This window comes from Bemisia tabaci, chromosome 10 (assembly GCF_918797505.1).
Source record: "Bemisia tabaci chromosome 10, PGI_BMITA_v3".
NCBI lineage: Eukaryota > Metazoa > Arthropoda > Insecta > Hemiptera > Aleyrodidae > Bemisia > Bemisia tabaci.
The window spans coordinates 31,012,467-31,156,645 of record NC_092802.1 but is presented as its reverse complement, the minus strand read 5'-3'; the positions used below and the strand labels follow the sequence as shown (position 1 = coordinate 31,156,645).

At 40.3% G+C, this 144,179-nt stretch overlaps 1 long non-coding RNA gene across 1 annotated transcript; it reads right to left on the bottom strand.

Moving 5' to 3' along the window:
• Positions 1-45,557: 45,557 nt before the first annotated feature.
• Positions 45,558-136,930, bottom strand: LOC140225688 (uncharacterized). Its single transcript, XR_011900663.1, has 3 exons — positions 136,855-136,930; positions 84,459-84,520; positions 45,558-46,972 (listed from the first exon to the last, which is right to left on the bottom strand). It is a non-coding gene; the product is annotated as an uncharacterized lncRNA (long non-coding RNA).
• Between the last annotated feature and the right edge of the window lie 7,249 nt (positions 136,931-144,179).

Genomic DNA, 144,179 nt, shown 5'->3' with positions numbered 1-144,179 from the left:
GAAAGAAATTACAATGTTGATTTAGCATTTATACTGTTAAAAGATGTCTCTGGGAGGATAGGGGGCAATAACGATTGGGCGTCGCAGAGCGCGAGGCGGCGCTATAAAAGCGACTTTGTGTATGTATGTAAAAAGATGTCCGACAAGTTTCAAATGCTGATTTTACATTTTAACAAATGCTAACGTAACTACGCCCACTGCAACACGTACAAATTAAAATGTTATGTAAGCATTTTGTATTGTAAAATCAGCATTTGAAACTTGTCGGACATCTTTTTAACAGTATACATGCTAAATAAACATTTAATTTTTACTTTCTCGCTCCCCTTGTTTTCCATGTAGACAGGGTGCGGACAAGACACCTCAATACACGGTTGAATCATAGAAAGACTAAGATTCCTGCGACGGACAAGACTATTCATCGATGATCGATGATGCGATGAGTAAATTACACATTCTTGATTATTATTAAACTCGACCAACAAACCACCCAAAAAAAAAAAAAAAAAAAACTGCCATGAAAGGGATACCAACAAAAGGACGGCAACGGCGGGAACCTACGCTTAACTCGTGTGACAAATACTTTGAATGAACTCACTACCACCGCGCGTTCCCCCCTCCCCTCCCCTCCCCTCCCCGCCCGCTGCGCTGTGTCAACATTCAACGACTCACTCGCAACAACTCGCAACTCTCAACTTTAAACTTTCGCCCGAAGGTGATGAATAGGTGTGGGAATCCGTGCGCTTGCAGCTCGCCGGGGGCCCGAGGGGGGGGAGGCGAAGGGGCGGGGGAGGAAAGATTGAGCTTTAAAACATACACGCAAACACGCTTAACTCCCCCATTACCCGGGCCCCCCTGGAAATCTTGGGCGGGCGGAGATCCGGGAGAATTTCGAGAGGAGTCGAGGATTCGCACGAGGCACGCACTGCGCTGTCGTGATAAGGAAAAACGCCGTATGAGCCATCGGACGTTGCCAAGTTTCCTCCGATAAAAACAGAATTTACCGGGAAAAATTGTGAATATTATTTTCCGAAATTTTCAGACAATTTTGCACGCACTTTAATCTACACTGAAAAAAAATTCTCGGCGTTTTTACCACGGTCCGTTGGTACCTTTACCATCTCCCTTTTTTTTACCAATTATTGGTAATTTCACCAAGGCAGACTGGTAAGCTTACCCAAAAACCGGTATTTTTACTGTTTTTCTCAGGTAAGAATACCACTTTTATTGGTAATCAATTCTCGGTAATTCTACCACAGTCGATACAAATTATTGGCGTTCTTGCCGGGGTCCGGTAAAATTACCGAGAAAGTCAATAATTTTACCGAGATTTCTCGGTAAAATTACCAATTTCATGAATGGTAATTTTACCAATAAAAAACTGGGATCAAATAGAACCCTGAATTACCTAAAAACCGGTATTTTTACTGTTTTTTTTCAGGTAAGAATACCACTTTTATTGGTAATCAATTCCCGGTAACTTTGCCATTTTATCTCGGTAATTCTGCCACAGTCGATAAAAAATATTGGCGTTTTTACCAAGATCCAGTAAAATTACCAATTCTATAAATGGTAACTTTACCAAGAAAAAACTGGGATCGAATAGAACTCTGAATTCTTGGTAATTTTACCCTTTTCTCAGTAAATGCACCGAGATTTTTTTTCAGTGTAAGATATCTGAAAAGTTCAAGGAAAAATATGCATGAATGTTGTCAAAAATACATATTTTATCAAGGGAAATTTGGCAACTCTCGGATGTTGATACGGCGTTCTTCCTTAGCACGGCAGTAACGCACTCCACCTGACGGCGGGCCTTTCACTAATTCACCGCGTTTAATTTTCACGCCCCGCGTTCGTTTTCGTTTCGTTTCGGGTCGTTTCGGCGGCGTGAAAAAATGATGAGGCCCTCGCCCCGCTCCGGAGGCCGTTTCCTAAGACGTAAGGACGTATCTCGATTTCCGGATGAGCCCTCAGAGTATGGGCTTGATGTGTAAATTAGGGCTCAAGTGGTGATTGAGATACGCCTTTACATCAGAAATGCGACGAATTGTTATCTCGAGCGGGGACCTTCGAGCGAAGGAAACGCTTGTCGAATGTTCCTCGCTGTTTTGCCTTGGATGTTCGAAAAACTCCTCCGAATGGATGGGGAGTGAACTTTCTTTTCGGAGAGAGAGCCGGATCTCTCACATTTTTGAAAGCGAGTTTCCATTAAAATTTGTTAACCCTAATTTGGACGAAATCGCTGATGCAGCTGAAACAGCAAAATTCGTCTTATCTTACTCTAAACGGATGAAGAATGGTTCTCAATGTAACACTTGTCGAATGTTCCTCGCTGTTCTTGCCTTGAATATTCGAAAAACACCTCCGAATGGATGAGGAGTGAACTTCCTTTGCGGAGAAAGAGCCGGATCTCTCACATTTTTGAAAGCGAGTTTCCTTCAAAATTTGTTTACCCTAATTTAGATGAAATCACGGATGCAGCTGAGACAGCAAAATTCGTCTTATCTTACTCTAAACGGATGAAGAATGGTTCTCAGTGTAACACTTGTCGAATGTTCCTTGCTGTTCTTGCCTTGAATGTTCGGAAAACTCCTCCGAATGGATGGGGAGTGAACTTTCTTTTCGGAGAGAGCCGGATCTCTCACATTTTTGAAAGCGAGTTTCCTTCAAAATTTGTCCACCCTAATTTGGACAAAATCTCTGATGCAGCTGAAACAGCAAAATTCGTCTTAGCTTACTCTAAATGGAGGAATGGTTCTCTGCCCGGATAGCGAAGAGACACAACTCTCTCTTTGAAATCGAGTTTCCTTCAAAGTTCGTTTACCCTATAATTTGGATCTAATCACTGATGCAGCTAAAAACAGAAAATTCGTCTTAACTTACTCGAAATGGATGAGTTATGGTTCTCACAAGAGAGAGGGTCATGACTCAAATTTTTGAAATTCCCTGCAAAAGTCGTTTACCCTAATTTGGATGAAGTCACTGGTGCAGCTAAAACAAGGAAATTTGTCTTAACGCATTCGTAACGCATAACACCTTAGAAGCTACAGAAAGTTGGGCGGGGAAGCGGCCGTGTGCCCGAGTTACCTAATTCATGCCATAAAATGTAAGTTTTTCCTATCAAAACTTTTACATCAATTCTAGCACTTGGCTACCTACATTTCAACATACATATTTGTACATCAGTGTTACTACATTTTGGGCATTGTAAAAATAATGTTCGCTGAACTTGATCAACAGCGTTTGTTTATCCATCTTTGATATCCATAATTGAGGAGCTTGGAGGACAAGGCGCATACGTGCAGTTTTTGCTATTTCGAGAAATACGTGTTTGAAGTTTCGAAATGGACCACTAGACAAGGTACGAATTTAAGCATTCTGATGCATGTTTTTTAACCAAAATTTCACGTAGAACACAATGCGCACAACAAAAATTACCGAAATCAACTCCTTAGGAAGATATTTAATGATTCCTGATGCGTGAATTCAAACCACCCGCTCAATAAAACTCACTGCTCTACGTGATTCACATCGCGCGTTGAACATTATCTTGACAGTCTCTGCGATATGAAAATCTGGCAACCACAATTTGACGCTTTGGATCAGTTATAACAAATTGCTTATAATTTGAACAACTCATGGTGGGAAATGAACAGTGCTCGATTGAGAGGCTTGCTGAAACTGTTGTAGTGCGCGATTTGACTCACGTACAGCTTTGAGTCTCTTGTGAGCGGGCAGTTCAAAATCCGCGTAACCAATGTGAAATGAAAAGGTTAATATCTTCGTCAGGAGTTAGTTTCAGTAATTTTCGTTGCGCAAATCGTGTTCTACGTGAAATTCTGATTTAGAAACATGTATCAGAATGCTTGAATTCGTGCCTTGTCTAGTGGTCCATTACACGGATCCTTTTGGCGAGAAGAAAACTCAAACTGACTTTTTGATGCCTGAAAACCGGAATTATGTAGCAAATTCTTCATAGAATATGCATTAAGACTAGTTTCACTTGAAATCATCAATATTTCGATTTTTTTAAAAGTTGCACTTATGCGCCTTGTCCTCCAAGCCCCTCAATTGAGAGCAGAGATTTCAAAACACCGCGAAGCAGATATACGCTCTCCAGTTTCGCCGTCGATTTGCGAATAAAAAAAGTTGACAGTATGGAACCTTGCTCCCACATAAGAGTATGATGAATGTTTTTTGACGTGAAATGAGAGATATAACACGACGTATTACTCCAGCTTTCAGAGAAAGTTCCCTCACAATAATACTGCTCATTATTCACGTCACCAAACTGGCAACGACACACCAAGTTTTATGAGTACCCACTTATTTTAGCATTTACTTTGATTGCCTCCCAGTTGATTAGCTTTCCAAACTTTGGATTTCAGCCTCCACACCCCTGCCAAATCCAGTATACCTCCTAGTTCGAGTCATTTCATGTAAGCACCGAGGATTTTTATACAACTTCAAACTTAGATTCAGTCCATTGCCACCCCTTTCTTGTCTAAAACTTGAGTGACGGGTTAATCTAGATTCAGCCTTTGAATAACCTCACATTCTCTTTATATGACAAGGTGTGATGAAACAATTAAAATGACATGAACATTATTTTGACATTTTATTAATAACATGCATCGGATATGAACTTACCTGTGAATGTATCTTAATCATTGATCATTAGTGTTAAATGAAAATTTTTTTTAGTGAACAGATGGTCAATGCTTTAAATATTTCAGAGACATAGGCGTAAGGAAAGAAATACAAAAAAAAAAAAAATTATTTTCTTATCGTAAATTGTACTAAACTTTTTAGCATGATTTTTGCTACAAAAATCATGCTAAACTAAGTTGCAGCAGCATTAATTACTGACCTATTTGAACCTTCAAAAATGGGGTCTGATTGAGGTTTCTTCCAGGTACATCTTTTGAGTCCAAAACATGTTTTTCGAGTAAAAAGACTTTATTTTCGAAGGTATGTAGCTTGAATGTTGAAATTTTGTGTTTGATGGACAGGACAAAACTGAGATAACAAGGCGTGATTGGTCAGGTTTGTCGCTAGGCTTCCAGATTACAATGATTTCTCACTGCAAAACATAAAAATTACTGAAGGAAAATTCTAAGATCCTGACAAGCTTTAAGGAAGAAGCAAACTTATCTAAAAATGTACAAAACTTGCAAAATGTATCCTTTCTTTTAGCCTCAAAACTACCGACATGTCGTGCTCTCCTTAGGATGGTACTCTATTCAATGCTGATTGATAAACCGGAAACCGCAAATAAGTTACGGCGCACATAGTGGGGCGAGACAACAGGGAAAATGAGACAGGGCGTGGAAACTTTAAAAGTCTTTATATTCCATAATACGAAACTTGGAAGTTTGAAAGTGATTCTTCGTCGAGTTTTCTCGTGTGAATTTTCTTTCGAAGGGACTTTATGAAATATTGCGACAAAATAAACATCAAGATTTTCAACTTCAGTAAAAAAATTCATGTTCCACCTCTTGGGTCACCTTTTGGGTCCTAATAGCTCTATGACTTAACTTCAAAATTACCGACGTCTCCACTCTCCCCATTCAGGTACTCGAGGGAATGATGATGTTGCATGTGTGAGGAACTTGCGATTTGACTGTTGATTCTTATGTAACAGTTCACGAGAAACACGATGGTGCCTCTGGTTTTCTCTGAAATCAACTCCCAAGCTCAAAAAAAGCTCTCAAGTTGGCCAAAATGGAGGGGATATCCCACGCTATCCTGAGAGTCCATCTCTACATCAAGACAAACTCTCCATGCAAAGATAGGGAGCAAATACATTAGCAGTGATGCCGTGTTTTCAGTTTTAGAGTCCCCAAATGAAGTGGCAGCCCTGTCAATGTATTTGCTCCGTATCTTTGCATGGAGAGTTTGTCTTGATGTAGAGGTGGACTCTCAGGATAGCGCGGGATATCCCCTCCATATTGGCCTCAACTTGAGAGCTTTTTTTGAGCTTGGGAGTTGATTTCAGAGAAAACCAGTGGCTCCAGCATGTTTCTCGCGAACCTTTACATGATAATCAACAGTCAAATTGTAAATTCCTCACACATGCAACATCTCCACTATCGATATCGTTTCAAAAATCGAGAGGCAGGAGTTCAGAGGTCGTCCCGGCCCAACGTGACAACTTGGCTCTCAGGAAACTTTCTCCCCCCGCCCCCACCCCTCGCTCGGGGAGAGAAAGAAGTAAGTAAAAACGCATTTCCGGGGAACCGAATTTCACTCTCAAGACGGTCGCCGGTCGCGTCGCCGGAGTTTTTCCGAAAATGTAATAATGGGGGTTCCCGACCGCGGCTCTCCTGTCCTTTGCGATACATCGATCGATCCGCCATTCAAACCTATGAAAAAGTATCGATCAACAGTGTGTAACCTTGATAATCGATTCTTTACCACGGCTTCAAATGGAGAAATATCGATGGTCGATCGTTCGAGCCTTCATTTGTATTCCGCGCCGCGCCGCGAGCCTTCAGGTTCGCCGGCGGTAAGTGCGGCCGCGGGAAGAGGCGCTGTCAAATCTGTCTTCTTAATCCTCCGAAGAGTCACTCCGTATTTAATTTCTCCCCCATCAGCCCCCGCCACCCCTGGGGACAGCGCGGTCCCTGTTTCCCGCGGTTTTTCCCGTTGTCCGGGGACTTTTCCTCTCCGACGCCTCGCGCGCCACCCTGTCACCGCGGAGTCCCAACAATCGAGTTACGTCGTTATATTTCACCGGGCGCTCCGCGGGAAATCGCGTCCGATTGCTTTGCTCTATTGTGTTCTTCGCCGGCCCTAAGCCCCCCTCCCCCTCCCCCTTTCGCCAGGATGGGCGGCTTTTAACGCTTTCCACCCCTCGCGAGTTTGCCCCGTGGCGACCGGAGGGATGAAACTGGTGGCTGAAGATTCGGTGGTGGCAGAGTTTTGGGTTTGTGTAGATTAGGCGAAGGATCTGGCGGGAATTTAATTTGCGTGAAATGAGTTTTTAACAAGATGTTTGGAAGAGGTTTGGCTCGGGGGTTTTCGTCAAACTTCGGTGGCTCGATAAAAATTTAGGATGAAGAACAACTTAATTAGCGAAAAATACATAGTAAAATAGCAAATGAATTTGGGGGAAGGCTTCAAAAGGGGGCAAAAAACAGAAAACAAAAACGGAACGTTTCGAAACAGTTGCAATTCCATTAGCAACTGGAAACAAAAATTAAATAAAAAGAGTCATCGATTCGCTGCTTTTGCGAGACCGAGGCTAGGATTGTAACTATTTCGAAACGTTTCGAGTTTTCTTTTGATTTGTCCCGCTGTAGCAGTTTCTCCCCAAATTAAGTTGTTCTCTATTAAAAATTAAGGGCCAACTCAGTTTTGACACGATGCCTATAGTCAGTAAAAACCGAGAACTATCAAGAAAATATAAGGAAAGTTAATAATGGATCATGAAATTCTGAGTGCTTTAAGCGATTTTCAAATATTTGATTCATTTCATTAAATGTTAAATCAAACGAGTGTCAATGTATTCGCGCAAACGTCAGGAAATCTCGTATATAATATCAGGAAAAATTAAAAAAATAAAAACTTAAATTATTTTAAGAGACACCCTGTTCGGCCGAGGTCGCTAATCAGGCGTAGATGTTTATAATGTTTTAAAATTTGATGTAGGTAAATTAGAGCAGGTAACGGATTAAAGAAAGGTATGATCAAGCTGAAACTCACGTTGGTTCATCAGTTTACTTTCACAATAAAATCTTGAGACTAAAGTTATGGCATAAATATATTCATAGTCTTAAAATGTACGCCAATCTGCATTCATTGGAGTACAATACTTACTTCATCCAAGATCCGTAGTTCTTGTCCTCTAATGGTTCTATCTGTAGATTCAATTGAGTCCTAAGCTCTTAATTGTCCTCATTTTTATCGATTCCTTCAGTTTCATTACCGCAATTCTTGAAACACATATCCTAAAAGGAATTATTTTATCTCTTAAATATGGCACTGTCATTCTGCGGTTCCCAGAGTCGCTTTTTCGCTACTGATGGTTACATCACATCCAGAACTAGTGAATGTACGAGGGTATAGATTTTGAAGTTAGTTTACCTTTTCTTCCCAAGAACTGACACCGCTAGGGGAGGAACCAACCCGGTAGTAAAAGGGTTATAGGACATTTCGTCAACGATTTTTTGTCCGCGCACCTGTTTTTTCCAGTAATTTACGTCCACGCGTTTTTTCGGCACGGGAGTTTTGGTCCACGTGCTAGTTGAGACCCAAAGTTAATTGGCCCACGTGTAAATACAAATGACAATTGCTCACGAGGTTTTTGGATGAAAGTGTGAAATGTCTTGGAAGAATGAGGGTTTGCTTGTTTTTTTGTTTTGTCTGTTTGGTCCGACGGAGTATAATATATAGTTGAGAGTTTTGGTAAAAATGGGGGAACGTCAATTCCATGAGACAAAATTCACTAAAACTCTCTGAACCGGATAAAGCTCCATATTTGCCTCAGCTAAAGGCTCTTAGATGTTTCCAGTGTACGATTCGTATCTTGATTTATTTTGCGAGGAAATATATGTACTTTTAAAGGATGCCCATCATTCTTAATACGGTCAATTTCGTATAATACGGTCAATTTTCGTTGTGAAATAGTCGCTTCAGGCGCCGCCGCACGGCGGGCGGGCGGCCAGCGCGGAACGCGCATTGGCGCCTACAAACCTAAGTGGATACTTCAAGCTTTGTGCAATGCGTGAAGTATTCACTTAGGTTTGTAGGCGCCAGTGAGCCTCTCGCGCTGCCAGTACGCCGCTCCGCTCTGTTAGGCTTTAATATTAATACTCGCATAGGCAGCGTTTTTTAACTCATGATTTTGAAATGTTTGCACACTCTGCATTGATTATTTTCATTTAAATTGATGGGGAAAAATATGTATCAATTTATCAAAGGAGAATAATAATATAATGTGTGTATAATGTGTGTTTTTTAAATATTGGTGGTTCCATGTCAAATTTTATGATTTCCAAAGCACTTTCATATTTTCTTTTACATTTTGTGCTTTTATTTTGCTGCAGCGAGGTGCACGCGCAACCAAACGCTCAAAATTTGACGTATTTGACTCTAAAAGATCGATGTACAAATAAATGGGTTAAAACTAAAGATTGCGTGCTTCTTGTTTTTTTTTTCTCTCTCTCTTTTATTCATTTTTGCAGTTTCTGTCGGCACAACTGCAGCTCATTGAGATTAATGTCGCTTGGAAAAGGTTTTACAAATATTTGTCACGTTTTAAAAATATAAATGTTTTCAAAATGAAGTAATAATTTCGTAGAGAAAAAATAAATAAAAAAAGTACGTATACATATATAAGGTATATTGTATATCGAATATTTTAAGGATAGAAATAAAACCAAATACTCACCAATGACAATTCAAAAAGATGATTCAAAAGGAGAAAGTAATAACATTTCATTTAGAAAATGAGCAACCATAACAACACCTCCTTCTCTCTCAATTTCTCTTTTCCATATTGTCAATTTAATTTTACATACCGACTGCAATATAACGCTTGGACTAAGTCACCGTTGCTCATTTTACGTGTGGGCGTAAACTACTGGGCAAAAAAGGTGCGTGGACAAAAAATCGTTGTCGAAACGTCCTGAAACTAGTAATACCTAAATACTCTGAGATGTTTACTAAGCTCCAGTTTGTTTTAAAAAAAAAAACTGGTTCATGCATCGCAGGAAAATCATGCTTCCATCCGCACCCGCCTTTCCGTCAAACAAGCCCACTTGTCGTGAGCTGCGAGCCGATTATTGAAATTGATAGACAAAGCTATAGACAAAGACGACAAGAGGGATTTGGAGGGATCCTATTGGTGGAAGCAGGTGGTGGCAAATGGACATAGGAGGTAGGTAATGGACTAGCTAACGGCAACCCACTGAAGATCCGACAGTTAGCCATCATTTTCTTCCTTAGTCTATAAGATCCAATCATGTCAACCAATAGGATCGCTCTATACTCCCTATGTCTTCTTTGTCTATCGCTTTGTCTATCAGTTTCAATAATCGGCCCGCTGGGGAGTTTTGCAGAACACCTCGTTAAAATTTAAGAAAAAATAGATTAGAGCCATCATCACACTGAATAAAGGTAACTTTTATGGCATACTTCTTCACCTTCTAATTTTGTCACTCGTCGGATTATTATTTTTCTTCAACGGTATAGCAATCCACGCACACCAATTTTATACCATTCTACGTCTATACGCCTACGCCAGGCGTTAACGCGAGCTGGGTAGGTTTAATTGGAAAATGTTCCCCCATCCATCCCTCTCTCAAGACTTAGTGCTTGATAATACCCTCTTTTTTCCGGATTTGGACAACTTTTTGGCGGCAATTTTTTTTATGTAAACAGTTTTTCAGTCTTTTATCACATGACCCATAAAGTATCAAACTATGTAAGATATTTTAAGCGCCAAAGCGAACCCCTAACTTTACTCTCCTTCTCAAATTTTCTTTAAATCAGATGATTTGCTAAATTTTAAGCATAAGTTCAAAGTTTCAAGTCTCTGTTGTGCTTATAACAGCCGTGATTAACTTTTTTTGTTTTAGTTTGGTTTTACGGAGATTCACGCACGATGGATCAGTGCAGTGGCGTGGCGTGCTTTACGATGTATCGATTGATGGACCATTTGAACCTATGAAAAAAGATCGATTATCAAGGCGATCGCTACGAACACCTTAGTAATCGATTCTTTACCATTGCTTTAAATGGAATAATCATCGATATTCGATTATCACGCCACGCCACTGGATCAGTGATACTTATATATATATTATGTTTCGTTTTCTGAAAGTATGCGCATTGAACTTCTACGAAATTTTCAATTTTTATGGAGGGGAGGTGAATCCTGTTTCGAGAATGCTAAAAATGAGACTAGTTTGAAATGGTATTTTTTGCGGGCCCTAATAACGTATCCTCTATGAAACAGCACACAGTGGATCGAGTCAATGAGAGAGGTCGGACATGAAAATTTTGACTAAACTTGCAAATTTTGATGTTTATTTCGTCACAATTTAAATTTCAAGGGATGACTTATGGAAGAAAATTTAACGAGACAACCAATGGAACCACTCTCAGAACCTCAAAATTTTGTATATCCAGTTATCCAAATCCCGCCCAATTAAATTTGGCAATAGCTGATGTGGCTTGGTTCCTTCCTGTTTAACGCGATTCATTTGGGCTGTATTTGTGTATCAATTAACTGACAAAAGGGATTTTTCCAGGGATATTTCACGTCTTCCCGAAACACATTTTTTGACGAGATTTTACCAAGAAACCATGGGCCGGGAACAAGGAAAAGCGGGCACGCGAGAATCTCATGAACTTTGATATCAGTTAATAAATAGTTCATTGAAGGATGCAACTTATTAAAAGCGCAGAGGCTCCCTTGCTAAACTTTCCCATTAACTTTCATTGGAACTTTTCTCTCTGCGCGCGAGCGGAGTATGCTACCAGGAAATGAGCGGCGGGGGAGGAGGGCCTAAAGATGAGATTATGTGAAAAATCGGAGGAGGGAATTTCAAGCCGGAGCCGTGGCAAGGGAGTTTTTAATATTTTGCGATACAATAGCGCCTAATCCCAGTGATCATACCTGCCATGAATAGGGCCCGGAGTTCACGTTAGTCCTGTCCGCTCTGTCTTCAATGCGAGCGGGGAGGATGCGCCCTATTAAAGATGATTTAAAAAGTTAATTTGCAGACTGCACAACGCCGGGTCTCCACGTTGCCACCGATGCGATTTTCAGGGTTGCCGCAGTCAGGGAAAACCAGGAAATGTCAGGGAATTTTAAAAATAATAATAATATATTTTTATTGTAAATGCACATTTTTCAACAGCTAGAACAAATGGATTGCATTTTGCAAAAAGGAACCACTAGCATTGCAATGATGCTAAGATTGTGCAACTTCATCTTTTGCAATAAAATTGCGGAAATCGTGAAAAACTATGAAATTTAGATGGTAATTTTTGTCTTAAATTTAAGTTTCTATCGAGTAAAATAGAAACTATTAATGGATAATCGGGTTTTTCCTCTAAGACAAAAGAAGTTGCACAATCTTAGCAACATTGCAATGCTAGTGGTTCCTTTTTACAAAATGCAATCCAAATATGTCAGGGTTAGTGAGGATAGAAGGGAAAAAAGAAAAGAAAGAAAAAGAGAATACATATTTTTAAAAAAGGGCTTATGCTAAATACTCCGCTTCACTATAAAAACAATTGGCAATAAAGAAATTTTTTAACACATTAAGAAAATTCGAGTCCCTGTATTTGCTTTTTAGAGCTGAGAGGAGCTTTTTAAATAGGATTTGGCCGCGTCAGGGAAACCGTGGAAATAAAATGAAGGGGTCAAAATTAAAAAAAAATTCGACTGTACCTCAGTAACTTTGAGTCAATAAATACGAGAAATCTCAATAACGGTGGAGTTTTTTTTAAATTTTTGACCCCTTTATTTTAAATCTTACCTTAAAGTTTATTATTCTAGGTTTTACAGTTTTAAAAACCTGGAAATGTCACGGAAAATGACGAAAATGTCAGGAAAATATCGTCAAATCTCCTTCATTTGCTTTCTCGAGTGATGTCTCGAACAACAAATTTTGCCTGAAAACCATTTCTAACTATGCCTTTTTAAGAATCTGGCATTTGTTCAGTTGACAAGAAATTTCACCAAAATGTGTTAGGAACATCAAAAAAATGCCAATGACTTTTAAAAAGTCAGGGATAACCTGGAAATGTCCGGGAAAAATCGTCAAATCATCTTCATTTGCTGTTTCGAGTGGGTTTAACGTTTCGAACAGCAAATTTTCCCTGAAAACTATTTATAACTATGTCTTTTTAACAATCTGGCATTTGCTAAGTTGTCAGGGATTTTTACCAAAATGTGCCTGGGAAATCAGAGAAATGACAGGGAATTTAATTTTCCAAATCCGGTGGCAACCTTGGATTTTATTTCGTGAAATGTGATGGATTATCAGACATGGTAAAAATTAGAGTTCTTTTATAGGAAGAGAATGGACTTATTGCTAATTTTAAGGTTAGGTCATTGAGTTTCTAGGGTCTAAAAGGGCTTCTAAAAGTTGTTTACGAATCGTCATGGGACCCTCTATACGTCATAACCCAGAAAAGAAAACTAACGATTTCGCAAACTGTTTCTATTGTATGATTTCAATCTTTTTCAAGTGTTTACCCCCCTTTTTAATACTTCGTTTTCCGAAAAAAAGCTTTGCATGAATTAAAATCTCGCAAGGGGGGTTTTTAACATTTCGCAAGATTGTTCGATTTTTGGGTACGGTATCTCTCGGGCAAACTTCACTGCCGGACACCGAGTAAAACTGTACGCATACGCGGCAAATTTGAAAACGGGTGTTACAACTACGCAGATTGTGCGCAAAGGAGTGGACAGACTTTTTTGGTGTGCTCAGCGGGATTTTCGAGCGAATTTACCCGGAGGAAGTGAATTCAGTTGGCTGTATTTCTTGCGTGCAACAGACCTACTTTTGAGAAGTATACAGTGAAATTCAGCAGTATAAATTTGGGAGTGGGTCCTTGAATCAGAATACAAGGATTAGTCATTGCAAGAATTACAGTATACAGAAGGACAAATTTATTGATTTCGACAAACTGTTTGGAAGATGCGAGCCTACTTTAAATCTAAAAAAAAAACTCGCAATATATTTTTAGGCCCTCAGTGACGCTTAATCGCATTCTTGCTCATAAAAACAGAGGTTGTTTTGTAAATTACACCTTGAGGTTCATTGAGGTCATTATCAAAGCATCCTAATAGGGAAACATTTTGCAAATCTCAAGTAAAATGCAGTAGTATAAATTTTGAAATATACTTTTTCAAGGGATTACAATGAATTATTACTTCCACAAAAAATACTAAAAATCAAAGGAAATGTATCGCAAGTTTTGTAAATTTTAAGGTAATTAATAAGTTTACACTTACCTAAAGTTTTTCAAACTCTTAAAGTTTTTGCCTCATATTTTATAATTTTCCAGTGTTAGATCATTGTAATCTCTTGCAAAGATCAATCTCCAAAGTCTAGCTGCTAAATTTTACTCGAGGTTGGCAGAAAGTGTCCTTTTTATGATGCTATATTATTCATGCTTTATTTGATTCATGGATATTCATGTCAACAGAATTTATAATTATTATTTCAATCTGAATTAGTTTTTTAGTAACTAGAATGTTTTCTAAAGGAGCACAGATTCCATTTTCTTCATGATTAAAAGAAACAGTAGCAGCAGGCACGGTCCCATAATTCGGGCTGCACACGCAATGCGTGAGGTATCCATGCAGTCTTGTAGGCGCCGGTACGCGTGCCAAGCTGGCCGTGCACGATGCGCAATGCGTGAAGTATCCATGCAGTCTTGCAGGCGTTAATACGCGCATCACGCTGACCGCACTGGGTCTGGCTATTTTTCAACTCGCAGAGTCAGCGTTTTTCAACTCATGATTTTGGAATGTTTGCACTCTAAACGGATTATTCTCAATTTAAATTTTATGTGTACAAATTGTGTAACTTCAAAAGGAAAATAAATTGTGTGTTATGCGAATACTAAAATGTTCCCGTGCATTTACTTGTTTGTAATAAATAATATACTTGATAGTTCAGGAGTTAATTTCCAAGCTTACGTTGGTTTCAGTCGATTTCTGCGTGAAATTTGAAGGAAAAAACACAAGACTAATACTGCAGCACCCACCCCAGTATCACCACTTTTGTTCGCTCTTCAACTTTAGTTGCCGCAGGAATTTACCTAACAATTCGATTTAAGTCATACATAATGAATTCAAAGATAAGACAAACTGTTTTGTAGCTATAACAACATTAATAATAACTAGAATAAATTCATTAATAGAAATCGATGTACATAGACCGGTCATAGACCGGTCATCGATCGGTCATAGACTCCTGCTTTTGAACCCCTCATAATCACAATATAAACCAAGTGGGGCCTCTTAAACAAAGAAACTGTTTCAAGAACGACTATGACTACAACCTCTTAGAGTCCCACACGGTAAGCAAACCTCGGTTCTACGAACCGGTGGCGATTTTCTAAGTTGGCAACACTGTTTTTCCTCCATTTAAATGCATGTACAAATATCGATTTTAGGTGAGGTAAGCTGCTTCACCAAGAATCGATTATTTTACATACATTTAAATGGAGGAAAAACAGTGTTATCAGCTTTCAAGCATTGCTGCGAAATGAATAGTTCAGAAGGCGCTGGTCAGTTCAGAGACCGACACCTCACTCGAGGAACCAACCACTTAAGTTGATGGACTGAACTGAGTTGTAGTTCTAAGAATCAGTAGCGTGGCGTGCTTTGCTATTTACCGATTTATCTGCCAATGGACCACTAGACAAGGTACAAATAAGAAATCTGATACACGTTTCTTGACCAGAATTTCACGTAGATTACGATTCGCGCAACGAAAATTACTAAAACCAACTCCTAACGAAGATACTAATGTTTGTATTTCACCGATTGAACACAGGGGAGAATTTCATAAGCGCCGCCGCCCGCGGCGCACTATGGTCCAAAACTAAAGAATAGGAATAAAAAATACGTCGGATAATGACTGAAGGATCACGAAAGTTTCGTCACTGATGTTTCTTGAGTCGCTAATTTCGAATTTGACGTCAAATTTCCTACATTCTAACACCCTGGCCTATTAATTGTGGGCAAGTTTACGGTACGCTACGGCGCGGTGGACTGCCAGCTCGAAACGCGTAAGTGACGCCTACAAACCTAAGGGGATACTTCAAGCATTGCGCAATGCGTGAAGTGGCCCCTTAGGTTTGTAGGCGTTAGTGCGCGTATCGCGCTGGCAGCACACCGCGCTGTAGCGTACCGTAAACTTGCCCACAATTAATAGGTCAGGGTGTTAGGGGGGCGGGTGTGCGTCATGTGGACTGCGGAATGCGAAGGGGGGGCTCATAAAATTCTCCCTTTTGCTCTGTCGTTTATTTCACACTGGTTACGAGGAATTCGAACTGCCCGCTCATAAGAAACTCAAAGCTCTGCGTGAGTCAAATCGCGCACCTTTACGGTTTCCGCAAGCTTCTAAATCGAGCAATGTTCATTTTCCACTATGTGTTGTTTAAACTATAAGCAATTTCCTTCAGCCGAGTCAAAGCGTCAAGATTGAGATTGCCGGATTTTTATATCTCAGAGACTATCATGATAACGTTTAGCGCGCGATGTGAATCACGTGGAGCATTGAATTTTCGTGAGCGGATGGTTAGAATTCATGCGTCAAGAACCATTAAATATCTTCGTAAGGAATTGATTTAGGTAATTTTCGTTGTCTGCATCGTGTTTTACGTTAAATTTTGGTTGAGGAACATGCATCAGAATGCTGAAATTCGTACCTTGTTTAGTGGTCCATTAAACATGTGGGAAATGATCGGTAAACAGGGTGTTTACAAAGAACACCTTAATAATCTATTCTTTACCACATCTTCAAATAGGGGAAATATTGACGATCGATCATTCACGCTTCTCCACTGCGGTCTGGTGATCATGAAACTTCATAAACTTTCAGTTCTTTCATCCAAGCTTTACAATCGTCAAAAACTCAGGGACGCTTTATAAATCCATGTTACATTCTTTCCACCTCCCCTCATTTTATTCGGTTGAGATCAGTGTCAAGACTTACTTTATATTGCTGGTTCTAAAACGATGAAAGGGAGAAAACAACATTTTTCTCAAATAATCTTGAAAGAAGAAAACATGTAGAAGGTCTACTTTTTAGTCACAATATGCCACAAATATGAAACAAATTAAATAACTCTGCAAGATAAAGCTTTCTTTCGAGACCACAGTATCTTTTTCTGCCATTCTTGCCATTGCTTAAATTCTACGCGCCTTCAATTTCTAACATGCAACTTAGACAACTGCAGAGCAGGTTTAGTTGTATCCGTCATTACGTTATTACGTTCAGGAGCCGGGCCTCGCTCGGGTTAAATCCATGTCTTTTTTCGTGGAATTATAGGTTGCAATTTGGCAACCTTATAAGTACTACAGAATCATAAATCAATCGACGATATTTGTGTTGTTTTGTAAACACGTGCGCCTTTTTATCTCTGAATATTAATGAACCTAATATTAATTCATATGTATGCTGAATATTAAGTCATTAATGAGCCAGAGGAAAAACTCTTACAATTTTGCCTCCCCCCCCCCCCCAAATAACCTCTTTCTACTTTGTTTTTATTGTGTTCCGTGTTTCAACGGAATACAGAGTCGTTATCCTCCAAAATACAAAGGTAGAAAAATGTTTAGTTTTAATTAATATCGTCCAGTCTTAGAGGCAAATTCAAATAACTATTTAAAGTTTAGGAGGGTTTTTGTTTCGTAGTTCATGACGACAATGGCTAACATTATGCATTGGGTGTCAGAAGTAGCCCTTCTTTTAGAAGCGTTTTGAACAAGTTTGCAGGACATTTTTCAATTGAATATACAACCCATACTTGAAAAGCATTCAAAAACGGGTTTTTCTATATTCACGGGTATAGTAACAATGATTATGGGTCGCAGAAAATTTTAACCATCATGTGTGTATATAATATTGCCGTAATTTAACTGTCGAAAGTTCGAATGACTTACCATCTTGCCAAGTCTGTCTATCAGTTCTTTCTTGAAAATTTTGATCCAGTCGTCAATTTTACGGTAAAAAATTATTTTTGGTACTTTACGCAACCAAACAACTCGTAGAACATATACAACGGCCTTAGTCTAAGGTTTTTTATTTGTCATGAATATTCGAAATACTGGAGAAGATATATCATGAAAAGGAAGTTTATATAAAATGTCAGTTCAATCTACGCGGGAAAATTTTCACACGCCCATTTATCAGCACTAACTGGTGCGCGTGGTGGAATCATTTGAAGAATACGATATTTCATTCAGGAGCAGACATACACCTTAGTTCCAATTTACTGAGCTCGTTTCTTATGCTCATAAAATTTCATACAAAATGCGCCATACAATAAAAATAACTAGACTCCAGTTGAAATGACTAGCTTGAGTATCAGATAATATGTTTAGTACAGCTATTTCCATCCTAAAAATTATGTTTATCATTTTATTTTTTTGCAAAACAAAACTTAGATGTGACCGTCCACAGAAGAAAAAGACGCCCTGAAAAGCTTAAATTTGAGCCATTGGTTCCAGAGTGAAGAGAAATAATAGCCATTTTAAATATTTTGCGAAATAAACGCCCAAATATTAAATCAAGCAGAAGGTATGGTGGTTTGAAGATTGGTGTTCAAAAAACTTAGTTTTGGGGAAATGCAACTCAGAATTACGATCTGCCACCTGGAATACAAAATTCCCAAATTTTAATGCAACTTCATGGCTATAACCAACCTATTAAAAGCACTCTCTTGAAAATATTGTCCTTGGGTAGCAAAGGCCCATTTCCAGCAGACGGTCACAAATGTTGTTCACAATTTACATTTTTCTATAACCAATTATAACATGCAACTTAAATATGGATGCGTTTAGCGAGCGAGTCCAACGATGAATCGGCAGATGGGTTCACTTTTTAACTACGTGTATTCTCAAGCAATAACAGCTGCAAAGTGTGTTAATTCCCCAAGAATACGCGTGGCCAATTAAGTTACTATCTTCGGCTTTCAGCCAGATCCGTTTCCAAGTCGGCTGTCCTTCCAATGACTGCTGGTCAGCACCCTTATGATTGAACCCTCACGGCAACAGGATGAAATAGAACCGAGTTTATTTGAAACGTACTGAGTCGCAGCACTGCTGCGCTAAGGAAGAACGCCGTATGAGCCTTCAGACGTTGCCAATATTTTTTTTCTTAAGTACGAATTTTTTAAGGAAATATGTGAATATTTTTCATCAAGTTTTTGAGAGCGATTTATCCGCAATTAGATCTTAATTATTTGAAAATTTCAAGGAACGATATTCATACTCTTCTTTAAAATTAGATTTATTAGAGGAAATTTGGCAACTTGCGAATGTTTATACGACGTTTTTCCTTTGCACGGCAGAACAGGTGGAAGCTTTGGAAAAGAGGTTTGAAGTTTTATTCCTCGATAATACTCAATGTTAAGCACAAACGTCAAAAACTATTCTCACGTAAAAATATTTTTTCTTAACTCTGAATTTTTAACAAAAGGAAATTTGCAACCAGTCAAATTCAAAACTTTTTTTCTCCCAAAATATGACTTAGTGAGTTTTTGTTAAACTCGGTCCAAATGATTCAAATCAGCAATGTGATTTTTACAAAAGTTGAAATTTTAATTATATTGAACCAAGCGTACAGATGAAACTGAAAAATGTATTTCCAAGTGGTAAATTCATGGTATACTTTTGATCCTACTTACTTTTTACGAAGAAGAAAGGTGGTGATAGACCTTTTTTATATTTATTTCACCAATTTATTTTTGTTTTTTAACTTTCGCTTCAATTTATCCAGTTACTCTTTTTTCTTTTTCATCTTTTTATTTTAAATTAACAAACCAGATTTTGGAGTAAAAATGATTCCGGCTAATTCGTTGCTCTACACTATAATTCATGAATCATATAAAAATAAATGGTATGGGTGAACTTGAACTTATTCAATTCCATTTTATAGTGTCGTGGCATAATTTCATTCTTGACATTACCAACTTACCTAGGTGCCATTTAAATAAAGAATTCAAGCCCAAGCTGCATATTAATCTAATATTACAAATATGTCTTAAAAACTTATGATTTAAGTATACAGTGTGTTTCATAAAATCCAAAAGATGATAATGAAATTGACAAAGTAATAAGGCAATTTAACATTTCATTTAGAGTCTCAAATTAAAATCGTCATAAGATGCATTTCGAATGCATTACATTGAGATATCACTTAAAGATAAAACTACATTTGAAACGCAAGTCAAGTAAGTTTTACTGTGCAATACAATACGTTAAACGTACCTAATGATCATTCTAAAAATTATTGATCATTTAAGTGAAAGCATTTATTTACAATGAGCGAGCAAAAATTTGAAATAACATGATTTGATTTTTAAAACTGATATTCGTTATTCACTACACTGTATGAATAAAGTTAATTTTCATATTACATACTCGTATCCAAATGAAGGCGCAGTTTTGTTGTTTAATGACTTACAATATTATGAGATAACGGTAAATATTTATTTCCGTGAGAACATATTTTGCAAATAATTTTTAAAATCAGATGGTTTATTATAGGCCTTTTAGTTTTTCCCATGTTTATCTTAAATCTTGTCAGTCTGTGTTAAAGAGGGACATTCATGACCAGATGCTAATTTCTGAAGAAACCCTAGCGTTTGTACTTACTGGTAACCTTTTAAGTTGTAGAGACATCTCTCTTTGCTTAGAACTAATTGAGACGCTAAAATCTGCATCCATCGGTTGAGACATTCCAGAAATTTTAGGCATTTTATAAAAATAAAAATGATCAGTTAAATACTCGATGTTGTAACTATTGGAAAAGAATACGTAAATCGGGTATTCTGTCCAATATTTGTAACATTTATTTAACAAAATATGTTGATGTGCACGTGCGGGTTTTTGACGGTCGTCCTAATTAGTGACTAAAGAACGAGAAAAGCGGAACAATTTTTCGCTCTTAGATTGGTGAGGATTCTTGAAAGTTGGCAACGCTTTCCTCCATTTGAACGTATTTCTATCAAACGGAACTATGCGGATTAAGACATGAACCCTGAGACCCATAAGAATACATGCATATTCATGCTCACGTCATAATGCACATAGTTCCGTTCGACAGAAATGCGTCCATTTTTAACGTACATGAAACAACCGAGTCTTGGGGCGGCAGCTTGATTCATATAAAATCGACATTTTTAATGGATTTAAATGAAGGAAAAACAGTATTGCCAACTTAAAAAATTGCCACTGTTTTGTGTCAGTAATCACATCGTTTTAATTTGAACTATCCTACCACCCGCTCTCTTTTTTCCGAGGGATGAGGTTTGGCAACAGAGCCCGTGTAATTCATTGCCGCGTAATTCAAGCTCCAACTTCAAAGGGCCATCCCTTGTGCATTGAACCAACTTTCACCCTCTCCCTTCCGTTGTCCGTCCCCGCACTGAGTATGGAGGTGCGGCTCCACTCAGAATCAAATAAAAACTTATCTGTTCATCGCGAGACTTTTAAACGCTTTAAAAGGGCCCTTTGACTTAAGCGCCGCGTCCACACGACACGGCGCTTAGAAGTTGTTGATATTTTGCATCGGATTTAATGGGGGAAGATTTTTCAGCACTACCTGGCAATGATGCATGCATTTATGTATATGTTGCACTTGCAGGTAAAGTCGTCGCGACGTTTCTCTCGCAAAAGAGGGTAACTTCATTTCAATTTCGCGTAATTTTTCCGCGCGAATTGCATTTTCACCAAGATAATTTTTGGCATTCTAACTGAGTACGTCGCTAATTTTTCTTCTGACCTCATGCAAAAATTAATACAATTTTCGACGAAAACCATGCAGGTTTACTCTCGTAAAAAAAAAATGAATTATTAGAGTCGATCCCGCGCAAATTGCATTTTTACTAAGAGAATTTTGGAAAGTTCAAACTGAGAATTTTCCTAATTTTTCTTCCAATCTAATGAAAAAAATCAGTAAAATTTTCGACGAAGTATATGCATGGTTACTCTCGTTAAAAATGAATTGTTAGGGTCAATTTTGCGCAACCTGGAAATGAAGTAAGAATCCTTCGTGTGGGGAACGACGATTTGAGCAAAAAATTGTAGTTCCTAATTGCAAAATATAGCCCAACTAAAGTCGGGTGTTCACACGTAATGTTAAAAGTCCATGGATCCTATTCGATACATCGAACAGATGAGATTGCATCGATATCGATTGGCTCATCATGTTTAAACATGGCCTCCAAATTCAATTGAGTAATCTGAAACGGGTTTTTGGGATAGATTTTTGTTTTTTATGACTACAAAATGGCAATGAAAGGTGAAATTGTTAGAAATTTTCTAATTTTCAGCTTATCCAGCTTGAATCCTCAAATGTGTGTTTGAGGTTATGTTCTATTGATCTTTACCAAGCTATACATCGAACCAACATCGAATACTGTCTATTGGGAATCCTTTGCTATTGATATAATCCCCTCTCAAAAATGAATGTCGCTTATTTTGTTCTAACGCCACGGAATTTCAAACCCTATGTGGCCTTCCTCAGCCAAGGACAAGAAAACAATGATCTATGGGGGAAGATGGAGGGGGCTGAGGTCTTATATTTCACGACCCACGAGTTCTCATCGTTCACCGGTCTCACGTTTCAACTCTTCAGTTTCAGCGATGATAAATTACAACATCCGACAAGCCACTCGCAGGCGAAAGGTGAGTCGAAACATAGAGATAAGTTAATTGCTAATCTCCAGATAGCCGCCACCCTGCGACGTGAAAACTTAAAAAAAAAATTCGTGGTCACCAAGTGGCTTGGCTGGACGGGGGTTGTAAACTTCGGGATGGGGGTAGTACAACCGGTAACAAGGGATGGTTAAGCAGGGAGGGATGGTGGACTTACAGTGAGCTTGTTGCTCGACTTTGATTGATGAGATGCGGTGGCGTTGATGCCAAACTGGGTGTAAATTTGAATTTTGCATCGTCGTTAACGGATAGATCGAAAATTACACATCCTTACGATCATGGTGAAGTCGTCACCTTCCGGCCGCGAAGTATCACAAGCGTCACGTGACGTTTAAATATTTCCAGCATTTTATTTTTTACAGAGAAATTGTTCAACGAAACTGTCCAAAAATTTCACTGGATTTTCTTTGTGCTGCCGATAAAATTCAGTGAAATTTTTAAAGAGATTCAATCAACCATTTCCCTGTAAAAAAATAAAATGACGGCGGAAATTTTTAAACGTCGCGTGGAGCTAGTGATACTTTAGCCGGAAAGAGGCGAAGTCGTGATATCTTTGCTGTTCGTGTCGTGTTCAAGTGGTCGGTTATGCAAAATCGCAACGATGACGTTTCAATGGTGGTATCATTTATGAGTGATATGGTTCAAATAATTGGAGTAAATTTTGGAATTAGAGATGCACGGTGTTTGATACTTTCTTTTCTATATTTCCACCAAAAAAAAATAAAAAAAAACAAAAATAAATAAATAAATAGATAAATAAAGAAAAAAACTTTTGGAGGCTACTCAAGTGAAAAATAAACTCCTCATCAAATATTGGCGTTTAAAAAAAATTGAAGTACAAAAAAAAACCGCAAATCTGAAATCAGAGTGTACTTTTGCCAAAAACATCGACCAGATCAAATTTCCCTACTGTTAAACAGAAAATAAATAAGTTCAACTCAGGTCTAATCAGCTGTCGAGGATACTTTTCAACAAGTGTGATACATTATTCGAATCCGACTTAAAGAGACTCTCTTTTTTCTTAAATTGATAGAGAGAAAATCTGCTACGAAAAAAAAAAATGTAAATCGAGAAATACATACACGTAGGTTTAATACGCGGCTTGACTTAGAGGAGGGTCTGTTTTAAGAAATTCTCGGTTTATTCTGGAGAAGTTCTTAAAATTGGCTACAGTGTTTTAAAAAAAAATGCTTTCAGAACAGATGATGGCTCCATCATGATTATAACTAATATCGGGTCGAGCTCCTGTACATTTTCGTCACGAGGGGAGAAATATTTTTATTCGAAACCGCATTTTTTTCCGCGCGGGAAAAAGGGGACAAGAAAAATATTTGCTCAAATTGAACCTTTGAACTTTACCTACTCTACTGCGAAATGAGTAATTCCAAATCAAAGCACCCCCTTTGATTGACTCACGATAGTCTCAATTCAAAGGTAAACTCATTTTTTTTATTTTTGTAATACTCGTATTCATTTCCAAAAGGCGAGCATGAAACATGTGTATCAATTCTTGTTTATAGATGTGCGCTGAAACTATAGTCTCATTAGTGACTTTATAAATAGGAGGTGAACTTCATATAGAATAAATCCTGAGGGAATAATCATATTATGTTAAAACAGAGGAGAAAGTTTTCGAAAGTTTCTTCACTGCTTTTTAGGCAGAAGGAAGATAGATAAGATTCAAACTTAAAATTGCTGAGAACCTAGAAGTAATATTTGTATTCTTCTTCCGTAATGTAGTAAATATGTCTTTAACGCAAAACAACTTTCATTGCAATCTAATGTTTTTAAAGTTTTGAAAGCTGGTGTGTTTAAAAGGTATTAAAACACTTTAAGGAATCACAACTTTCAAAAACACTGTAGCTTCATATTTTTAGGCGCAATAGTTGCTCTGTCGTGCTCAAGAGTCGTAGGATTAGTCAAACGCTGTCAAATCTCTTATGATAAAGTCTGTGTTTTTGACTATCCGAAAATTTTAGGGGAAAACATGCATACATTTTCTCAAAAATAAATCCTTCAACGGAGAAAATTAAGCGAAATTCAAATTTTTATAAGAGGTTCAAGCCGACCAAAGTATCCCAAGCGCTATGCGACGTTTAAAAATTTCCGCCGCCATTTTCTCTTTTTACAGATAATTTTTTCAACTAAGCTGTCCAAAAATTTCACCGAATTATCTATGTGCTGCCGATAAAAATCAGTGAAATTTTCGAACAGGCTCAACCAAAACTTCCTTTGTAAAAAAATAAAACGGCGGCGGTAATTTTGAAACGTTGTATGGCGCTCGTGATACTTCGGCCGGAGAGTGGCGAGATATCACCTCGCCCCCTCCCCCTAGGCTATCACCCTCGGTCGTTGTTCACCTCACTCAATTTGATAAAAAATAAGGTCAGCATGAAAATTCCGGTGAAAAATGGGAAAATTTTCGTCTACCAATATTTTTCGAGCCGTTCTTCCCGGTGACGTTCTCCACGGTTTACTTCTCTCACCTGATTTATTCATTGTCATTCCTCACCTTCGCAGATAATATCCATGACGCGGATCATATAGGGAGAATCCTCATCCCGGAAGATACTTTAATTTATTTACTCACTCGCCTCCGTACTGTTTTTCTCTTTCTTTCTTTTTTTTCTTAGCGCTTTCTTTTTCATCTTGACTGGGCAAGGAGCCGGAGGAAAAGTGAAGGAGAACCACGCTTTCATAAAATTTTAATAAAGAGGATCAAGGAGAGAGGAAAGTCGAAGTAGAGGATTCCTGTATCAAATTATGAAATCTAAAACGAGAGCAGGGCGACTGTCAGTTGCCTATTTTTTATTTATTTCTTTTTTTATTTCCTTGCGCCCCCCCCCCTCCGCCCCGCCCCGTCTCCCGTTGCAGAGCAGCTAATTTTACCATCAAAACTCACCCGGCTTCATCTCAACCGGATTATTTTGATCTTATTTCGTTGCCCGCCTTGTATATTTTTGTGTTCATTTTGCCCTCCTATTTTTCCAAATCCTTTATAATTAATATTCCTCACGATATATCTTTCTCTTGCAATTTTCTCCCGCCGGCTCTTTGTAAGAGGGAATAAATCTGTCCTCGTTTACAGACTCCGACCCTTCTCTCTTCCGAGATAAAAAACAGGCCAAGAAAAGCGGGGGCATTTTTTTGTCACGGACATTATGTTTTGACACTGTGAGGTGTTCTAACAAGCTAATTATTTGGTGTGAAACGTTTAAAACACCTTTAAACCCTTGCTAGACGGTTCTCCTCCAAAAAAATGAACCTCCGAAAGAGTTATGCTGTAAATTGTAGAACACCACGGAGGACCAGGAAGAAAAAGCAAAAAATAAAAAGTATAAAAAATGTTTAAAGGTCTTTCAAACGCCTTTAGGAACGCATGTTTAAAAATTGGTATTTTGGCAAGAGTTTTATCGTATCAGGATTTTTTTTTTCCGACCATACCACTTGAAATCCCGCGTCTGGTCTACTTGACCTGACTGTCTCTTTTTGGGGAATTACTTATGGTAAATAAGAAGGAGGGTAAGTTTGCAAGCGCTACTGTGTTACCCTAAAATTGAAAATTTAAAAAAAAATAAAAAAAAAAGAAAAAAAAAAGTCGAAGAACGTGGAAATAACATGTATAATACTTCAAAAACTATCAAGATTGACGTATTTGAATCCGGATCAATTTGACCCGACTCGGGATTTCCAGTATAAGAAGTCCTGCGAGCTGATGGTTGAAAATGATAGACAAAACAATAGACAAGGAAGACACAGGGAGTGTTGAGCGATCCTATTGGTTGAAATGAGTGGTTCTCATAGACTAGTCTATGAGAACCACCCGTTTCCACCAATAGGATTCCACCATATCCTCTTTGTCTTCTTTGTCTGCAGCTTTGTCTATCAATTACAACAATAAGTTCGCTGGGCATCTAAGGGTTAAACGGTCCAATTTTAACTATCTAACTAGGCGTTTAATATAATTCCTGGTAAAAAAATAACAATTACAATAATTACAAATTAAAAATATAAAATGTATAAAAATTACAAATATAACTATAAAATATTATAAATATTACTTTTTGCCCGCGAAATAAATACGCATCCGTCATCGAAACATGAATGAAAGAAACCCTCTACAAAGATGAGCACACTCATTGAGTAGTCTCAAAAAAGTGTGAGTTGAGGGTCTTAAATAGCAACGCTCATCGGTATCATTAGCATTCCGTCAACAACAGTCACAGCTTCAAGTTAGTGAAAGAACTCGTCAATGTTAGGAATTGTTAGGATTTTTGCTTACCGCGCAACCCACGCCCGGATATATTTTGAGAACGAAGAGGATTATCAACGCTTAGTCGCAGCTCTAGTTCTGAACTGATAGCAGTGACTGTCAAAACGGACTCACTTATTTACCCAAAGTCTTTAGATCAACAGAGACGCGCAAGAGACAATGTCTCCACGGAAAAAAAGTATCCCAATCCAAACTACACCGAAAAAAAAAATCTCGGTGTATTTACTAAGAAAAGAGTAAAATTACCAAGAATTCAGGGTTCTATTTGATCCCAGTTTTTTCTTGGTAAAATTACCATTTATGGAATTGGTAATTTTACCGAGAAATTTCGGTAAAATTATTGACTTTCTCGGTAATTTTACTGGACCCCGTTAAAAACGCCAATATTTTTTATCGACTGTGGTAGAATTACCGAGATAAAATGGGAAAGTTACCGGAAATTGATTACCAATAAAAGTAGTATTCTTACCTGAAAAAACAGTAAAAATACCGGTATTTAGGTATGCTTACCAGTCTTTCTTGGTAAAATGACCAATAATTGGTAAAAAGTGAGATGGTAAAGGTACCAACGGACCTTGGTAAAAACACCGAGAATTTTTTTTCAGTGTAACTTCTCGTTGATTTTTGCGCCAGATATTTGAGTAGTTGTACAAGCTAGAGGTATGATTAAGTCAGCTGAAATGGTTGGATTGACCATACCTCTAACCGGCGCTCCCACAGTCCGTATAAGTGTGGTTGGGTTAACTATACCGCTGACTGGTGCCTCTGCACTTGCAGCTAGTGCAACCACTCTTATGGCTGGCGCCAAAATCGGTTTCAGGGCATTTCGTCAAAGATTTTTTGTCCGCACACCTGTTTTGTCCAGTAGTTTACGTCCATGCGTGAAATAAGCAACAGTGACTTGGTCCAAATGTCATATTTTAGTCCGTATGTAAAATTATATTGACAATAATGAAATGAGAAAATTGAGAGAGACAAAAGAGTTGTTGTGGTAACTCATTTTTTTAAATGAAATGTTATTTCCTTCTTTTGATCAATCTTTTAAATTATCGCGGGTAAATATTTGGTTTTATTTCCGTCCTTAAAATGTATGATGAAAAATAAACCTTATATAAATACTTTTTTTAAATAAAATATTACTTTATTTTAAAAACATTTACATTTTTAAAACGTGGCAAATATTTGTAAAACCTTTTCCAAGCGATGACATCGATATTAAAGTCGATGAGCAGTAGTTGTGTCGAAAGAAACTAAGCACAAATGAATAAAAGAGGGAAAAAATCGAGAAGCACGCAATCTTTGGTTTTAGCCCATTTGTACATCGACCTTTCAGAGTTAAATACGTCCTATTTTGAGCGTTTGGTTGCGCTCACACCAGCACAAAAAAAGCACAAAATATAAAAGAAAAAATTAATGTGCTTCTAAAATCATTAAATACGACAAGGAAACACCTTAATATTTACAAAACACACATTAAATTTTCCTTATATACATATTTTTTTAATCAATTTAAATTAAAGTAATCCATGCGGAATGTGCAAACATATAAAAATCATGAGTTGAAAAACGCTGACTCCGCGAGTTTAAAAAATAGGCCCTAGCATGAAGCGGAGTGATGCGACGTGCTGCCAGCCTGCACTGGCGCCTACAAACATAAGCAGATACTTCACGCATTGCGCTATGCTTGAGGTATCCCTTAGGTTTGTAGGCGCCAATGCGCGTTCCGTGCTGGCTCACTGGCGGCGCCGCAGCGTGCCACGTGCCACGGCGCTTCACTATTTCACAATAGAGGTGTTGTAAAATCACAAAATCAGGTGGAAGTATAGTTTAGATTGTGATACGTATGTTACAGTGTTCACTAGTTTTCGTCATTATTTCGTAGGCTCACGGAGGAAAAATCGATAGTTTAACTATACTTTTGGCTAATTTTGGCACTCATAGTAAAATTACGTCATTCAACTCTCTCTTTAACTGCCGCGCAAAATATTGACTCAATGGGTGAGGTCGGACAAAATTTGGAAACTTTAAAAGCTCATAACTCCGTTTATACAAAACTTTAAGATTCTAAAGGTGAACTAACTTTGAAATAGCCCTTTAAATTAAAAATAAGACGGAATAAACATCAAAATTTGCACTTACACTGGAAAAAAACACATTGGATCTTGAGTCCAGACTCTTGAAAACATTGACAAGAAATTGGACTCTTGATTCAATCAGATTTAAGCTAAAATCAAAAGGAAATCTGCTCAAAGTAAGAGGCTTGGTTCTTGATTTAAGCTTAAATCTGATTGAATCAAGAGTATTTTCCCTTGTCGATGTTCTTAAGAGTTTGGACTCTAGATTCAATGTGTTTTTTTCCAGTGTACAGTAAAACATTTCATGTCCGACCTCTCTAATCGACTCGGTCCACTGTGTGCCGAAATCTTATACGTCTAAAAATATCCTGAATTCTTGCCAATTTCGTCAACCCTGTTCGCGCCACGGCTCAGGGCCTGGCCCCAGAATCGATGGACGGTTTACTGTGAATTTGTTTCTCAAGAAACAACCGGCGGGGGGAGGGGGGGGCTGCTGGTTAGCGCCGGTAGAGAAGAGAGCGAACGGCATTTTTAATGCAATTTTTTAAATGCACTCGCTTAATATTTTTTTTCCTCGCTCCTGCAGGGCCGCTCAGAGGCGGACGAAAGGATCGCTTCAGCGCTACATTTCTCTGCAAATACTCGACTCGTTAACGGGAATCGTTTCCGGCCGCCCTTTCCAGCACCCCCCCGTCGTCCGTGGAGAACGTTGCCAATTGAGGTTAGCTTTCTCCTGGCGTAATTCAACCCTAGTTTGACGGACTTAGATCGTATGATTTTTAACGTATGACTGACGAGGATGCATTGGAAATCAAAGGAAAGAGAAACAGAAAAAGAAGAAGAAGAAGGAAGGAAAAGAAGAAGGAAGGAGAAGAAGAGAAAGAAGAAGGAGAAGAAGAAGAAGAAGAAGAAGAAGAGGAAGAAGATATAAAAAAAATAAAACGTGTAAGAAGAAGCAGCAGGTGAGGTATTAGAGAATGATTAGAAAAATTAATCCTGATGGAAAATACGTCGAAAGAGGAGCAGACGCATTATAAGAATTGGATCTAAAAAGGGAGAAGAAAAAGCGGAAACAGGCAACTGAGAAAGGATAATCTGTTTTTTCCATCTTTTTCGTCCTCTTTGTCACCATTTTTTCTTTCTTTTTGCTCTCTCTCTTCTCTTGACTCCTGACTTTTTCTTCTCACACTTTTTTCTTCATATGCTTCTACTTCCCTCCTTTTTTTACCCCTTTTCCTCTCCTTTTCTTCATTCTTCAATAAGACCTGATAAATCTGTCAGGCGAGGATCAAACAGGTACCATATTGAAAAAAAAATATTTCGTCAAAAATTCGGGCTTCAAAAATTGGCACTCTGGGCGTGAAACTCTAAGTTCTGGTTTAAGAACCCTACAGCTCTAGACACTCCAACCAAAGGGGTGATAGTATGCCCTTGTACCTTAAAATCAGGGTTCTCATGCCTGAAACGTGTTTCTCGGGATAGGATAATCGAGTGTCTCTAGCTAGATGTTTTACTCAGGCCTCAGGTATCCATAAAAATACATCTATAAAGAGAATTACTCCTCACAAAGAGCGACTGTTCGAATTCAGGCAACCTGCAATGCTCCACGGTCAGGGACTCTGCCCTGAAAATATAAGAAATGGAATTGGATGAGGCCAAAGGAAAGTTCGGCGGGCTGCGCTATTTTTTGCCTAGTGCTGATTGATGAATAACATTGTGACCTCATTGGTAGGCGAATTTTTGTAAACTAGGCTAAGAAACAGGCGCTCGACTCTTTGCATCGAGCAGGACATCAGAGCGTTGACTTTCGAAAGTACTAGCAGAGCAGGATCTTTAAAATATACTTCCTCTCGTACAACCACTGAACTCTTGCAGGTTAAAATATTTTGGAAATAAATAATTTTCAAAAGCACGGATTAGTTTGGGGACACCGCAAATCGTTTCCTCATCTTTCGTGTAACTCAATTTAAAATGATACACTCAGAGCAACAGGACTTAACGTTCTTACTCTAAATTAAAATATAAGTAAATGGAGCAATTTTCCTAGAGAAAACCACGATGAAGCTTCTTTCATTTGACTACTGCTCACTATCTCTAAAAAAAATTCAGGGATTTTTTTGTAAGTATGGCTACTCCTGTGGGCAGTAGGGATTTTTTCCTCTTGGATACTCCTCAAACATTTGATGAGAGCTTGAAAGAGGAAAGTTGAGTAGACTGCGTGGCTGATCCGAAAATACTTTCCACCCTATTTCTACCCAGCGCATCACTTTGAGTGGTACAACATAGAAAGGTAGCTCACACACACTTTACACACTTTAGCCCTCTCCTCATTTTTTGGTAAAAAATAGACACCTGAATAAAATATATGCCGAGGAAAAAACTTTGGTTACAAGGACAGAGCTTCTGGCCGCACGGAACACTAAAGTTTTCGGTCTACTCGTGGAAACTGAACAGATAACAGAAGTACTTTGTTCAGAATACGAGTCATAGAACGGCTTTTAGAAAATTCGGTTACCTGAACTAAATTTTAGTTCGTACGACTGAAAACTTCAGATACCTGAATCAAAAATTTTCACAGTAGCCAAAGTTGTTCCTCCGTGATACAGTGTAATTTAGATAAACACTGATGTGCAATATTAATGGAATGCCATTCAAAAGAAAGACATTGATGGTGAAACTACCAGAGTATCTTGGATTGCGGCATTTTAGACTCCCTTTCATACTTTATTTTTTTAAATAAAGACCTATTCAACGTCACCTCTTAAGAATTTCCGTGTTTTTACTTTTCTGTCCGAGGTAAATTCTGAAAAATCTTCAGGGAATGATGTGTATTTGTTCCCTTTTAAAAAAATAAAGTGGGATTGGAGATTTGTAGACACTGTAAATGAGATACGTGGTTTGAAAGTTCCATTGTCAACATTAATCAAGGGTCAGTTAATAATAGAACTACGGGAATCAGTTTTAGTCTTGGTTAAATTGAACTTAGCTTTTTTCCTCTCTATTTTTTCGAGTATAGAATCCCAGAAGAAAATGCCATGACTCCTTCCTCGTCCTCACATAACTTGTTATTATTTTTTAGCCGCGGAATAGAAAAATCGTTTTAACGTTTTATCGTTTTATCGTTTATCGTTTAATCGTTTTAATCAGTGCCAACTTCTTAAATTTTGTGCACTTAATATTTTTTTTTTAATAATTGTATATTTGTAATTTTGCCAATTTCTAAGTTGTCCCTCCCATCTTTTGCAACATATTATTTAACTTCCTTTACTTTGATTATAAATCCTCTGTTGCTGCTGTTGCTATTGCTGACTCGCTCTAGAGTAAAAATGAATGTCAGCAGAACGGCGCTTTGATACCACTATTCGTGTTCTATGGATGTGCGTATTGCATATGCACTAAATTGAAGGAGCGTGCGTGTTTCCTCTCTGCCGTGACGCGATGAAGCTCACACATGAAAAAATGTTGATCTGCTGTGAACCAGACGTCAGCGAATAGGATCTATATGACGTTGATGAATGTCATCGCGTGTCTCTTTGCGGTGTTTCAAAATATCCGCGCTTATTTCATTTGAGAAGAGGAAAACGATTTATAATTATTAATAGACATTTTCGTTGAATATTTTTCATGAGAAGAGAAAAACATTTACGGATTTTTCAAGAAATGAAGTTGAGTAAAAATAAAAAATAAATTATTACGTGTAGGAAGTCTCCAGCGGCGCAAACGTAAGTACGCGTTTTTGCAGTTTCGCCATCGCACAGTGTCGAGGTGAGTTATTCTGCCTGAGGAAAAACGCCGTATGAACATTCAAGAGTTTGCCAAATTTCCTTCCATAAAATGTTTATTTTTTAGGAAAGTTATGAATATTTTTCCTTTAAATTTCCTTTAATCTTTCCTTTAAATTACGAACTAAATTATCCGAAAAATTGTAAGGAAAATATTCATAAATATACCAGAAAATGTGCGTTTCATCAAAAGAAATTTGGCAACACCTGAAGTTTCATACGGCGATTTTCCTTAGCACGGCAGTGTTGCGATAGGTCGCACATGATGCATAACTTTTAAAAGCTTGTATCTTTGGTAATGTCAAACATACAGTTTCAAAAAAAGCTGTGCTAAGTTTTCCGTTATTGCTTCCGTGGATCGATCGTCTTTGCGTCGCTCTTTTGCTTTGAATAGATCGTATCCGATAGTGGTTCGATTTATCGTTTGGTTCAAAACAATAGAATATATACTCAAAAAAAATTTAGGATTTACGTTGGAAAAGCTGAAAATGAGAAAATTTCCAACAATTTCACTTTTCATTGCCATTTGGTACTAGAAAGAATAAAAATTTTAATCACAAAAGATTCGTTATTTCAGATTTCTGAATTGACTTTTGAGGCTATGTTTACATGTTGAACCAATCGATATCGATACAGTCTCACCTGTCCGGTGTATCGAATACGATCCATTATTCGGAACGACTCCCTGATTTTCCCGATGGATCGATTAATCTTCCATTGAAAACTATGGAAAAGGATCGATTATCAGGGCGTTCGTAACGAATACCATAATAACCGATTCTTCATCGTAGCTTCAAATGGGAAAGTATCGATTGTCGGTTATCACGCCTCTCCATTGGACTCCAGAACCACGGTGTGAATTTTCAGAGGGTAAACGGCAAAAAAACCCCAATTCAAAAACTTTGCCATTCATCAAATTTTGAGACACAGTGTACCCTCCCATGTGTAACAGTCCCCTTGATTTATTCCCTCGGCACACCATGCCAGGTTCGCCCCGAGCAAGTTGTCGGTTCATAAGTGTTGCTTGTCCTAGTTTCTTTTTTAGACAAACTAGAAATTTTTGCCTGAAATTCGGCAACCATGCCGCGACTCATGCTGGCAAGCGGTTGCATCAGCTGCGTTTGAGTCATAAACCAAGTTCCTCCCGGGAATTCTCCCTTCGTCGCAATCTTGAATCCTTTAGCCTGTTCAGGGAAATGAGCAATGGGGGGTCTTAAAAGTTCGCTATTTTCTTGTCACTAGTCCCCCTGCCACCTGTCTTTCCTTTTCCGTTCGACCGGGAAAGGATGAAACAGAACAAAACATGAAAAAAAAAACACGAGAAAATAGAGGCCGAGGATGTAGTCTCTTCTATTAGGGATACATCCTCAGAAAGAGTTCGGAATTCTCATAAGAGTTGAAAATGGGGACACTGATATGACATTCTACGTATTTTGTTTGGCGCGCGTATACGTAGTATACCGCCTTTGCGATCGTTTCGAACCCTGCTCGATACAATAACCGAGTCCCTTAGTTCCTTACCGAAAAGTGACTACCGCGAACTTCTGAGATTTTCCAAAGCGTGTAAAAAGTTTATTTATCCGTCAATAATTATGATTTAAAGTTTTTTCTCATTCTGGGGCTTTTTAGTTTATGTGTAATGAATACCAAGAGTCTACTTTACTTGGTTTTTTTAAAAAAAAAACCTTAGAATGCGCAGCGCTGATTTAAAATATGCATATATAAGCAGAAGCAAGCGAACTGATTCGAGGATGGCTGCTCAGTTCGGCACACTTTGAATGAGAATTTTACTCCTTCGTTTCGTTTAAAACGTTGCATAGACATATGTCTACACCCCTGTTATGCTTTTCAAAATTTGGTACCACTGCTCTGATAGAGCCTTCGCTATCAGGATAGCCGTAAGTGCAATCTGTGATGAGCCTCAAAACTCATTAGACCATGTGCTAACCATAACACATACAGAAATCAGTTTGCTTTTACAGAAAACCACTTACCCTTCTCCTCCCCGCACACCGGACCTCTGTCCCGACACCGAGACAGTTTCTTTTGTCCTCCCGAGCGACCCGACCCGGACCCTCACCCTTGATTTTACGCTTGATTAACCATTTCACCGTCACGCTAGGATTCGTCCAATTTTCAAAAAAAAATTGTTTCGAGTGTACTTAGCAATTTTTTCCTCACTCTCCGTTAAAAGACGAATTAAAAGAGGTCTCATTCATTAAAATCGGATGAATAGAAGAGAAGTTACAGTATTCGAAATCCGAAGAAATCAACGAAACTTCTTCAGACAAAAAATAAAATGAAGGGGAAAAAAGAAATTTATAAATTACAATTGAATATACTTGACTTCAAAATTTGACAAGCAATCCAATTATATAACGGAGAAAACATTGGGAGAAATTACAAAAAATTCGCCTCTTGCAAGGGGCTTCCTTGTAAGAATTATGACCTGAAGACAAGGTTTGAATAGCAGCAGTACTCCATACAATACACGGTGTGCCTGAACGAACATTTTTTTTTGTCAAAATGGAAAATTCTTTATATTTTTTAACTACAGTGTCTCCTAAGTCCTTTAAGCTAAAAAAAAAAAAAAATTCGTCAAGATTCTGGAAAGTAAAGGCGCTTTAAAAGTATTCCGGGGCTATAATAGCTAAATCACCGGGAGTAAATCCCGTTATATTATTAAAAAGAAACTGACTCCATAGTTTAATGCCTTAGTTTCTTGAATACGATTATTTTAAGTACTCAAACATTTATACCACCAATTTTAGCCATGGGGTGATTTCCTAAGAGCCGATAATATCACGAATTTCTCATAGAACCTTTCAAAAATGGCTTGCTTTTTGGGCAGCCGATTCGGTCATCGAACCGGGATTTAAATGGAAGCTGATAATAACACAAAGCTCTGAGAAAAATTTTGAGATGAGTATAGGAACGGTTTGTAAATAACGAGGAGAGGCGGGCAAAGCGGCTAAAATCCTATCTAATTTTTGCCATTATTCTGTTGAATGGATGTTGCCGCGGACTGCTAACTGTGTCCACATATGGTTTCTGTTCTGGTCCTCGTTTTCTGATATGCATAACGATACGTAAGTATTTTTACACGTAGAATCCAATGTTCACGTCAGGGAGTCGACACATTTCGATTTTTTCGATTTAAACGGAAAATTGATGGTTTTTCGGGATTGAAATTATTATTGTTTCGTGAAAAGTAAATGCACCCAAAATGACTATAGCATATTGATTTTTACATATTTGCACTCACGAAATCGGTTGGTAAATTCAACGAGTGGGTGCATCGACTTGATTTATCAAGTGTCTGCAATTTTTTACGGCAAATCGGTAGATTTTCGGGATGTAGATTGCTTACTTTCAATTCATGAATGAATAAAGCATGGACATGGTTGAACTTCTTTGCATGGAAATACGTTTAAAATAACAAAATCAAGACATATCTAATGTCAAGTTGCATTTATATCGAGTCAATTTCTTTTCAATAATATAACGGGATTTATAATGCCGGTGATTTGGGTATTTTAGCCCCAAAATACCTTTAAATCGACTTTATCTTTCAGGAGTTCGACAAAATTGTTTCTTTCTTCGCTTAAATTATTACGTGGCACTTTTCTTTCAGAATCTGATAAGTTTTTGCTTGGGGCAGATCAAAAAATTTAAACTCGTTCGAATGGCTTTTTACATTCACAATACACGGTCTCGTCTAAGTGCGTCGTTGACCTCGCAGTGTTGGATCGTAAGAATTCTCTGGTTGTGCTACTTGCCTATTTTGAAATCTCTGTAAATGAAAACTAAAAGGGTTGATATGTGCGAGTTAATGACGCGCCTTATCAACACACTGTGTTGGAGTTCACTGCTTTTTTTTTTTTTTTTTTTTTTTTTTTTTTTTTTTTTTTTTTTTTTTTTTTTAGAATGGGCCCGTTGCAAACTTTAGCTTGAGCAAAATGAAGAGTTGCCTCCTGTAGAAAATTACTCAAAAATCACGATGAGCGCATGAAAGAAAGTCTGAAATACACCCCTAACTTCATACTCTGCACGGAAATAAAAGTATCACAATCCCAACTCCACTCATAGCTGATTTTGGCGCTAAATACAATAGTAGTTTGCACAAGCCAGAGGTATGGTTAAGTCTGCTGGAAGTGTGGTTGGATCAACCATACCTAGCTGGTATCCGCACAGTCAGTATAAGTGTGGTTGGATTAACTATACAGCTGACTGGTGCCTTTGCACCTCTAGCTGGTGCAACTAATCTTACGGCTGGCGCCAAAATCAGCTGGACATATAGTTGAGATTGTGATACTTTATTTTTCATAGTGAGTAAAAATTTGCGCTTTTTGAGCTTCCCGCTTCAAAAACGACATTACACGGCACAGGTGAGCATTTCGTAAGAGGAGTCGTTTCAAGCATCCCTTGCGCACTAGGATGCTACACAATATTCAACATGGCCGACGCCTCCGCGCGCAAATCGCGAGGAAGCACCATGGTCTTTATCAACGCGAGGAATATGTAAATTTAAATACGCCAGCGGATAGAATCCTGTCTCGTCGCATGTATTTTGTCGGGTTGGCATCGACCTTGTTGAATATTGCGTAGGTGGCATCTTAGTGCGCAAGGGTTGAATGGAACGACTCCTCTTCCGACATGTTCACCTGTGCCGAGTATCGTTTTTGAAGCGAGAAACTTTAAAAAACGCAAATTTCTTACGTGGATTGTGATGTTGGGAGTGTAATTCAGACTTTCTCGATGCCTTCATCGTGATTTTTAGCCATTTTCCATTAGAGAGAACTCCTCTCTTTGCTCTAACTAAAGCTTGCAACTGGTTCATTTCGTCACAAAGTGAACTCGTGTCCTTTTGACCTAATATGCTGCAATTAGAAAGGCCACTCGGCAAGACTGGACGTAGGCAAATAAATGAAGAAACTCACACTCACACACACACATCCTCACCGCTCATCGTAACGGACGCGTCACTGAAGCCCGCTCGACCATCGGTATATTGGAAACAATTTTTCCAGGGCGAGGTGTTTGCGGCAAGGCGCCGTCGGGAGGGGCGAAGGAAAACCACCCTCGTTCCTCGACAAAATAAACACGGCAATAAAGCAGGAAAATAAATTTTAACCCCCGGAACGTGACATACTCCACCGAGTATAGATTTTCCCCCTTTTTCCCGCGTTTTTGCCTCTCTTTTTTTCCTCTCCTTTTTTTTCTCTCTTTTTTTTGTCACCACAGAACAACTGCGCGTCACCACGTCGGCCTGAAATCCTGCTCTGTATCCGGCACAGGTGATGTTTCCTGGGGGGGTTGCGGGGTTGGGCTCTGCCGGGCAGAGACCAGCTGGGGGGCGTGAAATGAGGGCGAATTTGATTTTCGATTCGTTCCCGAGCCGCTGGCGTCAAAATCCACACCGGGGAAGAGTGACACATTTCGGATTGAGCCGTGGTAAGCTAGGTGCTGAGCTGTCGTCTTTTTGAGGAACGCCCTATGGATGTTCATACGTTGCCAAATTTTCCTTGATAAAATATTATTTTTTGAAAAAAAGTCATGAACACGGAAAAAAACCATATTGCTGATTTATTAAAATTTTGTAGTTAAAAAAAAGCCCAACACGTTTCAATGTAGATTTTGCAATATTAAAAATTCTAATTCAACCACCCTCGTGGTTAAAGCAGCTTCTCTTAACTGTAAAATGTACATTTGAAACATATCGGACATATTTTTTTACAAATTTAATTGTTAATTCAGCAAACCATATATTTCCATAGTTTCGTAAAATAGATACTTTAGATTGAATTGCGAACGAAAATCATTGAAAGATTGGAAGAGAATTACTCTGAAGTTTCCTCTAAAAAAAGTATTTTATCGAAAAGAATCTGGCAACGTTCAAAGGTTCAGTTGGTGTTCTTCCTCAGTACGTCAAGAAACGCTCTAGCGTGAGAGGAAATAAACACTTTTCTCTTATTGTTACCGCGGAAATTTTGGAGGAAAGAGGAGGACTGCACTGCCTCAAAAAATGCCAACACATCCGGGTTTTTGTGTGTATTGCAAACGTCGAACGACTTTTCTTCTCAAGGTCTCACACAAATATATCTGAAAAGGGCCGTCGCGAAAGTTGTACCTTTTCCTGGAAACTTGCGGGATCATATTAACTCGTGGCTAAAATAAAATCTTGTGATTAGAAACCTGTAAAACATTTTACGGAAGCAGTCATCGTTTAAGGGTTGCTACGCATACTTCTGTTTCTCTCTTTAAGGAGGACGTACAAGCAGAGTTGAATGAAATATTAAAATAAGATTCTTCGTCTTATCTTCCGAAAAATTATGACAGATTTGATGATGTGAATATTCGTTTATCGGCACAAAACTGGTTGTGAAAAACTTGAAACATTGTAAATTGAGCTATGAATGTTTTTGACCTCATAGTCAGTGATGAGAAATTGTGTAACTGCGCACGCGGTAGAGTGTAATATCGGCGGCATGCTATCGTGATTTTCTGCCATCAAGTTGAGGCGATAATCTTGATCTCAAAGGCGCTCCAAGCAACTATTCCACCTCGGATGTGTTGCACAGTATCAGACGCAATTGAAGGCGCACTGACGTACGTAAATTGACTGGTATTGTATACCACAGCGCGATATCCTATTGATCGAACTTTATGCCGCTCATGAACGATAGATTTTTGTGAAATTTGGTACAAAGTGGCAAATTGTGACAAGAAACTTGAATTTTAAATCAAATTTTTAAAATTCAAAAATCCAAGATGTAGAATGTGGTCTGAAATGCAATCTAGGTTCCCAATCGATCGATTTTTGTGTAACTTGTCGCTAGGGGGGATTTTTGACATGAAAGTGGAGTTTTGATTCAAATTATCAAAATTCAAAAATCCAAGATGGCGGAAGTGGCCGAAAATGCTATTTTGGCGCTTTCGAAATCATCCAACTTTGCAATCGAGGTATCTATTCGTTTTTATTCAGTGTTCAAAATTGATGTATACTCTCAACTGATTCAGACCTTGGTATCGGCGCGTTATTCAACTTTTTTTTGTTTACACTACTTGTTATTCATGTTCTGCTCCCCCCCCCCCCATATTGGCACAATATATCGGATATAATTTCCTACCAAGAAGAGTTCCCCTAAATGGAGAATTTGCACCCAAAATTTTCTCCGTTTTATCCGAGATTTCTAAGGAAATGAGCTGATTTTTTATAATTTTTTATAATTTGTTTCTGATATGGGAAATAGAAAAGTAGATTTAAAAGTGAAAAAATACACTGCCTAGATAGTGACGTCATATGAAGGCATTTTCCATTTAAAAACACATCTTTTAGAGGATTAGATCATATCGTCATATCTTTTCCAATAATCGTTCAATTTATAAATCAAGGGTATCGTCGTGTTCCGTTCACCCGGTAGTTTCCTTTACGGGGAAAAAAGTATCATAATCCCGACTATAATCTTACGTGATTTTTGCGCCAGATATTACAGTAATTGCACCTACTAGAGGTATGATTGATCCAACCATACTTTCAGCTTTCTCAACCATTCCTCTGGCCGGTGCAACTATACTGTAACCTCTGGCATCAAAATCAGTTGAGAGTTTAGTTAGGATTGTAATACTTATTCTGCCGTGCTAAAGAAGAACGCCGTATGTAAATTCTAGAGTTGTCAAATTTCCCTTGTTAAAATACGTGTTTTTGACAACATTTATGCATATTTTTCCTCGAAATTTTCAGATATTTTAGATTAAATTGCGTGCAAAATTGTCTGAAAATTTTGGAAATTAATATTCGCAATTTTCCCTGGAAATTCGGTTTTTATCGGAGGAAACTTGGCAACGTCTGAAGGCTCATCCGGCGTTCTTCCATAGCACGACGGTATTTCCCGTGTTTAATGTGCTGGTTACACGCTCGAATTCCCATCAATTTCCGATCAAATGGTGACTGGTGCGCACTATCTACCATAAAATTTCTGCGGCCTGCTAAAATTTGATGGTAGATGATGGAGCTGTGCCGGGCTTATCTTTCATCTGATTCCCACACAACCGTGCTTATTTCACGCTTATTTCAATCAACTCGCTGTTTTAATTAATTTTACTGATCAATCTAGATAACTCCCGACCGCCATCTTGGTCATCATTTTGATCGGAATTTGATTGAAATTTAAGCGTGTAACCAGGCCGAGCAACACGAAATTCATCAAATTTTAGACACCTACAAATTATCAATTTCCACCAAATTTCCAAAAATTGAATATTTAATCGGAGGAAATCAGGCAACGCTGGGATGCTCACACGGCGCTCCTCTTCGGGAGAGGAGGGTAGGGAAATGCCTGGGAGACGCGGATCGTGAGGCTGTTAAACATTTATTAAAATCGACGCGAAAACGCTCATCTTCCCGGTTCGGAATCCTTGGCCCTCATCAACGGGATGTCCCCGTGAGGTGAAGAGGATTCCGGCCCGGGGCTAGGAGGGGCGCCCTGAAAATAAAGGCTTATAACGCAATTAATAACATTTAATAATAAATATTTTCCCGGGGAAATTATGCCGTTTCGCTCGCGGCGCACTCAAGAAATTAACGGGCGGGAGGAGGCGCACAGTGGATCGTGGCATCGAGAATGGTGGGCTATTGCCAGATAGTGCCGTAAATCAGATTTAAATCCACTGAAATTTGCCACATTTTAGGGCGAAACCGGGCAACCTTGCACTGGAAGAAAGTATGGCGACATCTGCTATGAGTCTATTTGATTTTTTACTCGGTGATTTTATTTAGTAAAAATAACCAGAATTATTATTCACGAAAACTCTGGTGATACTAACCATAATATGGTGTACGCAAATATAGAGTCTGGTACGTATTACCATACTCGATTCACTGTGTCAGAGTATGGTGAAATCTACCCTATTTTTACGTTCTCGTTTTGCTCGTGGGTAGAGGAAGTATTGTCATCGTCCAGGATAGAAAGAAATAAAGTTGAAATTTCATAATTTCTAGTTTAATTCACTGGAGTGAGGTGGTACCTAACTTTTTTTTGTACTAAAACCGCAAATTGTGATGATCGCACCATCATATATTAAATTTACAGTAGTGCTCCGTAAAACAAATGTTACGAGGAAAACATGAGCTCCACCTTAAAACGTTTACGTTTTATATGAACGAAGAAGCTCTTGATACGCGATCAACATTCCGTAAGATTATTCAAACGCTGTCAAATCTCTTCTGATCAAATCTTTATTTTTTAGTCATTCGAAAATCTAAAGGGAAAATATTCATACATTTTTTAAAAAATAAATCCTTTATCGGAGAAAATTAAGCGAAATTGAAATTTTCATAGGATCTTCATCCCTAGCACGAAGAGTTCCCGCCTTCCGTAAAGAAACACCGGTGAAACCACAGATCGTCACCCGGCCAAAGTATTACAAGCGCCATGTGACGTTTAAAAATTTCTGCCGCCATTTTATTTTTTTTTTTTTACAGAGACATTGTTCAACAGAGCTGTCCAAAAATTTCACCGAATTTTCTTCGTGCTGCCGATAAAATTCTGTAAAATTTTCAAACTGATTCAACCAATAGATCGTATTCGATACATCAGTCGGGTGAGATTATATCGATATCGATTGGTTCAAAACATAAACATAGCCTCAAAAGTAAATTCAGAAATCTGAGAGAACGGGTCTTTTGTGACAGATTTTTTATTCTTTTGAGTACCAAGTGCCAATGCAAAGTGAAATTGTCAGGAAATTTCTCATTTCCAGCTTTTCCAACTTAAATCCACACAGTTTCGGTTTGAGGTTATGTTCTATTGTTTTGAACCACACGATACATCGAACCGTTATCGGATACGGTCTATAATTCCTCTGTAAAAAATAAAGTGGCGGCAAAAATTTTTCACGTCGCATAGCGCTTGTGATACTTTGGTCGGGAGCTGACGATATTGTCTCCGATCTCTTTCGACTTCTCCTATCAACTCGAACCACTGTGCGGCGATTTTGGATGCGTCAACGGTCGGATCCCGGGGCGAATTCCTGGAAACTCGGGATTTCGGGAGCCCCCCCCCCCCCCCCCACCATCTGTCACGGGCCGCCGACCCGGAATGTCGGATCGCAGATTGCTTCGCGGGGATAATTAACAAGTTCTTCGAGGGCGGAGAAGTGAGAGGATCTCGTTACGGGTAATGGCCCGGTGGAGGTGAGAGTGGACTCCGCGATGGTGGGAATAATCGGGTGATTGGAATGGCTTAAACCTTGAGGGAGTTTAGGGAATCTGTCGAAATTCTCCCCCTCCCCCCAATTTTCCGGGAGTGTCGGCCTTAACCTTATTCCTTCAACCCAGATTTGTTTTTCAAAAGTCAACGCGATGCAGAGACAATGCATAATTGGACCGCGTTAAGCAGAAAGGAACTAAGCCACATCAACCATAGCCAAAATTTTCCTAATTAGCTAAACCATACGTGCCTCTCCACGCTCTTAGGATGTGATCAGAGGTTCTTCGGGATATGACCGAGTCCAGTCGCCCAATCTATACAGATAAATCGAAAAGACTTCTTATTTTGAAGTAATTCTGTCTTTATACATATTCTCCTTAATACTGTAAAGGCAGCTCAGATATCTCCAATCACAGATCTACTCACCTACAATCAACAGAAATACAAACCCACTTACATGCGATGAACCCAATATTACCACCAAAATTCTGAAACTCTTCACCTCTCTTAATTTAAAAATCTAAGTTTACGTATATACTCCCATTTTCAAAATTATCTGTAAAGACGTTAATAGCCTCAGACGCTGAATGTCTTAAAACTAACTAACTAACTAACTATACTAACTATACTAACTAACTAACTATTTTTATAAAATGTAATTAGAATTAGTTTAATCTTACTTTTAAACAGTTAGGATAAGCTTTTAAAAGACTTTTCTGAAGTCTAAAAGTATATTTTGTACAATTTTCTTATGCAAATAAAAAAAAATCAACTATTGCCAAATTGAACCGAGCAATCAAATTTTTTACATGAAAACGGTTGTGCGGATTCTTGTGCAAATTTCAGCGAAATTACAGCATTTTGAGAAGCCGATTTCTTAAAATTTCCGAAGGAATTCGCACAAACGTTCTCTTGGTAAAAATTAAATTGCCCAGTTAAATTTGGCATGAGCTGATGTGGCTTGGTTCCTTTCCGCCAAACGCGGTCCAATTACAATCCGCGCACTGTTATCCTCCCTACCGCGTTAAAGTTACGTTCAAAAGTCAACGCTCAGATTTGCCAAATGATAACTGTTGGTCAAAGGGTGAAGACATTTTTTCTTTAGCAATTTTGGCTAAATGTTCAAGTAATCAACAAACAAAATGCTCATCTCGACTGATGGGCCTTTCATTACGCAATTTATGGGATAAAGCAATACAGATAAAATTGTACGTAATTTTAATTTCAATTTTGTGATTTTGTTGAGTGTCCTAAAACGCAACCATGAAATCATGCAGAAGATAACACTTACGGCTATCTTGCCTGACACTAGCCTAACATGAAAACGAATGGTACCCTTTTTCATGTAATTGAAATAAAATCGGTCGATTCTTAAGTATCCAAACGACTTCTAAGGGTCTTTCTGGTGATTAGTGGCAATTTGACAAAGAACGGAGTTTTCCTCTAAAATTTTCCGGTCAGACGCTTCTGAGCCCGTTTTCTCAAAACTTCATTTTTGCACTTACTGCTCTCCTCGCTATCACGGCAGAACGAACGGTAGGACAACGGGGTCAGGCAAACTCAGTTGGCGGGAGTTGACGCTGTCTCCTTGCGAGAAGAACACTGCCGTGCTAAGGAAAAACGCCCTATGAACATTCGAAAGTTGCCAAATTTTCTCCGATAAATGTTTATTTTTAAGGAAAGATGTGAATCTATTTCCTTGAAATTTTCAGGAACATCAGGTGAGATTGCGAGCTAATTTATCTAAAAAATTGGAGGGAAATATTCATAAGTATACCAGGAAATTCGTATTTTATCGAAGGAAATTTGGCAACGCCTGAAGGCTCATACGGCGTTCTTCCTTAGCACGGCAGAACACGACGACCCAAGAAATTGGCCCGCGTTGAAATGTTTGCGTAAAGCGAGCACAACCACCCCAACCTCCCTTCCCCCGTGCCCTTTTATCCAATTAACTTTCATCCGAGATGAAGCGAGCAATTTACTCGTCGCCATCCCAACAGAAGGACGTAAACGCACCTCGCAATGAACTCTACCGTCCATGTAACTTAACGCATTCTCGGGCTCATCTCAAAATGCAGTTAAGCTCTTTTGTCCCCCGAATGATTTATTAAACTAAGCGCGGAAGTTTGAGACCGGATGTGAAGGTGGTGAACAAGGGCTCACGAGCATGAATGCAAAGAAATCAAAATGTTCCGCGACCCTTCCTTTGATCTCGAACTCGCGAATTAATTAATGTTTTACGTTCTTTGCAAGTTGGCAACACTGTTTTTCCCCATTGAAATGCATGTTAAGCAATCGATTCTGCGCGATACAGCTTGTATTACCGAGACTACATTTATTCAAACGATTTAAATGAAGTATTAATAGCGATGGTTTTTTTTTCATATTGAAACGTATGTTAAACAATCGCTTCTAGGTAAGACATCCTGTATTGCTTTGAATCGATATATTAAAGGGATTTAAATGAAGTATTAACAGAGTCTGTCAACTTGCTGAAATCGCCACCGTGTTTTACAACGGTCGTTATTGGTGAAAGTCGCGTTCAGACCTGTACTACCGTGCGAAGGAAGAGCAACGTATGGGCATCCGAATGTCACCGAATGAATCCTGATAAATTATATTTTTTTGACTGAAGTTTCGAATATCAATAGCTAAGGGACAATACTGCCTAACTGGAGAGTTTCAACAAAAATTAGTTTGCAATTTTGCCGCATTCTAGAGTTTAAAATACGTAAGATGATGCTATTAGTTGTATCCAGTTCTTCATTGGAGCGCTGTGATCACGCTGTAATGTATAAAACAATTGAGAATCTAACCTCAAAATTACGAAAATTGCGAAGTTTTTTCTTATTCCTGCATAATCGTCAGTTCACCGATAAGTGGTATTGTTCCTTGGCCATCGATTTTCTCACGTCAAAAAACGCCTTCAAATAGTCGTGATACCGATCCACCACACCAAGGGTCAAATAGTTGTATCACTACGCCGGACGATTTTCCGATACTGATGCCGTGCCATTGGGTTACGAGTGACGCAAATTACCGCCAATGAATTATTTATTTCATTGAAAGTTATGCATATTTTGAACCCAAATGTTCTCATACTTCAGATCAAAGCACCAATAAAATTCTGTAAATTATTGGAAGGAAAAAAATCAAAGTTTTCCTCGATGAGTCGTGTTTTATCAGACGAAATTTGGTGACGTCAGAGGGCTCATATGCCGTCCTCGGCAGTGCTGTAGTATACAGCTGTCTTAATGTAGCTCGCAGTATATGAGCTTTAGAACTTTGCCCAATTTCTTCCAATAAAATAGATTATTTTGGAAAACTTAAGAATATACTTGGTCAAAACACTTTGCCATTCTCCGAAAAAATTAGAGCTTGCGCTAGTACCAAAAATTAGAATTAGAACTACAAAAACTGAAATAATTAGGACTAAATTTTGCAGTTAGGAACTACGATTTCTAGCTCATTTGCGTTGACCTCAGAAGTTAAAGTTTGCTTCCACCGATTACAACGCTCAGACTATCAGTCTGGTGTCGCTATTAATATGGACGTATTTTTATCAATAGGAAAAATAGCCTAAGTCGTTGAATATCTCTAATAAAAATATATAACCTACGAACTAAATCAATCCTGACATGACCCTTCAAATCCACAAGAAAACATGCATGTTAGGGTTCAAGTAGGTGTATTCAATATAGTTCTTTTTTATTTAAATACATCCAAATACTATACTACCGTGCTATGGAAAAAACGCCGTATGAACATTCGAGAATCGCCAAATTTTCCTCGATAAAATGCTGTTGTTGCGGAAAGCTATGAATATTTCTCCTTGAAATTTTCATAGGAACTTTGGGTGAAATTTTGAACAAATTTTTTTGAAAAATTGGAAGAAAAATATGCGTAAGTTTATTGGAAAATTCGTATTTTATCGAAGGAAATTTGGCAACACCTGATGGCTCATACGGTGTTCTTACTAAACACGGCAGTTTACTGCCTCTGTATTTGACAGTATTTGCTGGCTTCTTTTTGCCGCACTGCGACACAAAGTCGTTTCTGGCAAGTATTTTTGGACGTCCCTCAAAATGTCGCAAGCACGTATGCAGTAAACATTTTCAGTACCCCAAATCATATGCGAAGTCTTGCAGAGAGCGCTCGTCACAATACACCCACATCCAAGATGCACCTCCCCGACAGAACACAATCACCTAAAACAGACAAAAACAAACATTCATCTATTAATTAACTCTCAACATACATAACATAACATGCGTCTGTTACCAAACTTTTCGCTATCGAGTATCTTCCATCGTTCCGGCATAAAACAAAGACACAGGCAGGCGTCGAGCGTTGGTTTCGAAGTGAGATGAGGAAATTGAAGTCTCTACGCTTGAATGAGAGTGTAATGGGGGGAGGGTAGGGGGCGGAAGGCCAGGAGGGATGAACCCCAAGTGCAGAAACTTTAGTTTAAAGTAGCGTCGTTGAATTCACACCGCCCCAGTCCAAAAGCTGGCTGCTTCTTGAAACACGAATGCGCACCGGTTTAAAGAACAGTGTTCTATTTCGCCGGCAGCTTTGCGCTAATTGCGCCTCAAAATTGAGGCATTTTTCGGGAAAATGTCGTATAAGGTTTGCAATGCTTCTAAGATTCTGCAATTTTTCATAGCGATTGTGGCTGATGAAATTCATTCATAGTTGACTTACTTCCTTGAAATAGTGAGGAAAAACTTGGAGCATATTTAAGGAAAAATGTATAGCGGAATTGTCGGATATGTTATTTATTACTAGAGAGCTTTTTTGCACAATCTTAGCAGCATTGGAAGGCTCATATGTCATTTTACCAAAAGTTTTCCGTTTTTTAAACTTTTTAAAGTAATTTTTTACCCATTTTAAAAATATATCTGAAACGTTGAAAGTCATCCGAGGACAAACAGTTTTAAAGCATTTTCAACAGGTTTTATGCAGTTATATTTCAAATGATCATAGAAATAATCATCAAAAATTTGCCCATTTTCTAAAAATAGAGTTTTGTCAAAATCATTTTTAATTTCGTTTTTTACATCTAAAACCAAAAGTAATATAAAAAACCTTTAAACATTTACAATTAGTTTCCCAAAACTAAGAATGCCCACGTCGTATCCTGAAATTTTTCAAAAACGATTTTCAATTATTCCCTAAAAATCCGCTTTTTTAAAGAGCAAGATAAAACGTTTTTCAAAGAGCACCTGTTTTTTTGGTGTGCTTCTAGGATACGAAAACTTTTAATTTCCTCCTGAGAAGTCTCTTCAAGGTAGGTTTTCCGTTATTCATTTATTTCAGTCGTCCTTCGAAGAGCATTCCGACGTTTCTTCTGTCTTGGATCCTATTCGCTCAAAATCGCTCTCCAGAATTTTTTGCCCAGGGTTCCCTCATGTCTTTGGACCCGGTCATATTTGCTCCCACATTTTCCGCGTCGTAAACAGGAATTCCTCCCGACTATAAGACACCGGTTTCATTTTTTCCTAACGCGACTTGAGCATATTTTTAGATGACTGTTGCCGTACGTCTCTCTTTATTCCGGACCAGGCACTCGAGCAGCCCAGGTGAATCAAATGTCGCCTCTCTGGCGTAAAGGCGTACATCGATTTTCACTTGAGCCCTGTCTTACATATAAACCAATGATTTTCGGGGCTCACGCGGAAATTAGGATACGTTTTTACGTTAGAGGAACGACGTCGTCGCGTCAACGAGGGCTCGGGGGTAAATTTGACAAAAGACATTTCTTACGCTCCGTGCATCGGGAAATTAAATTACTGTTGACGGAAAAATAACTTGTCGTCGTGTCATGGGCCATGCTACGAGTTTATTTTATCTCAGGGAGAATGATGTTAAACTTCTTCGCTGAGCAGCGAATGGACAGGACGACGCGACGTTCTACTGACAAAAAAGCGTATATCGATGGTGAAACTACCAAACCACGTATCTCGTTTGCGGTGTTTAAAAATCTACGCTCACATTTTATTTTTTTGAAGTAGACCAAATCAATATCATTCCTTGAAATTTTCACAGAATTTTTTCCGCACGAAGAGGAAAAATCACAGAAATTTTCAAGACTGGACGTTAAGTAGTTTTTCATTTAAAATATGAAGTATGACAGGAAGTCTGCGACGTCGCAAACCGAGATACGTGGTTTGGTAGTTTCACCGTCGATATCTGTCTACACGTGAGCCCTTTTGTCCACGTAACGCCATACTTTCCGGGGCTCATGTTGGAGAGTAACGCTTCAACGTTGGAAGAGTAACGAAGGAACGGTTAGAACGAGGAGTTTTAAAGAGGAGAAGATGATAATCGAGCGATGAAATCGCGAAATTTCTAGGACACACTATGAATGTTGAATCTCAGTAGGATTGCATTTTGCAATTTGGACCTATAAATTCCGGCCCGGTTTAAAAACAATGTATGTACCATTAGTTTCCCTATGCACATACGTGTTTTTTCAGATGAGCCAGAATTTATAGGTCCAAATTGCAAAATGCAGTCCAATTGTACAAATAATATTATGTCTATTATCTTTGTTGGGTCATTGAATAAGACTAAATGAATTGCATTTTGCAAAAAGGAACCAAGAGCATTCCAACTTTGCTAAGATTGTGCAACTTTTTTTACCTTGCATATAAACTAATCATTCTAAACAAGTTTTACCTTTACTCCCAGTAAACTATAAATTCTAGACGAAAATCACCTTTGTAAATTGAACTTTTTGCATGATGTTAGTAATGTTATTGCAAAGAATTTAAGTTGCACAATCGCGGCAGCATTGAAATGCTCTTGGCTCCTTTTTGCAAAATGCAATCCAAATATTAAGACTTGTTTGACTTTTGAAAATCTTTTTGGTCTTGATTTATTTCTTTATGAACAACGTATTTTTGTGATGCACCGATTTCTCTACCATCTTGAAGTCTTTAGATAAAAATGAATAATTATTATTGGGCAAGTTTGGCGAGCCGTCTGACAATTATAAAAAAAAAGTTTCCAGCATGGAAATTCGTGAAACGGCGTTGAGGCTGACTACTTCTTCCAAAACTAAGTATATTTAGAAGCTCGATAGTCAATTTAACTTACGTTAATGCTACAGTCTTATCTTGTCATAGCATTTCCGAATAGGAATTAAAATTGGAACGTTGTTTCCGGAAAAGCGTTATTTCGAGAAACATTACAACGAAAAACGATTGGCCGGGACTTTAGTATTGATGTGCGTTATTTCCGGGAAAAAACGTTATTTCGAGAAATGTCAGATTTATTTACTTCTGCGCCCGGGGCATTCGAATTTATCGATTCTGATATATACTGTAAGTGCTTATTTCTGTCTGTAAAGTTAGAGTTGATAATGATCAATTCGGGCACGAAACCTGTCTCGATACTTTTATTTTTCACCTGTCTGGGTATGTCTGTCCAGTGATCCATTAAGGCCGTAACGCAAAATTCGACGAGTCTACAAAAATACATTTCTCCGAGATTTCCTCTTGACATTTAGATTGTCTCTCCTCAAAACTCCCGAGTAGTCGGTCAACTTTTGAACTTCTTTTGTTTTCATCGTCTAACAACATTATATTGATTGAATATAAACCGATTTTACGCTATTATGTGATTCGGAGTGCCTCTAAAGCACGCCTCAGTATTATGAGTTACGGATACTAAGGGGAGAAAGGGTCCTTAAAAAAGGGGAAGTTTTATAACCGATAGGAGGGAGTCTATGAAGAAGGGAATGTATGAAGAGATCCTGGAAAGGATTCGACTCTGGAAACAGGCTGATGAAGTCATTGTTTCCTTGCCCTAAGCGGCTTAGCACCATTAACAAGTTATTCATTGCCTGCGTAAAAGTTACACAATGTTGGGAGCTTAAAGTTGTGCGCAAGCATAATGTCGACAGCTTTCGGAGCGCTCGTGAGTCTCTGGTTTTTCACCCCGGAAAAATGCAGGTACGTGTGAAAAGACAGATTCGGCGAATTCAGCGATTTTTATGTCTGACTAAAGCCAATCGGACCCTCCTGTAACCTTATTAATGACCTTTTTGATAGTTATTTCCTCAGGTTTTCAGTATTTTGGTTAAGCTTACTTGCATTAAAAAGTCATTAAGATAAGCTTAAGAAGTCCTTGTTGTGTCGCGGAGAGGAATTTATTATGTTTATATCTGTAAAGTGAGTATGAGGAAAAAGAGGAACTAAAGACAATAACGATTTTCACACTTTCGAATATTATACCCTTCTCCTTATCTTTCTCCTCTTTATCCTACCTCTAATTCTACTCTGTTCTTTCTTTCCCTATCATCTACTCCTTCATTTTCTCTCTTTACATCCTCGATCTGCGTACGCCATAAAACGTCACCCTTCTGACGTGAGGACGTATCTCAATGGTTCAGTTGCGCCGGTCACAAAATCGTGTTTTGATGCTTGATTCATGTTGATCACCTAAAAATAATTCTATCTGTCCAAACAGCAACTCTCCACGTTCAACATAAAGTGATATACCGCGCTTTGAAAAATTCAGTTTATGACGCCATACAGCGCGGTGGTGACACCCCTTGGTTTCTTCCTCATTGCTTTCATCAGTCAAAGAAACACACATTTGTACTGGTTCCTCAACGTGTAACTTGGATGAAAGAAGGTAGAAGAAACGAAAGGTGTTAAACCAGGTATGTCACTACCACGGTGGATGACGTCACGAGCTGAATTCTTCAAAGCGCGATATCTCGATTAATATTGAACGTAGAAAGTTGCTGTTTGGACGGATCTCATTATTTTTAGGTTATCTGCAAACATCAAGCATCAAAACACGATTCTCCGACACGGAGAAGAAAGACACGGTTTCGACGGTTATCACGGTAATCATGTCACACGGGATTCCACGGTGGTGGAACCGTGAATTTTGGTAATATTATTGATGAGTCCAGTAGCATAACCATGCTCATAATAGTATGTCTGTGCCCAGAGTAATATCTTGGTAAACACGGTCATATCACCGTGCTCATCGTTACAAGAATCAAAGTCCACGGTTCTACTTCCGTGGAATCCCTTGTAAAATGATTACCCTTGTAACGGTAGAATAACTGTGTTTTTTAACTCGGTGTACCAGCACAACTAGCCGATTCAAGTTTCCCGCCTCTGGAAAAATTTTCGGAAAAATTTTCCCGAGGTTTTCAAAAATTGTCCGTTTTATGGTGGATCTCATTTAAGGTGATTCGATGGACGCCATATTTCGTGTCAGAATGGCATGCGATATATCGCATCAATTGGTTCCATTTTCTCAGCTACTCGTCATTTTTCTCCAATTTTGAGATCGCAATTCTGTTGTCAGGAGACTGAAGCACTCACTTACCAATTTTAAAGAAATTCAACGTACTAAAGGCGTGTTTTTTATAGAGAGAAAACATCGCATTCGACACTGATATGGAAACTGCACTCGAATGCGATATTTTCTCTCTAAAAAAACACGCCTTTATCACGTTGAATTTCTTTGTTAAAATTGGTAAGTGAGTGCTATAGTCTCCTGACAACAGAATTGCGATCTCAAAATTAAAGAAAAATGACGAGTAGCTGAAAAAATGGAACCAATTGATGCGATATACCGCATGCCGTTCTGACACAAAATATGGCGTCCATCGCATCACCTTAACCTCTCTTAATCACAGTGTAAACCATCCTAAAGGGAAGAATCCATTTAAAAAGCGTCTATGATCACGTCTCCTTCAGTTCCTTCCTCGCAGCCCCTATGACACAACATTACTGTATCAGTGGCGTGGCGTGCTTTTTTTTTCTCAATTAAACGAATTATTTATTATTTATTTTACATTGTGGAACCACAATTGGACAGAATTATGGCCGAAGTCCTATATAGTGTACATGCTAATAGTGTTAGAAGTTCCTATAATATTTACATATTGGTTCCCCCAAGTAGGTGGCGTGCTTTGCGATCTATCGATATTTCCCCATTTGAAGCTGTGGTTAATAATCGATTATTAAGGTGTTCGCTGCGGACACCCTGTCTATCGATACTTTTCCATAGGTTTAAATGGCATAACAATCGATACATCGCAAAGCACACCACGCCACTGCACAGTATTAGATTCCGGGTTCAACGGACGGCAACAGGGTCTCCCCCGAAACGTTGCGTTAATCCGACGGCAAGAGTCTTATTAAAAACTGTAATTACTCCGACCAGGAGGTTGCGTCGTAAGCCCACGACCGGCGGGGGGTAGGAAATCGCGGGGGGCGGGGGGCTCGCGGCGGAGGGGCAGGGGCGAGGGAGGTTAATTGAGACACAATGGTTTCTAGAATTGTCACTCTCATTGTCACCAGCGCGCCGCTCTCTCCATCGTTGTCTCATCCCCCACGAAAATTTCCACGAGAGGGATCTTGTCAACTTTCGAAAAGAGAGAAGAACCGTCCTGCGCACTGGAGAGACGTGCCATTGGGCTGATTGTTGAAATTGATAGACAAAGCTATAGACGAAAGAAACATGGGGAGTATGGAGTGATGCTATTGGTTGGAATGGGAGGTTCTAATAGACGAGGGTGGTTAATGATGGACTAACTAGAGCGGGTCTCTCGCTGGTTTCCGTTAATTCGTATATTACCAACCTCCTATGTCCATTGCAACCACCCGCTTCCAACAGAAGTATCCCTCCGTATTCCTTTAGTCTTATCTATCGTTTTGTCTATCAATTTCAACAATCAGCCGGCTGTGCCGTTGCAGGGGGTTGCATTACCATCAGATTACACCGGCCGAGCGATTGCATTGGGGTGATTGTTGAAATTGATAGACAAAGCTATAGACGAAGGAGGCATAGGGTGTATAAAGCGATGCTATTGGTTGAAATGGGAGGTTCTAATAGACGAAGGTGGTTAATGATGGACTAACTATAGCGGGTCTCTCGCCGGTTGCCGTTAGTTTGCTATTACCTACCTCCTATGTCCATTGCAACCATGCGCCTGCTCCTCCAATAGGAGTCCTCCATCCATATCCCTTTTGTCTTCTTAGTCTACCTTTGGTATCATAAGTTGCATAACTTCAAAATTGAAGGCGCACTCACTTCCTTGCATATTTTGCAATCTTGGAGGAAACGATTAAAAGACAATTTGTAATAGCAATTTAATCAAATAAAATCGCACATTTCAAGGAGATATACTCCCTGATCACTACTCGAAGCAATTCTTAGAGGACCCCACTTGCCCACTTAAGATCGTTCTGTTGTTATGATTAGAAAATTCAAAGGTTGGTGGTTCATTTATGAATTTTTTTTCGATATCCTTAATATTAAGTGTTTCCCCACTGGTTTCTACTTAAAAACGATTTTCAGACCGTCTTAATGTAACCACTGTGTTATTTTATTCGTTTTCTACAAACACCAACCCTTCTCTCCGCTCTGGCAAAACTCTGCAAAACAAAACCCACTTTTCACCCTATTTAACGGCTCACCTCGTTGCATCGGCGGAAGTAATTTTAGATTCAACCGTCACGAGACTATTTCTGCGTAATTGAATTGCAACTCTCGATTGCTAAACCGGCACCTCGGCGGTGCCGACAAAATTAAGTTGTCACCGACTCGCCGGGGCGGCCAGGCACCCCGCAACGCTAACGCTCTCGTACCGGCAGCTGCCTCCAGGAAACTTCCGAATTGATCGCGAGGTATCGAACAAGGGTTCTTTCCCGGTGAACCAAACCCGAATTATCGATAGTACATCGATACATCGTTCAGCGAGTCGATTGTTGGTGCACCTTTGGGACCCGTAGGTCGCTTGTTTCATTAGGGAGCTCGGTTCCTCTTGTCTTTCCTGTGTCACCCACCGGTCTCCATCTTTTGCCAAGTCTCTGGTTCTCCATATCGAAACCCGTCTGCTGCTGTCAAAAGTATAAAAGTCGTATCTCGATTCGATATTTTGTTTATTTTTTTCTGACAAAACACTATTTCACAAGAAAAATAGCAAGTATTCATCCTTCTTTTTTCCCGGTCGATTTTGGCATACCATTTTGGAGCTCAAGATAAAAAAAAGTGAAGCTTGTCACACTCTGATTTTCTTGTATTAGAGCAGTATGTGTGGAAGAAAAATACAAAATTTGCAACGGACTTCCGGCACTTTTGCTATGGGTGGCAGTCCGGCAAAAGGGTTTATCTCAATTTCCATTTGGGTCTTGTTTTACGTATTAATCCATGCTTTCAGGGATTCACGCTGAAATCGAGATTCGCACATCGTGTCACAAAACTTAATTCATCAGCCTTCTGTGGGCGCGAAGCGTCTTTTGGGGATTGTTCTGAATATCGACCAGGGAATGCACCTCTTGAGATGTAAGATTACATGCGGTTAAAACTTGTTTTCCATTCAAAATTGCTCTCTAATCGTTCCTTTTATAAAGAGGAAATATGCAAGGAATCAAGTGCACCTTCAATTTCGATGTGATGCAATTTGAGCTACCTAGGCGTTGAAATATTTGTATCATTCCATTTAAGCTCGAATTCTGATGATACTACAAATTGGAAGGACATAGATTCGGATGCTCGATCTGGAGATGAAAAATGATCTTATTGTCATGGCTTGAGATGTTGTATGTCTATGTTTCCATCAAATCTATTCTTAAATAAGAAGAAAAATAAAATGAAATAAATAAGATACATGTTTATACGTGTCAATGACAATGTTGGCAAGTTGAGTCACTCAATTGAAATTGACATTTTCGATGAAAATCACTCGATTGTATGAAAAAATAGTAGGTAGGTCTAGTTGCTTTTTGTGCGGGGATTACAGGACGCAATATTCCATCATAGCCCAAAGATTTTTTTCCTGATGTATCGACGCTAAAAATTTGAATTTTTTAAAAGATTCTGTAAACAAAAAGCTTATGTATGAGATATCATTGTTGCCGTTTCTTGAACTATATTCACCTTTAAAATTTGTGACGACTCTCAAAGGCTGATTTTTTTAAAAATTGATAGACAAAGCGGACAAAAGAGAAATGGAGCAATCCCATCAGTTGAAACGGGTGTGTGTCCTGCAGTCTATAACAACCAATAAAGTCTATAATATAGACTAAATGGGAGAATAATGTACTACCAAAATGTCTTTCGTTGGTGGCTGGTAGTTAGTCTATACTTACCTCCTTCGCGTCCATTGCGATTACCCGTCTTCAACAATACTATCGTGCTAACTAAAAAGCATCGTATAAGAGCATTCAAGTTTTGCCAAATTCCTCTCAACAGATAATTATAAAAGAAAAAATCATGAATATTTTTCCTCGAAATTTTCAGATTTTTTAGATCAAATTATAAACAAAATTCTCAAGAACTTGAAAAAGAAATGCTGATACATTATCCTGAAAGTTCGTGATTTTCCGAAAGAAATTTGGCAACGCATGATGGCTTATACGGTGTTCTTCCTTAGTACGGCAATATAGGATCGCTCCATGTACCTACACTGCCGTGCTAAGGAAAAACGCCGTATGAACATTCGACAGTTGCCAAATTTCCTTCGATAAAATGTTTATTTTCGAGGAAATATTCGTGAATATTTTTCCTTGAACTTTTCAGAATCTTTAGGTGAAATTGCGAACAAAATTATCTGAAAAATTGGGACGAGCTATTCACAAGTTAATCAGAAAATTCGCGTTTTATCAAAGAAAATTTGGCAACGCCTGAAGGTTCATACGGCGTTTTTCCTTAGCACGGCAGTATGTTCTCCTTGTCTATCGTTTTGTCCACCAACTTCAATAATCAGCCCGCAGGGCTGACCCCGCTCCTAAGGGGGCGGAAAACGAAACGATGGAAAATAATAAGGCGTAATAAGGGCAGGAGCATGAAACGCACGGTTACTACCCCTAATCCAGCGCGGCATGAACGAGGAAGTTATGCCCGTCCTTAGTCTCAAGGATGTAGGTAATCGCCGGGGATACATCCCGAAAAGCGATCATAATGAAATAAAAAGCCCCGCCCCCCTCCCCCTCCCCCCTCCCTCGCGCGTAAACTCGGGAGCGAATCGTTCCCGCGCGCGGGGGCGGGGGCGAAAGTGAAAACGAAAAACGTAAATGAATAAAAACAATAAAACGAAACCCTAACCGAGCGAATAATGGGGGGGAATGTAAGTCAATAAACAGAGAATAAAAAAAAAAGTTGGTGTAAAAGTTACGAGGGTGCTTGACTCGAACAAAAGGAGAGTGAAAGTTACCCACTTCGAAAGTTCCTTTCGGCGACCGGCGAAGCGGGAGAGCGTGTAAGCAGGTAGCGCCGCCGCATCCAGGGAGCGGCCCCTCCCCTCCCCCCTTCCTTTTATTCTCCCCGCGGACTCCGAGAATGTTGCCAGATTTACTGGTTTAGTTTAGAGTCCCTTTATACTGAGAGTCAAGACAACACCCCTCATGCAGTCACAAACGGGAATAAAGATTACACAAATTGAACGTTTTTCGTAATCTTTGATCGGCCCATTCTCGACTTCCTTTCTTCGTTCCTGCCCTCATTCCGTTTGTTCCTTGCCAAACCCGTAAATCCCCGGTCCATTCCAGATTATAATCTTTGCAATCGGTGAAACTGTAATCTTTATTCCCGTTTGTGACACTGTGAAGGCCTAAAATACGGGAACCAATCAGAAATGGATTCACATTGTCTTGACTCTCAGTATAAAGGGACTCTAGTTATACTTTTATTACGGAAAAAATCGTCCGATGAACTCTACCGGGCTTATTTCAAACTTTGGCTAGAGTAAAAGGAAAAGTTGTTTCCTAGAAAAAATTGCTCAAAAATCACGATGAGCGCATCGAAAAAGCCTAAAGTGCACAATTAACTTCACATTTTGCGTGAGAAATATTCGTTTGTAAATGCTTCCTGCTTCAAATTCGATACAGCGGCACTGGTGAACATTTTGTACGGAGAGCCATTCCATCTAACCCTTTTAAAGGCGCACGAGGATTCTGCGCAATTTTCAACATGGCTGACGCCTCCGAGCGCAAATCGTGAATACTAGGTATAATCCATTAGAAACCGAACTTTGGCCATTGTGGGCCAACGGATGATCGGATCGACGTTTTCTTGGGTTTATCTGATTGCTGATAAACTGACAAACACGTTGGTTTTTACGGATTTCAATTATCTTAACTAGTTCGAATTTTACAGCCGTTTGATTCAGGTGTGTTCAAGTGCGTGTTGCGATTTTGAGAAATGCGTGAGCTTTAGAACAGCGGTGTAACATTAAATTTTGTTCTAAGTTGGGTAAAACGTTTTCCGAAACTTTTGCACTGTTAACGAGAGTTTATGGTGATAAGTGTTTAAGTCGGACTCAGTGTTACGAATGGTTTAAGAGATTTAAAAACGGTCAGGAATCGGTGGAAGATGAGGTTCATGGAGTCAAGCCCAGGACGTCAACTGACGAGATTCACGTGAATCAAGTTCGCGAAAAAGTGCAAACCGACGGCCGTTTAACCATTCGTGAGCTTTCTTCGAAAAAATGCGACCTCGAGCGGATGCTTTCTACTTACTTAATTATAGACATTCTCAATTGAGTCAATCGAAGCTTATTGAAAAAAATAAAGGTATCCTAGTTGATCTACAACCGAAAGACTACGCTGTTGTCCTTAGGAGGAACGCTGTATGAGCCTTTGAACGTTGCTAGATTTCTTTTAAAAATTCAAAATTTCCCGGAAGCGTGGAAATATGTTTCTTTCAGTGTCTCTGATAACTTAATTTGCAATTTGACTCTAAAATTCTGATTTCCAGGAGAAATATTTGTTGCTTTCCTCAAAAACAAATACTTGAGCGGGAAAAATTTGGCAATATTTAGATCTTCATCCGGCCTTTTTTTCTTCGGAAGGTATGACACTGACGGCGTCCGGGTCAATAGCGTGCAGCCTCTGAACTGGGGTCACCTTAGGGAGTAGGGAACCTCGGTTTTTCGGACTGATAAGTTCAATAGACGATTTTCGGACCAACTCCTGAGTCACGCAAACCAACCACTTCGGTTGAAAGGACCAAACTTCGGTTTGGTGAACCGAAGATCCAGCTCTTCGATCCAGTGACTCAGTTCAATCTTAGAACTTTGGTTTTCATAAGACTTGTCCCATCTCGTCCGAAGTTATCGGTTCGGTGTACTTACATTTAGCGCAGTGAACCGAAATTTCGAGGTTTTATCCTGTTAACCGAAAGGATTCGCTCGTAGTCCTCATACCCTGAAATCACCTTCTGAATATTTTGACTCATGTATCGGTGGACATCAATCACTTGAGTTCCGCCTTTAATTTTACCGCATAGGCAATAAACATACCGGAGAGCATACCGAATAGTTGCCGCTTGGGAAAACACCCATTTAACTTGCCCGATAAGGTTCGATTAAGAAGATTAATAATGCGTGATTCAGTCAATAGATAGTCTATTGAAGTTCGCATGTTACGCATAGGCAAAAGGAACAGCGTTGTAAAAATGTTGCTTCTTCATAATGACTAAAAAACTTTCCAGAATGGCATAATGTTCTGGCTTAGCCAATTGTTGCATTTTCCATAGCTAGGAGTTTTCAAGATGTTAATTTTAAAGGAAAGGAATGTGCAACTTACATACTGTATACAAATGGAATCAGGAATATTTTTAAGAGAAAAGAATAAGTTGCACGATTTTGAAAACACCGTAATCGCGCCGGTTCCTTTTCGCTAAATGTCATTCTTAGTCTACCTGAGGTCCGCCTTCAATGTTGCAGCATAGGCAATAAAGCTACGGGAGAGCACGAATAGTTGCCGCTTGGAAAAATGCTCATTTAACTCGCTCGATAAGGTTCGATTCAGCCAATCAATAATGCGTGATTCGGTCAATAGATATAGTCTACTTGAAGTCCGCCTTCAATGTTTCCGCATAGGCAATAAACATACTGGAGAGCACGAATAGTTGCCGCTTGGAAAAATGCTCATTCATCCCGCTCGTAAGCTTCGACTCTCGCGAGGAGAGACTCAGAGTTTGTTTCAGTGTTCAAGTTTCCAGAGTTCCTATACTCCAGCTCCTTCGCGACTGAACTTCAGGGTTTCACCCTCTTTCGGATCCAACGGGGCAACCGCGCAGCCCCCCTCCCCATCCCCTCCCCCTGCGTCGCGTCGCGGCGAGCGTGTGTTCATTCCCGCGGTGGAGTTATTAGCCCGCGTAACTTACTGTCTTCGGCTCGGCAAATAAATCTTTCTTAGCCTGTTGATTCTCAAGATGTTACCATTGTTCTCCCGCCGCGGCACCGCACCGCCGCCCCCCTCGCCCCCGCAATTGAATAAAGGCGCCCGTTTGTTTACGCCCCCCGACGGACTTTCGCATCGCCCCGGCCGGGGAGGACTTTCCGGGAAGTTTATCGAAGAAAGGCTTCCGCTCGACCGTGCGGCCCGTGCGTGCGACTCGCCGAATGGGAATATTGAGGGTTCCCAACAGTGCTGCCATTTTATTTCACCAAAGGTTTCAGGGTTCCCGACATTATTTCCGATTTCCTAATTTTCTGGGAAAAATTCATATTTTTCATAAGTTCCAGGAAACGCCCGGATTTAGTCCAGAAGATCTTCAAATTCAATAAAATAATAATCAAATTTGATCAAATTATTGTTCAAACTGACGAAAAACCCCCAAATGGGCCACTAGCCAAGGTACGAATTTCAGCATTTTGATACATGTTTTTTCACCAAAATTTCACATAAAACACATGCGCACAACGAAAATTACCGAAATGAACTCCTTCCGAAGATATTTAATGATTCTTGGTGCGTGAATTGAAACCACCCGCTCATGAAAACTCAATGCTCTCCGTGATTCACATCGCGCGCTAAACGTTATCATGAACGTCTCTGCGATATAAAAATCTGGCAACCTCAATCTTGACACTTTGGCTCATCTATTACAAATAGCTTATAGTTTGAACAACACATGGTGGGAAATGAACATTGCTCGATTGAGAAGCTTGCTGAAACCGTTGTAATGCGCAATTTGACTCACGTAGAGCTTTGAGTTTCTTGTGAGCGCGCAGTTCAAATTCCTCGTCAGCCAATGTGAAATAAAAATGTTAATATCTCCGTAAGGAGTTGGTTTCAATAATTTTCGGTGCGTGAACCTAGTTCTACGTGAAATTCTGGTGGAGAAACATGTATCAGAATGCTTAAATTCGTACCGTGTCTAGTGGTCCATTCCGGGAAAAGTCCAAAAACGGATCAAGATCTCGGGAATTTCGAAGATTCCAGGAAAAGCTTTGATTTGAAGTTGAAGCTGTTTTTATCGGGACGCATTGTAGCTGATAATTTTGCTGTGGTTTTCCCCTATCACGTTGATTTTTAGACTTCGACGATAGCTAACAGATCGAAATAGCTATCGTCGAAGTCTGAAAATCAACGTGGTAGGGGAAAACCAAGGTAAAATTATCAGCTAAGCTTTGATTATTTGGAAAGTTCCAAATTTCGAAATAGATTCCGGGAAATGACAGCTCTGGTTCCCAAAGAAGTAATATAATCCCATTCTAAGGTTTCAAAATTTCCTAAAACAATCCTATTTTTAACATGAAAATGGCCACCGGTTTTTTGCCCGAATTTGCTGATTTCGGCTGGAGTACCTTTTTGTGAGAGTACAGACATGTCGAAGTATTGAGCTCTTAAGGCCCAAAAGGACAGCCAACCTTTGAAAACGAAACATTTCACCGACAATCTTCAGATTCCAATTTCAAACCAAAATAGTCGAGACTTTGCTTATATTGTCCTCCTGCAAACATGAGTGAATTAATGCAAAAACCAAGTCAAATACGTTCTTCATAAACTTCTTCTACATCATACCCTGGATAATTTTAATTGATAGACTGGCTGCTCTTTTGGGCCATAAAAGCTTCACCACCTAATCTTAAAATTACTGACATGGGCGTACTAATCTCCATATGAAGGTGCTCTACTTTTGGCGTTTGATCAGAAGAAAGTTCGTCGAAATTTTTATTTAGAAAAGTCCAATATTATCGAAGGAAAATTGGAGGTTAAGAATGGAGTTATTAAAGCGATGGAATGGAATGTAGTTACGTTTCCTCTCTGGAAAATGACGTGTGGAGGGTTTCCATGTCGACTCGGAAACAACGTTTAGAACTTGAGGAATTTTCCTCCCCCATTTAGAACTTATGTGGATTCTTCTCAAGGCAGTAAACATTTTCCTTCGAGGTTTCTTTTTCGCCTGAAGAAATGATAATCACGGATGAAACCTATCCCTTCGATGCCCACGCTGGGTCAAATTGACTGAGGATTGCGAAAAACATATACCCTGCGGATTGTATAAGGCCAGTCCGCCTGCACCCTGTAGATATGCTATGTTTGGTCTACAATTACATCGTAAAGAAAGAATCAGTCATCAACTTGAAAACAAGAAAAATCAACTATCAACACAGTCGAAGATAAGAGAGAAGTAATCGAGCCTGGTTTTTCAACTTTCTCCCAAAAAAAAAAGACGCCTCACTGGCAGAACGGAGCATTGCGAGTTCACGCCTCACGCTCGCGCCTTCAATTTTGCAGACGCAACACGGACATCCATCGAGTACGAATAGTTGTATCTCAGCGCCGTTATCATTACACGCCCGCAGTGGGCCCCACTCATTTACTCTATATCGGCGCGTATACATAGCATACCGCCTTTGCGATAGTTTCGACCCCTTTCTGATACAATGTATTTTGAGTGCCCAGGATTCTCATAGGAAGTTGACTGGTGGGCTGGGTCTGAAAAAAATAGTATGCTGTTTCAGCACCTACGATGTCGAAAATGTGTATAGTGATCCTAAGATGCTGCCTTGATTGCCCAAGCAATTGACTTTGCATTCACAGGATGTAAAATTAACTGCGGGGACAGTAAAGGCAGCATTTTGGGAACACCAGACACATTTTTGACATCCCAGGTGCTAAAACAACTTATCATTTTTTCAGTGTGGAATTTTTATCGATCCAACAGAACATTTTTCTTTAAGTAAAATGCCTATTCGTTCGTCTGTTTCTGTCGTGTGAAACAGGTCCATTTCTCCGAGGACGGGGGCATGATTACCTCGACGGCAGGAGCCTGAAATTTCACAGGCGGCATTCAACAAGTCCAGAGCACTCCCCCTCTCTCACCCACCCCCTCCTCCCCCCTCTTCCCCCCCGGCGTGGCAGCAAGGGTCACGAGCTCGAGCACCGGAAAAGCAATTAAATGAAGTTATAAATTGAAATACTTAACGTTTCGCGAGGCGCGGGGGGGGGGGGAGACAAGAGGGACGGGAAGTATCGATAGAAAGTTAGCTTCGGCGGAGAGTCGGGGGGACGGAGAGGGGGGGCGGGGGGTAAGGTTCTTGAGCGCGACGACGAATGGGGAAAAAAAGTCGCATGAATGTCAATGAAGCGAGAAAGTACGTGCTTTTTTGACTCGGCCCGTCGGCGGCGTCCCCCCCCCTCCTCCCACGCCGCGCGCGTGCAACAGACTACTCGACTCAAGTGGTGCTTTTGGTTGTCTGGTCGACTTTGACTCAAGCCGATGTTTCATTTAAGGGAAAATGCCGTATGGATCTCTGGATGCTGCCGAAAATTTCCTATGAGAACACTCGTTCGGATCTCATATTGCAGAGAGGGGCGCCATTCTGCCGTGCTGAGGAAAAACGCCATATGAACCTGCAGGCGTTGCCAAATCTCCTTTGATAAACCACGAGTTTCCTGGTGAACTTGTGGATATTTTCTTTCCAATTTTTCAGATAATATGGTTCACGAACTCACCAAAAGTTCTTGAACATTTAAAGGGGAATATTCATAGCGTTCCTCAAAAATTAGCATTTTATCGGAGGAAATTTGGCAACTCTTGAATGTTCATATGACGTTCTTCCATAGCACGGCAGAATAGCCCTTTAACATCATTTGTTATCTAATGCTCCGAATTTTATGCGACACATGGATTTCGATATAGAGTTGGCAGTTTCGAAAACGCCTTTAATTGTAGCGTGATACTTCACGCATTCCAGAGAGTACGAATAGTTGTATCATTGCGCCTTAGCAATGAAGATTAATACGTTTAATAATTACGATTAATAATTACAATGAAATTACGATTAATAATTTCGTACGGCGTTCTTCCTTAGCACGGCAGCATTGCAGGAAGCTTAATTTTTCAGGAGATACATGAAAATAATCAAAATCAAGTCAATGATTGACATTTTAAAACCCGAAAATGGACGAAAATTTAACGCACTTGCACTAAATTTGCTTAAAACTTGGGACGCGTTCCGATACCTCAGCCGCGGCTAAGGATGACACCATCGGAGTCAAATGCCGTCCCAAGTTTTATGTATAGTGCAAGTGAGTTTTTTCGTCCATTTTTTAATTTTTACAGTTTTAAATATCTGCTCTGCAGGGGATTATATATGTATGTATCGGTCTTGTTGTACTGAAAATTTTCTCGATCGAAGATCGAAGCTGTCAGGATAGGGCAAGTTTTATCTATTCTTCCTGTGTTTGATTTTCGGCGAAGATAAGCGTTGACTTCCAAACTCAACTTTTGCCCCTCCGACTTAGTTACTCAACACTGGAAAAAAAAACACATTGGATCTAGAGTCCAGACTCTTAAAAACATCGACAAGAAAAAATACTCTTGATTCAATCGGATTTTTGCTTGAATCAAGAACCAAGCCTCTTAATTTGAGCGGATTTCCTTTTGATTTAAGCTTAAATCTGATTGAATCAAGAGTATTTTTTCTTGTGAATGTTTTCAAGAGTCTGGACTCTAGATCCAATGTGTTTTTTTTTTTTTTTTTTTTTCCAGTGTATGCAGGGTCTTTGAAATATATTTTCTCAGTTCTCGGCGAAAAAAATTCATTTTCCGCGTCTGATTTGGCACAAGCCGCTCTTCTCACCAGGCGGAAAACGGCAAGCAACGAACATCCGAAATAAAACCCGCTCAAAACGGAGTAAGACCGCTTCGCACCCAATTTAATCAAAAGCACGGATCTTAATTGAAACCCACGCAAAAATAGGGTCCATTAGCATACAAACGTCTTCTTCCCGTCGTCCAGGAACCGGATGCCCCCCTTCCCCGATGCTAGCGCCCCTTAATTACGCCATTGTTACAGCGAATCATCAGCTATCGATATTATCCCATTTAAAGCTATTATAAAGAATCGATTAGTGAGGGATCGATCCTTTCCCACGGGTTCAAACGGCAGGCCCATCGATTCATCGCAGTCCCTGATTGTTAAATTGGACAAAAAATCCGGCCGGGCAGCCAGATCGGATTACGAGCTAAGACAAAGCGCGCATGTTTCTGATTTGCATTCAATCCCAGTGTCCCGGGCTCAACGGAGCGTATCGAGGCGATTCAAAGGGACCCCCCGCCCCTCCCGTTTGAAAAACCTGGAGGGGCGGCGAGGAAATAAAAAGGGCGCCATGACGGCAGAGGCAAGTGGAGGGGGGGGGGGGTTGCAATCAATCGGGAGTCCCATCTGGACTGTGTCACAGCCGCATTATGCAAGTGGCGAGTGAGATTATCCACGAGCGGCGGGGCTTCGCGATATATCGATTGAGCCACTATTTAAACCTATGTAAAAAGATCGACAGACAAGGTGCTCCTCAATTATCGATTCTTTACTATAGCAACAAACGGAGAAATATCGATAATCGATCAACAGGGCGTTCGCAACGAACACCTTAACGATCGATCCTTTACCATAGCTACAAATGGGGAAATATCGATAATCGATCGTTTACCGGAGGGGTCCGAGGAGGCGGCTTCCGGTTGACGACTCTGTTTCCGGTACGCCCTTTCTGTTGTCAGTTTCACCGGTCGGTGGTCAGCTCCTTTATGACCCCCCCCCTCCCCTGCGCCCCCTCGCGGCCGTCGGATCAATTAAACGAGCCGCCTTCACGACGCCGCGCGGCAAACTGCCCGACCTCCCCGCCCGCCCGGTGGCCGGTTTCGCCTCTGCAGGGGCGGTTTAAATTGGGAGGACTTAATCGCGCTAAGTGCACGCGGGGAATTTGTCGCGATCCTCCGAGTCGGGCGAAACGGTTGCGTCAGGGCGGAATGGGCCCCTTGCGAACTTTTGTCTCGCCCCGGAGAGGGATTGAATCGTTTTCGTCGCGAAACGGCGTAAGTCTGGTAGAACGTTTCCGAAATGGACCAGTGCTGCCATGCTAGGAAAGCTGTAGAGCATCGAGAATGCAAATTCCTGGTATGGAAAAAAACATTGGATCTAGAGTCCAGACTCTTAAAAACATCGACAAGAAAAATACTCTTGATTCAATCAGATTTAAGCTTAAATCAAGAACCAAGACTCTTAGTTTGAGCGGATTTCCTTTTGATTTAAGCTAAATACTGATTGAATCAAGAGTATTTTTTCTTGTCAATGTTTTCAAGAGTCTGGACTCTAGATCCAATGTGTTTTTTTGTGTGCCAGTGGTTGAGATCAAATTTCCTCTGGTAGAAATGTTAACTTTTCAGGGGAGTCATGAATATTTTCCCTAGAAATTTTCAAATACTATAGATGAAATTGTGATTGAAATCCTGTACAAAATTGGGAGAAAAATAGCCAATATTTTCCGTATTTAATCGAAGGAAATTTGGCAACGCCTGAGGGCTCATATGGCGTTTTTTCTTAGGACGCCAGAGTAGACAAGGTATAAATTAAAAAAATTCTGGCACACGTTTTTTACCTCAATTTCATGTAAAACACGATTTGCGGAACCTTAAAAAATTTGACAAGAAAAAATACTCTTTATTCCATCAGATTTTTGAAAATTTAGCACGGCAATGTGGTACATGCGAACGTTTCTATGTAAAAGGAATTGTTTTCCAGGAGATAATATCAAGCTCACTATGAGGCACGTAAATCTTATATAGGGTGATCCAAGGTTAAGAGGCCAAATTGCAGGAGCCGAAACACTCTCCTCAAATTGAGATTTCGATTTTTTTAAGATCGTTCATGAATTCAGAGCATAAAAGTACAGGGGAGTATACATTTTTATGAGATTTGTTTCACAAACGTTGCCAGAATTCAGTAAAAACGATTTTTTTCCCCGAAATTTTGAGGGCCTTAGCTCGACTGAGGAAACTTTTGGAAAAACTTCATACCGCAAAAAATCTTATTTCGACACCATAGAACACGCTCCCACAGTCTGGCCGTTTATCCGTGGATCACCCTGTATTGACAATTCCTTTCAATTCGATGAATTTACAGATAGTTCCTATTGATTTGCTCCATTCACGGATAGTTCCTCTCAGCGCGGAACACGTCCTTGCATGCCTAACGGGGAGAAATTTCTCATCGGATGAATCAAAGCCACAGCATCGCCTTGGCTCAATCAGCGCTGCCAAAAACCAGTCAAAATCAACTTAATTCGCGAAGCTTCTCGAGGTAATTTCGGAGATAATGGCAACATTGGACTCGGGAATCCTAGAGTGGGGCATTAGAGGCGCCGCCGGCAGCGGATGCACTGCCTTGCGTCGCTTGTCTGGCAAAAGCGCGTAAGTGCATTTTGATTTTGGCCATTTTGTCCATTTAAATCCACCCTTTTTGCGGCTCATGTGGGAGTGCAGTTACGCTTTTGCGTCAGGAAGCGTCGGATTCGGAGGCTTCTCGACTTGACGGAATTCGGGAATCCTGCAGCAATTAACTCTGTGCTCAGCTTCCGCCTCTTCCATCCCCCATCCCCTTTCGTTAACCCCCTATGCGACTCGCCCCGGAGAACTTGTGTGGAGAATCTTCCAGGAAACTCGCGAGGGGGTGGTCAACTGGATTGGATCGAATTTTCAGCAACAATACCGCCGTGCTGAGGAGGGCGCCGTATGAACATTCGAGAGTTGCCACATTTCCTTCGCTAAAATGTTTATTCCTGAGGGAATGCATGGATATTTTTTCCTATGAGATTTTCAGGAGCTTTGGGTGCAATTGCGAACAAAATTATCCGAAAAATTTGAAGGAAAATATTCATAAGTTTACTGGGTTTTATGATAGAGTGCGTCAGATAATGGAAGTCGAAAATGACATCGTGTTCGACGTCATGACCAAACAACTTGTTTGGTATGGTCATGTCAATAAGATGACGGAAGAGAGGCTGCCAAAAAAGATGCTTGATTGGGTTCCTCCTGGGAGGAGACGTAGGGGACGCCCAGTGAGAGGTTGGCGACAGGGGGTGTTAAATGAAATAAGAGATTGTCAACTCCCTGATGACCTGTGGGAAGATCGAGCTTTGTGGCGAGTAGGCGTCGTAAAGCGCCAAAGAGCGCTGTAAAAGCGACTCATATATATATATACTGGGAAAGTCGTGTTTTATATACGGAAATTTGGCAACGCCTGAAGGTTCATACGACGTTCTTCCTTAGGACGGCAGAGTATATAAGTTTCCTTGTGAAAATTGTATGTAGATGAGGTGGACACATTGAATATTTCCTCATGAGCTTATTCGGTAATTTTGAACAATTCCACTTTTGAAGTATAGAGAGTGCACTTGGTGGGCAGGGGTTTTCCCATATTTTGTTGGACGGTATGAGTCTGATATTGATTAGAAAGTTCATCGAGAAACTTCGTAAACTAATCAGTGACCATTTGATGCAGTTTTTTTTAGTAAGATTTCATGTCATACCTCAGTTATTTGACGTGCGAATGGACACCATCGTCGGCCATTGCGAACGATTTTCCACAACTTTTATTTCAATACCCAAAGATATTCTTGTTTGCTGAAAGTTAAAGTCAGTACTCATGTGCCGCCCTGTGACGTCACAAGTCGGTAAACTCAATCTTCTTAAAAATATTTGTCTCTAATTTCCCGTACCAGAATCGTCTATTTTCGTTTGAAAATTTTCCCTCGCAAATTCTCTATGTAATACTGCTTATCGACGGTGAAAGTCGGCAATCACATAACTCGGTTTGCGACGTCGCAGACTTCCTGTCATACTTTATTTTTTAAATGAAAAACTACTCAACGGCAATTCTTTAAAACTGTCATGATTTTTCTTCTCAATGCGAAGAAAATTCTGCAAAAACTTCAAGCAATAATATCAATTTGTTCTCCTTTAAAAAAATGACGTAGAGGCGGAGATTTTCAGACACCGCAAACGAGTTATGTGATTGCCGACTTTCACCGTCGTTATCTCCCTCACCGTCACATCGAGCTTTTGGAAGAAGTCGGATATGAAATATGTTTGACAAAAATTGTAAAATTTGACGTTTATCTCATCACAATTTTAATTTTTAGGGGTGCCTCTAATAGAAAATTTTACGATAGAACCAATGAAACCACTTTAAAACATCAACGTTTCATATTTACAAAGATGTACGCTTTTAAAGTTTTAAAACCCTGCCCGACCTCTCTGATTGACTGCGCGTCGTAGATCTCTTACACTCAGGATATTTTTTCCAATTTTGAAGAAAAATGATACCTCCGCCCATTTCCCACGATTTAACTATTCACCCCCTCCCGACCCGCGACCTCAAAGTACCCCCTTGCCGGGGAGCCTGTAGGCCGGCGACTGAAGAGGACCATTTGCGCGTCTGGGCACATCGCAAGAGGGAGACATTAAGGCGTTAATAAACGGAAAAATACAAATAACTCCCCCGCAGCGTTGCCGCGCTCCCTCGAAACCCCGCGCAAACACAAAAAACCCCGCCATTTTTTTCGTAATAAACGGCAACCGCGCTCGGAGGAGAATAGCACTTTATTCTCGCGTCGACCCTTCGAATTCCCCGGCGTGAATGCATGCGTTTCCAGCTGGAATTATCCCCCGACTCAAGATGGCTCTCTGCAACCTGATCCTCGGCGGGAACGACGTAAGTGTGGTGGGGTTTTCGTTGCAGATGCGCGGTTTTTCGCGAGGCGGCTCCTTGGAAAAGCGGCCGCAGTGATATAGGGCTCCCCGTGGATAGCGGCAATTGCACCGTTATGTGCGATGAACGGAAATTAAATCAGAGTGCGCTGCAGTCGCGCCGGCAAGGAGGCTGGTTTTTTTTTTTTTTTTTTTTTTTTTTTTTTTACTTACCTCCTTCGCGTCCATTGCGATTACCCGTCTTCAACAATACTATCGTGCTAACTAAAAAGCATCGTATAAGAGCATTCAAGTTTTGCCAAATTCCTCTCAACAGATAATTATAAAAGAAAAAATCATGAATATTTTTCCTCGAAATTTTCAGATTTTTTAGATCAAATTATAAACAAAATTCTCAAGAACTTGAAAAAGAAATGCTGATACATTATCTGAAAGTTCGTGATTTTCCGAAAGAAATTTGGCAACGCATGATGGCTTATACGGTGTTCTTCCTTAGTACGGCAATATAGGATCGCTCCATGTACCTACACTGCCGTGCTAAGGAAAAACGCCGTATGAACATTCGACAGTTGCCAAATTTCCTTCGATAAAATGTTTATTTTCGAGGAAATATTCGTGAATATTTTTCCTTGAACTTTTCAGAATCTTTAGGTGAAATTGCGAACAAATTATCTGAAAAATTGGGACGAGCTATTCACAAGTTAATCAGAAAATTCGCGTTTTATCAAAGAAAATTTGGCAACGCCTGAAGGTTCATACGGCGTTTTTTCCTTAGCACGGCAGTATGTTCTCCTTGTCTATCGTTTTGTCCACCAACTTCAATAATCAGCCCGCAGGGCTGACCCCGCTCCTAAGGGGGCGGAAAACGAAACGATGGAAATAATAAGGCGTAATAAGGGCAGGAGCATGAAACGCACGGTTACTACCCCTAATCCAGCGCGGCATGAACGAGGAAGTTATGCCCGTCCTTAGTCTCAAGGATGTAGGTAATCGCCGGGGATACATCCCGAAAAGCGATCATAATGAAATAAAAAGCCCGCCCCCCTCCCCCTCCCCCCTCCCTCGCGCGTAAACTCGGGAGCGAATCGTTCCCGCGCGGGGGCGGGGGCGGGGGCGGGGCGAAAGTGAAAACGAAAAACGTAAATGAATAAAAACAATAAAACGAAACCCTAACCGAGCGAATAATGGGGGGGGGGAATGTAAGTCAATAAACAGAGAATAAAAAAAAAAGTTGGTGTAAAAGTTACGAGGGTGCTTGACTCGAACAAAAGGAGAGTGAAAGTTACCCACTTCGAAAGTTCCTTTCGGCGACCGGCGAAGCGGGAGAGCGTGTAAGCAGGTAGCGCCGCCGCATCCAGGGAGCGGCCCCTCCCCTCCCCCCTTCCTTTTATTCTCCCCGCGGACTCCGAGAATGTTGCCAGATTTACTGGTTTGGATCTATTAAGGTGATTCGATGGACGCCATATTTTGTGTCAGAACGGCATGCGATAAATCGCATCAATTGACTCCATTTTTTCAGGTACTCGTCATTTTTATCCAAATTTGAGATCGCAATTCTGTTGTCAGAGACTAAAGCACTCACCTACCAACTTTAACAAAGAAATTCAACGTAATTAACGCGTGGTTTTTTTAAAGAGAAAACATCGTATTCGATACTGATATCGAAACTGCACTCGAATGCGTTATTTTCTCTATAAAAAAACACGTCTTTATTACGTTGAATTTCTTCGTTAAAATTGGAAAGTGAGTGCTTTAGTCTCCTGACAACAGAATTGCAATCTCAAAATTGGAGAAAAATGACGAGTAGCTGAAAAACTGGAACCAATTGATGCGATGTATCAAATGCCGTCTGATACAAAATATGGCGTCCATCGAATCACCTTAAGGTTCACGTCCTCCTGAACCGTACCGGGCGTGTTTCAAACTTCGGCTAGAGTAAAAAGAAGAGTTGTTCCCTCAAAAAAAATTGCTCAAAATTCACGATGAACGCGTCTGAACAGCCTAAAATACACTCCTAACTTCACATTCTGCGTGATAAATATGCATTTTTTTAAGCATGCCGCTTCAGAAATGATACTCCGGCACCGGTGAACATATTGTGAGAAGAGTCGTTTCATCTAACCCTTTGAGCACCAGGACGCTACACAACATTCAACATGGCTGACTCTTCCGTGCGCATATCGTCAGGAAACACAATGGCCTTTATCAAAACGCGAGGAAATTGTAAATGTAAACACACTGGTTGATAAAATCCCGTCTCGTTGCGTGTATTTTGGCGGGTTGGCATCGGCCATTTTGAATATTGCGTAGCCTTCTCATCCTGGTGCGAAACGATTTGATCGAACAATTTCTCTCACGCAATGTTCATACAGGCCGAAGTATCGTTTTTGTAACGGGCAGCCTAAAGAGACAGATAGGTATTTCTTAAGCAGATTGTGAAGTTAGGAAAGCATTTCAGACTTTCCCAATGCGCTCACTGTGATTTTTGAGCCATTTTCGTCAAGAAGCAACTCTTCTTTCTGCTCTGCAGAAGTTTAGCAACAGGTCCATTCCTTCCAGAGAGCCTTACTTTTCTTCTAGACTACATTTTTCCTTCTTGTATCGATAGCCGAAGTGCAAAACCATGTATATTCATTGTGGTGTTTCAAAATACAGAGCCCTATTACATTTTTTCGATCAAAAATAAGTCATTTTTTAGCTCGAAATTTTTACTGAATATTCTGCAACAAAGAAGAAAAATCAAGGGAGTTTTTGAGAAATTACGTCGTTGGTTTTTCAAGAAAACAATGAATTATGACAGGAATTCTGCAACGTCGCAAACGGAGATACGTGGTTTCGCACTTTGGCCATTAATATATGTTAAGGGGAGGGGATACGCTACACGTTACTCTACAACCTTGCCGCTACCCGACCCATCTAGTAGTGGCGTAGCGTGTTGTGCGATGAATCGACATCTGCTACTTAAACCTACGAAATAGAATCGACTATCGCAGTTTTCGCAACAAACTTGTTAATAATCGATTCTTTGCCATAACTTTAAATGAGATTATATCGATGGTCGACCACTCACGCCGCGCTGCTAGACCCATCCCGACCCCTGAGTCACGCAAACCAACCACTTCGGTTGAAAGGACCAAACTTCGGTTTGGTGAACCGAAGATCCAGCTCTTCGATCCAGTGACTCAGTTCAATCTTAGAACTTTGGTTTTCATAAGACTTGTCCCATCTCGTCCGAAGTTATCGGTTCGGTGTACTTACATTTAGCGCAGTGAACCGAAATTTCGAGGTTTTATCCTGTTAACCGAAAGGATTCGCTCGTAGTCCTCATACCCTGAAATCACCTTCTGAATATATTGACTCATGTATCGGTGGACATCAATCACTTGAGTTCCGCCTTTAATTTTACCGCATAGGCAATAAACATACCGGAGAGCATACCGAATAGTTGCCGCTTGGGAAAACACCCATTTAACTTGCCCGATAAGGTTCGATTAAGAAAATTAATAATGCGTGATTCAGTCAATAGATAGTCTACTTGAAGTTCGCCTTCCATGTTACCGCATAGGCAAAAAACATACTGGAGAGCACGAATAGTTGCCGTTTGGAAAAACGCTCATCTAACTCGCTCTATAAGGTTCGATAAAGCCAATTGGATTGCATTTTGCAAGAAGGAAGCAAGAGCATTCAAGTGTTGCTAGGATTGTGCAACTTACATTATCTGCATAAAATGACCGAAATCATGGAAAATATTAAAGTTATAAAAGTAATTTTTGTCCTGAATTCATAGTTTATCGGGAGTAAAGATAAAGCTTTTTTAATGATCAGTTTATGTTTGCAAGGTAATACAATTTGTCCAATCTTAGCAACATTGGAATACTCTTGGTTCCGTTTTGCAAAATGCAATCCAATTAATAATGCGTGATTCAGTCAATAGACATGGATCGCATTTAGCAAAAAGGAACCAGCGCTTATACAGCGTTGTAAAAATGTTGCTTTTTCATAATGACCTAAAAAAATTTCCAGAATGGCAAATAGTTCTGGCTTTCCAATTTTTTTTCCACTTTCTTTGGATTTTTCCAAATTTGTTAATTTTAAAGGAAAAGAATGGTATACATTTTAATACTGTATACAAATATTCAGTATTTTTAAGAGAAAAGAATAAGTTGCACGATTTTGAAAACACCGTAATCGCGCCGGTTCCTTTTCGCTAAATGTCATTCTTAGTCTACCTGAGGTCCGCCTTCAATGTTGCAGCATAGGCAATAAAGCTACGGAGAGCACGAATAGTTGCCGCTTGGAAAAATGCTCATTTAACTCGCTCGATAAGGTTCGATTCAGCCAATCAATAATGCGTGATTCGGTCAATAGATATAGTCTACTTGAAGTCCGCCTTCAGTGTTTCCGCATAGGCAATAAACATACTGGAGAGCACGAATAGTTGCCGCTTGGAAAAACGCTCATTCATTCGCTCGTAAGCTTCGACTCTCGCGAGGAGAGACTCAGAGTTTGTTTCAGTGTTCAAGTTTCCAGAGTACCTATACTCCAGCTCCTTCGCGACTGAACTTCAGGGTTTTACCCTCTTTCGGATCCAACGGGGCAACCGCGCAGCCCCCCTCCCCATCCCCTCCCCCTGCGTCGCGTCGCGGCGAGCGTGTGTTCATTCCCGCGGTGGAGTTATTAGCCCGCGTAACTTACTGTCTTCGGCTCGGCAAATAAATCTTTCTTAGCCTGTTGATTCTCAAGATGTTACCATTGTTCTCCCGCCGCCCCCCTCGCCCCCGCAATTGAATAAAGGCGCCCGTTTGTTTACGCCCCCCGACGGACTTTCGCATCGCCCCGGCGGGGAGGACTTTCCGGGAAGTTTATCGAAGAAAGGCTTCCGCTCGACCGTGCGGCCCGTGCGTGCGACTCGCCGAATGGGAATATTGAGGGTTCCAACAGTGCTGCCATTTTATTTCACCAAAGGTTTCAGGGTTCCCGACATTATTTCCGATTTCCTAATTTTCTGGGAAAAATTCATATTTTTCATAAGTTCCAGGAAACGCCCGGATTTAGTCCAGAAGATCTTCAAATTCAATAAAATAATAATCAAATTTGATCAAATTATTGTTCAAACTGACGAAAAACCCCAAATGGGCCACTAGCCAAGGTACGAATTTCAGCATTTTGATACATGTTTTTTTCACCAAAATTTCACATAAAACACATGCGCACAACAAAAATTACCGAAATGAACTCCTTCCGAAGATATATAATGATTCTTGGTGCGTGAATTGAAACCACCCGCTCATGAAAACTCAATGCTCTCCGTGATTCACATCGCGCGCTAAACGTTATCATGAACGTCTCTGCGATATAAAAATCTGGCAACCTCAATCTTGACACTTTGGCTCATCTATTACAAATAGCTTATAGTTTGAACAACACATGGTGGGAATTGAACATTGCTCGATTGAGAAGCTTGCTGAAACCGTTGTAATGCGCAATTTGACTCACGTAGAGCTTTGAGTTTCTTGTGAGCGCGCAGTTCAAATTCCTCGTCAGCCAATGTGAAATATAAATGTTAATATCTCCGTAAGGAGTTGGTTTCAATAATTTTCGGTGCGTGAACCTAGTTCTACGTGAAATTCTGGTGGAGAAACATGTATCAGAATGCTTAAATTCGTACCGTGTCTAGTGGTCCATTCCGGAAAAGTCCAAAAAACGGATCAAGATCTCGGGAATTTCGAAGATTCCAGAAAAGCTTTGATTTGAAGTTGAAGCTGTTTTTATCGGGACGCATTGTAGCTGATAATTTTGCTGTGGTTTTCCCTATCACGTTGATTTTTAGACTTCGACGATAGCTAACAGATCGAAATAGCTATCGTCGAAGTCTGAAAATCAACGTGGTAGGGGAAAACCAAGGTAAAATTATCAGCTAAGCTTTGATTATTTGGAAAGTTCCAAATTTCGAAATAGATTCGGGAAATGACAGCTCTGGTTCCCAAAGAAGTAATATAATCCCATTCTAAGGTTTCAAAATTTCCTAAAACAATCCTATTTTTAACATGAAAATGGCCACCGGTTTTTTGCCCGAATTGCTGATTTCGGCTGGAGTACCTTTTTGTGAGAGTACAGACATGTCGAAGTATTGAGCTCTTAAGGCCCAAAAGGACAGCCAACCTTTGAAAACGAAACATTTCACCGACAATCTTCAGATTCCAATTTCAAACCAAAATAGTCGAGACTTTGCTTATATTGTCTCCTGCAAACATGAGTGAATTAATGCAAAAAACAAGTCAAATACGTTCTTCATAAACTTCTTCTACATCATACCCTGGATAATTTTAATTGATAGACTGGCTGCTCTTTTGGGCCATAAAAGCTTCACCACCTAATCTTAAAATTACTGACATGGGCGTACTAATCTCCATATGAAGGTACTCTACTTTTGGCGTTTGATCAGAAGAAAGTTCGTCGAAATTTTTATTTAGAAAAGTCCAATATTATCGAAGGAAAATTGGAGGTTAAGAATGGAGTTATTAAAGCGATGGAATGGAATGTAGTTACGTTTCCTCTCTGGAAAATGACGTGTGGAGGGTTTCCATGTCGACTCGGAAACAACGTTTAGAACTTGAGGAATTTTCCTCCCCCATTTAGAACTTATGTGGATTCTTCTCAAGGCAGTAAACATTTTCCTTCGAGGTTTCTTTTTCGCCTGAAGAAATGATAATCACGGATGAAACCTATCCCTTCGATGCCCACGCTGGGTCAAATTGACTGAGGATTGCGAAAAACATATACCCTGCGGATTGTATAAGGCCAGTCCGCCTGCACCCTGTAGATATGCTATGTTTGGTCTACAATTACATCGTAAAGAAAGAATCAGTCATCAACTTGAAAACAAGAAAAATCAACTATCAACACAGTCGAAGATAAGAGAGAAGTAATCGAGCCTGGTTTTTCAACTTTCTCCCAAAAAAAAAAGACGCCTCACTGGCAGAACGGAGCATTGCGAGTTCACGCCTCACGCTCGCGCCTTCAATTTTGCAGACGCAACACGGACATCCATCGAGTACGAATAGTTGTATCTCAGCGCCGTTATCATTACACGCCCGCAGTGGGCCCCACTCATTTACTCTATATCGGCGCGTATACATAGCATACCGCCTTTGCGATAGTTTCGACCCCTTTCTGATACAATGTATTTTGAGTGCCCAGGATTCTCATAGGAAGTTGACTGGTGGGCTGGGTCTGAAAAAAATAGTATGCTGTTTTCAGCACCTACGATGTCGAAAATGTGTATAGTGATCCTAAGATGCTGCCTTGATTGCCCAAGCAATTGACTTTGCATTCACAGGATGTAAAATTAACTGCGGGGACAGTAAAGGCAGCATTTTGGAACACCAGACACATTTTTGACATCCCAGGTGCTAAAACAACTTTACATTTTTTCAGTGTGGAAATTTTTATCGATCCAACAGAACATTTTTCTTTAAGTAAAATGCCTATTCGTTCGTCTGTTTCTGTCGTGTGAAACAGGTCCATTTCTCCGAGGACGGGGCATGATTACCTCGACGGCAGGAGCCTGAAATTTCACAGGCGGCATTCAACAAGTCCAGAGCACTCCCCCTCTCTCACCCACCCCCTCCTCCCCCCCTCTTCCCCCGGCGTGGCAGCAAGGGTCACGAGCTCGAGCACCGGAAAAGCAATTAAATGAAGTTATAAATTGAAATACTTAACGTTTCGCGAGGCGCGGGGGGGGGGGAGACAAGAGGGACGGGAAGTATCGATAGAAAGTTAGCTTCGGCGGAGAGTCGGGGGACGGAGAGGGGGGGCGGGGGTAAGGTTCTTGAGCGCGACGACGAATGGGGAAAAAAAGTCGCATGAATGTCAATGAAGCGAGAAAGTACGTGCTTTTTTGACTCGGCCCGTCGGCGGCGTCCCCCCCCTCCTCCCACGCCGCGCGCGTGCAACAGACTACTCGACTCAAGTGGTGCTTTTGGTTGTCTGGTCGACTTTGACTCAAGCCGATGTTTCATTTAAGGGAAAATGCCGTATGGATCTCTGGATGCTGCCGAAAATTTCCTATGAGAACACTCGTTCGGATCTCATATTGCAGAGAGGGTGCCATTCTGCCGTGCTAAGGAAAAACGCCATATGAACCTGCAGGCGTTGCCAAATCTCCTTTGATAAACCACGAGTTTCCTGGTGAACTTGTGGATATTTTTCTTTCCAATTTTTCAGATAATATGGTTCACGAACTCACCAAAAGTTCTTGAACATTTAAAGGGGAATATTCATAGCGTTCCTCAAAAATTAGCATTTTATCGGAGGAAATTTGGCAACTCTTGAATGTTCATATGACGTTCTTCCATAGCACGGCAGAATAGCCCATTCATATCATTTGTCATCTCTTGCTCCGAATTGTATGCGACACAAGGATTCCGATATAGAGTTAGCAGTTTCGAAAACGCCTTTAATTGTAGCGTGATACTTCACGCATTCCAGAGAGTACGAATAGTTGTATCATTGCGCCTTAGCAATGAAGATTAATACGTTTAATAATTACGATTAATAATTACAATGAAATTACGATTAATAATTTCGTACGGCGTTCTTCCTTAGCACGGCAGCATTGCAGGAAGCTTAATTTTTCAGGAGATACATGAAAATAATCAAAATCAAGTCAATGATTGACATTTTAAAACCCGAAAATGGACGAAAATTTAACGCACTTGCACTAAATTTGCTTAAAACTTGGGACGCGTTCCGATACCTCAGCCGCGGCTAAGGATGACACCATCGGAGTCAAATGCCGTCCCAAGTTTTATGTATAGTGCAAGTGAGTTTTTTCGTCCATTTTTTAATTTTTACAGTTTTAAATATCTGCTCTGCAGGGGATTATATATGTATGTATCGGTCTTGTTGTACTGAAAATTTTCTCGATCGAAGATCGAAGCTGTCAGGATAGGGCAAGTTTTATCTATTCTTCCTGTGTTTGATTTTCGGCGAAGATAAGCGTTGACTTCCAAACTCAACTTTTGCCCCTTCGACTTAGTTACTCAACACTGGAAAAAAAAAAAACACATTGGATCTAGAGTCCAGACTCTTAAAAACATCGACAAGAAAAAATACTCTTGATTCAATCGGATTTTTGCTTGAATCAAGAACCAAGCCTCTTAATTTGAGCGGATTTCCTTTTGATTTAAGCTTAAATCTGATTGAATCAAGAGTATTTTTTCTTGTGAATGTTTTCAAGAGTCTGGACTCTAGATCCGATGTGTTTTTTTTTTTTTTTTTTTTTTTTTTTTCCAGTGTATGCAGGGTCTTTGAAATATATTTTCTCAGTTCTCGGCGAAAAAAATTCATTTTCCCCGTCTGATTTGGCACAAGCCGCTCTTCTCACCAAGCGGAAAACGGCAAGCAACGAACATCCGAAATAAAAACCCGCTCAAAACGGAGCAAGACCGCTTCGCACCCAATTTAATCAAAAGCACGGATCTTAATTGAAACCCACGCAAAAATAGGGTCCATTAGCATACAAACGTCTTCTTCCCGTCGTCCAGGAACCGGATGCCCCCCTCCGATGCTAGCGCCCCTTAATTACGCCATTGTCACAGCGAATCATCAGCTATCGATATTATCCCATTTGAAGCTATTATAAAGAATCGATTAGTGAGGGATCGATCCTTTCCCACGGGTCCAAACGGCAGGCCCATCGATTCATCGCAGTCCCTGATTGTTAAATTGGACAAAAAATCCGGCCGGGCAGCCAGATCGGATTACGAGCTAAGACAAAGCGCGCATGTTTCTGATTTGCATTCAATCCCAGTGTCCCGGGCTCAACAGAGCGTATCGAGGCGATTCAAAGGGACCCCCCGCCCCTCCCGTTTGAAAAACCTGGAGGGGCGGCGAGGAAATAAAAAGGGCGCCATGACGGCAGAGGCAAGTGGGGGGGGGGGGGGTTGCAATCAATCGGGAGTCCCATCTGGACTGTGTCACAGCCGCATTATGCAAGTGGCGAGTGAGATTATCCACGAGAGGCGGGGCTTCGCGATATATCGATTAAGCCACTATTTAAACCTATGTAAAAAGATCGACAGACAGGTGCTCCTCAATTATCGATTCTTTACTATAGCAACAAACGGGAAATATCGATAATCGATCAACAGGCGTTCGCAACGAACACCTTAACGATCGATCCTTTACCATAGCTACAAATGGGAAAATATCGATAATCGATCGTTTACCGTTGGGGTCCGAGGAGGCGGCTTCCGGTTGACGACTCTGTTTCCGGTACGCCCTTTCTGTTGTCAGTTTCACCGGTCGGCGGTCAGCTCCTTTATGACCCCCTCCCCCTCCCCTGCGCCCCCTCGCGGCCGTCGGATCAATTAAACGAGCCGCCTTCACGACGCCGCGCGGCAAACGGCCCGACCTCCCCGCCCGCCCGGTGGCCGGTTACGCCTCTGCAGGGGCGGTTTAAATTGGGAGGACTTAATCGCGCTAAGTGCACGCGGGGAATTTGTCGCGATCCTGGGAGTCGGGCGAAACGGTTGCGTCAGGGCGGAATGGGGCCCTTGCGAACTTTTGTCTCGCCCCGGAGAGGGATTGAATCGTTTTCGTCGCGAAACGGCGTAAGTCTGGTAAAACGTTTCCGAAATGGACCAGTGCTGCACTGGAAAAAAAACACATTGGATCTAGAGTCCAGACTCTTGAAAACATCGACAAGAGAAAATACTCTTGATTCAATCGGATTTTTGCTTAAATCAAGAACCAAGCCTCTTAATTTGAGCGGATTTCCTTTCGATTTAAGCTTAAATTCGATTGAATCAAGAGTATTTTTTCTAATCAATGTTTTCAAGAGTCTGAACTCTAGATCCAATGTGTTGTTTTCTCAGTGTGCCGTGCCAAGGAAGAACGCCGTATGAGCATTCGAGAGTTGCCAAATTTCCTCCGGTGAAATGGTAATTTTCAGGGGAGTCATGAATATTTTCCCTTGAAATTTTCAGATACTATAGATTAAATTGTGATTGAAATCCTGTAAAAAATTGGGAAAAAGTACCCATAAGTTTCCCAGGAATTTCGTATTTCATCGAAGGAAATTTGGCAACGCCTGAAGGCTGATACGGCTTTTTTTTAGCACGGCAGAGTAGACAAGGTACAAATTAAAGCATTCTGATACACGTTTTTGACCTTTTCACGTAAAACACGATTTGCGGAACCTTAAAAAAATTGACAAGGAAAAATACTCTTTATTCGATCAGATTTTTGAAATTCTAGCACGGCAATGTGGTACGTACGAACGTTTTTATGTAAAAGGAACTGTGTTCTAGGAAATATCCAAGAACTCGCTATGAGGCACGTAAATCTTATACAGGGTGATCTAGGGTTAAATGGCCAGACTGCAGGAGCCAAAAAACCCTCTTTAAATTGAGATTTCGATTTTTTTTAGATCGTTCATGAATTTAGGGCCTATAAGTACAGGGGAGTACAATTTTTATGAGTTGGTTCACAACCGTTGCCAAATTCGAGAAAAACTTTTTCTTCCCAAAAATTTGAGGGGCGTAGCTCTGACTGGGAACACTTTGGGAAAAATTTCATACTACAAAAAGTCTTATTTTGACCCCATAGAACACGCTCCTACAGTCTGACCGTTTATCCGTGGATATCTATAGATATATTGCATCGATTTAAAAAGATATCAGTAAAAAAAAATTGTAAATAAGTAAAATTTTTAAAATTTTAAAAAAATCTTATCAATAAAAACTTAAATTTCTGTTAAAAACTAGGATTAGATACCCTATTACTAACAAAACCTCCTGTATAGACAATTCCTTTCAATGCGATGAATTTACAGATAGTTCCTATTGATTTGCTCCATTCACGGATAGTTCCTCTCAGCGCGGAACACGTCCAAATTGCATGCCTAACGGGGAGAAATTTCTCATCGGATGAATCAAAGCCACAGCATCGCCTTGGCTCAATCAGCGCTGCCAAAAACCAGTCAAAATCACCTTGATTCGCGAAGCTTCTCGAGGTAAATTCGGAGATAATGGCAACGTTGGACTCGGGAATCCTAGGGTGAGGCATTAGAGGCGCCGCCGGCAGCGGATGCACTGCCGCACTGCCGCGCGTCGCTTGTCTGGCAAAAGCGCGTAAGTGCATTTTGATTTTAACCATTTCGTTCATTTAAATCTACACTCGTTGCGGCTCATGTGGGAGTGCAGTTACGCTTTTGCGTCAGGAAGCGACAGATTCGGAGCTTCTCGACTTGACGGAATTCGGGAATCCTGCAGCAATTAACTCTGTGCTCAGCTTCCGCCTCTTCCACCCCGCCCCCCCCCCTTTCGTTAACCCCCTACGCGACGCGCCCCGGAGAACTTGTGTGGAGGATCTTCCAGGAAACCCGCGAGGGGTGGTCAACTGGATTGGATCGAATTTTCAGCAACAGTACCGCCGTGCTGGGGAAGGACGCGTATGAACATTCGGGAGTTCCAACGTTTCCTTCGCTAAAATGTTTATTCCTGAGGGAATGCATGGATATTTTTTCCTATGAGATTTTCAGGAGCTTTGGGTGAAATTGCGAAATAAATTATTCGACAAATTTTAAGAAAAATATTCATAAGTTTACCGGGAAAGTCGTGTTTTTTTATGGAAATTTGGCAACGGCTGAAGGCTCATACGGCGTTCTTCCTTACCACGGCAGAGTAAATACACGGAAAAAAAACTTCGTGCGTGGGACCCAAAGTTTAGGTCAAATGGATCTCTGAAGTTTTCGGATTGAGCATCCGAACACTTATGGTCCAGCTGCTGAGGTTTGGATCACACATCTGAAACTTCAGTTCTTACATCTGAAGTACTTCGGTTTTCACATTCGAAAAACTTCGGTTCTCACATCCGAAAAACTTCGGTTCTCACATCTGAAGTACTTAGATGTAAGAACTGAAGTTTCAGATGTATGATCCGAACCTCGACAGCTGGACCTTAAGTGTTCAGATGCTCAATCTCAAAACTTCAGAGATCCATATGACCTAAACTTCGGGTCCCACGCACGAGGTTTTCTTCTCCGTGTATGTTTCCTCGTGAAATTTTAAGTGGATGAGGGGGACACATTGAATTTTTCCTCAAGAGCTCGTTCCGTAATTTCGAACTGTTCCCTTTTTGAAAAATAGAGAGTGCACTTGGTGGGCAGGAGTGTTCCCATATTTTGTTGGACGGTATGAGTCTGATATCGATTATAAAGTTCATCGAGAAACTTCGTAAACTAATCAGTGACCATTTGATGCAGTTTTTTTAAGAAAGATTTCGTGTTATACTCCATTTATTTAACGTGAGAATGGACATTTTTATCGGTCATTGCGAACGATGTTCCACAACTTTTATTTCATATCCAAAGATATTTTTGTTTGCGAAACGTTGAAGTCAGTACTCATGTGCCGCCCTGTGACGTCACAAGTCGGTAAATTCACTCTTCTTAAAAATATTGGTCCCCAATTTCCCGTATCAGAATCGTCTATTTTCGTTTGACAATATTCCCTCGCAAATCCTCTATGTAATACTGCTCATCTTCCTCACCGTCGCACGGTGTATCGGGTCTTTGGAGAAGTCGGTTATGAAATTTTTGACAACAATTTTGAAATTTAACGTCTATCTCATCACAATTTTAATTTTAAGGGGCGCCTCTTACACAAAACTTTACGATAGAACTCATGAAACCACTTTTAAAACATCAACGTTTCATATCAACGAAGATATACGCTTTTAAAGTTTTAAAACCACGCCCGACCTCTCCGATTGACTGCGCGTCGTAGATCTCTTACACTGAGAATATTTTTTCCAATTTTGAAGAAAAATGATACCTCCGCCCATTTCCCACGATTTAACTATTCACCCCCTCCCCACCCGCGACCTCAAAGTACACCCTTGCCGGGGAGCCCGTAGGCCGGCGACTGAAGAGGACCATTTGCGCGTCTGGGCACATCGCAAGAGGGAGACATTAAGGCGTTAATAAACGGAAAAATACAAATAACTCCCCCGCAGCGTTGCCGCGCTCCCTCGAAACCCCGCGCAAACACAAAAAACCCCGCCATTTTTTTCGTAATAAACGGCAACCGCGCTCGGAGGAGAATAGCACTTTATTCTCGCGTCGACCCTTCGAATTCCCCGGCGTGAATGCATGCGTTTCCAGCTGGAATTATCCCCCGACTCAAGATGGCTCTCTGCAACCTGATCCTCGGCGGGAACGACGTAAGTGTGGTGGGGTTTTCGTTGCAGATGCGCGGTTTTTCGCGAGGCGGCTCCTTGGAAAAGCGGCCGCAGTGATATAGGGCTCCCCGTGGATAGCGGCAATTGCACCGTTATGTGCGATGAACGGAAATTAAATCAGAGTGCGCTGCAGTCGCGCCGGCAAGGAGGCTGGTTTTTTTTTTTTTTTTTTTTTTTTTTTTTTTTTTTTTTTTTTGTAGGGTGGATTTTATAGATGAGCCTTTTTGCCCTGATTCGTCAGGTGTCTTAGGCAAATGGGCCTATAGACAAAGTATGAATTAAAGCACAACGCTACGTGTATTCTCCTTAAAATTCTACATGGAAAACGAATCACACAGTGTGCACTTGTGCAGTCTGAAAATCAACTTCATAAAAAGATATAAGCGTCCCAGCAACATTCACTGGAGAAAAAAACACATTGGATCTAGAGTCCAGACTCTAAAAAACATCGACAAGAAAAAATACTCTTGATTCAATCAGATTTATGCTTAAATCAAGAACCAAGCCTCTTAATTTGAGCGGATTTCCTTTTGATTTAAGCTTAAATCTGCTTGAATCAAGAGTCCTTTTTCTTGTCAATGTTTTCAAGAGTCTGGACTCTAGATCCCAATGTGTTTTTTTCCAGTGTTGGTTAAATGACAAAACTGCAAAAAGTGTTCTAAAATCAAAACTCCAAAGTATAATTACCTTCATTTGCGACGACTTTGCCCCATATTTGTATTACACACTTAAACAGCAGCTTCATGATCCTGAAACAAAATAAATAAATTACAAATTAGTCCAAGAAACGCACAAAATAAGATCAAAATCCGTTTGGATAGAGCTTAAGGTGGCACACGCGTATACAGTTTCAGATTTTACAATGAAATTAAGTAATTTATGTTTAAGAAAATATGAAGAAAAGTGGAAGTGCTCATAAAATGAGATATATTGACCTCTTTTTTTGTTTTTAATAGATGTGTGCTGCTTTTCGTGAACAAAAATTGAGTCAAGCAACTGGAATCGAAAATTTTGGTAAGTAATTTACCTTACGACAATTTCAGATCAAGTCTGAATGACCAAGATGGTTTTGCTTTTAAATGTTAATGATTCTGTTCAGTTTCACAAGCTGTTAGCGAGGAAAAAGGGGGGACATTTGTAGGACTCCATAAACGCGAATATTTGCCTTTCAATTTGCGATATTTAATGACACCAGAATCGGTGCTTTTTTAGGAACTCCGCGGTACAGTAAAAATGAAACATTTCAGCTTTGCAAAAGGCATTTTATATTAAAAATTTGACACGAGAAAAAAACCAAACGAACGGGTTTCTGGCTGTTACGTAATTGGAAATAACTTCAATTCGTTGAATGAATTTCGAAGCGTATATCTCTAATTTTTCATTGCAGCGTTGACCTAGTTTTTTTTTTGCAATTTACGAGTCAGAGAAATTCTTCGCGAGCGAAATAAGTTGAAGTTTTTATCCAAAACCTGCTGAAAAGTCTATGCTCATTACATTGTTCACGGGTATTCCTTGTGGCTCGAAATATCTCATCACAATGCTTATATTCCGGGGGCTTCCTTTAGCATAGAGATTGTTCTTAAAATTATAAGAATCAAGGTGCACTGTTGTGAGTGTGCATATTTTATCGTACAGTTTTATCCAAAATTTTGAAACTTTCTGAATTTAATGAAGTTGATCGCAAGTTAATCGCTTGAAAATAAAATTTACAAGGGAATACCATTTTTTAAATATTTATCTCAATTTGTAAGAAAAACTGCACTTCACTGGAAAAAAAATTCTCGGCGTTTTTACCACGGTCCTTTGGTACCTTTACATCTCACTTTTTTTTTTACCAATTATTGGTAATTTTACCAAGACAGACTGGTAAACTTACCTAAAAACTGGTATTTTTACTGTTTTTTTCAGGTAAGAATACCACTTTTATTGGTAATCAATTCCCGGTAACTTTGCCATTTTATCTCAGTAATTCTACCACAGTCGATAAAAAATATTGGCGTTTTTACCAAGGTCCAATAAAGTTACCGAGAAAGTTTAATAATTTTACCGAGATTTCTCGGTAAAATTACCAATTCCATAAATGGTAATTTTACCAAGAAAAAACTGGGATCAAATAGAACCCTGAATTCTTGGTAATTTTACCCTTTTCTTAGTAAATACACCGAGATTTTTTTTTCAGTGCGCTTATGCGCCTTGTCCTACAAGCCCTTTAATTTACGCAGTCCAACTACTACTAGATAGTGTGAACGTGGCTCTAAAACAGGGATGATCGACCGTCGAAAACCGCCAGAAAACGAGCGCGTAGCACGTTTTTAACAACCGAGGCGCGAGGCGTAAAACCACGCGCAGAGAGGAACTCCCGAGACGTGCGCCGGCCATAAAAACTACAATGAAACATTTAAAAATTGAGGTTAGATAAGCCCCGGCCCGCGGAGGAGGTTCATATTTAATTCAGCCGACTTGGGAGGTGTGGGCTGCGCCCTAAACGCTCCCACCGAGGTTAAAACCGCGGATGTGGGCACAATTTCCATTGCAGTTACGCGTTTTTATCATCAGGAGGGTCGCACCGCGTTCCTGCTCCGCGCGAGGAGAGAAAAATTGAAAACATACTTTACATGCTGTCGCCCTTCCGCTAGAGGGCGTATCTCAATTTGAGAGTGAGCCCTGTTCTATGTATGATTCTATGCTTTTTGAGGCTCATGGGATAATCGTGGTACGACGTGATGACGGAGGAGCAACGACACGTGAGGCTCGGGTACTGTTGATACTTGACGTAACTCCTTTTCACTCCTCGCTTTGCAGTCCACGTGGTATTCCGAGTTTCACTCTGTGTGTTTTTTTTTTTTTTTTTTTTTTTTTTTTTTTTTTTTTTTGGATGCGGAGGGGATGATTCGTCCTGAGAATGTACTTTTGACGTGATGTTCGGTTAATGCTCGACATCTTTTTGACGTAAAGAGGCCACCGGTGCTGATGTAGGCTTCTGTATGTCTTAAAGATGGAGGCTTCAAAAGGGGTGGAAAAAAAATGAGGAAATAGGGGTGGCATTTCGAGGAAACCTCAATAAAGCTCTTCAGTTTTGGTGCATCTGGTACACCGAAAAAAAGGATGCTGATTCAACATCCTGGATGTAAAAAAATGTGCGATAACTCGCAAAACGCTGAATTAACCCCTACAGCAGTTACTTTAGGGATGCCAAGATGTAAAATTAACCGCTGTGGTGGTTAGTTCAACGTTTTGTGAGCTGTCGCACATTTTTTTACACCCAGAATGTTAAATCAGCATCCTTTTTTTCCGGTGTATGATCAATATATGTATAGAAGGTGAAACTACAAAAAGGCGCATCTCGGTTGCAGTGTTTCAAAATCGTCGCTATTAATTCTTTTTTAAAAGGAGACCGAACAAACATCGTGGCCTGAAGTTTTCACAAAATATTCTTCATGAGGAGAAGACACGCTTAAATCAATGAACTTTTTAAAAAATGACGCTCAGGAGTTTTCCACGTAGAAAATAAATGGTGATAGGAAAACTGCGTCGCCGCAAACCGAGATACGCATCCCTCGGTTTGCGACGCACACTGGACCGAATTATTTGTAGAGATCGGACAAGATCTGGAAACTTTAAACGCTTATAACTCCGTTTATACAAAACTTACAGGTTCTAAAAGTGACTCCATTGGTTTCCTCGTGAAATTTTCTTCCGAACGCAACCCTTGAAATTTAAAGTAAGACGAAATGAACATCAAAATTTTCAGTTCTTGTCAAAAATTTCATGTCCGACTTCTCCAATTCACTCGATCCACTGTGTGACATTGCAAACTTCCTTTCATACTTTATTTTTTAGACGGAGAACTATTCTACATTAATTCTCAAAAACGTCCGTGTTTTTCCCTCTCTGTCCGATGTAAATTCTCAAAAAACTTGAAGGAAAGATTTTGATTTTTTCTCTTTGCCAAAGAAGGGGTGGAGATTTTTAAACACCGTAAATGAGCTGCTACGTGGTTTGGAAGTTCCACCGTTGATATTATCTCTGTAAGAGACCCTCTCCCGATTTTGGCAACACAGCCGCGAGACATAGGATGCATTATTCAGAGGCTGAGCCAACGCCGCGATGGTACTATAGTTTCGCGTCAACACGCCGCCAAACCCCGCAGATAAAACACCGACTTGTCCACTCAATTAAACGTGAAAATATCATATATTTATCGCCAATTTGGCAGTATCGCTTAGCGCTGAGACAAGGGATGCGATGCGACCCCGTCTGCTGCCTTCATTTTTCAGCCAGACTCGTAAAATTATTTGAGTTTTATGCGCATTTTTCTCCTCTCCGGCGTGCCATCCATCGTTGCCGTTTTCGCGGAAAAACAACGGATTTTATCGCGAGGAAACACCGGATTCCGCGCTAGAGCCAACAACGCGGGAGCCGCCAATTTTTCTCGATATTATGGACTTGCGGAAATTCAATGAAGCGAGTATTCATGAAGCTCTGATCTTTTGTGCAGAGCCGCCAAGGAACGGCCGTTCCGCGTTGCTGAGGAGATTCTTTAACAATGTGATGAATTTTGAACATTTTTCCTTGCCCCCCCCCCCCCCCGCCTCGACCCCGAGAATTTTCAGGTCAAACTCGATGGAGAAAAGTTGGAGACGGATTGAGCGTGGAACGCTGCGCTGCTGGGTGGAAATCACGTATAGGTGTCGTGTTTTTTATTCGGTTCGTGTCGTATTTGGTCGGAGAAAAAACGTACCTGCCTGAGTTTTGGACTATAATTTGCAATTCAGAACTGCTGAGTCCGGCTCAGTCTAGAAACAACGCACTGGAAAAAAAGATACATTGGATCTAGAGTCCAGACTCTTAAAAACATCGACAAGAAAAAATACTCTTGATTCAATCAGTTTCAAGCTTAAATCAAGAACCAAGCCTCTTAATTTGAGCGGATTTCCTTTTGATTTAAGCTTAAATCTGATTGAATCAAGAGTCCATTTTCTTGTCAATGTTTTTAAGAGTCTGGACTCTAGATCCAATGTGTTTTTTTTTTCCAGTGCGTGCATGCTACTAGTATCCTTAGGCACATAAGTGTTTTGAGGGATGAGGTAAACATTCTAGTTTCTAATTGCAAAATGTAGTCCATTTAGCCGTGTGATCCTTCAAATCGCGCGTAAACTTTTGGAAATCCCGCCTCATACGGGACCTAGTTGCTTGGAATATCACTCCTCGTTTTCTACGTTCTGTGACTTGGAATATCTTTTTGTGGATTTCGCTTACGCTTACAATGATTTCTGCCCAAAACTATATGCTGATTATCGCGTGTTATCAGAAAAAAATTATAAAATTATCAGTTAGAAATGTCCCAGCAGAAATACAAATTCTTGAGTGAGAATTTTGAAACGTTGATAAATTAAGTTACATTTTTTTAAAGTATGAAATCACAAAATCTCGCCTCTCTCCTTCAATAAAGGGTATTTCCCGACTTGGCAAGAAGCAGTATTCAGAACTTTCAAAAGAAATATTTCATCGGAAATCATTCTTTAATGAATTCAGTGGCAGATTTAACGCAAAACCGACATTGCAAATTCTACAAACTCTCCACGGCAAGTCTATTAGTTACAATCAATGTATATTCCAGAGGTTCTCTTTCGGGGACAAATTGGCAACAATTTCACAGCTGCAACTGCCTTGCAACCCTTACGGGGGCGAGTTCGCAGAGGGTTGTCAGTTGGCGAGTGGGGGAGGGGGTGCGGAAAGCATGGAATAACAACTCAGGCTTTGATCTGTTACAGCCCCAAGGATTAGGTCAGTTCGCCCAGACTTCGTACACCCTCAGTTGCAACATTGATTCATGGAAATCCCTCCATATCGGATGAAATATTGCCGTGCTAAGGAAAACTGTTGTTGATAAAAAACGAATTTACTGGAAAAGTTGGGAATATTTTTCTTCTATTTTTTCGGACTAGTTTGTTTTCAATTTAATCTAGAATGTCAGAGAATTTCAAAGAAAAATGTAGACTTTTAGAAGGCCTATCCCATAAGGAATCTAGTTACTTGGAATATCATTCCCTGTTTCCCTGAGACTTGGAATGTTCTATGAATTCAGTGACAGATTTAAAGATTTGACAGATTCGAAGATTCACGATTTGACGATCTGAACGACAGATTTGACAGATTTTTTTAGCTACCCTTTAAAATAAAAATATATCGGAGGAACTATGGCAACTCTCGATAGTTTTTACGGCGTTTCTCCATGTCACGGCAGGATAGGGGAGGCGGTCCTGTCAACAGCGTGACTCGGTTGTTCGGATGACAATCTAGGTTCCTTTGAGGTGAGTACACAGAGGAAAAGTATTTTGACCGATCGAACCACGAAAGTTGGGCGCTTTTTATCGCCAGAGGTATTTGATTGGTTGAGCTCTGCGTCCGAATCGACCTCTGATCCGAGGAAAAGTTGGTTACACAAGCAAGAAGTGCGGTTTGACAAATCAAATAGAACATGAGAAATCTTGGATCGCTTGACCGAGCAGATTTTTAGGCGCTAGAGTTCGCCGCGCGAATATTACAGAGACAACCGATTCGTGGAATGTTTCGAGTACAAAATCAGAAAGTCAAGTAAAATTGATAATCGTGGGGATATTATTTGTAAACGGTTATCTTGGATTGAAATTGAAATCAGTCTATCGACTCTTTTTTCCGAAATACAACGAAATCGGATATATTTAAGTTAAACTTCAATCCGTGTCTTTTAGTTGTTTTTACTGTACGTGAAATCCCTCAACTTCACCTCGCTTCGGTGTAAATTCTGCATTTAGAATTCAGTTTTGATTTGAAAAACAAATATTTGTCACTCTTTTTTTCTGATCCACTGAGCAGCTCTCTCTTCCACAGGTGTCTTAATACTTGGTCGTATTATACACGAATCGATGGATGACAGCGTGGCGCAGGCACCTAGATGCAACTTTTCGTGTCCTATGGATGCGCGTGTTGCATATACTCTAAATTGAAGGCGCGCGCATGTTCCTTCTCTGCAGTGACGCGATGAATTGAGCTCACATTCATATGATAAGTAGGATTTACGTAACAACGATTAGGCTACACAATCTTGAACCTCAATCGCGGTAGTTTGAAATAGCCAGTCCCATTCTATGTTATTGGATGAGAAAACCAACACTAGGTATTGCTTGGAATTTTCACAGAATATTCTTCACACACAAATAAGAAAAATCGGAGAAGTTTTCAGGAAATGACTCTAAGTATTTTTACATATCAATGGCTAAAATGCGAGACCAAATATCTCCATTTGAGACGTTGCAGACTTCCTGTCATACTTCATTTTTCCCTTTGAAAACTAGCCAACGTAATTCCTCGCAAATGCCGTGATTTTTTAGCAGATTTTTCTGTATACATTTTAAGCTATAAAGTTGACTTTTGTCTATTTGAAAAAGTAAACTAGGAACGGAGATATGGAAACAACTCAATGGGGAAAAATCTTTTCGGATGCCTTAGCCATCAATAAAAATTATGTCACGAAGCCTACGACGTCATAAACGGAGTTACGCGTCTTTGCAGTTTCACCGGTGTTATAGTAAATTGATCTCCAGATAAGGTATATGAATTAAAGATCAACGCTACGTATTTTCTCTTCAAAATTCCGCAAGGAAAATGAATCACACAATAGGAAGTCTGAAAATCAACTCCTGGAAAAGATATAAAATGTTTTCTATCAAGTGGCAAGTGTACAAATCACTGGGGAAAAAACACATTGGATCTAGAGTCCAGACTTTTAAAAACATCGACAAGAAAAAATACTCTTAATTCAATCAGATTTAAGCTTTCAAGAGCTTGGACTCTAAATCCAATGTGTTTTTTTCCAGTGATAACATCATTTATTTATAAAACTTCCATTGGATCTGTGTTTTAAAGTCTTATTAATATCTCGTTCTGGGCTTGATTTCAAAACTTCCCGCCTCGTGAATTTATTTCAATGTGAGATTTTGAAGAGAAAACTAGTGACGTTTCCCCCTGCTCCAGACCTTGTCTGGTGGCCCATTGCACACTCCACCAGACTGTCTAATTTTCCCGGGTTACCGCGCCAGTAAATCAGCGAGGCTTAAAGCGGAGAAACGGCTAATTCTTCCGAGGAGGAAAAAACACCTCGCCGGTCGGTCGGTGGATGGGAATGAAATTTATTGGAGCTGAAAGAAAGTATTGACTCTTATTAACTGAGTCCAGGGGACCCCGCTGGGAGTCTGGAACCTGGCCAGGCTGGAGGGGGGGGGGGCGGAAGAGCTCATACATTTTCTTCAAAGCCCCTCCCCTCCATTTCAGAAACTCTCGCTGTAAATGAATTTGACGCATCAGCCTCGAATCGTCCCAGGAAACCAATCTTTTTCAACCGAAAAACAAAAGACACGAATATACGAAAAAATGCTGTAGTGGGCACTTTTCCTTGGGATTGGATATCTTTGCAAAACTTAATATCAATCGAATGAGTTTGTTCAAAAATCAAGGTTTAAAAATCATCGGATTTGAAATTAGTTACATTGATCGTGTTCTCAAGCGGGAAACTTGTGAAAACAGTGAGCGTTATTGGATTAGCTTCATTTTGATTGGAATCGGATAAGAATTGAATGCGAGAGAAAAAGTTTACGAAGGAGTTTGCGCCCATTTTAGACTTCGGCCGACAACTTAGACAAAGTTAGTTTCAATTCCATGGAATCCGTTTTAAGCTACTATCATGGTAGATATTTTGAAGGTAATTGCATATCGACGATGAAACTACCAAACCACGTATTTCGGGTTGCGACGTCGCAGAATTCCTGTCATACTTTATTTTTTAAATAGAAATCTACTCAACGTCAGTTTTTGAAAACTTCCGTGATTTTTCCTCTTTGTGCGGAGAAAAATCTGTGAATATTGTAAGGAATGATATTTATTTGATCTCCTTCAAAAAAATAAAATGTGACTGGAGATTTTTAAACACCGCAAACGAGATACGTGGTCTGGTAGTTTCACCGTCGATATGCACACATCTTTATATTTTTCTAATTTCATAAAATAAGATGAAGTTTTCATGTTTAAGTTTCTTTCTTTCTTGATATAGTTTATTTGAAATTTTAGTACCCTCCAACTTTAAACTGAAAATTTTCAACTAATCTTCTATGTTCAGTAGTGTTTAAGATTTATCAGTAAACTTAATGGCATTCATTTCTCTTTCTTTCTTTCTTTTGTTATAATAGGTTGTGTTTTTTATTTGTCTTCCCCAATCTAGAAAATCATAAGATCACATTTTTACAATAACAAGAAAATCAAAAAAAGGTGGTTCTTTATCCATGGCCTGTCATCAGTGGATTGTGAGTATTCGAATGTAATTGGTATCGATCGATTGGAATATATGTCTAACAACTAAGAACTCGTCGATTGAATTATCTTTAGAAAAAAGGTACCTATAGGACCATAAGTAACAGCGAAGAGGACCAGCATCGATAAATAGCACGGCGAAAGGATGCGACTATTCGACCCTCCGTGTAGTGGGTCGGTAGCACGGCCAATTGAAGGCGTTTTTTCGGTGTAGAAACTGGACAAGCATACCCCAAAACTCTTATCGTTGTTTTCACGCAAGGTTCGTAAAGGAGGGGCTTGGAAGACAAGGCGCATACACGGAGGAAAATGAAATTGCTTATTTAACAATTTTGTAGTTAAAATGAGTGTCCAACACGTTTTAATGTAGATTTTACGGCTGAAAATATGCTAATTTAACTACGGGGGTGGTTACATTAGCTTTCCACCTTTGTACAATGTACATCTAAAACATGTCGGGCATACGTTTTAACAATTTCATTGTTAAATTATTAGTCCATTTTTTCCGTGTAAGTGCAGTTTTTGCTATTTCGAGAAATAAGTGTTTGAAGTTTCGAAATTACATGGATTCTCATGGCGAAAAGAAAGTTCGAACTAACTTTTTGATGCTTAAAAATTGGAATTTGGGAGCGACTTTTCCACAGCATGTGCATTAAAACTAGTTTCATTAAAACTAGTTTTACTTGACATCATTAATACATCAATTTCTTCAAAATCTGCTTTTATGCGCATTGTCCTCCGAACCCCTCAAATATGATCCTTTTAAGGATGCTACGGTAGAAGTTACCTAATATTCCCTCAACCGCGACGTAAAACTTTTAGCTAGGGAATGAAGGAGCAACTATGAAACGGTGCTTTATCGACCAATTAACAAACGGGCCCCTTGTTACCCAAAAGGCGCGCCAGATAGGATCGAATCCATCTCCGCGCTGCTTTTGAATCTCTGACTGTACGTCGCAAAGGACTGTAAATAAATGCAATTATGATAAAATAATAAACTATCGACGAAGCAGAGAAACCTTAAAACTGCTTAAAGAGCGGAGAGGGGCGCGTTGGAGCAAGAAAAAAAGATCCGGAACACGAACGCCATGCCGTCAGAAACACGCTTTAAAATCGAACACCTCATCCAAAAAGAACATATCCACCATGGATCTCCCGTAAAACATACGTGTTTTTGTGGAAGAGGCTCCCCGTTCTCACCCCCGCGATGAGACGTGACAACCGGGCGAGCCCCCCGCGCCACCCCCTCCCCCGCTCGGATCTGTCCAACACGGTTAATAAACCTTCTTTTGTTTGAATCTAATTTACCCGCGTTTTCGCGTCCTGAGGGTTGCGTTCGCCCCTTCCCAGACGTTCCCCATTCCCCGCAGCTACAAGATGGCGCACGGCGCCGCCGGCCCGGGAGACTCGTCTGGAAGAAACGCTGCATCGTGCCAATGCTCTTTTGACCGTGAGGCTGTGCACTTTGAATGTGAATAAGTATGGCGGGATAATTCGCAGTTTAACTGGTACGTGTGGAATCGACTGGTAGAAAGGGTAAGAACCGGTCATAATTTTGAAATTAGGAACTGCAATTTCTAGCACATCCGTTAAAACACTAACTTTGGAAAAAAAACACATTGGATCTAGAGTCCAGAGTCTTAAAAACATCGACAAGAAAAAGCACTCTTGATTCAATCAGAATCTAGCTTAAATCAAGAACCAAGCCTCTTAATTTAAGCGGATTTCGTTTTGATTCAAGCAAAAATCCGATTGAATCAAGAGTATTTTTTCTTGTCAATGTTTTCAAGAGTAGTCTGGACTCTAGATCCAATGTGTGTTTTTTTTTTCCAGTGAATGTTTATTAATTATTCATTAGACTGCATTTAGCAGAAAGGGACCAAGCCTCATCAGTTATTGCCAAATTTAACTGGGAATTTTAATATTTTGGAAGAGAACGTTTGTACAGATGCCTGTGAAATATTTAGGGAATTTGCTTCGTACTATGCAGACAATTCACTGAAATTTGCACAAAAATCCGCACTATCGTTTTCATATAAAAATTTAAATTGCCCAATTAAATATGGCTATACCTGATGTGGCTTGGCTCTCTCCTGCTTAACGCAGTCCAAGTTCCCTCATACATAGCTCCTAATTGCGAAATGAAGTCCATATGTGACTTAGTTTAAGCAGAAAAGTTCTCAAATTTGCTGTCAAGAACATTTCCTTTTGAATCAGATCAGAATCGCCTAATTCATACAGGATTTTATTATTCACGAGCGATTTCTAGAAAATCTCACGCTAAAACCATGAAACAATTTTCAGATCCTCAAAATCACGTGTAAACGGAGTTATAAGCTCTTAAATTTTCTGAATTCTGCCCGATCTCTCCCATCGACTCGATCCACTGTGCGACGGCGCGCGTCGATAAACCATCAGGCAGAGTGGGTAAAAAAACGTATTTTTGATAAGACAGAACACATCTTGGTAAGAGGGTGGAAGTGGCTGTTGCAGTCGAGACTGAGGGGGTTTGTGGGGGAGGGGTAGAAATGGGGGTTCGAAAGCGTGGCGCGGCGCGGCGCCATGTCGAGACGAACAGCAAGCAGCGGCAGCCCTTCTAGCCCGGGAGTGACCAGTGTAACTTAACCGCGGGGCGAATTATTGTCGAATTCGACGCAGAAACCCACCCTCGGGCGCACAGTGGAAAGAGTCAATCAGAAAAGTCGGGCATGGAGTTTTTGGCTAAAACAGCAAATTTTGATAGTAATTTCGTCACATTTTAAATTTTAAGGGGTGCTTCTGGAAGGAAATTTCACGATGAAATCAACGGAACCACTCTTTGAACCTTAAAGTTGTGTACGATTAGAGTTTTACTGCCGTGATAACGAAGAGAGCAGTAAGTGCAAAAATGTAGTTTTGAGAAAACGGGCTCAGAAGCTTCTGACCGGAAAATTTTGTCGAAAAAAGCCTCCGTTCTTTCTCAAATAATCACTAATCGCCCGAAAGACTCCTAGACATCGTTTGGATGATAAAAATTGACTGATTTCATATCAATTCCATAAAAAGGCTACTTATCATTTTCATGCTAGTATATTGTTAGACCAGATAGCCGCACGTGCTATCTTCTGCGTGCTTTCGTGTTTGCGCCTTGGACAAACGCATTTTCAGGTTAGAAATTGGCAGAAGAGGGCGGCACTTTACTTGAAAGCCCTGTTTTCATTGGCTCTCTGGAGGAATATTGTCACTTACTGCTGTTTTGCCTAAGGCCACGTCATTTTTTGCGCATTTACGGCTTTTTCTCATGCCTCGTTTTGATACAATTGAGAATTTGCAAGGGTCTGAAATTTGATGAATTCCGTGATGAAGTGGAATCTACAGAGTGAACTGAACACGAAGATACCCTTGATTCATAAATTGAGCAATTACTATAGGAGATAAGACAAAATAACCGATTCTGCTAAAATACATGTGTTTAAATGGGAAAAACTGGGAAAAACCGCCAGATGACGTCACAAGGCGGCAAATGTTTTCACTTGTAAATCAATTTTTCTCCAATTTCTCATGTCAGAAAAAAATTATGAAAAATACTGCGAACTCAACTCATTAAACACTTTCAGATGAAGCACTAAAATTTTTGTGTGCAAATTATCCATTAAGATGAATTTCGCTGCTTTAGCATTTTCAGTGATTTCGTTCAAAAGAGTTTTGACGAATTTTGAAGAAAACTCGATTTTGAAAATTTGACGCGTACTACTCTCTTCGGTATCACGGAAGTATAAGCGTTTAAAAGTTTCCAATTTTTGTCCGACCTCCCCTATCGACTCGATCCACTGTGGGGCGATCAGGGGGAGGGGTGGATACGGCAAGACGAGCGCGGTGAAATCAAAACATCCGCGGCACTTGATTTTTTCTCCTCTTTTTTGAGGGCTGAGCCGTCACGTCCAGCGTAACGCACTCAATCACATTAGCCTATACGGCACCATCAATCAGTTCCGACTGTTGCGTCGAATGCTCCCCCCTCGTGTTCGATACCACCCCCCGTCTGTGGCTGACCTCTTGCCTTCCGCCTTCCAACTTCCGAAGTAGCCTCGGCCACTTAAAGGCGAGATTTTAAGGGAGCTTTCTGCCCCTGATCTACACGGTTAAAAATGTTCGTGTTTAGTGTTACTCTGTGTTGACTTTTCGTGGTAGATCAACCCAAAGGACTTGGCTGCTCGATACGGTTTTGAGTTAAAACGACCCAAATCGTCGGTTACTCTGAACCATCAGGATGAAGAAAGTTTCACTTTACTTTTGTGTGTTTTGTGTCACTAAATCCGAATATACGAACTTCCGAAGTAGCCTCAGCCACATAAAGGCGAGATTTTAAGGGAGCTTTCTGCCCCTGATCTACACGGTTAAAAATGTTCGTGTTTAGTGTTACTCTGCGTTAATTTTTGTGGTAGATCAACCCAAGGAGAGCTTTAGGGAGCTTAATGGGAGCTTTCTGCCCCTGATCTACACGGTTAAGAATGTTCGTGTTTAGTGTTACTCTGCGTTAATTTTTGTGGCAGATCAACCCAAGGAGATCTTTAGGGAGCTTTAAGGGAGCTTTCTGCCCCTGATGTACACGGTTTAAAATGTTCGTGTTTAGTGTTACTCTGCGTTGATTTTTATGGTAGATCAACGCAAGGAGAGCTTTAGGGATCTTTAAGGGAGCTTTCTGCCCCTGATCTACACAGTTAAAATGTTCGTATTTAGTGTTACTCTGCGTTAATTTTTGTGGTAGATCAACCCAAGGAGTGCTTTAGGGAGCTTTAAAGGAGCTTTCTGCCCCTGATCTACACAGTTAAAAATGTTCACGTTTATAATGTTACTCTGCGTCAACTTTTCCTGGAGATCAACTCAAAGGACTTGGTTGCAACAATGAAAACACATTAAAAAGAAGTTTGCACTGATTTCTACCTCGGTCAGTTGCATGCTCACTTTATTGTTTTAATTTTTACATTTTTAGCTTCTTTTTTTCCAGTTAAGAATGGGCGTGTAATTGGCCCGAAACGTCTTGGCTTGTTTTATTTCTCCTTAGCCTTGTATACTCATTTGTTTTTGTATTTTAATGTGTTTTGATTGTTGTGTGCATTAGGTCCTGTCTCATCTCTCTCTTAGGACTTGGTTTCTCGATACAGTTTTAAGTTAAATCACCCAAACCGTCGGTTACTCGGAACCATCAGGATGAAGAAAGTGTCACTTTACTTTTGTGTGTTTTGTGTGTTTTGTGTGTTTTGTGTGTTTTGTGAGTTTTGTGAGTTTTGTGTGTTTTGTGTGTTTTGTGTGTTTTGTGTGTTTTGTGTGTTTTGTGTGTTTTGTGTGTTTTGTGTGTTTTGTGTGTTTTGTGTGTTTTGTGTGTTTTGTGTGTTTTGTGTGTTTTGTGTGTTTTGTGTGTGTTTTGTGTGTTTTGTGTGTTTCGTGTGTTTCGTATGTTTTGTGTGTTTTGTGTGTTTTGTGTGTTTTGTAAGTTTTATGCGTTTCGTGTTACTATATTGACACAAACTTCTGATTACTTTTACTGATTATGTATATAAACTGCCTGAATCCTTCGAAAATCTCAAACAGATCAAGGATTTTTAACCTTTGTACTTCTTTAGGTTTCGGCATTAAAACATGTAATTTGTGGGGCCTACATGTGTTTGAATCAGTCAATTTTCTCGGATTTTCTTTAAAAATTGAGTTTCTTGGAAAGAAATTTAGTTTTTTCTATCGATTTCGAAATTTTTGAGAATATGGATTTTTTTTCAGGTAATTTCGACTGTTAGGAACACTTGGGCGCATTATACCACCACGACTTGGTCAGTAGCGTCGCGTGAATTGCGATGTATCGCTTGTTATGGCATTTAAACGTATGGTAATGAGTCGATTATTAAGGTGTTCGCTGCGAACACCCTAATCATCGATCCTTTTCCATATGTTTAAATGACAGATCAATCGATATATCGCAAAGCACGCCACGCCACTGGGCGCGGTGGACGCGAATCAGAGACATGGTTATGTGTTTTCATACAATTGGACGTATTTCTATCAAACGGAGCTATGTGCATTATGACTTGAGCCCTGTTATGCACATATTCTTAGGGGTCTGAGGACTCATGTCTTGATGCACATAGTTCCGTTTGATACAAATAGAAATACGTCCAATTGAACTATGACGTAGCTACTAAATCAGTCCATGTGTGGCTGAAATTGATTTTGACAGCTTTGCAGCATCGCAAACCAAGATCCGTGTGTTTTTACAGTCGTCTATTTTTTCCGCCATCCGTCTTATCCGCCCGCAAGTGGACGAGAAATGGACTGGCGGGTTTCGTAAACTGCAAATTGCTCGCAGTCGTTCTCTCTTGCAGAGCTGTTATCTCGGAGTAATGGGTAAAGTTTCCAGGAAGCTTCAACGCTTTTGAACGTCTTAAATCTTTGAGCAACACCTGCGCTTATAGTTGACATTCGCGTCTCACCGCCTTTGCTGTTCCCTAGGCGCAACACGGTGCATCATCAGATCAGCGGCGTGGCGTGCTTTGCGATATATCGATCGTTATGCCATTTAAACCTATGGAAAAGGATCGATAAACAGGGTGTTCGCAGCGAAAACCTTAATACTCGATTCTTTACCCTAGGCTTAAATGGCATAACGATCGATACATCGCAATTCACGCCACGCCACTGGGTGCATCGTCAGATCATTCAGAGTATGATACGCGGGTAAAATATCCCGGAAAACAGACGAGTTTTGTAATCTATTCGTCTTGATGTGAAACTTCAGCGACCCGTAGAAGGACATTTTTTGTGCAGGGGATATTATACCCCTGTGCCATGATTTTTGTGTTTACGCTACAGAAAAAAAAGAGCAAGAGGTTATTGGATGATATGCCCATTTCCAATTGGACTGCATTTTGCATTTATAGATTACAATTTTTCGCTCTCTTTAGGAAAAACATAAGTGTCATTAGTTTCCCTTTGCACATAAGTGTTTTAACAGATGAGCGAGAAATGATAGTTGCGAATTGGAAAATGTTGTCCAATTAATTGTGGTAGTGCCCCAATTAGTCGTGGTAGTAAATTAGGATACTAACCTAAATATTGTGGTACTACCCCAACCTGAGTCGCGGTGATCAACTGGAAATGACCATGTCATCCAACAAATTGGGATAGTACCACAATTTTAGGAGATACCCCCTGACACTCTTTTCCCGTGGTTAATCTACACTTTGTTTCAGTGTGTATATGATGTACAGAATGTACACTTATCCGGCTCATTACGAGCTCCAAAGCTGCGATTCAATTAGAAGAGGCGGCGCCGGCGCGGAGCTGCGCCACGTTTCGACTTCAATTCTCCGGTTATACTCAAACACCACACAGGAGTTAAAATAGTTGCTCAGTCGAAAAATCAATAATTCACTTCTCTGTCGCTCATCGCGTTTATTGCTACGTAGGTCTGACGCTATAAAATGTTTGTCTTTTCTCGCAATTGACCTTTTCTCCCCATATACTATTCTTTCAGAAAAAACTGTCCTCATTTTTCCACCGTAAACCTTATTATCCTCTTTGATTCTTCTTTCAGGTGAACGATAATGATTAGTATTCCTCTGACAAAGTGCTTGATTTTACTATTTCCCTGCGATACTAACATGCATGTCATCGAGCAACTCAAACAGAGTTCAACAATCCCGACCGTTTGGCATCGGGTAGATCTATTTCCGAACCGTCCCAAGCAGTTTACCCCAATAAAGCACCTAAATGTCAATCTTCGTAATGAAGAAGACAACGAGATTCCCGGAGGAAACCGAAGAGCCATTAGATTTGTTCAATCCGATGAGTTGAAGTGCAAGAATTGAAGAGCGCCGCTTACACGAAATGAACAATCGGCGAGGGCGAGGGCCCTTATCCCCGAAACTTTCGTCATCGATACACTCAGGTCCAATTTTTTACTCGCGCTTCGAGCGGTGTATGATGAAAACCTCGAGGGCACTTATCTCGACGATTCCCACCCTGAAGAACTCCTACCCCCCTTCCCCTGCCACTCGCTAATAACATTCGCCGAGTTTTGAGTCCGAAGCTGGGTGATGAGGGGGAAGGAGGAGGGGGGATAATAAGCAAGCATATAACGAGTCGAAGAGCCATTAAGGGATGAAACGTCCACGCTCTTGTTAGAGAAGCTTGTTTCCCTCTCAGAAATCAGATCCAAGCTCCAAGCTCGGACAAAGTTTAACACCCTCTCCTACCCTGCGAAGACGGTAAGGGGGGGGGGGCGGCTCAAGGAGCGAATAACCGGGACCGGAGAGGTGACTCTATTTCGAAAATATTGTTAATGGTAGCAATAAAAGCGGCCGCAGGGAGGGGGTTGAGGCTTGGGGGATGGAGGAAAGGGATGCGGCCGGGGGATTAAAAGGAAGATGATAAACCGCCCCGGGAGTTTATTAGATAAGACAGAAAGCCACCGGACAACCCTGCCGACTGACAACCGCGCGCAGTTGCCGGAATTGTGGCTAGGCGGGTTTTGAGGAAATAATGAGTGGCGATCTGTATTTAAAATAAGGCGTTTTTACATTCAGTGGAAAATAACATTTTTCTTTGGAAATGTTCATTCTTCCATTCCAGCAGTGACATCAGTGACTTGGATGTTGCAGCCTTGATGAAACTGTCCGTGCTCGAGGGGTGTTGTAATTGTTGCATATGCAATCATATGAAGGGCACTGGCTTTCTTTTCGCTCATATCAGCAACAGCTTCGATGTCTTTGATGGTACCAGGATGCAACTATTCAAGTTCAAGAGAGCTCCGTGTTGCATACGCAATATGAAGGGGCACTGCCTTTCTCTTGCTTATACCAGCAACAGCTTCAATGTGTCTGTGATGGTGCAGCCAGGATGCAACTATTCGTGTTCAAGAGATATCCGTGTTGCATGCGCAATAATATGAAGGAGCCCTGAGTTTTTTCTCACTCATCCCCAGCAACAGCTTTAATGTATCTGATGGCGCTTCGAAAAAAAAGTGAATTTGATAAAAAATTCCGGATGTAAAAACAGTGTGCGAGAACTTAAAAAGTGCTGAATTTCCCGCCACAGCTGTTAGTTTTACACATTGGCATTGCTACTTAACTGCTGTGTCGGATAACTCAGCATTTTATAAGTTCTAGTACACTTTTTTTACATCCAGAATGTTAAATTAACTTCACTTTTTTTTCGGTGCATGTCCTGGATCTATTCGTGTCCAAGGGACGTCTGACGTATTGCATACGCAAAAATATGAAAGAGTTCCTCATTTTATTCCATTCAGTCGTGACTTCGATAGTATTTTTGAACTCGCGGCTCTCTCGAGCAGATATTTTCTCATGATTATCGACCAAAAACCAGCCAAGCAACAGCGCTAATGACTTTGACGGTATGCCTTGGATCTTTTCGTGTTCAAGGGATGCCTGGCGTGTTGCATACATAAAAATATGAGGGAGCTCTTGATTTTTTTTTTTTACATTCAGTCCTGACTTCAACGGAGTTTTGGACTCACTGCTCTCTCGAGCAGATATTTTCTCATAAATGTCGACCAAAATCCAGGCAAACAACAGCGTTAATTCGAGTTCAAGGGATGTCTAGCGTTTTAAATACACAAAAATATGAAGGGGCTCTTAATTTTTTCCCATTCAGTCGTGACTTCGATGGTGTTTTTGGACTCACTGCTCTCTCGAGCAGATATTTTCCCATGAATATCGACCAAACGCCCAACGAAGGCAACGCAGCAACCGCGAAATGACGCCGGGAGAACTCCCGAACGCGCGCGAGGGGGCGAAGAGGAGCGGAGAGAAATACCGTGTTTCCCACTTCAGGTCTTCATTATCATCGGGAAAAGTTTTCCCCCGGGGCCGGCCACCGGGGGGAGGGGCGGGCGACCGGGGAGGGGGCTCTGTATTGACCTGTTGAAATATTTGTGATCATATTGAATATCGCGGCGTCGCTATCCGCAGCGAGAAAACTTTCCCGGTTTCTTGCACACTGATATCTCTCCGACGGAGTTTTTGATTTTTATCCCCTATCCTCGCCCACTGATTTCCAATCGCGTATCGTTGCCCAATCGTGCTTCCCCATACAACTAGGGCACTTTTTCACATGGAAAAAACTATCATAATCACAATTGAATCAGTGAGAACGAAAACACACCAACTCGGAAAAATGAAAATAATTAAGACACACACAAAACTGCACAGTAGGTGAAGAAGTTAGTCTAAGAAAAATATTTTTGGTGCCTAAAAGCAAGTATTTAAGGAAATTTTAAATGTCCAAGTTGGCACATATACGGTAACTTCAATGGCCTTTATGAAACTTGTCTGTCCATAGTGAGAAGAGAGCATTTTCGAGGTTCAAGTTGGTGCGTTTTCGTTCTCACTGATTCAATTATACTGCACAATTATCACGGTTCCCAAGTTTTGTCTTTTTCGTGATACTATGAGGGATCTCTCCTTTAAAATTCCTTAATCACAATATTAATCATATCGACGGTGAAACTACCAGACCACGTATCTTGTTGCCGGTGTTTCAGAATCTCTGCTGCCATTTTATTCTTTTGTATAGGAGAACAAATCAATATCATTCCTTCATGTTTTCACGGAATTTTCATCTCAAAGAGAAGATAAATTGTGAAATTTTTCAAAAATTGATGTTGAGTAGTTTTCTATTTCAAAAATTAAGTATGACAGGAATTTTGCAACGTCACAAACCAAGATACGTGGTCTGGCACTTTCACCGTCGATATGGGTCCTCCTAAAGGAATGAACTGTTTGAGGAGGGACCATATGAATACGGCTCTTTCACTGGTTTTTTCATATTTTCAAGTTGTCAACATAAACCACGAACGAATTTGCCTTGCGAATATGTGTTTCTGAGGGAAATGACGCGTAGAACACGATTGACGCATGGCTAACGCGAAAAAGTCGTAATGGACCACTGAACAAGGTAGGAATCTAAGTAATCTGATCCGAGTTTCTTAACCAGGATTTTATGTAAGCAGTTTAATTATAAGAAGTTTGCTATAGCTGAGCCAAAGCGTCGAGACTGAGGTTGCCAGATTTTTATATCGCAGAGACTGTCATGATAATGTTTAGCCGCGATGTGAATCACGTAGAGCATTGAGTTTTAATGAGCGGGTGGTTTGAATTCACGCATCAGGAATCATAAAATATCTTTGTAAGGAGTTGATTTCGGTAATTTTTGTTGTGCGCATCGTGTTTTACGTGAAATTTTGGTTAATGAACATGTATCAGAATGCTGAAATTCGTACCTTGACCACTGGTCCATTATAAAAGACTCGTCGAAACGGTAAAACAAAAACACGAGTTGAAAAATGTCATAAATTTTCTTTCTAAACCATGAGTTGGAAAACGCTGACTTCGCAAGTTTGTATTTGAGCCAAACATTGTTTGGCCAGCGCGAACTGCGTACTAGCGCCTGCAAGACTGCAGGAATATTTCAAGCATTGCGCGCAGATGCAATGCGTGAAGTATCCTTGCAGTCTTGTAGGCGCCAATTCGCGTTTTGCACTGGCCACACGCCACGCCGCACCACGTTTGGCTCTCATAAGATATCACGGCTGCTATTTCATTTTTCCGAAGGTAAATCACGCTTAGAACACGATGCGCGATGCGACAATCTGGCAACATCTGTCCCTACCTGGACTAGCTCCACCTCACGTGCCGGTCGATCCCTCGACGAGATCTAATCGAAAAACTTTCGCGTTCGCCCGCCTCCACCGAAAGTGGCCGAAGTGCGGCCGCGAAAACAACCTATCTCCATAGGCATTCTCATCGGCGTTATGCGGTTCTCGCTAAAGAGTGCAGGGCTCGAGTACCGGGGCCCTTCGTTCCACTCGCTTTCTGTCCTCTGATGTAAGGGCGTATCTTAATTCCCGTGTGAGCCCTCTGCCCCGTATAACGCTTTGCTTTTCGGGGCTCATCCGAGAATGGAGATACGCTGTTACGTCAGAGGAGCGACGATTTGTGAATTTGGATTCCGTGTGGTGGATGTAAACGCGGAAATCATCCTCTCAAACGGATCGAACCCAGTGGAAAGGGACCAACCTACTTTTTCTCGGAGAGGTTGAAACAAGTGGATCCACGACGAGAAGGATATAATACGATTATGTTACAGAGTCCGGCAACATGTTTGTTTCGCAGACAAAATGACGTAACTTCACTTCAATGTTTCAAAAGTTTCCAATCGAAAAATGGATTGCGTTAAGCAGAAAGGGAGCGAGCCACATCGAAAATTGCCAAACTTCATAGAACAGTACACGGGTATTCAATTGTTCGATTAATCCTGTTGTTGATTCGTTGTATGTATTTGGGGGCTTGGAGGACAAGGCGCATAAGTGTAGTTTTTGCTCCTTTGAGAAATACATGTTTAAAGTTTCGAAATTACATGGATCCTCATGGCGGACGGACTGACTTTTTGATGCTTAAAAATTTGAATTTTGGAGCGAATTTTTCACAGAATATGCATTAAGATTCGTTTTACTTGAACTCACTAATACCTCTTTTTTTTTTTTTCAAAAACTGCACTTATGCGCCTTGTCCTCCAATCCTCTTAATTGTTGTTGTTGTCGTTGTGTTCATTTCACAGTTTTTCGGATTAATTTGAAAAGCTGAGGGAATTCGCTTCACGCCACAAGGGATATTCCCTCAATAGAGTCTAGGCTATCGTTCTCTTTTAAAAAAATAAATCACCCGATGAAATTTGATAACAACTGACATGATGTATGGTTCCTTTCGGCTTGATGCAGTCTAATGGACCACTAGATAAGGTACGAATTTCAGCATTCTGATACATATTTCTTAACCAAAATTTTACGTAAAACACGATGTACACAACGAAAATTACCGAAATTAACTCCTTACGAAGATATTTAATGATTCTTAATGCGTGAATTCAGACCACCCGCTCATGAAAACTCAATGCTCTACGTGATTCACATCGCGCGCTAAACGTTATCATGACAGTCTCTGCGATATAAAAATCTGGCAACCTCAATCTTGACGCTTTGGCTCAGTTGTAGCAAATTGCTAATAGTTTGAACAACACATGATGGGAAATGAACATTGCTCGATTGAGAAGCTTGCTGAAACCGTTGTAGTGGGCGATTTGACTCACGTAGAGTTTTGAGTTTCTTGTGAGCGGGCAGTTCAAATTCCTCGTAACCAATGTGAAATAAAAACGTCAATATCTTCGTTAGGAGTTGGTTTCCGTGATTTTCATTGTGTGAATCGTTTTCTACGTAAAATTCTGGTTAAGAAACATGTATCAGATCGCTTAAATTCGTACCTTGTCTAGTGGTCCATTGTTTGTTTTTTTCTGCCAAGAAAGTTTTGAACGATTCTATACCTACATAAATAAGAGTCGCTCTCACAGCGCTCTCCGGCGCTCTGCGACGCCGAAACGCCACAAATTTCGGTCCTCCCATAGATCATCAGGGAACGATTCCAACTTTTCTCAAATTTATTGATTCCCCTATGCTCAAAGGCAAAAATTGAAACCATTTTGGACTTAAATCGCCTATATTTCCTTCACATACCGTACTCTTTGTTGGCACAGCAGCGCTGGAGAGTGGAATATATTTTGCGAACATTTTTGGCACTCAGTAGACTACGATAAAAAATGTCTGGCTAGCCAAACCGCACTTAAAACGGTTTAACTTTTGTAGTTCAGAGAACACAAACCATACAATTAAGATACTGAGTTTTTATTTTTACCGTCGACGTCTCTAATGGCTTCTACTTCATCATGTGCCATGCAGTTATGTGTAGAATTTAGTCCGTGTTATTTATTGAAAACGCCTCAGTTATGTGTGGCGTGGCATACTTTGCGATTTATCGATTTATCTACTATTTCAACCTATGGAACAGGATCGATAGACACAGCGTTTTAACGAACACCTTAATAATTGATTCTATATCATAGCTTCAAATGAGAAAATATTGATATAATCGCGCCTCACCACTGGAACGCCCTGCATTCCCCGCTTTCAGCTCGAATTTTAATGCATTTCTCGGAATGGCACAATCACTTTGATTTGATCTGCTGTGGGTTGTGTGAGTGATTGCAGCCATGCATCGTGCATATATCTGTTACAAAACAAGTTAATCAAAGGTTCTCGTCGGTTTTGATGAGAGATGGGGTTCCTACATCGTTACAAGAGAGCATGGAATGTGGAAATATTACTTAATTCCGGCCGAAACTCATCTCAATTAAATGTCAATTTTGGCGATGTTTTAGTTGTCAGAATTCGCGAAAAATAATCGCAAACGCTACTGCAGAGAGTATAATTTTGAGGGGATTCGTCTCCCCGGAGTTGTACTACATTTTGCAATCAGGAACTACCATTTTCAGCTCCTTTTAGGAACATCGTATGTGACTTTTGTTTCCATGTACAGATGAGTGATTTTGCGAATGAGTCTGATATTGTAGTTCAGCAATGCTTCAACGTCCGATTTCCCATTCAAAAGATATATGTTATCGCCTATGAATTTTTGACCGAAAAAATGTGCGAATAGTCAAGCTCAAAAAGCACCCAACTTATAATTTCCGAAATTGAATCAGTGAGAACGAAAACACACCAACTCGGAAAAATTAAAATAATCAAGACTTACACAAAACTGCACAGTGGGTGAAGAAGTTAGTTCAATAAGAAAAAGATTTTTGCTGCCAAAAGACAAGTGCTCATGGACTCTTTAAAGTTTGAGGTTGGAACAGATGCGCTAACTTCTATAATCTCCATGTAATTCAACGGTATTTAATGGAAATTGAGCATTTTCGTGTTACGGAGTTGGTGTGTTTCCGTTCTCACTGATTCAATTGGACGTATTTCTACCAAACAGACCTATGTGGAGGTGAGAAATATGGGGTGTGCTCGTTAGTCCTGTAGCCGTAAGAGTGAATGAGAATAATAAAGCGCCAGTGACGTCAGCGACAATGATTGAGCACACGCGCGAGGGGGTAATCGTCGTCGGGGCGCATTAACTCATGAGCCATGTCCATAACGCTCTCTTGCCATGCCCGCGGCTCGTGAATCTCGCATTCAGTTGGCACATAGGTCTGATTGATAGAACGTAAAATCCCGCTTTTCCAATTCTTCAAAAGGAATCACGCCCACTTTTACATTGCTTTTTAAGCAGCTTTCTAGAGCACACCCCATATTTCTCACCTGTACTTAGGTCTGTTTGGTAGAAATACGTCCAATTGTGCCTGGTTGCATGCCGCTCTACTCAGTGAATTATTTTGCTCTGGCGGAATAGTATTCTCTTTTCCACGGTCAGTGGTTTTTGGATAGGACCGACAGAGAGTGGATGAAAATTACACCGCAGTCGGCCTCTGCCGAAGGCACAAGCCTCTCCCTAACTCGATAGGAGTGACAGCTGGTTTTGTGGACAATCTTTCCGACCTCGATCGCCGTGTGACACGTGATAATCCGCCGGAGGAACATCAAATCGTTAAATCGCCAAAGTCCCTCGGAATCTCCTGTCGAACTCATTCGTTCCAAATCACCCCTCGGACCCACTTCGTTCCGCAGCCTCAAGTTTTGAAATCATCGTCTCCCCCTTTTTTCCTCTCTGTGTGGAGGACGCAACCCTTCGGAAATTCCCACCTGAAATGCTGCTTTCGACCACGTTCTCACTGAAAATGAGAAGGCTTGGTTCCCATATTGCCGTGCTACGGAAAAACGCCGTGTGGGCATTTAAACATTGCTGCATTTCCTTTAATGACGAATGAATTCGCTGGGAAAATTGTGAATGTTCTTCAAATTTTTTGAACAATTTTGGTCGCGAAATATCTTAATATCTCAAGGAAAAACACGCATAATTTTCCTCAAAAATACATGTTTTATTCTGGAAAATTTGCCAATTCTTGAATGTTCCTACAGCGTTCTTCCTCAGTTCGGCAGAATACAGCCATTGCTACCTTGAAGTCACAGTGATGAGTCAACAAATCCCCTCGGCTGGTCGGCTCCACTCAAATTCGAGTGGTCCGGGTGCAATTTGTGTTGATCCAATACTGCAATAAGGTTAAAAATTATATGTATACCAAAATAGCCCGAATAATTCAATTTAATAACACAAAAAAATGAGGCTGGAAATAAACACAAAGTCTGGGATGTTTCGGGGTGGTTTCAACTCGCTCCTCGACCAGGTAACAAAAAATATATACAATTATAAAAATTAAGACCCTTAGACCCCCATCTGTGATATTTTCGTTATCACAAATGGGGGTCTAAGGGTCTTGATTTTTATATATAACAATACATTTTTTTGTTTCTTGGTCGATAAGGGGGTTTAAACCAACCTGAAACGTCCCAGGTTTTGTGTTTATTTTCAGCATTATTTACCCATTTCCTTGTGTTTTTAAATAAAATAAAGTTAAGTTAAATTGTTGAACACAAAACGCTGCGATTAATGAAACTATCCATTTGAAATCAACAAAAACTGCGACTGGAAGAGCACAATTTTGTGCCGATCGATGGACGGAATGCTGCACAAAATCAAAATTATGTTGTATGTAACTAGAGTCCTTGTTACATGTGATTGCTAGGAGATCTTGTGGCCATCAGTACTGAATTTTTGACTCTGCTGGTCCCGCGGCTGACATACGTAGTCAAGCACATGAGTAACATTCACAGAAATCTAACGACGGCGCTGAGATACAACTATTCGTACTCTATGGATATCCGTGTTGCGTCTACAAAATTGAAGGCGCTACTACGTGAGGCGTGAACTCGCAATATCCCGCTCTTTTTCGGCGATGAGGTGTCGCTCTGATTCGGGAGACAAGTTGAAAAATGAGGCCCAACCACGTTACTCCTATGCTGTCAAATGCTCTTTTATGCCCTGTGAGGATTAACCAAAAGTTTGGTCAATGAACCAACTATTTTAGTTGATTCGATCGAGAACAAGTAACTCTTAGTAGTGCAAAGTAACCGCATAATCACGGAAATTAACTGTGTAGTTTCCAGCATGAACGACTGTCCTTTCTGATTGGGAATGCGTCTCTTGGAGTTTTTAATTTGATCTCGCTGTTTATTTAATTAGCTTATTCTCTTTTTATTTGTATATCGTGTTTACTCAGACCTTCATAGATAAGAGGCTGTTACGCTCCTAGCTCAAACTTTTAATTTGCGGATAAACTCGTTAAAAAATAAATAAATAAACCCAAAGTAACCACGAAACGGAAATTTCAACCACACTGGAAAAAAACACATTGGATCTAGAGTCCAGACTCTTGAAAACATCGACAAGAAAAAATACTCTTGATTTAATCAGAATCTAGCTTAAATCAAGAACCAAGCCTCTTAATTTAAGCGGATTTCGTTTTGATTCAACCAAAAATCCGATTGAATCAAGAGTATTTTTTCTTGTCAATGTTTTCAAGAGTCTGGACTCTAGATCCAATGTGTTTTTTTTCCAGTGCATGCACTAGATTTTCTGGAGGTCATGCATGTTCAGAAATCTTTCAATCCATGTAAATGAACTTCCGTGCCATTTTTTCTTCTTTTTTTTCTTTGTGAGTTTTACACCTCTAGCTTTCTTTGCTTGTGCCAATACGCTTTGCGGGTCTGACGTGCCTGTGAATCATAATTATTAGTTTCAGTAACTACGGCTAGGTCCCGATTACTCAGACCCGGTCTTACGACTTTCGGAAGCGAAGCTCCTCCTCGAGAACTAGAACTAGGTTTACAACGTCTTACGATCCGGAAGATATATCACGTGAACTCATATGAGGAATCGCGTCTCTTAGAAGTCACTAAGCATACGAAATCCATCCTCAAAGGGAATTGTAAAATACCGCGTATCTACTAAAGCGGTGTATAATTGACAAGACGATATTTAGATTCTCCAGCTTGATATCTGCCTATTGTCTGCCTGGATCACAATTCAAGCTACGGCATGTTCGGAAATTAATTCCCACGCGAGATGTAAGCGTTCATAAATATTATTAGTTGAATGGTATGGCACAAATTGTTGCTCCTCTGACGTAAAGGCGTACCTCAATTTCTAATTGAGCCCTGGTGTCCATATAAAGCTATTCTTTCCGGGGTTCATGTTGAAATAGAGATACGCCTAAAAGTTAGAGGAGCGACGAAATGACGTCATGAGCCCTTAATTTGATCCATATTTTGTGCATGCGTTGGTATCTTGTTCGAGAGTTGATCTCGAAAATTTGTGTTGCTTTACTCATTTTCTGCGTGAAACCTTTCAGGATGATAATGTGACCAGAAATTTCAGTGATACATAAGCGCGGTTTCTTAAATATTTGATTTTTTTCATGGTTGTATTTGAAGAATGACTTTGTACATTTCTGCGGTTGGATGAATCAAACCGGAATCGACCTGAATGTATCAGATACTGTCTAACTTTTCCGATGTTTCACTTTTGAAACAGAAAAATAAGCAAAACTTGATATTGAAATTGTTGAGTATATTTTTTACAATCTAGGATAAAATGAGGATGTTAAGTAACTTAGTTCTTTGTTAACAAAAATAAAACACGAGGGATAATTAGGCGATATGAAATACAGTTCGATTGATTTCTGTTAAATCCGTCCAATTATTTGGCTGAAATTACCCCCGGACCAAAGTACCAACGTTTGAAAGCATTGGTTACGAAAAACTTAAATCCCCCGCTCGCAAGAAAATTCGGAGCCTACTTGAACCACAACGGTCAACAATCGCGCACAACGGTCGGCAGCGCAGCGGTGTGGAGCACTACGAGTTCACCTTTCGTGCCATCGCGCCTTCAATTTTGCAGATGCCACACGGACATCCCTCGAGTACGAATAGTTGTATCTCTGCGCCGTCAACGACGCGAGTCCTTTCCTTTGCTCTACTCCCATGTTGTGTTGGTTCCGTTCGACTCATGTTTATACTAGCGTTTCGAAGGCTACGCGAGCAACAAATCTGAATAATGTTATTTCGCGATATTTTATCATTTATTACAAAATGTATGCATGTTTCCCAATGGAATTACCAGGTACTTAATGTTCAATTGCAAGGAAAATCCGCTGAATAATCAGAGACAGCTTATTGGGGAATGGGCCTGTTGCAAACTTTTGCTAGAGCAAAAATAAGAGTTGTTTCCTATATATAATGCCTCAAAAATCACGATGTGCGCATCGGCAAAGTCTGAAATGCACTCATAACTTCACAATCTGCGTAAGAAATTTGCGTTTTTTTGAGCTTCCCGATTCAAAAACGATACTACGGCACAGGTGAACATTTTGTTAGAAGAGTCGCTCCATCGTCGGCAATATTCATCATGGCCGACGCTTGCGCAGTTCCGCGCGTATTTTGAGGAGAGTTCAAGGTCAATCAAGGCGAGTGAGGAAAATATGAACGTAAACACGCCGATTGTTATCTAGTCTAATCCTGTTCAGGTGTTATCTCGTCCCATCACAGGTGTTTTGGCGGATTGTCGTCGGCCATGATGAGTATTGCCGACGATGGAACGACTCCTCTAACAAAATGTTCACCTGTGCCGTAGTATCGTTTTTGAAGCGGGAAGCTCAAAAAAACGCAAATTTCTTACGCAGATTGTGAAGTTATGAGTGCATTTCAGACTTTTCCGATGCGCTCATCGTGATTTTTGAGGCATTATCTATAAGAAACAACTCTTATTTTTGCTCTAGCAAAAGTTTGCAACAGGCCCATTGTTACCTGCCGTCACGTGACGTTTTTTTTTCTTTCTTTTTTTTTTCTTTTTAAGTGAAAAACCATACCCTCACTCGAACAGAATATCCCTGAAACCCCCAGGATTTTTCTTAACGAGTCAAAATGCAGGTTCGACATTTGAACGGAGCAGGGGCGCACAGTGATTCTAGCCTTTCAGAGAAGGGCGATCATGTAATATTTTACTAAAATTGCAAATTTTGATGTTTATTTCGTCACAAAATCAATTTTAAGGGGCGTTTATGCAAGGAAACTTCACGAAAAAATCAATAAAACCATTTCTCAACCTCCCTCTTCCAGATTTTTGAGGATGCAAGCTTTCAAAGTTTCTAAATTTCATTCCAATTTCTTCCATCGACTGGTTCCTCTGTGCGGCGGCGCGGCATGGAGGACCGATAAGCAAGTAATCCATTAGACCAGCGCGCGGCAAGGTGCAACGAGTGAAATATGCTTAGGTGACGCCACGCTATCGTCCAGCCTCGCTCGGGGGGGGGGGGGGGGGGGGCGCTACCGGGCTGATAGCTGCGGCGAAACAGGGACCACTCGGTCGCGACACCGCTATCGGGACCTCTCCCTCTGTCACCCACATGCACCATGCGGGGTTGACATGTCGGGGACATGTATGCTTTTCGCCTCGAATACTGCCGTGCTAAGGAAAAACGCCGCATGAACCTTCTCCCGTACCCAAATTTTCGTCGAGCAAATACGATTTTTTAGGAAAACTTGTAAACAATATTTCCCGATATCAATATTAAAGAATTTTCTTCGTAGTTAGATATATGTCATCTGGAAATTCGAAGAGAAAATATTCATGACTCTCCTCAAAAACAAACATTTTATCGAGGAAACTTTGGCAGCTCTCGAATGTTCATACGGCGTTCTGCCTCAGCACGGAGGAAAAGGGAAGTAGAAATTGGGTATCGGAATAATCGCCACTAGTTGAAGCGACTGTGAAATTTTGTTTTTAAAACTCGTAGATTAAATAATTAAAAGGGCAATCCTGGTAGCATTGGCTGTTAAATTTTGACTTTTAAACAAATGCACAGAAATTGTTGAAATGTACGAGTTATGAAACTCTTTTGTTATTTACTGAGTAAAATCTACGTATTGGGAACATGCATGATCTTCGCTGTGAACAGGAAAGTGGAAAACGGTAATGGGTATCGGGAGAATTCACCGCCAATGTGCAATTTGGCAGCAATGAAAGAATTGGCTTTACTTGACAGGGAGAGTTGCACGGGTAAAAAGGAAAGCTAGGCATCAAAAAAGGGGAGGCTATGCCGTTTTGTGAACATCTTTCGACTGCTACTTTATTTATTCTCAAAGCCTCTCTCCTGGTATGAATAAGATATATTTAGAAAGAGACACGTTCAAAAGCTATCATTCAAACATTGAGTCACTTCTCACAGGTTTCAGAGTATGGACCTGACGCCAAGAAACTTATTTTGTAGTATCATCCTTCCTTCACTGAGAGAACTGTTTAGAATCAATGTAAACTTAAATTAATCGAATATTTCCTACACAAAATATGATAGATGCTCTGCAGCCCGTGACAAGATATACAATAAAAAAACAATTTAAAAAGCGGGTAACAAGGTTAAAATTTCACGTACACAAAACCAAAACGTTTCGGCTGAAAATTCAACCATCCTCAGTTTGAATTCTCAATTGAAAGGTACTTATCAGGTACTATTTTAAATTTTTAACCATTTTTATTTTGATTTATCCAACTGACGATAGCTGAATTGTCAGCCGAAACGTTTTGGTTTTGTGAATGTGAAATTTTAGCCTTGTTACCCGTTTTTTAAATTGTTTTTTTATCCCTACACAAAAATTCCGGTAGTTTCAAAAACGATACCTCGCACCTAATTTTTTTTAGAGCCATCCCCTTGGGTCTACCCAACTCTTCCCTTCAAAATCAAATATTATCCGCACGATTTTTCCTTTTAATTTAAACTGCTTAGTACCAGCCGACGAGACGTAAATCTTCCATCCTCATTGTGCGCGTCATCTAGCGGATTAATTTGACACTAAAAACCATGGAGTCACATCAGAATTCCCCGGTAATCCCTTTCAGCACGTCATACCCGCGCCCTCCCGACGCAAGGACATAACTACCCCTCGCGATGGACCCTGTCGTCTATGTAACCTAATGCTTTACAGGGCTCATCCTCAAGTGCAATTACGCTCTTTTGTCCACAAAGCGACGATATAAGCGACAGAAGAGTAAACAAAGAGACAGGAAAGAGGGGAGGTAAGCAGGGATAATGAGAGATATAAACTTTACAATCTAGTTTCTTGACTTGCTTGACCGATAAATTGCATTAGATGAAGCCGCGACTCCGCCAGATTTCCCTTTTTCATCATTCAGAAACACAATGCCCGTCTTCCAGCTCTCGGTGCCGAACAAAGGGGGTTGAAATTCGCATTTTTTTGCGTCAACGGCGTTTAATCTGGGGTAAGAAATTGCAAGCACCAAACTGTGAAGATCTGCGAGGCTACCTTTCGTACTTGTTAAAAAACTTATGTCACTCCAAAACCCATTCTCTTCCAGCTCAGATGGACGAGAGCCGCCGAAATATTATGTATTTTGATCCGTTTGTTTCGATTCATCTCCTCTCGACTTTCCTCTCTGACTGGCTTTAAGATGAAAAATTCTACCACAGGTACACTGAATAATGAGGAAAGTTAATGCCTAGCTAACTCCAATGGTGCCACAAGCCCAAAAATCACCAAATTCGGGTTTCAACTAGCTGGTGTTGTGCCCTCCATTTTACGTTTTAAAGGTTTTTTTTTTTTTTTTTTTTTTTTTTTTTTTATTAATAAAAAAGAAAATGAAACATTTTGAAACATTCCGGTCATCTTGGACGATATAATCCAGACTGGTGGCAGCGGTGGCCCTTCCTAAATGTCTTCCTCAGATTACTTACTTTTACTGCTGTAACAACTGCTGCACTTTAGCAATATCAAGATGTAAAACTAGCTGCCGTAGCGGGTAATTTATCATTCTGTGAGTTCTCGCATACTTTTTTTACATCAAGAATGTTAAATTAATTGCAATTATTTTCGGTGTAGGATAATAATACATTAATGCATTTACTAAACACGTGGCTACGGTGTATACGACCCTTCCCGTGGTTGTTATCTCTGGTTCTGTTTTCAATTTGATGCGGATACGGCGGTGGTTAGCTTTAGGGATTCAATTATGGCAGCACTGCAGCGGGAGTGAGGGGCGGGGGCCGAGAGGAAAAAATAATAAAATCAGTGTTTTCATTTGAATCCAATTTCATTTTCCCTGCGTCCGTCTCGCCCTCCGTCGCAGGGTGACGGTCAATAGCTCAGATAACACTTTTCCTCGCTCTCCTCATATTTCAGGCTCGGATCTTCCAAGGAGACTGAGCTGAGTCTCCTCGAAACAAATACAGGAGGCGAAAAGTCCTCGCACAAGTGCAAATGATGAGAAATCCTCCTCGTGAAATAAGTATATTTTCTGTTGATTATTTGCACTGAAAAAAAGTCACTTGGATCTCTGCCGTGCACGGAGAAAAAAACTTCGTGCGTGGGACCCGAAGTTTAGGTCATATGGATCTCTGAAGTTTTCGGATTGAGCATCTGAACACTTTAGGTCCAGCTGCTGAGGTTTGGATCACACATCTGAAACTTCAGTTCTTACATCTGAAGTACTTCGGTTTTCACATCCGAAAAACTTCGGTTCTCACATCCGAAAAACTTCGGTTCTCAAATGTTCTCTCAAACATCTGAAGCATTTCAGATGTAAGAACTAAAGTTTCAGATGTGTGATTCGAACCTCGACAGCTAGATCTAAAGTGTTCAGATGCTCAATCCGAGAACTTCAGAGATCCATATGACCTAAATTTATTTAGTTTTATTAGTTTTATTTTTTCAATAGGGCACTAAAAACATTTCGTATTAAAAGTTTCTGTCAATTTACCCCAAATCATGAATTATGTCAACAATTGTGGAGTGAAATTCTGTGCTGGAGTCTACAAAGCATCCAAAAACCCCGAGTGATATGGAAACCAAACCACATCGCCCATAGTCAAATTCAAGCAGGCAATTTAATCTTTTACAAGAGAACTTTCGTACGAATTCCTTTGAAAATTTTGAGGAATTTGCTTCGCACCACACAGAAAATTCACTGAAACGTGCACAAAAATCCGCACAACCGTTCTCGTGTAAAAAATTAAATCGCCCAGTTAAATTTGGCAATGGCTCATGTGGCTTGGTTCCTCCCTGCTAAACGCGGTCCAAATATTGTCTCATCGCTGTGCAACGGACCAATTTTAATTTAGCATACATGGCTTTGTTGACTGTTGTCGGGAGAAGCCCCATTTTCCGCCACTCAAAACAGCAATTTGCAAGTCGACCAGGTTCTCGCATAAATCGCGCTCGCGAAAAGTGCCCTCGGATTTCGCGAAGATGCCAGCCTCGGTCTCGCGGTCCCGACGACGAACGAGCGAATTTTCGAGCGCCGCACAGTGGATCCAGTCAATTGGAGAGGTCGGACATGAAACTTTTGACTAAAACTGCAAATTTTTATGTTAGTGGACCACTAAGGTATGAATTTCAGCATTCTGATACATGTTTTCTGACCAAAATTTCACGTAGATCACGATGCGCACAACGAAATTTACCGAAATCAACTACTTACGAAGATACTCAATAACTCTTGATGCGTCAATTCCAACCACCCGCTCATGAAAACTCAACGCTCTACGTGATTCACATTGCGCGCTAAACGTATATCATGACATTCTCTGCGATATAAAAATCCGGCAACCTCAATCTTGACGCTTTGGCTCAGCTATAGCAAATTGCTTATAGTTTGAACAACACATGGTGGGAAATGAACATTGCTCGATTGATAAGCTTGCTGAAACCGATGTAGTGCGCAATTTGATTCACGTTTGAGTTTCTTTGTGAGCGGGCAGTTCAAATACCTTGTAACCAATGTGACGTAAGTTTCCCATTTATTCTTACGGCCCGAGCACTAACGAGCACACCCGATCTTTCCCACCCGCATGCGCAGGTTTTTTAAGGCAATTTAAAATGGACGTATTCGTACCAAACAGAACTATGTAGTTCTGTTGGGTAAAAATATGTCCATTTTATATTTTAAGAAGTACTTCTGGAAGAAAATTTCACGAGAAATCAAACGGGAATCACTTTTAGAACCTCAAAGTCTCGTACAAACGGAGTTATGAGCTTTTAAAGTTTCCAAATTTTTTCCGACTTGACCCACTGAGCGATGAAAGTATGATTACCGTGATGAGAGTTTCCGCGTCGTTTTGGCGTCTGCGAATTCTGCGGCGTGCCGGGTGGAAGAGATTTCGCGAGCGGGAGGCGGCTGCCTTTCACGGGAGCAAATACGAGCTACCGGGGGGGGGGGGGGGGGAGTCTCAAAATATAAAAAAAGGCAGACGGGGTGCGTTCGCGGGGTTAAAATTGCTCAATAAAGCGGAACACAAATTGAAATTTCGCGGGCTCCAAGTCGAGTGTGCGAGGAGGGGGGGGGGGGCGACTTAATGCATGACTGCCAACTTGTGCTATGCTAAAAATTCAAACATTCTTGATTGAGCACTGGAAAAAAAACACGTTGGATCTTGAAAACATTGACAAGAAAAATGCTCTTGATTCAATCAGATTTAAGCTTAAATCAAAAGAAAATCCGCTCAAAGTAAGAGGCTTGGTTCCTGATTCAAGCAAAACCCAATTGAGTCAAGAGTATTTTATCTTGTTGATGTTTTCAAGAGTCTGGACTCTAGATCTAATGTGTTTTTTTTTTCCAGTGAGTAGTACCGTATATCAAAATGATCAAAATTGGGATCGTGGTACTATACATTTTATTAATGATTTACTTACGTAGATAGGTAAAGGGTACAGCTGAGAGCCTTTTTGGCTCGTCTTAGAGTCATCCGTAGAGAAAATAGAAAAACCAAACTACATACTGGTACCAGAACAAGCAGACGAACAGTCTTGTGCCCTTGCCGCTTATTTTGTACCCTTATTTCGCTTATTCATCTACCAATTATGTAGTTAAAACTGATTGTTTAGCTGGTAAAACTGCTTGTAGTTAAAACTGTTCATCTGCTTGTTTTTATACCAGAATATACACGGAGAAAAAAAACCTCGGGCGTGGGACCCGAAGTTTAGGTCATATGGATCTCTGAAGTTATCAGATTGAGCATCTGAACACTTTAAGTTTAGCTGTCGAGGTTCGGATCACACATCCGAAACTTCAGTTCTTGCATCTGAAGTACTTCAGATGAAAGAACCGAAGTACTTCAGATGTAAGAACTGAAGTTTCAGATGTGTGATTCAAACCTCAGCAGCTGGACCTTAAGTGTTCAGATGATCAATCTGAAAACTTCAGAGATCCATATGACCTAAACTTCGGGTCCCACGCGCAAAGTTTTTTTCTCCGTGCAGTTTGGCTTTTCTGTTTGTCTCTTTTCTATTTGTCTAGGGGATGGCTCAAAGACCGAAAGAGCCGAAAAGGCTTTCAACTGTACCCTTTGCCTATCCATGTAGGTAAATGATTAATAATATGTATGATACCCTGATTCCTATTTTGATCATTTTATATTAAGAATCTCCTTAGATTCCCCTCGAACAGTATAGAACGTTCTAAGAGGAGAAGCTATATAAGGAACATCTGTAGAACGGTAGTGGGCAATGGAGATCTTTATTCTCAGATCCCTGATCCAAGTGGACCTTTATCTGAAAGAGACCCGGTCAATGGTCCCAAACCACTGGCAAGCTCACAGGTGATGAAAGTCGACGCCGCGATGCTTCCGCAAGATCAAATTATTATGAGCAACCTCCTTACTAATTGGACATATTTCTGCCAAACGGAACTATGGGCATTAAGACATGAGCCCTGAGACCCATAAGAATATATGCATAACAAGGCTCACGTCATAATGCGCGTAGCTCCGTTTGGCAGAGATACGACTAATTAATCCCTTACTCAATGCGGAGACAGGGTCGAACAAGCCAACAGTGGTGCCGGACTATTTGCGAAAATTTCGTTTTCCTTAAATGTCAATCCCTCGGTGATGAATCCCTTCCTCACATATTGGACACATATTACCGTTACATATTACTAGTGTACTGATATAGGAAGAGTATATACGGACATATTATTTTGAGGTTAGGTCTTGGAACTTTTAGAGCCCGAAAGGGCAAGCAATTTGTGAGCTCAAATTATCCAGAGTGATTCATTATTACAATTTTTGCCGACCCGTCATTTGCAAAATACGTATTTGACTTGGTTTTTGCATTTTACTCATTGTTGCGGAAGAACGCTGATATATGATCATTCTTTGCTATTTTGGTTTGAAGCGGGAATATGAAAATTGGCAGTGACTTTTATTGTGTTAGAAGGTTGGCTGTCATTTTGGGCCTTAAGAGCTCCATATTTTGACATGCACAGAACAATTCCTGCGAGATCTGCCTTTTAAATATTCTCAGATGAAGCAATACAAAATTGCGTCCAAAGTCTCCCTTGCGGGGCAAATAAGACGGAGTATCCCTTTTGTTTTTGCTTGGGACTTGCCTAATATCATGTCTAGATGCTCATTCTGAGGATACGCAATAGACGATCCACGTTTCCCCCTAAAAGCTGAGAGTAAGCAACCTGCAAGGCACCAACACCATTCTTTCATTTACCAAGAAACGCAACGTGTAACACACGTTTTCCCCGAATTTCACGGGTTGCAACCCGGAAGGCACCAACATTACTCCTTCGATTACCAAGAAACGCAACGTGTAACACACGTTTCCCCCGAATTTCACGGATTGCGACCCGCGAGACACCAACACCACTCTTTCAATTACCAAGAAACGCAACATGTAACACACATTTCCCCCGATTTTCACGGGTTGCAACCCGCAAGGCACCGACACCACTCCTTCAATTACCAAGAAACGCAACATGTAACACACGTTTCCCCCGAATTTCACGGGTTGCAACCCGGAGGGCACCAACATTACTCCTTCAATTACATGTAACACACGTTTCCCCCGAATTTCACCGGTTGCAACCAGCGAGGTACCAACACCACTCCTTCAATTACCAAGAAACGCAACATGTAACACACGTTTCCCCCCATTTTCACGGGTTATAACTCGCAAGGCACCAACGTTACTCCTTCAATTACCAATAAACGCAACATGTAACACACGTGTCCCCCAAATTTCACGGGCTGCAACCCGCAAGACATCCAAATCACCTCCCGGATTGCCACGGCATGCACCCTCGGATTGTCACGTGGCGACGGAGATGAGACGCGGTACAAGTTTCAGGCGCCGCGACGCTCCTCCACCCCTCGCCAGGCGCGGGGGAGGGGGCGGTGAACGAATCAATATTTGCACGCCGCCCGTCCGGAAGGAGGAGTTCACTCCTCATTTTTTGGATAAATAATTTCGTTTGGGTTTATTTATTTTTCGGGCGCCTTTAAAGTTGTTGCTCCTTCCGGGAATCTCCGGAGCATGCCCGGACAAAGCTAATGGAGGGCTGTGTTGATTTTCTCGGCAACGCTCCGCTAGAAGCCGCTTAGTGTCAATATCTGGGAACTCGAGTTGCACGCCTCTCGTAAACTTTGAATGCGGAGGAAAGTTGAGATTGTTGCACAGGCAAAAATTTGCAGTGCCTCAAAAATAAGTGAACAAAAATAAATAAATAGGAGAGTAAATAACGTTCACTCGGCCTGGAAGTAACTGAGGTTAGGGATTCTCGAAGAGTGAAACAGAAACAATACGCGAACCAGTGGTGTGGCGGGAATTGCGATGTATCGATTGTTCTGTCATTTAAACCTACACTGGAAAAAAAAACACATTGGATCTAGAGTCCAGACTCTTGAAAACATTGACAAGAAAAAGGACTCTTGATTCAATCAGATTTAAGCTTAAATCAAAAGGAAATCCGCTCAAATTAAGAGGCTTGGTTCTTGATTTAAGCTTAAATCTGATTGAATCAAGAGTATTTTTTCTTGTCAATGTTTTTAAGAGTCTGGACTCTTTGATCCGATGTGTTTTTTTCCAGTGAATGTTGCTGGGACGCTTACATCTTTTTATGAAGTTGATTATCAGACTGTACACTGTGTGATTCGTTTTCCTTCTAGAATTTTGAAAATTTGAAACAAGCAATCTGGTCCGAATCCACTTAAATTACATTTCGCCATTGGGTATTACTATTTTTTGCTCATTTTAGAAACAAACATGTACTTATAGTTTCCTAAGGCGATTCGTGACAAGTGAGTGAACCAAAAATATTAGTCTTTAATTACACATTTAGTCAATTTCTCTGTCGTTTATTCTTGTGCTTTAACACATCTATGAAACTTTTCAAAGCAGAAGTATATTAAATCAAAATACGCATTCCTCGAGATCTTTTTTCTTATCACCTATAAAAATACCTGCACCTGGGGAGTGCAGCGCGACGTAATTCCAAGTAGTACTAATATAAGTATATACGTTTAGCAAACAATATTTTATGCTAATTATATGGATAAGCACAGAACGAGTGTGCACCGCGCTCAGGTATATCATTTTCATTTGTACCTCATAATTAAATACCATACAAATTATGGACGGGCGGGGACGGAAAGATGCCTCCTCCGAGTTTATTTGTCCAACGCTCAAAAAGTCCGCGAAAAAAACGCGTTTGAACCTTTGTTGTCCACGCGTATCGCAGCTTTGAAAGCTCAGGATTTTTTCACGCTTAGAACCTTTCGGGAATAAACGGCTCAGTTACGCGCCAATTAATTTGCCGGAGACCCCAATCTCGTCGGCCGCTTTGCAGGAGCTCTTCATTTTCGTTTTACATTTTCGCAGAGGGGCAATTAAACTTTGGAATCTCTCGTCGCCGGGCGGAATATCGTCGCTCCTTTGACGTAACGGCGTATCTCGCTTTCCACGTGAGCCCTGTTGTCCGTATAACTTAATGATTTCCAGGGCTCATGTCGGAATCGAGATACGGCCGCACGTCAGAGGAGCGACGATATGAGGGAAAATAAGAATGACACAGCGACTGTGGCAAATCCGGGGGGACAGAAAAAGATGGAGGCGACGTGCGCCGCGCTCGAACTGGAAACCCGGTCGGCGTCGGGAGCGTGAATTTAACTTTGGGACTCCACTATTTCAAAGGGCTCTAAGCTCGTTTGCCTCTCAAACCTGGAAACTTTAAAGCCTTGGATTTACACGACGGTCGGAAAATCAATGGTGGGGCCGGAAAACATGCATCTCGGTTTACGAGGCTCCAGACTTCCGACCGCGTTCTGTTTTGAAGTTGCGACCCTTTTCAGTTCGTTCAATTATTTCATGAGCATTTTTAAGATATTTAAAAATACTAGCTGCTTCAGCTCGCGATAGACCACGATTACACGATGGTAGGAAAATCAAAGGTAGGACCGGAAGAACATGTATCTCGGTTTACGAGGCTCCAGATCTCCCACTGCGTTCTTTTTAACTAGGAGAACAACCTTTTCAATTCGTTCAATTTTTTCACGAGTATTGGTAAAATATTTGAAAATACATAAGGCCATATTTTCAGATTTCCAACTGTATGTAGATTATGAAGTTTGCGCTAATAGTCACGCCAAAAAACTAAATTTTTGAGTGAGCCTCCCGGAACACTTTCCCGCCAACTTCCGGAAGAGAAGTACAGGAGACGAAAGAACAACGATTTAAAGAATATGGTGATACCTGTTTTATGACAAAATGTCCTTCATAGGTTTTTTCGACATAATTTCCATCTAGAGGGCACATTTGTCACAGCGAGAAATGAGCTTTTTTATACCAGTGGCGAAGAAGTTCGGATCCAACTTTTGAGGAATGCAATGACGCTGATCTTCAAGTATTCGTCCGAATTACACGTCACACCTCCCAGAGCTTGCTTTAGATCAGGGAACAGATGATAGTCAGAGGGAGCTAAGTCAGGACTGTATGGAACGTGTCCCGAGTTCCCACCCAAACTTCTCGATGAGTTGGACGGTATCCGCGATAAAGGATCACTCGCAGTCCGCAGGAACTGTTTCGGAAGGTCCCCCCAAAAATTGAGTTTTCTCGGTGGCTAACGCAAATTTAGAACATGACCTTTCCAACGGCATGTTTTCCCAGAACATTTTGAGTTCATGAAAAAAAAAAAAAATAGGAAAACTTACTTTATGCACAACTTTTGTAACAACCCTCTTCCACTTCAACTTGAAGCTTTTTTTGTCCTAACTTGAGGGTCTTCTGGAGCCCAGTGTCCACACTCTCTCTACTAAAGTACTCTACTGTCACTGGGTCCATCGGTTTGATTCGCATAAATCCGACACCTGAAAGCCCCGCGCACGGAGTGGATCCCGCCCTCGAAAACGCAGCGAGCGTAAGTAACGGGTCTATCCTCAACGGCGTCCGGATGTGGGTGAACTCTCCCTCCGTCGAGTCGCGGAATCCCGGGGGCGCGTCATCCCTGCCTGGAGTGGAAATCCCGCCCGACTCGGACGCACTCACGCGCGGACGTCGGCGACAACGCTCCACGAGGACGCTGCTCGCCCGATTGACAACGGCCAGCCCGGCGTCGCGGCGCCGAAAGCCGGCTAAACCCCGCCCCTTGCCGGATCGCCACGTAAAGCAGGCGAGTTTTAGTGGCGGCGCACAGTGCGGCATCCTAATAATGGACGATGCGGACACAAATCGGCAAAAGACACTTAACGCGTACTAGCGCCTACAAGACGGAAGGAATACTTCACGCACTGCGCCGAGAAGCGCGGATTAGCGCCTACAAGACTGCGGAAATACCTCACGCATTGCGCCTTTGTTACGGTGCGCACTAGAATCGTTGAAAATTTGGTGCCTTATGGACGAAGCGGACAAAAATCGGTAAAAGACACTTAACTTTAAATAATGAAAATAGTAGCACCGACATTGGAAAAACCTTTGGCTCTATCAAAGTAAAACACTCGAGGAGTAGGGAAATGTTATATCTCAGGATATTTTGCGTATTTTTCGAGGAAACACTGGAAAAAAACACATTTGATCTAGAGTCCAGACGCTTAAAAACATCGACAAGAAAAAATACTCTTGATTTAATCGGATTTTTACTTACATCAAAAGGAAATCCGCTCAAATTAAGAGGCTTGGTTCTTGATATAAGCGAAATCCGATTGAATCAAGAGTATTTTTTCTTGTCGATGTTTTTAAGAGTCTGGATTCTAGATCCAATATGTTTTTTTTCCCCCAGTGAAGTTCATTCGAAGTCGGCAGCCTCGATTCAGCCATATGTTAACAATGTAAAAGCAACGCGAAACACCCAAACTTTAACTGCAAATATCTCTGATCGTCGCAAAAAGTCGCAAGATCTTTTTGGTATAATTGAAGTTGGGCATCTGAGGATTAAGGGAATGTCAACCACCCGGAGCATCTTGCGTTTCAATCAAGAAATCTTCATTTGAAGTTGACGTCTTTTCCCCGTGTAATTCGTATGGACCAGTGATTCTCGACCCATTTCCTGCCCACTTTTTACTCACAATTGAGGTAGTTTTGAGCAAAATATTTGAAAATAAACCATCATTATGAGTGAGAAATATCTTTAAAATGACAAACTTCAAAAAGAATATTCAGATGTCAAGTTGTGAGTTTTTGATTTTTGTCCACAGAGGGCCGCACTGTGCGCAGTTTCCAAGACACGGAACTTGTGTAAGACGTGTAACCTAACTTGTGTAACCTAACCAGTGATTCTCGACCCATTTCCCGCCCACTTTCTACTCAAATTTTAAGTAGTTTTGAGCAAACAATTTGAAAACAAACCATCATTATGAGTGAGAAATATCTTTAAAATGACAAACTTCAAAAAAAATATTCAGATGTCAAGTTGTGAGTTTTTTACTTTTGTCCACAGAGGGCCGCACTGTGCGCAGTTTCCAAGACACGGAACTTGTGTAAGACGTGTAACCTAACTTGTGTAACCTAACCAGTGATTCTCGACCCATTTCCCGCCATTTCTACTCAAATTTTAAGTAGTTTTGAGCAAAAAATTTGAAAATAAACCATCATTATGAGTGAGAAATATCTTTAAAATGACAAACTTCAAAAAAATATTCAGATGTCAAGTTGTGAGTTTTTGATTTTCGTCCACAGAGGGCCGCACTGTGCGCAGTGTCCAAGACACGGAATTTGTGAAAGACGTGTAACCTCACTTGTGTAACCTAACCAGTGATTCTCGACCCATTTCCCGCCCACTTTCTACCCAAATTTGAAGTAGTTTTGAGCAAAAAATTTGAAAATAAACCATCATTGTGAGTGAGAAATATTTTTAAAATGACAAACTCCAAGAAGAGGTTTTGTCCACAGAGGGTTGCACTGTGCGGCGGCCGGATTCTCTTTTCCAGCGGCCGGGGACGCAACGCCGCGGTCACGGCTGGTCGGTCCCGTTAATTAATCTTCCGATTATGATAAAATACGCTTCCCGGGCAGAGCAAGGCGCAAGGGACCGTAGGCCGCCGGGCGCTGAGGGGTGGCGGGGGTGCGGAAAGCTCTCTATTGTCATTGTTTCGCTCCTAGGCGGCCCGGGTGTTGTTTTCCTTGTTATTCCGAGAATGCCTCGCGGAATGCCAACCTTTAACGGCCGACCCCTCTCGTTGTTGCCTCGCGTTGCAGGGATGTAGCGTGTCAAAGGCTAAATGACCACATTTAAATGGACTCACGAGCCTTTGGCGTGGCCTGGCGTAGCTGGGCCGGAGGTGTAGAGTTTTTCAAAAATCCGGGAAATGACCGACTTGGTGAAAGTTTTTTAATTATGCCTACACCCTTGAAATGAATAGAAAGAACGATTTTGGAAATGATGGTTTACTTGTAGTAAAATTGAGGGAAAAACACATTGGATCTTGAGTCCAGACTCTTGAAAACATTGACAAGAAAAAATACTCTTGATTCAATCAGATTTAAGCTTAAATCAAAAGGAAATCCGCTCAAATTAAAAGGTTTGGTTCTTGATTTAATCAAAAATCCGATTGAATCAATAGTATTTTTTCTTGTCGATGTTTTTAAGAGTCTGGACTCTAGATTCCATGTGTTTTTTTCTTTCCAGTGCACTATGAAACGTGGCTTGAACTGTGCGTGACGAGGTGGTAAAATAATGCCGGGTCAAAATTAGCTTAGAGCCCAAAATTGTTGACTTAATTTAAAAATTACGGTGTACGAACTCCCTCAACGTAATCTTGAAAATCAAAACAACAGTGGTACCTTCTGTGGGGAAAAATGGACTATATTTTGGAATTAGGAGCGACAAATGCCAACTCCATTTAGAAACAACATATATCCTATTATTTCCCGTATGCATACAAGTGTTTTTACGGATGAGCCAAAAATGGTAGTTCCTAATTACTAAATGTCGTCCTAATGTCCTACCACGAGTCGCTGAAGATCCACCTTTAACATTTTCCAAAATATAATTAGAATAACCTAAATTTTCCCTCTTCGAGTACCCTGCAAATTCGCTGCCAACGGACAACAACGCCTCAATATTATGAACTCGAGTCCGGCAGTATAAGGTCGGACCGGATTAATTTTCACCACCTCGCACAGTGGATCGAGTCACTAGGAGAGGTCGGACAAAATTTGGAAACGTTGAACGATAATAACTCCTTTACACAAATTTTAAAGGTTTTAGTAGTGGTTCCATCGGTTTCCTCGTGAAATTTTCTTCGATGGGCACTCTTTAAAATTTAAAGTGACGAAATAAACATCAAAATTTACAGTTTTAGTCAAAAATTCCATGTCCAACCTTTCTAATTGACTCAATTCACTGTGCCTCGAGCCTCTGCAAATTATTTCTGCTCGCCTTATTTCTCCCCTGGAATCGGTGTTGCTGCATTGTACACGACCATGAAAAACTCCTTTCAACGATGTTTCGCGCGGAAAGTTTTTACGAGGCGAGGTCTGATTTTTACGAGTGGACTCATAGACGCACCCAGCAGGAGGTAAAAATTGAAAACGTCACCGCGAGATTGCATCGAATTTTGAATTTTTTAAAGTTTTTTTTAGTTTTTTTAGTTATTCGTTAGTTTTCTCTTTACCGGAGATGCACTGATAAACTCTGAATTGTTTATAGCCAACACAATTTTTGCTTTTTTCTATGACATCGGTGGGCATGTGGTTCGAAGTAGACACGAAATAGGTTAGTTATAGGTAAAGTGACAGAATCGTGTGAAAATGCTCACCTTTTTTAATTTTTTTATTTCGTGAATAAGAGACGAATTAACATATGCATACAATTGTATTTTAACTAGCGGTCTGATAATCGAAATGATAGACAAAGCGATAGACAGAATCAGGCTCGATATGAAAGAACATATCAATCGGACTTGCTATTAAAAACTACAAGGCGCCATTGGCGGATCGATCCAGCAAATTGACAACATTGTTTTCTCTCCATTTAAACCTATGGAAATGTATCGATTCTTGGAGGGGCCAGGTGCTCCTACAAGGATCGATTATTTAACATAGGTTTAAATGGAGGAAATCCGGTGTTGCCAAATTGCTGGATCCGCCTCTGCAAGGCGCCTATTGAATTTTTGATTGTTCATGGGTGTCGGAGTGAGTACTTTGCCAGGCAATTTTTTGCAAATTAGGCTAGACCAATTGCTGAGTATAATCGGACGAATCTGAGCGTTTACTCGAAAGTATGAAGGGAAAATAACAAAGAAGGGTCTTCAAAATATATTGTTTCTGGTTCAAGCGTTGTGGAGGCCGTGTCTTGCGGTTGAGTCACCGAACTTAAGTGCACATCTATAATTGCGGTCTCGGATGGAATTAACCGTTATTCAGGTGTGAAAGGAACATAGACCCAGAACCGAACACGAGAATATTAACGAATGTGGGTGTCGTATGCGGGTGCCATCGAGCAGCCAATAATTTTACATTTTCACCGAACCAGCTCAAATAGAGGAAAAAACCACGCTGTTGCTACCACTCTGAAAAATAATTGATTGAAACACTGACTTGAAAGAGTGGTAAGTGCATAAGACTGCCCAGTGCATAAGGGGCCCAATGCAACCGAGATTCGATCTCGGCGGTTTACGCATAATTTTCAACGAGGTTGCACATTTTCAACCCAAAGATTCGGTCGATTTGACCCACACGGAGAAAAAACCTCGTGCGTGGGACCCGAAGTTTAGGTCATATGGATCTCTGAAGTTTTCAGATTGAGCATCTGAACACTTTAGGTCCAGCTGTCAAGGTTCGGATCACACATCTGAAACTTCGATCTTACATCTGAAGTACTTCGGATGTGAGAACCGAAGTTTTCCGGATGTGAAAACCGAAGTACTTCAGATGTAAGAGCTGAAATTTCAGATGTGTGATCCAAACCTCAGTAGCTTGACCTTAAGTGCTCAATCTGAAAACTTCAGAGATCCATTTCCGATTATATTGATTGTTAATTCTGTTTATCTTCCATCATAAGGGTTAGTAACTCGCAAGAGTGAATTAAAAGACACTCTCTGTATATACATGGTCTATTGTTAACTTATCTTTTGTATGTACAGTTCTTCTTATGTCTAAGTAAAAATTTACCTAGTTTTAAGTAATTAGGTAATTGTCTTAGCAGTTAGTTGACTTTATCCTTAAGTTTAACTTGTACTCACTTATTCATATTCCTTCACCACCACCTCATTTCATTAGTTGACTAATTCTAAGATATCTATATTTAATAGTAAAGTAACAGTGCTAAATTTGTATATACAAAGATGTGCTCAATAAATAGTCAAAAAAAAAAAAAAAAAAAAAAAAGATCCATATGACTGAAACTTCGGGTCCCACGCACGAAGTTTTTTTCTCCGTGTAACTTTCTTTTTCGGTGTACTCTGTACATCTTGGTTTTTCTTCATTGAACCATATATAATTCGACGCGAAAATCACGGAGACTCGCGTGAAGAAATACATAAATGATAACCGGTTCGACAGTTGAATTAATGATTAAAAAAGATGAAATCCGCGGACGTAAATCCACGTTCGGGTGGGCGAGGCCTCATTCCAGCCTTTACGATCCCCTCCTCCGGGGAGCCGCGATTTTTTGGAGCAGAGCCCATGCATTCTTAATGCCACGGAAAATCCACCCCGTCTCGGCACATTTTTCCAACCGCAGCCGCGAAACGCACCGCCTCAAAACCGCGCATCCGAAACGGTCCAACATAGGGGGTTAGATCGTTCTCAACTGGGGAGCACCCGCGGAAACTTTTAATCAAACAAAGTGGGGGCGAAGACAATTAGAAAATTCCTCCCATCGCACGGGAACGGATAAAGAGCATCCAGGGGTGTATTTGAATTTATATTCGACCCGTGTTGCCGCGTCGGGCCCGCGCGGGGGTGGAAAGGGCTCCGTCGAAATTAGCAAGTGCAAGGGCGTGGCACGGCGGACAACTAATAATGCTGTTTTACAGCTTTCGTCGGCTTCGGGGTCGGGGTCCGGGCCGCGGTGCGGAGTATAGCGCCCCTTCCAACTCGCGTGTAGACGACCCGCTCGGCCACCGGGGACCCAAACCGCAGTCGCCCCGCCGCCGCCGCCGGCTAAATTATTAAAGTTCGCCCGGCTCAAACGCGGGACCTTATTGAGCTGTAATCTTACGACTTCCGTTCCAGTTTTCTTCGTTTTTCAATTAGCCCCGGGCTTTTCGCCCTGCCGAGTCGACGCGTCTGCCGCTTTAATGAATGTGTCGGGTGGTTGATGGGTCAATGCTGACCGCCGGGTCTCCTGGTCGGAGGGTTGTCAAATTTAATCGCGGAAATTATGAGGATGTTCGCGGTAATGCACTGTAATTGCGCTGGTTCCTTTTTGCTGAATGCGATCCATATCATACCCATTGTAAAAATTTTGCTTCTTCATAATTATCTAAGAAATCTCTCAGAATGGCAAATACTTTTTGCTTTCCACTAGAGTACCTGTATAGCGAGAGTATGGACAGATCGCATCATGGAGGGCTTAGGGCCCAAAAGTGCAGCCACCCTTCTAACCAACTTCTAACGCACAAAATTTCACTGCCAGTCTGTAGATTCCAATTCTAACGAAGATGGCTAAGAAAGTACATAAATGAGCGTTCTTCCACAAAAATGAGTAAGTTTATGCAAAAACTAAGTCAAATACGTGCTTTATAAACGATGGCTCGTAACAATTGTATTAATAAATCGCTCTGGATAATTGAAATTCATAGGTTGGCTGCATTTCTGGGCCCTAACTTTATTCGCGGAGGCATCGGTGAAGGCCTGATGGATGTTCGGAGTTTCACATCTGTCTATACTCTCGCTATACAGGTACTCTACTTTCCACCAAAAATTGTTAATTTTAAAGGAAAATAATGGTTTGAATTTTAATATTGTACATAAGTTAAGTATTTTTAAAAGAATAGGAGAAACTGCACGATTTTGAAAACACTGTAATTGCGTTGATTCCTTTTTGCTAAATGCGATCCATATATACTTGAGTACCTTTACAGGGAGAGTATGGACAGCTCGATTTATGTAGCTCTTAGGGCCCAAAAGGGTGACAACGTGAAAAACGAAAATCACCAGAAAAGTGCCGCTGCCAACCTATGCATTTGGAAGACTACTCAATATGGCTGACAGCGCATTACAAAGAAGCGTCTTTGAGGATTAAAACTTTGAAACTGAGAAATCGTAAGGGAAATCAAAGTTTTGTAATTTTGGATCAGTGTAAATAGTCGAAATGTGAAAATTTGTTCCACTGGATAATTCGAGTTCATAGGTTGCCTCCCCTTTTGGGTCCCAAGAGCTACATGACCTGATCAAACTTAACCTCCAAATTTTCGAGAAAGTCGTTCTTACTCTCCCTATAAAGGTACTCCTGTATATACTACTGTGCTAAGGAGGAACGCTATATGAGCCTTCAGAAGCTGCCAGATGCCGTCTGATAACACAAGAATTTTCAAGGAAACTTGTGAAGATTTTTCTTTCAATTTCCTAGAAATTTTACTTTGAAATTTAATTTATAGTATCTGAAAATTTCAAGGAAATATATTCATAAACTCTTCCAAAAAAAAAAAAAAGTTTTTTCAGAGACACATTAGGCAACATCAGGATGTTCATAAGGCGTTTTTCCGCAGCACGGCAGTATTGTACTTACATGAGGAGAGTATGGACATATGGAGTATGGAGTATGGATAATTTTGGATTTTAGGTCGTGGAGGTATGAAACGTAAGAAAGGAATGATAAATTGGAAATTTCAGTGAAATATTTCATGAAGTTTCACGAGGCTGTGAAATATTCATATTATTTAGGGGCTACACTATGCAGCCCGCACTCAAATACGCAAATACAGAAGAAAGTCACAATTTTTATATTTTGCGAAACATGAAAAGGAGCTGTTATTTTCCAATATCTTCCATAAATTTCTGAAATTTCATGAATATTTTACGTGAAATTTCAAGATTTTTCATGATATCTTTGCCCCCTTGCGTGGAGCTTTTGGGACTCAAAAGGACAGCCAACCTATGAACTCAAATTATCCAGAATAATTCACTATCATAATTCGTCGTTTCTCTCACGAAAAAACGTAACTCCCTTCCAATGTTGCCGAATTTCACCTCGCAAATTACATATTAACAAGGAGAATCGTGGGCATTCCTGACTGAAAATTTCACTGAAAATTTTTCTCAGATTATATGCACCATGTCCTTAAGACCCGCCGTTTGTAAAACACGTATTTTATTTTATTTTAGTATTTCATTTTTGCGGAAAACCGTTCGTTTACGAACTTTTTGGGTCTTTGGATTTGATATTGGAATCTGCAGATTGGCAGTGACATTTTCTGTGTTAGAAGATTGACTGCCCATTTGGGCCCCAAGAGCTCCATATTTTGTTATGTCCGTACTCTCCTTATGTAGGTACTCTAGGTCAATGGTGCCCTGCTAAGGAGAAGCGTCGTATGAACATTCGAGATTTGCCAAATAATCACGGATGAAAAAGTTTTATATGAGGAATGTTATACCCATTTTTCCTTGAGATTCTCAGATATTTTAGGTTCATTTGCTGACAGTAATGTTTGAAAAATCGGAAGGGAAGTATTTAAAATTTTCCCAATAAACTCAGATTTTATCATAGTAAATTTGGTAACGCCGTTCATACGACGTTTTTCGGTTTTCCGCAGCACTGCAGGAAGCTGACCACTGGGTCTGCTGGTAGTAGGTTTTCAAATTTAATCCGAACGCAAAGTATAAGGGCGAATTTTCTATGATGAGTGTGGTATGTTTTCCTGTTTTTTTTGTTTTTTTTCAAACGTGGACGTATTATAATTAAAAGGCACCATTGACAGTGTAACTTCCAAACCACGTATCTCTATTTTCAAGTTGCAGATAGTTCTTGCCCTGCAAATTGAAAACTGCTCATGGTCAATTCTTCAAAACTTCCAAGATTTTTCGCCTTTGCGCAAGGAAAATTCTGTGAAAACTTCCGAGGAATGATTTTGGTTATTTACCCGCAATATTACTCAATAATTTACAATTTTACTCTCTTTGACCAAAGTCTTTTTCTCCATAGACGATCGAATTTGTAACTCGATAAATTCTTGCAACCAAGTAACCGATCGGAAAAAAAAAATAAGAATATTTTCAACTGGTCGAACCACGGGCATGCAGACATATTCCAGATAAATCATAAAATTCAAAATGCATGATTTTTATTTTTTATTTAAGTTATATAATTTTTTTCCGAAATTGAGGAGAAGAGTTAAGAAGAGTCATACGACGATTTTGCTTCTGAATTGGATAAAAACTTCTTTTATAAACCGATTATATTTAGTTTACTGGCGATAACTAATTTTCAGATATATTAACTTTTTTAGATTTTGAGAGCAATTTTTTTTAAATCATTTCCTTTTTTCTAGAAATTCCTTTTTATGCAAATATTGTTCCTCTTTCTTCGGGAAATGTTTTATCATCACGCGATTGACCAACACCTTCATTAGGGACGGAAAAAGAAATGTAACAACAGTCATGAATTGTTTGCCTAGAAAATAGCTCTAAAATGATAAGCAAAATGACCTTCTGGTTTATTTATGAACTTCATTCAGGAAACATGCATAAAAGTTGAAATCTCCAGAGGGGCATTGATCTTCATTTACCGTATCAGTCATGTAAGTAGTATAAAAATTTTCTGGTCCTAGGCACTGGATCAAAGAGTTGATGCAGTTCGTCGATCTAATCTTCGGTCTAGCATTTTTTATTTAAAATTTTTACCAAATCATTTTTAGCTAACCATTTTAAGCGTCATTTGTGCACTATTTTTTTTCATTGGAGAGAGCAGAAAATTCAATTTTCTTTACCCATCTCGCCTTTTCTAGTTTAAACAACTCTAGAGACATCGAAATAATCATTACACTGAAAAGCTTTTGAATTTTAAAATTAAATGTTGAGATAGAAAAAAAAACAGGAATATTAAATCTTATCAGTTGAGTTTTTTAAGCAAACGAGTCAAAGTTAGACAATACGTGTAAAAAAGGATGGCAAATTTTATTTCCTATTCGATTTCTCTCTACGATAATAATAATCATGGGAATTCAGCCCAGAACACTGGTGATATTGAAGATTTAATGAATTTAAAAATCAGATGCAGCCGTGAAACTCCGGATTTGTTCTCAATCCTAGCGATTTGTCTACACATAATGTAAGCACAAACATTTCATTACATTATATCCACTGAGAAAAGAGGAATTTACATTGTTTGCATCAGTGAGTTAAGTTCGACTGGTAATATTTTTAATTTTACTGGTAAAATAATTTGACCTTCTCTTATCTTTGGAGAAAATATAACATCGCGAATATATAATTTTTTCTTCTTTTTTTTCTTCTTTTTTCCTTCTTTTTTTTCCAAATTAAGAACAATAGATTGGTTGTTTGGTTGAGATAGTTTCTTCTCGGAACATCAAAAAGCCTTTTAATAATTCATCCTGTAAATTTGGTAGATATTCCTAAAGAATAATAAAAGAGGGCAATAATCAAAGAATAAACCACACCGAGCAACCCTAATTTAGAGTTGTGTTTTTAATAACATTTATAAGGGTCTGTATCGCTTCTTTTTTTAGCAAAAAATTTCAAGTATTTTATCCGGAATGTTTTTCGTTCTACCCATTAATTTTTCTTTTAGTGATCTTTAGAGTGAACTCACGCCTTGAGAGTGATTTAGGCAGCTTATTTTTAGAGAAAGAGTAGTTGAAAGATGTACTGTATCATTTCTGAACAATTATATTGTCAGAGTTTTTTTTTCCTTTTTTTCTTTCAATGAAATGCATTTTTCCATTGAGGATTTTTGTCTTACATTATTGCATAAGATTCAATTTAAATTAAACTTTAGTAGAAGAGTGAAACTTTCAAGACGATTAGATTGTAACCACATTTTATTATGAGGGTACTGCATCATACAAATAAAATCCCAGGAATCAATTCCAAGGAAATTTAAGATGGATTCTTGAGCTTAATTTAAGTTTTAAGTTTTCTAGATTTATAATACATTATTCACTTTCGATCATTTTGTAAGCGTTAAATTTACGTCTCTTTCTCGCATTTTTTACGCAGAGAAGAGGCACAAAGAATCACCATAGTGTTGAATCCGTTTGTCTCCATACGAAAGGTACAATCCTTAGAAGATGTCAGAGCACAGAACATGCGCATTTATGCGAAACATCTATATTTTTTGGAAGTTAATTCTCAATTGACTTTTTCTGTAAAAATGAGTGAATATAACGTTTTAGCTCATCATATGGTTAGTTTCAAAAGTAAACTTTGCCAAACGGGAATGGAATGGAATTGCCAAAGCTCTGACCCGCATTTTAAGTTCAGCGTCTCAAAATGTTCTTTTGGTGATTTTCTCTTGAAGAGGCGCACAGATCAACCTCACTCCTTGAAGTCTGCGCATAATTTGACCCAGTAAGCAATCTCAAAAATGTGGTGATTTTCAGTTTCATACAAGAAAATTTGCAACATCTTGACCAGAGAAACGGGTCTCAGTGCTCAGTCTTCGAATTAAGGATACCGTAATTTTTTTTTTTTTTTCTTTCTTTTAATGAGGATGCATGTAAGTGTTTTTGGAACCGTTCTTTATAGTAAGTAGGGGCAATTCAATTATCCTAATATTAGAAAAAATAAAAAAACATGGAACCGCGTTCCACAGCAAGAATCACTGACTGCGGAACCGTCTCCAGTCTGTAATCGTCGAATTAGGGTTACTGCGAGAAGTTTCCTTTTTATTTTTTCGGGTCAATATTTATGCATGCAAGAGAAAGTAAACTGTCTCGATCTCAAGAAAAATAGTACAAAATTAGGAAAAACAGAAGATGATCCAAAAAACCAACAGTGTCTTACAGCAGGCATCACAAAATAAGAAACGCGTTTCAGTTTTTAGTCATCGAATTAAGATTACCGCAAGAAGTTTTCTTTTTTTTTTGGGGGGGGGGAAGAGATTAATTATTTCGTAGGCACGGTAAATTAAATCGCCTCAGTGTAAAAAAAATATAAAATTATAAAAACAGATGATAATTTAATTTTTTTTTTTATTTATCTATTTGTTCGCGTCTTTATAAGGTATGATGGACAATAAAATCGTTACGTACGATAGTAACATAAGAACAACAAAAATTAGGAGATGACAAAGCAGTCAAACTTCTCCTATAAACTGAAGACAAAGAATACCAAAGTATACTTAAAATTACGAATTATACGAAGATGAAAGAGACGAGCTGGGTGTATCCACAGAGGGTATACCATCATGAGAGGAACGTAGATAATTGACATAGCGTCCCGTAGGACATAGCCTACACAAAATCCAAAGGCCCGGGATGAAAAATCGAAACGAATACTGGGATAAGGGCGACAAAAACCGAGGCTGTTGCGCGTCCGAGCGAATCTACAGGTAGTGCACGGATCGATCGGCTAAAAACCACCCCCGAGAACTTTTGACGAGCCCTTGCGATCACGAGCCCGACCCCACAAACGGAACATATGTGAAGGAAAGGTGGATTTCGAACTTACCCAGTCTGGAAAAGCTGGCAGGCGGCAGACGGGAATCGAACTGGCGAACTGGCGAACTGGCGACCGCCACACCCCGAGTGAGAGACGAGCAGGACCCCTCTCGGAGCGCCCTCCGCGAGTCTGCGCCCTGCGCCGCGCGCCCCCGGTCGCTTCCCCTACGAAAGCTCGCCTCCCCTCCGAAAGCTTCCCCGGCCGCCGCCGAGCGACTTTATCGGGTTGTATTTCGAAAAAATTAAGCGTCCCGATGAGAGTGTTGACACGTTACTTCTTCCCGTCTTTTAATGAGGCGTATTACTGAATTATCCGCGGTGGTCCGGGCGCCCCTCCCTCAGCGCCCTCCTGAATATGGAATTCTTTTTTTTAATTTCCAAGTCGAGTTCACAGCTAAACGCTCGTGGGCTAGCAACTTCTGAGGGAATGCAGCTCAATAATTTTTTTTTGCTTGTTAGTCTGCCAGTTGCGCTGCTATCAGAATCGTGTTTTGATGCTAGATTCTTATGGATTAGCTAAAAAATAAAAGCAATCCAAACAGTAATGGAAATGTTGCATGTGTGAGGATTTTGCGATTTGACTGTTGATTCTTATGTAAAAGTTCGCGAGGAACACGATGGTGCCACTGGTTTTCTCTTAAATCATCTCCCTAGCTCAAAAAAAGCTCTCAAGTTGAGGCCAAAATGGAGGGGATGTCCCACGCTATCCTGAGAGTCCACTTCTACATCAAGACAAACTCTCCATGCAAAGATAGGGAGCAAATACATTAGCACTGATGCCGTGTTTTCAGTTTTAGAGTCCCCAAATAAAGTGGCAGCCCTGTCAATGTATTTGCTCCCTATGTTTGCATAGAGAGTTTGTCTTGATGTAGCGGTGGATTCTCAGGATAGCATGGGATATCCCCTCCATTTTGGCCTCAACTTAAGGGCTTTTTTTGAGCTTGGGAGTTGATTTCAGAGAAAACCAGTGGCACCATCATATTTCTTGCGAGCTTTCACATAAGAATTCATAGTCAAATCGCAAATTCTTTAGACATGCAACATCCCCATTTCCAAGTCGAGTTCACGGCTAAACGCTCGTGGGTTAGCAGCTTCTGAGAGAATGCAGCTCAATAACTTTTTTTTTTTTTGCTCATTAGTCGGCCAGTTGCGCTGCTATCAGAATCGTGTCTCGATGCTAGATTCTCATAGATTAGCTAAAAAAATAAGAGCTGTTCAAACAGCAACTTTCTACGTTGGATATTAACCGAGCTGTCGCCCTTTGAAAAGTCGGATTTTTGACGCCATACACCGCGGTAGCACAAACTACGTTATGCGCAACCACGGTTGATGACGTCAGAAATCGAGTTTTCAAGGCGCGATATTCAGTTAATATTCAACGTAGAAAGTTGCTGTTTCGACGGATCTTATTATTTGTAGGTAATCTTTTACAAGAATAAAGAATCAAAATACGATTCTGTGACCAGCGCAACTGACCCGTTCATTAACTATCTCAACTAATAAACTACACTGAGTCAGTTGCGCTTTACAGTTGGACTGCATTTTGCAATTTGAAACTATAAATTTTGGCTCTTCTGGAAAAGCACTTATGTGCATAGGGACACTAATGGCACATACGTTGTTTTTAAACCGGGCTAGGATTTATAGTTCCAAATTGCAAAATGTAGTCCAGTTTATCTCTTCAGTCGAAGCATGCATCGACTGTTTTACCTCCATTAAATTCCATTAAAAATATCGATTTTAGGTGAGCCAAGCTGCTATACCAAGAACCGATCGATTTGCTAACTTTTAAAAGGAGGAAAACGGTGTTGCCAACTTTCAAAGCCCCCTCTGACTCAACTACAAGTTTTCAATGCATGTAGAATTGTAAAGCACATGTTTATAAACCATCATCAGATGGATTGCATTTTGCAAAAAGGAACCACGAGCATTGTAATGTTGCTAAGATTGTTCAACTTCTTTTTCTTGGAAGAAAAACCTGATTATCCATTGACAGTTTCTATTTTACCGCTGAAAACTGTGAGTCTAAGACAAAACTTACCATGCAAATTTCATATTTTTTCATGATTTCAGTTATTTTACTGCGAAGGATGAATTTGTACAATCTTAGCATCATTGCAATGCTTCTGGTTCCTTTTTGCAAAATGCAATCCAAATGTTGTTCAAATTGAAAGGTCACTGAGCTGCAATGGGAATGAATAAAATAATGGCAGTTAATGAGTTCTATGATATCTGTTTCCAAACAATGGAATTTTAGGTCCATCAGGAGGAAAATATTTCTAATTTTTAGGCGGAAGTTCTTTAGCGCTGAAAAGGCGCGAAGATTCAGCTCGTCAAAGTCGCGGAACGTCGAAAGGAGAAAAGAGCTTTAAATGCACCCGGTCAAAGTGTTGTGTAATTTTGAACGAGCCGGTAAGTATAGCTCCCGATGAAAAGAAGGAGTTTAATTGGGTCTGATTTGTTTCCCGGTATCCGCCCAAAATGGGGACACACAGGTGAATTTGGGTTGAAAAGGAGCCCCCTCCCTCCTCCCTATCCGTCCTTTCAGGACGTGAATCGAATGCACAAGGTTGGCATACTGTGTGATTAAATGCACGTATTTCACAGACAGTACTTATAGAGAAGGAGCATGGACATTTTGGTGCCGCACATTTTTAATGATCGGTCGCGCAAATTGTGTCTTAATGGACACTATCGTTTGATTCCTTCTAAAGAGCCTTCTACGTATGAAAGAATCGTGAAATATACTATTTTAATGTGTAATTAATTATTTTAATACTGATTTTAAGCCGTATAATAAAACACGTCTACTAATTGCATCTATCTAAAAAAGAGAACAGTGCAGTGCACCAGATGATGGATTTTTCGTAAAAGGGTTGACAAAAACGTCCTGAATCCTTCGACCAATCAAAGCGTTAGATTACTAACAGTCATAAGAGCTTTTCCATAGCCAAAGGGTCGTATTCATAGTCATATTTAATCAATTTTTTATCGAAGGTCCTTAGGAAGACCTTCTTAGGTTTACTCTGTATTAAAATAGGTCTTTTAAATAGCATCATGAAAAGTAAAATTTCTACAAACCCAGGGAAAATTAAACAGTAAAACATTGGGAATAGATCCTTTTGAGGGATGATAGTGATTTGCAATCATAAAACATGAAAAATGCAAAAGATTTATGTTTGTAAAATATTGGTAGTTTCAAAATAGATTCGTACCTTAATACCTTTAATTTTTTCAAACCTATAAAAAAACCTTTTTCATGTTATGCGTTTTTTTTTGAAGTGCCATAAAATCATAGAATCTCGTGCAAAGACCCATTTCTAAAGTTGCTCCTATTGAATTTAAGGTTCGTAAAAATTGTGTTTTTCATTATTCTAAGGCCTCCTTAAACCCAATTTAAAAATACACGTCTTCTAACGGAAAGGTTCCGTTTAGCGAATCGGCTTTGAGTAAATACGGACCTAAAATTCGTAGATCAATCAAAGACCATTCCAGGTTTCCCTCACTGAAAAGTTACGAACGGCCAAGCTCCCTTAATTCAAGGTGTCCCGAGGTGAAAAAAGAATATCTCCACAATTGATTTTTGGGATGAACTTAAGACTTTTTGTGTTCCCAAAAATCTAACCCATTAAAGTTGCAGCCCCCCGAGGTTTAGCCCAACAATCAGTTATTTTTTGATTGTGTGACGACAGTATGATAAGATTGAAAATGCATGATGTCACTTCTATCTTCTTTTACAGGCTGAACACATTCCTGACCTAAAAAAATCGAAATCATATTTTAAGAGGGCTTGGCTTTTTTAGGAAAACGCTTTTGCACAAGAAAGTCCCATTTTGATTCCAGAAGTCGATTCCAAAACTATTTCCGCTTAGCTTTCGGACACCCTATGCAGGGTGGCAAAATTCCATGAAAAATAAAATCTTGAAATTTCACTTGAAATATTTCGTTTAATTTCAGAAAGTCATGAAAGATTATGGAAAATACCAGTTTCTTTCCATGTTTCGCAAATAATGTAAAAATTGTGACTTTCTTCTTTTTTTGTGTGTTTGAGTGCGGGTTGCATGCTCTAGCCCCTGAAAAATATGAAATATTTCACAGCCTCGTGAAATTTAATGAAATATTTCACTGAAACTTCCAATCTTTCATTTCTCTCTTACGCTTCATGTCACCCTGACCCTACATCGGTTCCTAAATCTGCGTGGAGAAATACGCAGATTTTTACCACAATTCGACAACGTCGATCAGAACGGTGGCGCGATACCGCGACCACCCCGGCGCACGCAAAAACCACTCAAGTTCCAACGGTCGACTCGTTTAGATGCGCGGTTCTTGGTCGGTGACAGATCGGTGTTCCGACGGGGCCTTTAATTAACCTTTTGATGTGACGAACGACGAGGGGGGGAGGGGAGGGTCCCGGGCTGGGAATATGATGACTGAATTACAAGCTTTTGATCGCCCTTTGGCCCGATTTTCGACTGTCTCTTGCCATCTCCACGCCAGCCACCGAATCAACGACGGTCGCCCAAGTTTTGTCTTGCTTGAAAAAAATGAGGGAAGAAGGCATCTCCCCCTCGAAAATTGAGGCGTTGGGCTCAGATTAGGCATTGCTAGGCTGCGGTGTTTCAGAATCTCCACTGCTGATTTGGTCACCTCTCGGCAAAAGTATCATGAGCGCCATGCGACGTTTCAAAATCATCGTCACATAAGAATTTGTGCATGGAATTTGAGTATGAGAAAATTATTGATTATGAGCTCAGCTTGCCGTGAATAATTGGCAGTGGCGTGGCGTGAATTGCGATGTATCGATTGTTATGCTATTTAAACCTACGGTAAAGAATCGATTGTTCAGGTGTTCGCTGCGAACACCCAGTTTATCGATCCTTTTCCATTGGTTTAAATGGCAAAACAATCGATATATCGCAATTCACGCCACGCCACTGGTCAATAATTAGAATCAACAAACGCTTCATCCGGAATAAGAAAATCAACGACAAATTGTTCATGATTGACCTAAGTTGACAGTTCGATTACAAATAATTCACTCTTTATTGTGAGAAATCGGTTAAAGAACTTCTTTCAAAATAATAAAAATTGATATCGATATTTCGATCATTTTGTGTTTTTGTCGTATTTCAGTCACTCGAGAGTTAATAAATTAACAAGGAAAAAAAACTAACACGCTGTTCAATCAAAGTCTATATGGAGCGAGATAAATATGGGTCATTCCACGTCAACTGTGCCAGGCTCGGAACCCGACCCCCTCCGATTTGGCTGAAAATTGGTATACGGGGTCTTTACATCATTATAAGAAACTAATTTGAAGGTTTTCCCATCCGACGCCCCGTTCGCGAGATATCGACCCCCAAAGATGGGGTGAATTTTAGCGATATTCAAAAAAAGCCCGTTTTAGCGATTCTCATTTTCTCGACTTCCCTCTCTTTGACTCTTCATAGCGAGACTCTGTATCAATCCATCATACTTTGAAAGAGTGTTTTCTAGACCAATTTTTTATGTAAATTCTGAATATGCCATCGAAATTTAGCTAAAAATTATTTAAATGGCCGTAATTTAGGATTTTTTAAATTTACTATTTTTTCGCCATTCAATGTTCAAACTGAATTATCTAAAAAATAGTCGCTCCGATTTTCGATTTTTTTTTTATACTTCAAGCTTAAGATATATACTTTTGGTTGATATACTTTTTTCAATGGTTATCGGACGGTTAAGGGCCTAAAAAAATTCAAATAGGCCAAAAAAGGTCAAAAATTGGTAAAAAAAAAAGACGATTTTTTACATTTTAATCCAAATATTTCGATGATGAACACTTCAATTAACGATGTTTTCCCCCAGTTTACCCTCTAAGATGTATAAAATCAGACTATCGACGCTTTCCATACATTTACCGATCGATTAACGGCCTGATGGAAACCGGAAACCGACCGAAAATCCTCGAAATTGACGCAAAAAGACGATTTTTTCACACAGTAACCGATGCTTTCCATAGATTGTAACTGCAATTTCCAATTTTCTCTCTCTATTTCAACCTTAAGGTATATACTTTCGAGTAATAAACACCTACTAACGTGCATCGATGGGGTACGGATCTAAACGGAAATGAAAACCGGCCGGAAATGCTCAAAAATGACGGGAAAAGGCGATTTATTGCATAGTCAGGGAAGCATGTGTTCGAAAATTACGTCCCGTTTGTACGTTTGTGATGCAAGTTTACTCCTTCATTTTGGTCCCTAGAATGAGAAAATCTTTGGTGGACTATCCGATTTTGATGCCAAGGCCCCAAAAACAAGATGGCGGCCAAAATGGAGGCTGAAATTGAAATGTTGGTGAAACGGCACAAAACGTCAAGAGAGGTGTCGATCCTCATGTTTTTTGAATCGTAGATTCCAAAAAAATTGTCATACAGACCCCTCGACCCACGGAAATGCCCAAAATCCAAGATGACGGCCGATTTTGGCTCTTTAGTGGCTAAAACGTCAAATGAGGAGCAAAGAGAGGAGTAAACACTCCAGATATCCGTTTTCGAGGTCACCGATTCCAAAAAAAGGAGAAAAAAACATCTCATGCCAAATGGTACTGATTTGGACCATGCAAAGGCCGAACTCGGCAGTCATTCTGATTAGAGTGTTCAGGAACACTTTAATCAAAATCATTTTCCGAGTCAGTTTCTATAACTAGCATTATTCGTTTTTTTTTTAGGACCGGTACCCCTGCAGAGTGTGGATAAATTTGTTCTCAACTGCAAAATAAAACTATTCCGATGTGTTTTGAGCCACTGATTCTGAAAATTGCGTTTATGGCACAGTTGACGTGGAATGACCCATATGTGTTTTCAAATTGATAACTATTCGTGGTCTTAGGTAGGTGTTTTGCCAATACGGCGAATTTAAGGCGAACTTTAAATAGGCGATATCCATCCAGCATTTCACAATTCAGGTTCAGAAGCATACTCGTATGATGAGCGTGAATTTTTCAATAAATACTTTATGTCTTATTTGCATTTCCAGATAGATGTGTTGCCTTTCCGCTGGATTGAAGGCGAACTGCAAAAGCGCGATATCCTCAAACAAGAGCTGAACCTGGCTTAGTCGCAGCGCGCACAACGTTATAACTGTGCGTCACTTTGAATAACTTACTGTTCCTGATTCTTTAGTAGATTTGTGAAGTTTTGGAAAATATTTTTCTCATTACTGATGGCAAATTTGAGGAGACGATTTTTTACCTACAGGAAAGATCAAAACCTTCCTTTCGTGAGGCACATTGGCCTTATCTTATCTAACGGGCTCACTCTGTACTCATCCAAATATTTGGATGGGAACT